The following is a 136,968-nucleotide window of genomic DNA, read 5'->3' as shown; positions in this document are numbered from 1 at the left end:
TGGCAAACGCCTTTGATCCTAGTGCTCTGGAGACAGAGGAAGGAGGATCTCTGGGTTCCAGGCCAGCCTGGTCCGGTGTCCATATCCAGTTCCAGGACCTGTCTCAAAATAGAAAGACCTGCCTCAAAAATAAATAAATAAATAAATAAATAAATAAAAATAAATAAATAAATAAATAAAACCAAGAGTCTGAGGAGCCTATGCTACATAAGGTCTTGTCTCGAAAACAAAAAATGAAGCAAAAAATAAAAACCAAAGGTGCTGGAAAGTTGGCTCAGCGGTAAAGAGTGCTTGCAGAGGACCCAAGTTTGGATCCTGGTACCCATGTCCAATCAGGTTGCTCATAACAGCCTGTAACTCCATTTCCGGGGAGATTTGATGCCTTCTCTGATTTCTACGAGCACCAGGCAAATGTGCATGTGGTGCATACAGGCACATGTATGCAAAGACGTGTACGTGTGAAATAAAATAAACCCCTAAAGATAAATACATACTAAAAACCACATAAAAATAAATCTTTAAAAACAGCTCAAGTCAGAGTCGCCACCACAGGGTGCCATCCATACTCCCAGACGTCCTTCTCATAAGTGCCCCCTGGGAGGTCTTCCTCACTGGGACCTCAGTCGCGGCTCTCCTGTTCTGGCCCTGCCCTGTGTATCAGATTACTGGGTCTGGACCCGGATGGGGAGCTGGCATCAGCCACCCTCTTTTGTACCTCTGAGAAGTCAGCAGGCCACCGTGCTAGAAGGATCAGAGCACGAGGCAAGGGCACAGGACAGAAGAAAGGCATTAGCCCTGGCCTTGTAGAAACTAGTATAATGTCACCTCCCATTGTCCCCTACAATTAGGACCTACTCAACAGCCAGAAGAATCCAGAGGAGATGTGAGTCAGCCCAGGCCGCCGTTCTGTTAGAATCCGCCCACGGCTCCATCTTGACGAAAGTAAAAGCCAGTGTTCTCTCTGTGGTTTGTGAGGTCCTAGATCTGACCTTTTCCCTTCCCTGACCCCATCTGCCATTCTCTCTCCCTCTCAAGCAGTATTTTGGTCACACTGATCTCTCTGCTGATGTGCAATCCCATCAACCCCAGGACCTTTGCACTTCCTGCCCCCCTCCCCGCCCAGGGCACCCTTTCACGGAGTGGCTTCCTCCTGGCTGGCTTCTAGTCTCTCGGGTGACTCGCCTCATTAGAGAGCTCCAGATACCAGTTACCAGCTGCCTCATGTTTCCCTTCCTATCACCTTAATCATGGTGGGGTAAATTCTGTTTGCCTTGCATTGTCTGGCACAGGAGCCATGCCCCAAGGGGACAGGAACTCACTGAATCTCTAGTGCCTAGGACAGGGGCCTGACTCGAGACAAGAAAGTGCCTGTGTGCAGAATGAAGTCATATTCCGACTCTGTCCTGTTGTCCCGTGTGTATAAATCGACAGTCACGTGTCACTTAACAATGGACATCCGTTCAGATAAAGGCGTTGCTAGGCAATTGTGCCCTCGTGTGAGCATCATGAAGTAGCTCGCTCCACCTCCACAAGTGAAGCCACATAGAGGACCTCATCGGGTTATAGAATCTTAGGGGCCACTGTGGCACAGGAGATCGCTCTATCTCACTGTCCCTTAAATAAAAAGCAGAGAAACTGCTAATTAGCTACGCCATCTCTCCACAGACGACTTTATAATGGTTATGAATTAATGTGCTTGTCTGTCTGCATATGCATGCAGCTGCCTGCAGAGGCCACAAGAGGGCGCTGGGGCTGAGACTACTGTGGGACACTCCATGCAGACGCTTGGAACTGAACTCTGGTCCTCTGGAAGAGCAACACATGTCTCTACCACTAAGCCATTGCTTTGTCACTGTTTCGCTGCTGTGAAGAGACACTGTGACCAAGGCGGCTCTTACAGACAGAAGCATCTACTCGGGGGCTGGCTTATAGTGTCTGAGGTTTAGTCCATGGTGGCTGCAATGGTGCTGGACAGTAGCCGAGAGCCACATCTGGAACCTCAGGCTGGGAGAAAAAGATACTGGACCTGTTGTGCAGCCCTTGACCCCTCAGAGCCCGCCTCCAGGGACACACCTCCTCCTCAAGGCCACGCCTCCTAACCCTTCTCAAACAGTTCTGTCCCCGGGTGACCACAGCCCTCTCTCCAGCCCCAAGCTTTATTTATGTCTCCTGAGAGCTGGATCACAGGTAGGCGCAAACACTGCTTACCAGAATGCATTTCTGTTTTGTTTGAGACATGGTCTTAGTCTTATGTAGCCAAGGCTGGGTTAGAACTTGCTGAGTAGCCAAGGACGACCATACAATTCTAATTTTCCCTCCATCTCTTCGCAAGTGAAGTGAAGGGTTACAGATCTGTATCACTGTGCCTAGGTCTGGCTGTATTTTAATTCTCTCTCTCTCTTTGAGACAAGGTTTCTCTATGTAACAGTCCTAGCTGTCCTGGAGCTCACTCTGTAGACCAGGATGGCCTCAAACTCACTGAGATCTGTCTGCCTCTGCCTCTGCTTGGATTAAAGGTGTTTGCTACCACCACCCAGTTTAAATAAACTTTTTTTTTTTTTTAAGATTTATTTACTATGCACACACTGCTCTGCCTGCATATCAGAAGAGGGCACCAGATCTCATTACAGATGGTTTGAGTCACCATGTGGTTGCTGGGAATTGAACTCAGAACCTCTGGAAGAGCAGTCAATGCTTTTAACCTCTGAGCCATTTCTCCAGCATCCTTAATTTACCTTTTAGTCATCATCACCATTATTTTGAGATGGTCTTACTGTGGAGCTTTGGCTGGCCAGGAACATACTCTGTAGATCAGGCTGGGTTGAAATCACAGAGATCTGTCTGCCTCTGAGTGCTGGGACTAAAAGTGTGGGCTACCGCATCTGGCTATTATTATTATTATTACTACTACTATTACTACTATTCTGTGTGTGTAGTGTGGTGTGCGTGTGTGTGCCTGTGTGTTCAATAACACCATACAGTGAAGGCAGAGGCTGGAGGAACACCAAACATTCAAAGCCAGCCTGATCTAAATAGTTCTGGACTGAGAAAGGGAACTACATGGTAAGACTGTCTCAAGCAACAACAGATAAAGCAATAAGAAACACGCAGGAGGCACTGGAGAGATGGCTCAGTGGTTAAAAGCATTGACTGCTCCTTCAAGGACCAGGGTTCAATGCCTAGCACCCATATGACAGCTGCCTGTAACTTCTGGTCCAGGGGATCTGATCCCCTCATGCAGACGTACTTACAGGCAAAGCACCAATATACATAAATAACAGATTAAATAAAAAAAAAAAAAAACCACTCGGGAGGCAGAGGCAGGTGGATCTCTGTGAGTTTGAGGCCAGCGTGGTCTAAAGAGAGTTCCAGGACAGGCTCCAAAGCTACACAGAGAAACCCTGTCTGAAAAAATAAATAAAATAAATAAAAATAAAACAAAAGCAAAACAAACAGGAAGGAGGCTCCGTTAGTAAATTGCTTGCTACGCAAGCGTAAGGACCTGACTTTGAATTCCCCGCATCCACTCATGTAAAAACCAGGGCTGGTAGTTTGCGTCTGTGATCCTAGCACTATAGGTCAGTGTTGCGTGACGCTATTTCTGGGGAAATATGTAAAAATGTCTAACCATCCCTGACAGAGAACCAATGACAGAAAAGTGAACAAATGAGTGTATCGGGATCACTTAACAGGAGCAGGGATGACTCAAAGACAGCCGTGTCTCCAAAAGCCCACCTTGGCATGGGTGCTGGCTTCGCAAAGCTGGGACCCTGGAGCGGGAGCCGGCAGGCAGCTCAGCGGGTCGGGAGTCCCCTCTGCCAGGCACTCCCTGCTGACTGGGTAACCTTGGGGACTGAGGGGGTCTTGTGTAGTCGGTCAGGTTCACGGACTTCCTTCCTGAGTCTTAACAAACCGGGAGCTTTAACTGCTGCACAACAGGCAGAGCCCAGGTGGATGGCTGGCGCTTGCTGGGCAGAGAGCCTGAAGTATGACTGTATTAGTTAGCGTTTCTGTTGCTGTGAAGAGACACCATGACCATGGCAACTCCTACACAGAAAACATGTAATTGAGGTGGCGGTTTATAGGCGCCAGTTACCTGCCATCTGCCCCATTCCTGCCGTCTCTGGAAGGTCCACACCCTCTGTGGAAACTGACAGAGACAGGTGTTGGCTCTACTGTCTCCAGGAGCCAAAGTGATCTCAGCTCGAAAAACCATGCCAGGCTTTTGAATTAGGAGTGAATGCTGCAGAGGAAGCCAGCTCTGGCGAGGGTTTCCAGCCATGGCAGCTGGAGGATATCCTATTTTCTAGCGACGGAGGAAACAATTTCTCATCCTACAAGACCATCATTATCATATCTTGACATTACCTGCATGAAGAAGTGGGTTCAGCAGTAGAGTGTTTCCCTAGAATCCCCCAGTGAGGGGCTGGGGGCGTGGCTCAGTGGTAGAGCCCCTGCCTAGAATCCCCCAGTGAGGGGCTGGGGGCGTGGCTCAGTGGTAGAGCCCCTGCCTAGAATCCCCCAGTGAGGGGCTGGGGTGTGGCTCAGTGGTAGAGCCCCTCTACCAGGCAGCTGGTGAAGGTAGCATGGCCCAGTCACTGGGGAACCTGAGGTGTCCTCATCAAACCGGTTCTGTGGAGAGGTTTCCATTGGTGACCGTTGTTGCTGGCTAGTGGCCACTAGTCTCACAGTTCTCCAGGCTGCTCCTGGGATTTCGCGACTGACCCAAAAAAAAAAAAAAAAAAAAAAAAAAAACAAAAAAAAAAAAAAAAAAAAAACCTCCTCTCAATAAATCCCCTTGTCTTCCCGTGGTGGCTTTTGTTATTCAATATTATTAGTTACTTATCTGTGAGTCAAGCTTTCTGGCACCTGTCCCCTGGGACACTGATTCTCTACAATCTCAATTTCGACATCCCTCTTCCTGGAAGCCTCCCCTGATTACCTTGGTCAGGCAAGTCTGCTCCCTCTGGTTTAAGTGTTCTGGTAACCCCTTTGCCCACCTTAGGCCAGCCGGGGTCTGCCTCCCCTAGTGGGCTGTGTGCGCACAGTGCGCGTGGCCCAGTGGAGAATGGGTTAGAGAGGGGCTGTGGAATGATGGACACACGGCAGGGGCTCAGCCTTGGCTGCTTGAACCTAAGGCCAGTGGGCGGAGTCCCTCCACAGTCGGTGACAGTGCTGGTTGACACCAGTGGGCACATTAGTTTGGGAGAAGGGGCGAGAGGGAAGGAGGGGAGGGGGGCAGCTGGCTGTGGCGCTGCTCATCTGTGATCCCCGAACCGGGGAGGGAGAGGCAGGGGGATTACTGCATGGTCGAGTCCAGTTTGGGCTATATAGGGATGCAACAGGCTGTGGCAGCCCAGGTCCCAAACAAACATGGGATTCTTGGATTTGGGTATCTGGTCCCATGAGGTGGTCACAGGATGGGGGACAGGGCTGGATATGCGATTAGCTTGGGACTCGATGCAGAACCACATTCTGACAGGGGAGCCTGGGACTCCTCTGGGTGGGATGATCTGAGAGTAGAAGGGCCCAGGTTCCTGAGTTAATGGGGGAAGGCGGTGGTCAGGACTGGAGATTACCCTACCCCAGGGACAAAGCTCTCCTACTCAGCCCATGGCATTGCTGGCTTCCGTCACACACAGGAGGATTAAAGGGCCAGGATTCAGTTTATTTCCGCTCGTCACCCCTCCCAGCCCCAGGGCTCTCTTCCTCCAGTCCAGGTGCCCTGTCAAGCAGAAGAAAACGGTGTTAGAGTTTTTATTTATTATTTGTTTTTGATACTCGGTCAGTTCCCTTGCTCTCCTGGAACTCTCTCTGTAGATCAGACCGGCCTCAAACTCACAGACATCTGCCTGTTTCTGCCTCCCAAGCGCTGAGATTAAAGACCACCTCTGCCTGGCTTACTTGTTTTTTAAAAGTAGTTTATTAGCCAGGTGGTGGTGGAGGAACATTCGATCCCAGCTCTCAGGAGGCAGAGGCAAGCATTTCTCTGACTTTGAGGCCAGCCTGGTCTACAGAGTGAGTTCTAGGACAGCTAAGGGTACATAGAGAAACCCTGTCTGGAAAGGGGGAAGAAAAAGTAGTTTATTTTAAATTAATTTGTGTATATGTGCATGTGCTCCTGAGTGCAATGCCGGAGGAGGCCAGAGGGAGGCGATGGATTCCCCTGCAGCTGGAGTTATAAGAGATTGTGAGCACGCTACATAGGAGCTGGCAACTGGGGCAGGCAGGTCTTCTGTGAGAGCAGTACCCGCCCTGAACTGCTGAACTATCTCTCCCAGACCATGTTTGCTGCTGTCGTTGTTTTTAAAGGGGAGGATGCACTTCCACGGCCTACATGTGCTGTGGCACGTGCCATACCCCCCACCACAAGGTAAACACACGCATGTAATGTGAAAAGAGTAAGAATTAGGGGGCTGGAGAGATGGCTCAGCAGTGTAGAGCACTGACTGTTCTTCCAGGGGACCTGGGTTCAATTCCCAGCACCCACACGGCAGCTCACACCTGTCTGACTCCAGTTCTAGGGGACCTGGCGTCCTCAAACAGACATACATGCAGGCAAAACACAAAGTATAATAAATTATTTAAAAAAAAAAGACTAAGAATTAGAAGAAGACTAATAGCAATAATAATAATAATAATAATAATAATAATAATAATAATAAATACTATCCCAGCACTCGGGAGGCAGAAGCAGGTGGATCTCTGTGAGTTCAAGGCCAGCCTGGTTTGCAGAGCTAGTTCCAGGACAATCTCCAAAGCTACACAGAGAAACCCTGTCTCAATAATAATAATAATAATAATAATAATAATAATAATAATGCCAAGTCTTGTACAGCCCAGGCTGACCTGGAACTCATTATATAGCTGAAGATGACCTTGAACTCCTGACCCTCCAGCTTCCACACCTCTGAGTGCTGTGATTACAGAAATTTATCACCATTCATTTCACAAAGTGCTGAGGATTTGAACCCAGGACTTCAGCCAAGAACCACATTGCTGAACACCCCTGACCCCTGCTCCTTTATTTTGAGGCTGTGCTGATAGTGGCATCAGATCCAGTCACATCTGGGACAGAGCAGAGCTGGGGGAGGGAAGCGGGGCTCACCTGGCCTCTGGATCTTGGACACAACTAGGGGCGGCGAGGGCCAGCTGGAGGGAGGGGTGCGTTCCCACTCAGGAGCTTCTGTCACGGAGAGACGTTAGTCCGCTTGGTTTTGTGAGAGTCAATCGGTTTCCTCGGCTCACCCCTCCAAGACCCTGAGGTCTCACAGCAACATGAAGGGTCCCTCTACTTACTCTGTGTCCCCCTGCCTGGCCTGGGGCCTGTCGGTGACTTCCCACAGGACAGAGGCTATTTTCGGTAAAGGGAGTGGAGCTCGGAGTCTGGGCAGGGTGATGGGCGCCTGGAAAGAAAGAATTAGGAAATGTTTCATTGGGCCAGTGAGATGGCTCGGTGCCTAAAGGGGCTTGCTGTCAAATCTCAAGACCTGAGATCCATCCCTGGGACCCACATGGTAGAAGGAGAGAACTAGTCATGTAAGCTGTTTCCTGACCTCTATAAGTACGCTGAGGCGCACACACACACACACACATACACACACACACACACACACACACATACACACACACACATACACACACACACACACTCTCACACACACACACATACACACATACACACACACACACATACACACACACATACACACATACACACACACACACACATACACACACACACATACACACACACATACACACACACACACATACACACACACACATACACACACACACTCACACACACACATACACACACACATACACACACACACACATACACACACACACACCTCTGTCTCTCTGTCTCTCACACACACACCTCACACACATCTCTCTCTGTCTCTCTGTCTCTCTGTCTGTCTCTCACACACACATACACAGAGTAATAGTACATTTTAAAAGAAAACAGAAATTCCCTAAGTGAGGCTGGGCACGGTAAGGGAGGCTGAGGCAGGAGGAGCTTGGTTTCAGGAAAGCCAGGGCCAGAGAAAAACTGTCTCAAAAACCAAAGCCAGCTGGGTGAGGGCAGTAACAACTTTAAGCCCAGCCCTCAGGAGGCAGAGGCAGGCAGATCTCTGTGAGTTCGAGTCCAGCCAGGTGTATAAAAGGAGTTCCAGGACAGTTAGTGCTACCTTGAGAAACTCTGTTTTTGAAAAACAAATGATCAAAACAAAAACAATAAACAAACCACCACCACCACCACCAAAACCCCCAAAACCAAAAAGAGGAAGTGGAAAGCTATCCTTGGCTACATAGCCAGTTTGAAGCAAGCCTGAACTACATGAGGCCCTGTCTCAAAATACTTATACACTCATGCCGCAAACATTTCTGGAGCAGTGTTCTGGGCTTTGGGGACACAGCCACGGATGAGAAAAACATCTCTGTTCTTGCAGAGCTGACATCCGTGGCTCTGGCAGTGGGGTGGGGGTGAGGTGGAGGAGAGACCGACTGCCTGGTGGCTTCCAAGCGAGGAAACAGATCAGATGTTCTGAGTCCTTTCAAGTAGAGCAGAGTGATGTTGGCCAGAGAGAGGATGGCAGCTGCAAAGGCCCCTGGGAGACCGGAATGACAGGCCAGAAGCCAAGCGGAAAGGTTCCAAGGTAGGAGGTGCTGCGGTGGGCGGGGCCTGCTGGCCTATTGGAAGGACAAGACTTGGGGGCTTAGACCCACAATAACAGGGTCCGGAAAGCCAAGGCAAGAGGATCTCGGGTCAGACACAGCCCTGGCTTTACGTAGCAAGACCCTGCCTGGGAAGGACACATGCAAAAGGACTGTATACTAATCTCCACTAAAATAACTACAGCCACGAATCCAGCATCCAGCGCCTGCAGTGGCCCTCCGTGGCAAGGACAGGTGCTTCTTACACTGTACAGACCAAGGAACATTGGTTCATAGGCTTTGTATACTGCAGCCAGGGATCTGGGTCCCAGTTCTAAATCCGTCCCCTGTGACCTGAGTCTCCGTGTCTCCTCTGGATACGTGGCTGTCACCCTAATGGAGTATGTGAAGAAACCAGGAGCGCCCCCTTTAAAAGAGAGGGAGGGAGGGGCTGTGGGTGTGGTTCAGTGCCTGCCCAGAGTGCATCAGTGAGGGCGGGGCTCAGTGGAGTACTTGCCCGAAATATATAAGACTCTGGGTTCAATTCTTAGAACCTCAAAATAAAGATGGGAGCGGTGCTGGAGAGATGGTCCAGGGATTTAGAGCCAGATTCGGTTCTCAGAACCCACAAGGTGGCTCACAACCATTGTAACTACAATTCCAGGGGCTCTGACGGCCTCCTCTGGCTTTTGCAGACCCTGTACACACCTATACGTACATACTACACAATATACATTCAGGTAGATGAGAGATACCAGTACTCAGGAGACAGAGGCAGGTGGATCTCTCTGAGTTCTAGACCAACCTGGTCTACAGTGTGAGACCCTGTCTCAAAAGAAAGTAACCGGGCTGCAAAGATGGCTGGGTGGCTGAGCAGCCAGTTCCCAGCACCCACAGGGTGGCCTGAGGACTGTCTGCAACTTCAGTTCTGAGGCTTCCAACACCCTCTTCTGGGTACCAGGCATGCACACATACATACATCTAGGCAAAAAATCATACACTAAAATAATTTTTTTTTTTTTTAAACAGGATCTCTCTATGTAGCCCTGGCTGTCCTGGAACTTGCTATGTAGATCAGGCTGGCCTGAAACTCGCAAGAGATCTGACTGCCTCTGCCTTCCAAGTGCTGGAATTAAAGACCCGGTACCACCCTGTCTGGCCTAAAAATAAATAAATCTTAAAAAAAAAAAAAGATAATAATAAGAGGGGGGTGAAGAGCATAACAAAGCCACACACATTTGAACTTCTCTCAGAAGTACAGTCACATTTCCTGTACCAGGCAAGCTCAGGGCTTTCCCTTCCCCGGTGTATGGGGAGGAGTAGGAGGAGGCAGGAATGTTAACAGGAGCCGGGGAGATTCATGCCAGGCAGAGGGCGTGGCCCCGGCCAAGGTGCACCCATCTGGCTGGAGGTGACCGGCAAGCTGCCGGTCCTGGCTGTGGCCCCTCCTCATCCCCAGGGAGCCCGCTGAGTGCCTCCTAATGTTTCCATTTATCTTTGGCCATGGGTTCAGATCTGTTTTTAGCTTCCCTGCCCGGGCTCTCCGGCCCCCCTTCCTGCTGGCTCTCGCTTGCTGTGGTAGAATAACGTTCCCGGATTTCCTGAGCTATTTGTTTGAAGGAGCCACTGTGCGCTCAGCTAGGCTGCTGGGGCAGCTGCCCTCCCCTTTGGGGAGGGTCTCAGAAGGTCCAGGGGAGTGGAGTGGGAGGAGAAGAGAGCAAAATAGTCCTCCCTAAGGAATGAGCCTATGGGAGGTGGGCCGAGGGAATCTGGCATCCACGCCAGCACTCCGGAGGCTGAGGCAGGAAGATAAGATGGAGAGTTTAAGGCAGCATGCATGGGTGTCATACTAAGAGGGAGGAGGAGGGTGAGGAGGATGTAGAGGTGGAAGAGGCGAGGAACAGAAAACAGAGGTGGGCTGGAGAGATGGCTCAGTGGTTAAGAGCACTGGCTGCTCTTCCAGAGGAAGACCCCGGTTCAATTCCCAGCTCCCACATGGCAGCTCACTACCATCTGTGATGAGATCTGATGCCTCCCTCTGGAGTAGAGGCAGACAGAGTACTCATACATAAAATAAACAAATCTTAAAGAAATAGAGGAAGTGGGGAGGGGTGGTGAGGATCAGCCCATCCCTGCGGCTCCAGACTGTGGCCACACTCACTTCAGATCTCACTCACCACTGCCAGCCAGCCTTTGTCTTGGGGTCTCCTAGGGGACCGATCTTCAGGGGGCAGTGGAGGCTCAGAGGGAGTCACCTGGAGGAGACAGAAATAAACTGGAAGTTATTTTCCTTACACCTACATGTGATTTTTACCAGTGGCCAGCAGGAGGTGCTGTGCAAGACTGTACAAGCATCAGGTACAGGCTTTCACCCGGAGGCTACACTGTGCTGGGGAAAGTCAGGTCAGCTGTAGGGGAGCAGACACTCCCAACTTCAGCATCTAAGAATCCTGTTCTAGACCCTCCTCTCTCACACCCAGAGTCCAGGTCCCAGCCCCCGACCTTAGACCAAGATTTCAGGCTTTAGTCCCTCCATCAGACCCAGGGATCCAGACCCAAGCCTTCCTCCATAAGCCCCTGGCAACAGTGATTTCCTGGTCTTGCCTGGCCCTGCTCACCGGCTCCAGCTCCCAGTGTGCAGTCCCCTGGGGATAGTTGTCTCTTGAGTCCTCTGCAGTCTTCCTGACCTCCACTGACCTCTCTTGTGCCTGACAGATACTCACAGCCTCAAAGCCTTTGATCTGCCGACGGCAGAAGGGACAGGTCTGGCTGTCCGACTGCTGGGGACAAAGAAGGAAGATGTCAATTACCCTGTTGTCCCTTCTGACTTCAAACGACCTCTAACAAAGTGATGTGGGGAGGGAAGGCTGGAGAGAGCCGAGCTCTGGAATGTGTAGCGGGCAGAGGGTTGGGATGGGGTTGGGCTGCTCTGAATCCAGGAGGGACCTCAGCATCTGAGGTCTTCGAAGGAGCCCTCATTGCACCGCTGGTGATGGAATGTTTAGTTCTAGCCTTTAGAGGCTGAGGTCATGATCCAATAAGGGAAAGCTATTGACTCCACAGAGCCTGCTGCGAGGGAGAAAGGAGCCCTTTCTAAAACCCATTATGTAGCTGCTCGGGGAGAAACAGAGGCTGGGACTCAGGGTGAGACGGGTCCAGAGGCGTCAAAGGCCCAGAGCTGGGGCCCTGAGTGCCTGCCCAGACCTCTCTTCTCGCTCGAACTTTGTTTCCTCATATGCTCAATGAGGCCCCAGGGAGGTCCAGATGGGGCTTTTAAGGGAGGGATGGGGCGGATGGGGGCGGAAAGAGAGCCGCCGGCAGCCCCACCTGCCAGGCAGCCAGGCAGTGGCTGCAGAGAAGATGTCCACAAGGCTGGATCTTCACGTCTTTGTCCCTCTCAGCGCAGATCTTGCACAGCTCGAATGTGGAGTTCATGGCTTCGTAGAGCTGCAGTTGCTCCTGGGGGTGGGGGTGGGTACGGTAAATGGATGGGGGAGAGAGGCACGGGAGGAAAGCCCCCAGTATCTGTGCCGGCCTGAACACTGTCCCAAGTCCAAGGCCGAGCTGGGGATGGAGACTGTTGGTCGTGTTTGCCTGATGAACAGGGAGCCCTGTGTTCCATCCCCAGCTCCAGCATTGGGGGTGGGGTACAGACAGGAGGGTCAGAAGTTCAAGGTCACCTTAGATTTCATGAGAACTCTGAGCCCAGCCTGTGCTTCATGAAACTTTGTCTCCGAACAAAATCAACAAAATGAAATCCTCACAAGACCACCAACCAGTTTGAAGGCCAGTGCACCTCAGGCCCTCCCAGGTGACATCACCTTCTCTGGCCACAACATCTCACTAAGTAGCCCAGAGGCAGGCCCGAGCCTACCAGGCAGTGGAATTACAGCCACATGTCACCATCAGGCCAAGCGTGTCTTCAAACCCAAGCAAGACACTCATTTTCTGGACTTGTCTTCACTTGGGAATGCTAGCTTTTTAGCTATTTACTTTTAAAGATTCTTTTATTTAGTCGGGCGAGGCGGTGGTGGTACATGCCTTTAATGCCAGCATTCAGGAAGCAAAGGCAGGTGGATCTCTGTGAGTTTGAGGCCAGCCTGGTCTACAGAGTGGGTTCCAGGACAGTCAGGGCTACATATAAAAAACAAAACAAACAAAAAAATCCTATCTCAAACAAACAAGTAGGGGGTGTGGCTCAGTGGTAGAGCCCCTGCCTAGAATTCCCCAGTGAGGGGTTGGGGGTGTGGCTCAGTGGTAGAGCCCCTGCCTAGAATCCCCCAGTGAGGGGCTGGGGGTGTGGCTCAGTGGTAGAGCCCTTGCCTAGAATCCCCCAGTGAGGGGCTAGGGTTTGGCTCAGTGGTAGAGCCCCTGCCTAGAACCCCCTAGTGAGGGGCTGGGGCGTGGCTCACTGGTGGAGCCCCTGCCTAATATGCACAAGTTCCTGGGTTCTATCCTAAACACTAAGAGAAAAACATCTTGGCTCTTCTCCTGCTGCTGCTGGGTATCTGTTCAGACTCAGAGCTGATAAACACTCAACTGCATCAGCTATTTTGATGATCTCAGAAGCTCTTCTCTTTATTTCATATCCAAGAAACACCCCTGGGAAGGAGGCTGCAGAGGCTATGGCTCCCAGCGGAAGAACTCAGCCTGAGAGAGGCCAGGATTGGCTCAAGGTCACAGAGCCCCAAGCAGGCTCTACCTTTCTGTGAGCTGAGGCAAGTCGGGGCTAGGAGAGGGAGTGGGCAGTAGGTGTAGCTATGAGCCTCACCTCCGACACTTCAATGCGCTGGTAGGGTTCTGCCTGGCACAGCTCAGTCAGGTCTGGGTTGTGGTTCTTTCCATCAGGGTAGAGGTAGCTGAGAGAGAGAAGAGTTGGGCTATGAGCGGCAGGACTCCCAAGGACCTGGCTACCTCACCTATCTGGTGCATGCGTGCGTACATGTGTGCCTGTGTGCTGGGACTTGCCACCTACCACAAGCCCACACTGGGACTCCCCAGAGCAAGTATACTCTTCTAACCCCTGGAGCAGAACTGTCTACTTGATCATCGCATGGAAACCTTGGCCTCTGGCCTGGGAACCAAGAAAGGAATCCAAATCTCAGCCCATGCAGGATCCCATGGCTCCTCAGACACAGTCCTGGAAGGTTGTTATTGTGATGATTAATACTGCTATTTTGCAGAGTTGAACCTAGCCTGAAGGATGCTCTTCCACCAAGCCACACCCCCAGCCCCTCATTGGGGGATTCTAGGCAGGAACCATACCCACAGAATGATCTATATATCCAGGTAGCGAGATGCCTCTGTCATTTCTAGAGTTTATATACTATCCTTCTGTGGTCTTTGATGGAGTTGAAGACAGAGAATTATGGTTATAGTTTTCCTTAGTTAGGATTAAAGATAAGTTAATGTAAGACTGTAGACTCACAAAGATAGGATAGATGATAGAATATTTTCTTTAAATCTTACTAAATGTTGATGGACTAAATATTGTTAACTGTAGTTCTTATTTGATAACTGTTTTGTTATATATTTTACTATGTCAAAGTTAAAAACTCTTCTTTTTATTTTAGACATAAGAGAGATGATGGTAGATGTCATTCTGTAAATATGTTTCTCTTATTGGTTAATGAATAAAGCACTGTTGGCCAATAGGAAAGCAAAATAGGCAGGACTAGGAAACAAGGAGGATTCTGGAAGATGTAGTAGAGAGAAGTCAAGATGTAGGACGTGAGTGAAGAGGTCCAGACCCTGTCCCTGGTAAGATAAGACCACAAGGAAACACTTAGATGGATAGAAATGAGTTAATATTTAAGACAGAGGTAGCCAGTAAGAAGCTCTAGTCATTGGCCAACAGCCTTATAACTAATAGAGTCTCTGTGTGTTAAATCGGCGTCACTCTGGGACCAGGCTGGTGGGAAACTGCTCGGAACATATATACACGTTTTTTCTTTTTCTTGCTGAAACTAGATCTCACCATGTTGCTTAGAATGCAGTTCTCAAGATGTAACAAAAGCAATGTGACCACTCATGAGGGTGACACGAGCCTGCCTCTTCCCCAAGTAACAAACAGCTCTGTGTGTGGTGATTAAGCCTTTGCCATTTTATAGAACAATCCCAGTGCATAATGAGAAGCAGCATGTCTCTTGTCTGTCTGTCCATCTGTTTCTCGTCTTATCTCACATTAGCCAGCCCTTCAGCTCTTTGGTAGCACCTTGCCTAGCTGGGTCACGTTCCCAGCAGCGCAAACCACAGAAGATCTGAGAGAGAGAGAGCACAGGAGAGCAGCCGGCCCCTCCCTTCCCCACCCCACTGCGGGCAACTTCCTGCAGGAAACCAGATGCAGCTGAGGTTACAGGTGGAAAACCACTAGACTGGCTGTTTCTCCGCCCTGCCCCGCCAATCTAGATCCTAGAGCAGGATACGGCCTCCGTAAGCACAGGGTCTGGCGCCCTACCCGTTGGGGAAAAAAAAATCCTGCGCTCTGCAACCCCACCCGCTGCGTGGAAGCAGACATTCCCGGCTTCGAGATCGCGGCCGCCCCCTGCTGGGTTCCTGTGGCGTTGCAGCTTGGTGTCTGAGCATCCTGCACCCTCCAGCCATGACTTGTGCATAATCTGGATTTTGCTGATACCCTTTCCCTTTCGTGTTGAGGACTCACATGCCATCCCTTTGTCCTTTCAGGAGCACCTGGGACAGGGGCTTGTTGAGAGGAATGGTCTGGAGGATGCTTCCATCGGGACTCACGTACCCGATAGCCCACTGCCCTAGGCGAGTACAGCTGGGTCTAAAGATGTAGCTGTGGGAAGACAGATGGAGTGAGAGAGTGGTCCCTGCTGGGAACACCCAGCTGCCTGCCCCCCCGGGGTCCAAGTGTCTCAGTCCTCATCCTCACGTCTTCACTCTTCGTGGCTAGGGGGCTTTGCTCTCCATCCACAACTGTACACTGGAAGGCTGCGTGGCTATTGCTTTAGCTGTAGCTCACCATAGGGACTGGTCGCGTCTGAGAATGAGCCTAATGCACAGGAAAACAGGGCAACCTACAGCCAGACACTGACCCAGATGATGGGCTTGAACGTTTGTATCCCTCCATTCCGGAAGCCCATATTCTGGTTCTTTCTTTCAGTTTTATAATTTTCCCATCCCTCCCTGCCTTGGACAGCAGCTTCAAGGCTAGCCTGGGCTACCAGAGACCTTGTCTAGGGACCCATCTAGTCAAAGATGTTACCACTGAGAAGCATGTCCGGTATGAGATAGAGACAGACAGACCCTCCCCTTTCCCTTCCTTCCTCTCCCCCCAGCTCACGGTGGACGTAGAGCTGCTATATACTACCCTCAGCTCATCCTTAGCCCATCAAGGAGCTCCAATGACTCCAAGCTCCTGCCTTGAAAGAATGTAAATCTCCGATGTCAAGCTTCACAGTCTCCTCCTCTAACCTACAAGGGCTCACATTCAAAATACTTAAGAGGTGGCAAGCGGAACCCACCTGTAATCCCGGCATTCAGAAAGCCAAGGCAAGAGGCTCCCAGCCAGGGGGACCCTGTCCCCAAAGTAAACAAGGCCCAGCAAAATGCTGAGTGTAGAGGTGACATCTGTAACCCCAGCATTTGGGAGGTAAAGGAAGGATGATCAGAATTTCAAGGGTCATCCTTAGCTACATGGCAGGTTTGAGGCCAGCCTGAGCTATATATGAAGTAAGCCCTGTCTCAAAACAAAACCGTTTAATGGGTTTACAGTATAGCCTCTGACTTATCAGAAACAGACCGAATCTCGGGTAGAGCCTTCAGGATGCCTTGGTGAACCAGGCATTGTTGCTTTAGTTGTTGCGCAGTGGCATGACCCAGGAGGCCCCAGGAAAAGACGATGGGCATCAAAACTCAGCATTGTTTGTTATGTTTTGTTTTGAGATAGTTTCTCCGTGTGCACCTGGCTGTCCTAGAGCTCGATCTGTAGACCAGGCTGGCCTCTGACCTCATAGAGATCCTCCTGCCTCTGCCTCCCGAGTGCTTACAGGAGCACACCACAGGCCTCTGGGTTCCCAGGAACCTCAGTTCCTGGTCTCTCACAACCTCAGGGATTTTTCCCACACACTAGCCAGAGCTACCCAGTCCCGTCCCGCGGCACCCAGCTTTGCTCACCTGCCTGGTTTGTCCCTGAAGGCCTGCAGGCGTGTTTGGACCTCGTTGTAGGTCAAGAAGGCCATGTAGCCAGGATGGTTGACAGCCAGGAGTTGCCAGTTCCTGAGCAGGGTGGGCCACGGCTAGCAGGGACAGAGACGTCACTAAGGGGTTAAGGAAGTAGCCTATGGGCTAGGATCTGCTAGAATCCACCACCTTGCTCACACCCAAGGTGGCCCTGAACACTTCACATAGGAAAGCACACTACACCCTTTCTTCCTGGGGACTCAGTGGTCCAAATCCAGCCCTCCTCCTTCAGACCCAGCGTACCACAGGGTACTAGGTCCAGCCTTGACGTTTTCTGACCTGGAAGAGCCTTGTGAAGATGTCAAACTCAAAGACAGACACGTGGCCGTTACAGGTGAGGTCCATGGTGGAACGCAAGGCCTGCACGGTGGGGCCAGGTTCCACAGGGTGGCAGGCACATAGAAGGGACTGGAACTCTGCCCAGGGAAGCACGCACCTGGATGGGAAAGGGCGAGGTTGCAGCTGCGGATGGCAGGAGTGTCTGTAACAGGAGGCTCCCCGGACCACACACACTTCGGGGGCCTTGGGTAGGGCGGTTGACTGACTTGCAACCCATCTTTCCCTGGCGAAGGCCACTCACTCACCGGGCTCCACAGTGCTCCCTCCAGAAGGTGTGGGCAGAGCCCGTAGTGACCTGGTATAGGTGTCCACAGTATTTCCCTCCAGGGAAGAGTGTGTTCAGTTCCGTGTGCATGTGACTGAAGATGAGGGCCAGCTTGGCCAGCTGTCTCCTGCAGGAAAAAAAAAAAAAAAATCTGTGAGCATCACGCTGGATGCAGGGAGAGTCGCTACAGGCACAGGGCCCCGGGATTCCCTGTAATGAGTCAGTGCGCCAAAGGCGCCCCGCTCCGTCCCAAGGCCGTTCTTTCTGAGCCTCAGTTTCTATGAAAGAAGTGTGGAAGCTAATATCCAACCCAGGCCCAAAGACTGTTGTGGCTGGAGAAGCCTTTCCTACTGAGACGGTGGGGACAAAGTATTAGCAGTCTGTGTTCAGCGCATGCCCAGTACTGCCTTCCACACCAGTGGGTGCATTGGCTGCCTTGGGTTTTAGATCAGGACACAGAACGCAGTAATGCATTTTCTGACACTTAACAGCTATGAAAGTATTGAAAAGTCATTAAACAATATTTTTCCAAGTCTCCTCAGTTTCTCACCTGTGAAGTGAAAATAAATGGGTGAGTATAGCTTCTGAATCACTGGGGAGCAGTGAGGAACTTGGTCATGCTTTATGACTAGAGAGGGCAAAGCTTTGGGCATGGTTCAGCAGTAGAGCCCCTGCCTAGAATCCCCCAGTGAGGGCTGGGGTGTGGCTCAGTGGTGGAGCCCCTGCCTAGAATCCCCCAGTGAGGGGCTGGGGGCGTGGCTCAGTGGTGGAGCCCCTGCCTAGAATCCCCCAGTGAGGGGCTGGGGTGTGGCTCAGTGGTAGAACCCCTGCCTAGAATCCCCCAGTGAGGGGCTGGGGTGTGGCTCAGTGGTACAGCCTCTGGTTATCATGCTCCATTCCCAGCATCTCAAAATCAAACAAAACCTGCATACCATAGTGCATACAGATTTTATTATATTTCTCATTTATATTAATAGCTTCCTTGGCCAGATCTGCAGGACTCCTGGCAGTTTCTTCTCAACTTTGCTTCCCAAAATGTAGAGCTGTGTAGCCTGGTGAGTCACCTGCAACTCTAGCTGGTTTAGACAGGAAGGTACAGTTTTCTTTTCTTGAGACAGGGTCCCATTATGTAGTCACAGCTGGCCTAGAACTCACTTTATAGACCAGGCTGGCCTGGAACTCACAGAGCTCCACCTGTCTCTGCCTTCTGAGTACTGGGTTCAAAGGTCTTTGCTACTACAATCAGCCCAGCCTCCCTCCCTCCCTCCCTCTCTCCCTCCCTCCCTTCCTTTCTTTCCTTACTTCTATTTTTAATTGTGTGTGTGTAGGTATGTGTACATGAAGTGGATTTCTGAGGAGGCCCCCGGGTCCCTTGGAACTAGAGTTACAGTGATTGTGAGCCATCCATCCCAAGTTCTGCAAACCTAAGTCTTCTGAGAGAGGACCCTCTTAACCTCTAAGCCAGTGGTTCTCACCCTTCCTAATACTGTGACCCTTAAATACAGTTCCCCATGTTGTGGTGACCCCCAACCATAAAATTATTTTTATTGCTACTTCAAAACTGTAATTTTGCTACTGTTATGGATCGAAATGCAAATATCTGTGTTTTCCATATTCTTAAGCAACCCCTGTAAAAGGGCCAGTCAATCCCAGAGTGTGGACATGGCGGGTTGAGAACAGCTGTTCTAAGCTCCCGCCCCACTCCATCCCGCCCTTGCCCCCAGCAAGTGCTTGTAGTTTTTAACAGATTGCAACAAGGTAGACCAAAGCAAAGCAACAATTGTAACAATTTTGTTAAGCACCCTGGCCCTGCAGTCTTCTGAAGTAAATTAAATTGATGTCCTAAAAATTAAATTTGCATATTGCATGCAGTATATATAAATACATTTTGAGTAGTATTTCTTTCATCGGTTATAATTGGGGGGTAATGGGAATTTAAACATTAATGGACAGGCAGGTGACTTATTTCATGTCCTCATGAATCGAGGCAATACTGTAAGCCAGGGTGTGAGCAAGGGCTAGCGAGGCAGGCCCAAACACCGGTTTAGACCTGGAGTCCGGGCTCCCAGCCTCCCGTGCACCTGGTGCTTAGGAGAGAGAGCAGGCAGGCAAGTCCAAGGTCCTTAGCCTTGGCTTCAGGTACGGAAGTCCACGATGTCTCCCACACAGGTACACTCACCCCCTCAACAACAAGTCTCTGGGATCCCTACGTTCGCAAGGCGGTTATGTATCTGAGGTCCCCAGGAGAGAGGCACGCCTGGACCCCGGGTGCAAGGTGACTCCCAAAAGGAAGAAAGGAAGACTGGCGGTATGGGTGCTTAAAGGAAGAGCATGGGGTCACTCACCTTTCCTGGGTCTGAGGGAGGGGGGGCTGGACCCCTGGGTCTGAGGGAAGAGGTGGCTGGGAACCAGAAGACTTGCCTGCGCGGCAGGTAGTGCTCACCTGAATCTGGAGCTCTCCCGGAAAACCTCCTCGTCCGCACCCTTTCTGCCTCGGGGCGGCAGCAGCTCTGCTACCTTCCTGCCTTTGGCCTCCAGGTTGGCCAGGTAGATGACCAGAAAATCCCCAGCGCCACCGGGACCCTCGGGGTCTCCCGGGGTCTCGCGCCGGGCTTTTGCCACATCTCGAAGTAGCTGAGCGGTGCGGGGCAGCAGGTGCCGCAGCGACGGGGGCCCCATGTCCAGCCTGGGGTCCCTGCATTGCTCTTCCAGGCGCTGGAGCAACTTCACCGCCCGGCCGAGCGCGCGGGGTTCTCCCCACTGCTTCCCTCGCGGGGATGCCGCCGCAGCCATGGCTCTCTCGGGTGGCCTGGGGTGGAGGGGTGAGGCGGGGTGAGGTTCCAGGCTGGGGCGGAACCAGGAGGGAGCCGTGTGTCCCGGAAAAAGGGAGGGGACTGCAGGTAACTGCTTCCCTAAAGGGGCCGGATTGCAGAGTCTGAGGGAGGAGGCTGGGGCTGGACCCTGGGTCTGAGGGAGGAGGCTGGGCCTGGACCCTGGGTCCGAGGGAGGAGGCTGGGCCTGGACCCTGGGTCTGAGGGAGGAGGCTGGGCCTGGACTCTGGGTCTGAGGGAGGAGGCTGGGCCTGGGCTCCTTAGCGTGTGTAAAGGTGGCAAGCAGAGGGGGAGGGGTGTTGGAAGTTGGGTCCTTCACACCCCGCAGGGACACAGCGCCCCTTCCTGAAGGTTTCAGTCTTCTAAGAACAGAAAGTGAGCTCTGGGTCCCATGGCGGGTAAGGGGAAGTGGGTTGCAGTTTAAGTACCCAGATTTTCAAAAGAGCTGAAAGGGGCGTGGCAGAAAGTGAGGTTCAGGAATGCACTGGGCTGTAGGGAGAGGTTGCAGGACAGGTTTGCACCCCAACCTGCCAGACCTGTAGGGTCCGCTCCGACTGTGCTCTGAGCAACCGCTAGGGGGCGCAGCGAACATGGTTCTCTCCACCCCAGGGCATCTACAAGGCAGGCTTGGGGTGCTGACTTCTCTCCACCCTGCATTTTCTTCTTCTTCTTCTCCTCCTCTCCCTCCTCCTCCTGCTCCCCCTCCTCCCTCTTCTTCCTTCCTCCTCCTCTTTTCCCCCTCTTCTTTTGAACTTGGGTCTCTTCCTAAATGGCTCAAGCTGGCCTTAAACTCACTGAGTAGCCCCGGCTGGCCCCAAAGTTGCCCTGATTCTGCTGGGATTGGATACTAAGGCCCTATCTCAACAAAAGACCTGGGCTGGAGAGATGCTTCAATGGTTAAGGGGACCTGCTGTGTGTTCAGGGGACCAGGGTTCAGTTCCCAGCATGTTCACCAACATTGGACAATAACTCCAGACCCAGGGACACACACACACACACACACACACACAGCTACACATTTTGTTGTTCTTTGTTGTTGTTGTTTGTTTTTTGAGACAGGGTGTCTCTGTGCAGTCCTGGTTGTCCTGGAACTCACTGTGTAGACCAAGCTGGCCTCAAACTCATGGAGTTCTGCCTGCCTCTGCCTCTGCCTCCTGAATGCTGGAATTAAAGGCATGCACCACCACTGCCCGGCCTTTTGTTTTGTTTTTTTAGACAGGGTCTCATCACGTAACCCTGGCTGTCCTGGGAACTCCCCATGTAGACTACATGGTTTCAATCTCACAGAGATCTGCCTGCCCATGCCTCCTGAGAACTGGGACTAAAGGCGTTCATCACTATGTCTGGCATAATTTAAAAATAATAAAATAAACTTAAGAACTGGGTTGATGAGATAACTCATCAGCTTGCCACCAAGAGTGACTGAATTTGATCTCCAGGTCCTACATGATAGATGGAGAGAACAGACTTTTGAAAGTTGTCTCTGGTGTATACATTGGTACACACACACACACACACACACACACACACACACACACACACACAAATAAATGTATTTCTACAAAATCTCACAGCACAGTCCTCACCTCAACTCTGCATCCATGCCTTACTTTCTATTTAATTACATTTCATTAATGGAAAAATCATGTTTTCAATCCACCAAATTGATTTCACAAGTGGTTAATGAATCCTGTTAGGCAATAGGGAAAATTCCAAGAGATGTTCAGAGAAGGAAATAGAAAGTAATGGAAAGAAAGGAAAGACCTGCAGGAGGAGAGGGGACAGGGGACCTGTGGTTCTCTTACCGTGAATATCTGAGAGACAGTGAAGATGATGGACCCCCACAAATGCCAAGGCAGGCATAAAAGTGAAGCCTGAGGCCAGCCTGGGCTACAGAATGAGTTCAAGAGCAGCCTGGACAACTTGGCAAGACCTTGTCTCAAAAGAAAAAGCAAAAATTTGCCTGGGGGCTGTAGAAATGACAGTGTGTAAGGGCGCTGGCTGCTCTTCCAAAGGACCATGGTTCGATTCCCAGCACCCACATGGCAGCCCACAACTGTCTGTAACTCCAGCTCCAGGGGACCCAGTGCCCTCCTCTGGTTGCTTTAGACAGTGCACACATATCTCATGGCACAGACACATACACTACTACACTTTTAAAAATAAAAAATAATCCCACGCTGGGTCCATTGTTCAGTGGTAGAGTGTGCCTGGCTTGCCTGAAGCCCTGATCTCTGCCCTAGAGCTGCCTCTAGGTGTATACGAATGCACTGGAGGCAGAGTTTGCTCACCTCCAAACCTACCCATTGGAATATGTGGAGACAGGATGTGTAATTAGAGGCTCTGAGAAGTGTTCAGGCGAAGACAGATTAGGGTGGTCTTAGAATCTACTGTGATGATGTCCTTAGAATGAAGTGTGTGTGTGTGTGTGTGTGTGTGTGTGTGTGTGTGTGTGTGCACTGAACAGACAAGCCAGCAGTTAAGCACTTCCTACTGAGAACTGGAGAGATGGCTCAGCAGTTAAGAGCATTGTCTGGCCTTGCAGATTCAGTTCTCAATACCCACAGGGTGGCTCACACCATCTGACTCCAGTTCCAGGGAATCCAGTTCCAGTTCCCTCTTCTGGCCTCCTTGGGCACTGCACACACACAGTACACAGCCACGCCTGCAGACAAAAACTCCATACACATAGAATAAAAATAAATAAATCTTAGGAGAGAGAGAGAGAATGCACACTGCTCTCCCATAGGACTTGAGTTTGATTCCAGCTCCCACACCTGGCATCAGGTGGCTTGCAATGCCTGCAACTTCAGCTCCAGGAGGGTCTGAAGTCCATGGCCTCTGCACGTTAGCGCGCGCGCGCAAACACACACACACACAGAGCAGCACATGACCAAGAGAAGTCTTACAAAAGAAAGCATTTAATTGGGGCGTACAGTTTCAGAGGCTTGGTCCATTCTCATCACGCTGGCAGAAAGCAGATGGGCACGATGCTGGAGCAGTAGCTGAGAGCTTTACATCCTGATCCACGGGCAGCAAGTAGAGAGAGACACGGCCTGGGCTGGGCTTTTGAATCCTCAAAGCCCACTCCCGTGAGACACCTCCTCCAACAAGGACACGCCTCCTTTAACAAATCCCCAATCTTTCCAAACAGTTCGCCATCCGGGGACCAAACACTCAAATATATCCGTCTATGGAAGCCATTCTCATCCAACCCTCCACAATAATAGCAATAATCAACAAAGGGAAAGAAAAAAGTTGGGGTCTCGAGATAGCTCAGTGGGTGAAGGCACTTGGGAAGTGGAGGCAGGAGGATTACCAGTTCAAAGTCGACTTCATCTATATATCAAGTGGGTTTGGCCTATGTGAGAATCTGCCTCACCCTCTTCCCTGATAAAATGAATAAAATAAAAATGCTATGTATAGTATGATTCTATTAATACGAGACATGCAGAATAGGTGGCTTTAAAAACGAAAGACTCCTAGCAATAGCAGACACACAGTCTGAACCGCCCATCTCCTGTGACCAGGCAAGACTTCTAGTATAGGGCGTGGAGCACCAACCCAGCCACATAACCTTCTACCCTACAGTCTGTCCCGACTATGGCACGGGCTGGGGTAGGGGTGGTACAGAGATCGTGGGGGTGGCCAGCCAATGACTGGTCCAGCCTAAACCCATGCCAGGATAGTAAGCCCATCCTTGATTCTGCCTGGAGCACCAGGACCCAGGGGTGGGATGAGCCAGTGACCTAGAATAGAACCAGGCATGACTAGAGGAAAAGTCCACGTACTGGTGCCTAACGATATTCTGCCACACACGGAAATAGGCGCCTGGTCCAATCATCTCAGAGGCTTCATCCAGAACTGATCGAAACAGGTGTGGACCCACAGCCCAACGTTAGGTGGAGCTCGGGGATTCCTGCTGGAGGGGCGAGGGGAAGACTATAGGAGCCAGAGGGATCAAAGAAACCACAAGAAAACCCACAGAATCAACTAGAATCAACTAACCTGGGCTCCTAGGGGCTCACAGGGACTGAACCGACGACCAGGGAGCCTGTGTGGGACTCATCTAGGTACTCTGCACATCTTATGCTCGTGTAGCCTGGTCTCCTTGTATGACTCCTAATGGTGGGGAGAGGGGCTGTCTCTGACCCTTTTGCTGGCTTTTGGGACCCCATTCCTCACTCTGTGCCGCCTTGCCCAGTCTTAATGCATGATATTCACATGAGACCTGCCCTTTCCTAAACAGAAATGGAGGAGTGGATTGGGGGATATGGGAAGAGGAGGGATGGGAAGGAGGGCCTGGGAGGAGAGGAGGTAGGGGAAATTGTGGCTGGGTTGCATAATTAATTAATTAAATGATTAAAAATAATGCTGGGTGTGGTGATACACTCCTTCGGTTCCAGCACTTGGGAGGCAGAGGCAGAAGCAGGTGGATCTCTGTGAGTTTGAGGCCAGCCTTGTCTACAGAGGGAGTTCCAGGACTGCTAGAGCTACACAGAGAAACCCTGTCTAACCAAAACAAAAACAACCAAAAAAAAAAAAAAATCCCCTGAACATTAGTGGGACATCCACAAGAAAGTGTCCTGCAAGGGTTAAATCAATCTATCCTCTTCTGGTCTTTCAGTTAAGATTTTATTTTTACTTTAAATGATTTGTGTGTCTGTCTGGGATTATGTACACCTATGTACACTGGTGTCCAAGGGAGCCAGAAAAAGAGTCACAGCCCCCAGAGCTGCAGTTCCATATAGTTTGAGCTGCCTGAATAGGGAGCTGGCAGCTGAGCAAGGGAACACCATCTCTCCATCTCCCTCCTTAATTTTTTATGCATGTGTATGCATGTTTTGCCTGCACGTATGTCTGTGAAGCGCCTGGAGATCTCCTGGAACTGGAGACAGTTGTGAGCCACAGTGTGGCTGCTTGGAATTGAACCAGGTTCAAGAGTGGCCAATGCTCAATACCACTGAGCCATTTCTCTAGCTCTTCATAAAAGGTTTCACTGTAGCCCAGGCTGACCTCACATTTGCTGTGATGCCTTTTGGTCTTAGGAGTGCTGAGGGGCAGGTGTGTACCTCCACTGTGCTGAGGTGACTGACAGGCATGTGTGAGGTGACTGACAGGTGTGTGTGAGGTGACTGACAGGTGTGTGTGAGGTGACTGACAGGTGTGTGAGGTGACTGACAGGTGTGTGTGAGATGACTGACAGGTGTGTGTGAGGTGACTGACAGGTGTGTGTGAGATGACTGACAGGTGTGTGAGGTGACTGGCAGGTGTGTGTGAGGTGACTGGCAGGTGTGTGTGAGGTGACTGACAGGTGTGTGTGAGGTGACTGACAGGTGTGTGTGAGGTGACTGACAGGTGTGTGAGGTGACTGGCAGGTGTGTGTGAGGTGACTGGCAGGTGTGTGTGAGGTGACTGGCAGGTGTGTGTGAGGTGACTGGCAGGTGTGTGTGAGGTGACTGACAGGTGTGTGTGAGGTGACTGACAGGTGTGTGTGAGGTGACTGACAGGTGTGTGAGGTGACTGACAGGTGTGTGAGGTGACTGACAGGTGTGTGAGGTGACTGACAGGTGTGTGTGAGGTGACTGACAGGTGTGTGTGAGGTGACTGACAGGTGTGTGAGGTGACTGACAGGTGTGTGTGAGGTGACTGACAGGTGTGTGAGGTGACTGACAGGTGTGTGTGAGGTGACTGACAGGTGTGTGTGAGGTGACTGACAGGTGTGTGTGAGGTGACTGACAGGTGTGTGAGGTGACTGACAGGTGTGTGAGGTGACTGACAGGTGTGTGAGGTGACTGACAGGTATGCCTCCCAGTACTGAGATGACTGACAGGTGTATGTCCCCCTCCACAGAGCTGAGAAAGCCTGACAGTATAGTGAAACAGCTCACTTTGGGTGCTCTGTGGCTTTAGACCTCCATTAGAGGTTAAATGTGGGTCAATATTGGTCCTATCCACTAGAGGGCACACCGAGAACAGCCTTCCTGTCTCCCTCGTTGAGATATGAGGCCGCACTCCAAGACTTTGGCCTTGCTCACACTCCCAATTCAGTTTTTCTTTCCTGTGTGTCCCCTTCTCCTCCCACCCCTTTGGTTTTTCACGACAGGGTTTCTCTGTGTATCCTGGCTGTCCTGGAACTCGCTCTGTAGACCAGGTTGGCCTCGAACTCAGGAGATCCACCTGCCTCTGCTCCAGAGTGCTGGGATTAAAGGCATGCACCACTACCACCTAGCTCCCCCGTTTTCTTTTATGTAGCTCAGGCTACCCTCATACTCTCTACATCAAGGATAGCCTTGATCTCTTGATGCACCTGCTCCCGTCTTCAAAGTGTTGGCGTGCTGGGTGTAGGCGCCACCGTGCCTTGCCTGGTACCCTCTCCCACTCTCTTTCTGAAGCACAAAGTCACACACACACCCTAACTCTCCAGACTAGCCGCAGATGGGTGCCATGAGAACTTTGATTTTATTTTTATTGCTTCTGACCAGGGAAGAAATTTTTTTTTTTTATCCTTGTAAAAAATACCAAGCTATATATGTCTTGTTGATGACATAATGACAGAATGCTATCACAGCTGGCTTTTTAATGGGTTCTGTGGATCTGGACTCAGCCTTCATGACTAGCCCCACCCCCACCCCCGCCTCTGACACTGAGCCACTTTGGCATGTGGTTCTCTGGGTTTGAGGCCAGCCTGGTCTACAGACCGAGTTCCAGGACAGAGAGAAACCCTGTCTCAAACAAACAAGCAGGCAAACAAACGCAAGGCAAAACAAACAAACAAACAAACAAGAACAGGAAAACCCCTGGGCTTTTGCTCAGCCCCACATTAAAACACACACACACACACACACACACACACACACACACACACACACACACAATGATGACTCGTCAAGCCGGTATCTGTTCATTCTGTGTCCCACTTTCCTCTGTACGTTTTCCATCCCTTTCCCTCCTTATTTACTCTTTTGTTATGTGTGCGTGTGAGTGCGTGAGTGTGAGTGTGGGCACACCCCAGCCACAATGAGTGTGGAAGTCAGGTTGAAGCTGGCTGTCTCCAATTTCCATGCTGTGCTGTGTACTGCCACAAGGTGGAGCGCCCGAGCTTCAGGGAGATTCTGTCTCTGCCTCACACCTTGTATTCACAATGCTGGGATTACAGATAGGCACCGGCATCCACTTTGCTTTCTGTCTGTCTAGGTAAGTATCTATGTATTTATGTATCATGTATGTATGTATGTAGGTATCTATTTACCCACCTGTTTATGTATCTATGTATCCATCTATCATGTATCCACCCATCCGCCTATCTGTCTGTGTATGTATCCATCCTTCTATCTATCCATCCACCATCTGTGTGTGTGTGTATGTATGTATGTATGTATGTATTTATCTTTCTATCCACCTAGCTGTCTGTGTGTACATCTCACTGTGCATGAATGGAGATCAGAGGATAACTTGCAAGAGTTGGTTTTCTCTACCACATGGGTCCAGGGAATTGAACTCAGGCTCTGGTAATGAGCCATTCCACTGGCCCTGTATTTGGCTTTTTTATGTGGCTCCTAGGATTGGAGTTTAGCTATCAAGCTTGCACAGGAAGTACGTTAACCTACGAAGCCATCCTGACCATGTCTCTGTTCTCTGCCTTTCTTCATGGTCTCACTCTGCAGCCCGGGTTAACCTTGAGCTCCAAATCCTCGTGCCTCAGCCTCCTGAGTGCTGGGGTTAGAGGTGTGTACCACTACATCTGGCTCAGCCTGTGGAATGCAGGCTGTGTTTATGAGATTGTGTGCAAATACACATAAAGCTCGTGGCTCCTTGGGCATCTATCTGCATGGATGTGGCACATGCTCAGATACTCACACACACACACATGTAAATAAATAATCTTTAAAATCCCATCAGATAATAGGACTTGGAGGTGTTGTGCACTCGTGTCTAGGTGTGCACAGGCTAGTGAGAACAAGTAACATTTCCTAACAATGCCCGGTGGCCCGAGAAATGTACTGCGGCCCTGCCTCTGGATGTGACCACCGCCTGCTGAGACCACCAGTACTTGCTGACTGCCATGCTTTGGCTTGCCATGCTTTGGAGACTACCACATGGGGCTCTGTACCCTCTGGCTTTGCCTATCTCCAGGGGATGTGGAAACACACACACACGCACACACACACACACACACACACACACACACACACACACACACGCACACAGAGTCCCAAGGTCAGCGAGGCCAGAGAGGGGATTTCCATGTACAGAGAAGCCAGATCCTTTGTTTTAGGGAACTAGCTTGCCAAGGTCGGTCATTGAACCCCAGTTTCTCATGCACAAAGAGGCACATCACCCACAGACTGTAGAAGCTTTCGGTATGCACAGGCCAGGGCTGAGCAGTGCTCTGACGGCAGCCGCGAGAGGGGGATGCTACTCGAATGGCAGAGACAAGCAAGGAAAATCTTGGGGTACTGAAGTCACCTTGGCCGCGGTGGAGGACGCTTGTGGGGCCCTGGTGGTGTGGCACGTTGGCGACTTTGTTCTTTTGAGATGGGGTCTCCTGTAGCCCAGTCTGGTCTCCTGCTCAAAGTGTTGTGGACAATCACTGATCCTGGCTCCGCCTCCGGAGTGCTGGGGTTAAAGTTGTATGACACCCTGATGGTCATTTGTAGCACTGAGGACCAGGTTCAGGCCACCAGCCTTGAACTTCCTGGGCCATCTCCCCAGTTCATGTTCCTTTCCTGCAGAAGCAGAACACTTGTGAACTTTACCTAGGTGTGTGCTCCCAAGATGAAACTAAGTTTCCCTTGTAAAGGAAAGACACTTGCCCCTAGTCTGATCACTGGAACCCCCATAGTGGGTGGAGAACGCCATCTCCTGTGTTTTATCCTCTGTGGCCTTCACATATGAATTTGGCGAGCCTGTGACGCATCCCCATAAATAAAGAAGTGCGAACATTTATTTTTTAAAATTTATATTTCCCTGAATGCTTAAGGGTTAGGTATGACTATGTGACTAAACTGAGTCCAAGATGTGAGGTAAGTGATGTGTGAGCTGTAGCTTCAAAGAACAAAGAACAAGGGCATACTTTTTTTGGGGGGGGGTCTTAGTTCTGTTTTGTTTTTTGTTTTTTTCTGACAGCCCTGGCTGTCCTGGAACTCGCTCTGTAGACCAGGCTGGCCTCAAACTCACAGAGATCCTCCTGCCTCTGCCTCCCGAGTGCTGGGGTTAAAGGTGTGCACCACCACTGCCTGGCTTGTTTTGTTATTTATTTACATTTATTTATTTTTCATTTTTCAGCATTTATTTGTTCATTTTGTGTGCACACAGGTGTGTGTGTGTGCGTGTGTGTGTGTGTGTGTGTGTGTGTGTGTGTGTGCACTGGGTAGAGGGCTGAGGACAACTTATGGGAGTCTGTTCTTTTCCTCCTACTGTCTGAGACCTAAGGATTGCATACCCAGCTTCAGGCTTGGAGGTGAGTGCCTTAACACGCTGAGCCTTCTGGTCAGCGCTGTGCTTCATTTCTGATTTCTAGCCTGTGAGCTGGCATCCATTCTCCTGCGTCTGCCTCCTGGGTAGGTATAGGGATACGTTACTGCAGTTGGTTCATCAGGCTTCCTTCCCTTTCTCTTCCATACTCTGTCTTTTCCCTTTTTCTTTTGTTTTTCCACAGAGGGTTTCTCCGTGTAGCCCTGGCTGTCCTGGAACTTTCTCTGTAGACCATGCTGGCCTTGAACTCATGGACATTCACCTGCCTCTGCCTCCAGAGTGCTGGGATTAAAGGCGTGAGGCAACATCCTGAGGCTTCTGTCTATCTTTTTAAAATTTACTTTTAGTTTACGGGAGTTTGCTTGAATTCGCCACATGAAGTGCTCAGAGGCCAGAAGAGGGCGCCAGATCCCCAGGACCTGGAGCCACAGACAGTTGTGCACCACTATGTGGGTGCTGGGAATTGAGCCTGGGTCCTCTGGAAGAGCAACCAATTACTGGGATTACAGGCCTGAGCCACGAAGCCCCGACAGACAAACTGTTTTCTACCACAACCCTGGAACTGAAGCTAAGTGGGTGTGGCTTGCCCAGGGGCGGGAGAATCAATCATGAGCTACAGAGACCCCGTCTCAACTCCCTGCCACCAGCCCCACAAACTCAGCTGTTTTCCTCATCTCAGATCTCATCTTCTCACTACCCCTCAGCTCGAAGACACCCCTCAAAACCAGTTCTCCACCTGGCACAGTATGGTGGCCCAGCCTGTAATCCCAGAACTCAGGAGGGGAGGCAGGATTGTGGGGTTCAAGGCCACTCTGGGATGCAGCGTGAGGGTCTCAAGGAAGGAGAGAGGGCTGCGGGGTGGCGGGGGTGGGGGGGACACAGTGGCATGCAGCCTCCCAAAGGAAGAGGTTGGAGGGATGTGCCCACAAGCCAAGGACTGCCTGGGGCCGCCCAACGCTGGAAATGTACAGGAGAGAGCTCTCACGGATCCCCAGCTCAGCCACACACCCCTCTTTCCAGGACAAATCCCCTCTGGAGACTTGGTGGGGAGTATCACCCTGGACATCTGCTCTCCATGGCCGAGGATGCATTTCTTCTGTTTCTTTTCATTTCTTTGTCTCTCTTCCTCTTCTTCTTCTTTTGACAAGGTGTTATGCAGCCCAGGATGGTCTGGGATTCCCCATGTAGCTCAGGTTGGCCTTGAACTTCTCATCCTCCTGCTTTGGTATTGGGGGGAGGTGCAGGGATGTCAGGCTAACCTTTTTCTTATTTTAAGGCACCTGGGTTATGTATTATTTGTTATAATAACTGCAGAGAGCAATCTACCCTCTAAGTCAGACGGCTACCGAGACATTGCAGGGCCAGAAACGCTGGCATAGGGGCCTAAGTATATGCAAAGACACCTGTCATCTGGCTAGGGTGCATACCATCACCTAGAGTCATCCGTAAGCTCATGTGTCTCTTTGATTATGGCAGGCTGAATGGTGACCCCTCAAATATCCAAGTCTCTGGTCAGGTGCGGAGGCTCGTGTCTGTACTATTAGCACTCAGGGGGCAGAGGCAAGAGGATGGGGATTTCACACCAGCCTGGGCTGTGTCGTGAGACCCTTGCATCCCGAACAAAGAACTGGGGGTATGGTGGCTCACGCCTTTAATCCCAGCACTTGTGAGGCAGAGGCAGGAGGATCTGTGTGAGTTCAAGGCCAGCCTGATCTACTTGTGAGTTCTACCCAGGACTACACAGTGAGACCTTGTCTCAGCATTCCCCCCAAGCACCAGTGAAGGAGCTGGAGAGACCGGAGTGGTGGAGAGCACTCTGCTCTTGTGCAGGATCCAGGTTTGGTACCCAGCACCCACACTACCTACTTCACAGTTACCTGTAACGCCAGTGTTAGGGGATACGACACCGCCGCCCTCCCATGGTTTGCATAAACTCATTTGGCACACATGGACACATACGTAAAGATGAATGTGAAAACAAAGCCAGGTGTGTGGCCTATGTCTGCAAGTCTGTAATCCCATGACTTGGAGGTTGGAGGATCAAGGGTTCATGCTCATCTTTGGTCATATGGAGAGTTTGAAGCTATCCTGTGCTACAAGAGGCTCTGTCTCAAAAAGAAAAAATTAGCAAAAATCTAAACAAAAAGCTGGGCAGTGGTGGCACTCACCTTTAATCCCAGTACAGGAGAGACAGAGACAAGCAGATCTCAGAGTTTGAGGCCAGAGTTCCAGGACAGTCAGGGTTACACAGAGAAACCCTGTTTCAAGAAACAAAAACAAAACAAAACAAAGCTGGTGTTTATTTCAGATGGTGAGGTGGTTCAGTGGGCAAAGATGTTTGCTGCCAAGACTGAAACTCTGAGTTCTAACCTTAGAATCCGCATGACAGAAGGAACTGACATCCATGTTTATATATATACACCCACACCCACACTGGACATATTAATATATCTATTATTATATACATCTTATTATATGCATCATACATACTATGTAATATATAATTACATAATTATGCTATACAACCATGCAATATATTCACCTATAATTATATAATTATATTCACATATAATTATAAGTATATATTACTCATATATTATTGTGTGGGAAGCTGGGCGTTGGTGGCGCACGCCTTTAATCCCAGCACTCTGGGGGCAGAGGCAGAGGGATCTCTGTGAATTCAAAGGCCAGCCTGGTCTATATAGTGAGTTCTGGGCCAGCTAGAGTAGTTGCACAGAGAAATCATATCTCAAAACAAAACAAAACAAAACAAAACAGCAACAACAACAAAAAACTCCAAATAGTGTTGTGGGCTATTTTACACGGTGTGAATATGTATTGCTGTGCTTGGTGTAACAGCGGGCAGGAGTAGGTGGGCAGGTGGGATTTCTGGGGAAAGAAAGGAAGAGGAGGAGGAGACGGAGGAGGAATCTAGGCTTGCTGGAGATGACAGAAGACACAGTGGAAATAGGAGGTAATGGCATGTGATAGAACACAGATTAATATAAATGGGCTAATTTAAGTTATAAAAGCTAGTTAGGAGCAAGCCTTGGCTATAGGCCAAACTTTCATTACTAGTAAGAAGTCTCCATGTCATTCATTATTTGAGGCTGGCTGGAGGAACAGAAAAAGATTTACTACATGTGGTGCCCCATGTGGGGCATGTAAATCTGCATAGGACCTGAGAAAGCTAAAAAATAAAGTTCTTAGTAGGCTTGGTTCTTGCAGTGTATAGCGGTATGGCTCTTGTGCGTGTGTGTGTGTGTGTGTGTGTGTGTGTGTGTGATTTTATGTACATTGGTATTTCTCCTGCATGTGTGTCTGTGTGAGAGTGACAGATCCCCCTGGAACTGGAGTTACAGACAGTTGTGAGCTGCCACGTGGGTACTGGAAATTGAACCTGGCTCATTTGAAAGAGCAGTCAGTGCTCTTAACCACTGAGCTATCTCTCCAGCCCTGGCGTAGCTCCTTTAAGAGGCCCTGCTACCAAGCACTTGAACGGGGGTTTATGGGTGGCAGGTGGTGGGAAACTAAGTAGAACTGGGGCAGATAGACCCGCTCCAGGCCAGTCCATAGGCATGGGCTCTGCTCTCACCGACCTGAAGGGAGCTGAGCTGGCTGCCTGGCAGTGTGCTAAGCAGAACCGCATGGTGGAGGGACTAGCTGGTAGTTAGCTGCTTAAGGTTTGGCTTATACAGTCAGAGAACGCTACAAGTGTTCATCTGCAGGTGCTTAAAAGGTTAGATCCAGACAGAGAAAAAAACTTCTAAACAGGTATAGTATGCTTCAAAATTTGTTTAGATGTTAAAGAAAAGAAAATGGGTATAGACAGTCATAAAAGTAAGTAGTTTAAAAATAGTAAACTCTTTAAAGAGAGACAAAGTAATATAAAAGGAAAAGGCCATGTAAGAAAGGGAATTACACAGGATGTCTGCACCCTGCATGGTGTTTTGTTGACTTTGAATTTTTTGAATGCTCGTGAGTGAACGGTGGCTGCTGAGCCACTGGATTATGGAAGGAACTGCTGAATTAAACCAGCCTGTACACTTTAGACATATCTTAGCTTCAGAATGGAAGTTGAGAAATATGTTGCATTGGGGGAGAGGTTATGCCTTTGTTTATACTAAAAAAAAAAAGCTATGGATTTTAGCATGGTGTTGGTGGCGCACGCCTTTAGTCCCAGCACTCAGGAGGCAGAGGCAGGAGGATCTCTGTGAGTTCTAGGCCAGCCTGGTCTACAGAGTGAGTTCCAGGACAGGCTCCAAAGCTATGCAGCTCTTTTTAAAGTGTAATGTATAGTTCTAGTCCTTAAAGGTTATTATTACAATTAAGATAATTAAGAAATGTAGGATAGTAGTTAGTCATCTATAACAGTCAAACTTGCAGTCATATTAGGTAAGTTTTTAAGGTCAAACAGGGATATATTTTAGATAGATGGTCTTCAAACACTTCAGAGACCTACAGAATATGACATTTAAGATGTTTTAATAAGCTGGGTGGGGGTGGTGCACGCTTTTAATCCCAGCACTAGGGAGGCAGAGGCAGGTGGATCTCAGTGAGTTTGAGTCCAGCCTGGTGTACAAAGTGAGCCAGTATTGTTACACAGAGAAACCATGTCTTGAAAAACCATAAAAAATGTTTTAATAAAAAGGCTTTTCATGACTGTGAGGCGTGTCTGTTCCTGGCAGCACCAGTTTATTTCAAACGAAGATGACAGGCATGGAAAAACCTCCATATGTAGCTTGCTTTCATTTGTGGTAAAGTTAGCCGCTGGGCAAAGAAACTGTCCTTCCCTTGACTGTGACAGTATACGGTACAAACTGGACACAAAAGAAGGCAACTTCTGAACTTTGCCAAGACCAGGTAGGATGGTCCTTCAAAATTCCTGCTATGGAAAAGCTAGGCCCATAGGCCGAAGATGGAGGTGCCAGAGTTGTAGAGGAACCTTAGGTGGCTGTCCAGGCGGTCAGCTGTCTGTCATTTCTTTAGTCTTGGAAGTTGCGTGCTCAGCACTTCCTGTTTGCTCAGGGTAATATTTTATCCTTCTTGAGCCTTTGATGTGGATTGAATTCTAGATAGTTTCCTTGTCACCCAATTCATGAGATACTTACATGAGATACAAAGTTTATAAGTTTTATGAGAAACAAAAGCTTAGTTGTCTATCTAAAAAGATATTTTTAGGATGATAATACAAGTTATGATAGAAAACTATTTAGGTATAAAATGTTGGACTCACTAAGATAGGATAGAAATGCAGTACTTTCTCTGAATTTGCCAAATACATATGGACTAAACATTGTGAATGTGATTCTTACTTGGAAACTGTTCTTAATGCATATAGTTTTACAATGTTAGACTTAAAACTTTTCCTTTTTATTTAGATAAAAGGAGGACTATTGTGGGATTTTTGTGCACTGTGTGAAGGGGTATTGCTGTGATTGGTGTAGAAAGAAGCTAAATGACCAGTAGCTGGGAAGGTGGTACAGGCAGAATTTCTGGGGAGAAAAAAGGAAGGGGATGAGGAATCTAGAGATTCCAGAGAGGAAACAGGAGGTGTAAGAAGGAAGAGAAGTAATGTCACATGATAGAATATAGATTAATACAAATGCGTTAATTTAAGTTATAGAAACTAGTTAGGAACAAGCCTAAGCTATAGGTTGAGTGTTCATAATTAATAAGAAGCTTGCATGTAATTATTTGGGTGCTGGCTGGTGAAACAGAAGAAGACTTACTACATATCATATACATTATATATTATAATATATTTTAAATGTATCATATATTATAATATATAAGCATTACATTACACACATAACATGTAAATATATTATAAATATAGTATAATCATACAACATAATTATATACCATATACATTAATTACATACACAAATATTTACATACACATAAATGTTTCTTTAAAGCCCAAACACCAGGACTGGAGAGATGGCTCAGCCATTAAAGGCTAGGCTCACAACCAAAAAGAAAAAAAAGCCCAAACACCAGTCAGCTGAGGTTCCCACAGTGACTCACAAATTTCAGAGTCCCTCAGAAACCCCCACAGCCAGAACACTCTGGAACCCTACAGCATCCCCCAGGGAAGATGTCACAATGTTTCAGTAACTCATTTTACCGCCAAAGCCCAAACCAGTCCCAGCCCTCTCCCCCAACAGTGTTCCGACATAGTCACTGAGTGCCCGGGTGAGAACTCACAGGCACACTTCCGCCACACCTGGTTAGGACAGATCCAAAGCAAGGGGTATGGTACAAAAATAGTTTATTACAAAAGAAATCTGACCCAAACCTAATAATTTACATCGTGATCAGTGCTGCCAGACCCCTCTGCTCCTCCTGGTTCCTCGGGGTGGAGGATGGCAGGGGAGGGGTTGTCTTTCAGTTCCTCCACTTCTGGGATGGAACAAAGAATCAATCAGCTAGTGGATTCCAGACAGGGTACTTGGTGCCTGAGAATTGAATGGGGAGCTACTAGTCCTGGGCAAGGGGTGAGATCAGGGCCATCTGTGCTCAGTAGTAGGTGCGTGTGCCTGGTGCAAAACCTGGTTCTGGAGATTGGGGGGAAGCAGAACAAGTCCTCACAGGTTCCAGAAGAGAGGCCCCCACAGGGCAGGGACGCCCCTCCTCACGAGTCCGGGTCTGCCCCCCCATCCGTCTCAGCTGCCTCCTGGAGCTGGGGAAGGGGGTACCGGCTGGCCAGGGCTCCGGAGGACCCCTGGAAAGGGCAGGAAGGCAGGTGGAGATGCAGTCGGGAGGAAGAAGTTTTGGGGGGTCACTGGGAAGCCAGGAGGATCCTTCGGGGGAGACACTGAGGGTGAGGAGCTTGGTGAGGACTGCAAACCTGTGGAGGGAAGAGGGACCAGGGTTAGCGCAGGGAGAAGCCCGCTGAGCTGGCCCCAGGGTCCTGAAGGTCCCCGTGCAGACTCTCACCATTGGAGCTCACACGGCTGCTGCTCTCAGGAGAAGTGGTGGCACTTTGGTCTGGGGATGGGTCGGGCTGTGACCCTGAAGAGGTCCGAGAGGCCTTTCCCCTTAGGATATCAATGACCTGTGGGAAAACGACGGTCACCCAAGGCTATTCCAACCTTTATCCATTCTGTCTTTCCCCTCTCCCCACCTTCCTCCCTGCTGGCTTCCTTCCTTCCTTTCTTCTTCCTTCCTTCCTCCCTTCCTTCCTTTCTTCTTCCTTCCTTCCCTCTCTCCCTTCCTCAACACCCACTCGCAAACGTGTCCAGGTGAGGATATGCAGGCGCTTCCTTTGCTTTGTGACTCAGTTTCCCCTCACCGCCTCCCTTCCAAGCACCTAAGCTCACGATCCCCAACCCCAGGCCCGTGCACTCACCCTGCGGCTGCGCGCCACCATGAGGGGCGTGTCATTGTGACAGTTCTTGAGGCCGCTGTCAGCCCCGCTGCGCACCAGCGTGCGCACCAGAGGCAAGAGCCCGCGGCCAGAGGCCGAATGCAGAGCGGAGCTGCCCGAGTACATCTGAGCGTTCACGTTGGCGCCACGCTGTGGGATAGGACATTCCGGTCAGGGGCCACGAGGGCTAGTGGCCTCACCCGGCCTGGGTCAGCTGGGGAAGGGACAGGTGGTCACCACTGGAGCCCACATGGGTGATCAGAGTCTTGGCAGGGGGCTGGGGTCAAAGATGATGTAGGCCCAGCACTTGGAGAGTGAATGCGGGAAGATCAAGAGCTCGAGGTTAACCTGAGCTACAAAGTGAGTTCAAGTCCAGCCTCAGCTACGTGGGATTGTGGTCCAGTCATTCCGGGGCACAATCAGGAAGGAAAGGTTGCGGATAGTAGATGGGATGTGGACAGAAGGACAGAAGGACAAGGTGAAAGCTAGAAGCAGGATGGCAAGGTCATCCCAGGGAAAAGCCTAGGCCGGTAGGGGCGACAGTCGCTGTCTTTTGCCCTCCACAATATGGCCAACCAAATCTAATTTTAAAAAGGGGCTGGGCATGATGGCACACCCCTTTAATCCCAGAAGCAGAGGCAGGCAGAGCTCTATGAGTTCAAGTCCAGCTTGGTCCACAAACTGTGTTCCCAGGCAGCCATGTGGTGAGACCGTATTCAGAAACAAAACAAAATGAAACAAAAATTAAAAAATAAACTTGAGGGATGAAGAAATGCCTCATTGGTTAAGAGCATTGACGGCTCTTCCAGAGGACAGGGTTAGATTCCCAGCACCCACATGGCAGCTCACAGCCATCCATGTAACTACAGTTCTAGGGTATCTGATGCCCTCTCCTGGCCTCAGAGGGCACTGCACACACCTGGCACACAGACCTGTATGCAGGCAAACCAGCCATGAACAAAGAAAACAAAAACAAAAAAACCTAACTCAGTATGCCTTTAATCCCACTACTCTGGAGGAGGCAGAAGCAAGCAGATATCCGAGTTTGAGGCCAGCCTGGTCTTCATAATAAGTTGTAGGCTAGCCGACTCTACGTAGTGAGACCCTTTCTCAAAAAGAAAAGAAGAGAAGAGAAAGAAAGAAAAAGAAAGAACCTTGAATTTGCAAGTGAGATTTTGAAGGGAAGCATCAGAGCCAGAGACAGAGCAGAAACCAGAGTATGAACTGGAAAATGGGATCTTCGCCAGGAGCGGAGGTGACAGCTGGAGGCAGGGGGCGGGGTGGAGATGGGGGAGAAGCCAAAGATGGGTACGAACCAACAGCAACAGCTGCACCATGCTCAGACTGTTGTTCTCTACCGCGTGGATGAGTGGGGAGCGGCCGCTCTTGATGTCCTGCGGGAGGGCGGGTCTCTCAGTCACGCCCCTCTGCAGGCTCTGAGCATCCCTCCCTCTGGTCCAGCCTGTAGAGCTTTAGAGCCTTGAACCCTCAGCCAATACCCCCGCCCTTCGCCAGCTCCGCCTCCTAGGCCACACCTCCTCGGGCCAGGCCACGCCCCACCGCCCGTCCCCCCTGGCTCACCACTGCATCGATGTCAGCGCCTCGCTCCAGGAGCAGCAGAACGGCCTCCTGGCACCCGGTGTTCACGGCCACGTGCAGGGCCGTGAGCCCTGAGAGAAGGGAAACCGCAGTCAGGCCCCGGCCTGAGTTTGGACGGTGTCAATCTCGCCGTGTCCCCTCTGGGGACTCACCTTCGTAATTGCGAGCCTCCAGGTCCACGGAGCCCGGGGCTGCATTGTCCAGCAGGGCCTGCAGGCAGCTAGGGCTGCGGTGCTCACACGCCAGGTGGGCTGCGGTCTGGCCATGGCGGTCCAGGGCCATGGGGCTGGCACCAGCGGTCACCAGGAGCCGGACCATATCCGGTAATGCGGTGATCACAGCCAGGTGGAGTGGAGTCTGGGGAACAGTGACCGTGAGGGACCAGTCTTCCTGCGCATGCACCTAGGGTTTTCTGAGTCTACTAATGGGAGCCTCTGCCCTGGCTTCCAATTTAAGAGTCGGAGACCGCTGCGTCTACCTCGATGGAGCGAGATAGGGTGTCAAGGTGCCCATGCTGACCCCAAGACTGGCTCTACAGATGAGGATGACCTCGATTCCTGCTGTCCCTGCCTCCCGACTGCTGAGACCAAAGGACTCAGCCCTGGTGCTGGTTTGCTTTGTGTGCATGTGTGAGTGTGTGCGCCACGGTGCGGGGGTGGAGGACAATGGACAACGCTTGGCAGCAAGCTCCATTACCTGCAGAGCCATCTTACAGCCCGAACATTCATTCATTCTTCATTCATTCAGTGCCTTGCTGTACAGACCAGGCTAGCCTCAAGCTTTCCATTGTTTGTGTTCAGTTTAACACTGGGTGACAGATAATATGCTACCATGTCCAGGTTCACTGCCCAGTCTCTCTTCCCAGGACCCCTCCTCCCCAGGAACAAGAACCCGGAAGCCCCAATGCCAGGTTCCCAGCCCACCTCACCTGCCGCAGGTTGTTGTGGACATCTAATTCCCGGCCTCCCTGCTGGAAGAGGATGATTAACCGGAGGGCAACTGCCTTGTTGTTCTGGACCACAGCAATGTGGAGAGGCCTGAGGGAACACAGGAGCAATCCCTGGATTAGGGGCTGCTCACTGGACTCTTGACAGTGCTGGGCTGTGGGCAGCGCTTTGGAAGGATTTTCAGAGTACAGGCTTTTTGTTTTGTTTTCCGGGACAGGGTTTCTCGCTCTGAAGACCAGGCTGACCTCGAACTCAGAGATCTGCCTGCCTCTGCCTCCCGAGTGCTGGGTTTAAAGGTTTGCACCACCACCACCTGGATGAGCACAGCCATTTATAACCATCCCGGGACAGCCTGGATTGGTTTCCTCTGGCATCGTTATAGCTCCCATCCCCACCCCAGCTTCCACCTGCCCCGTTAGTCACTCACATCACAGGCAGAGGAACAGTTTCAGATATATCTTCCCTCTAAAACCCTCAGTTGATCACAGGCCCCATGTGAGTTATTAAGAAACTGGATAGTTTTTGGTTTTAGTGGAGCTAGGAACAAAACACTTCTTCCACTAGCTAAGCAAGGGCTACCACTGAGCCCCACCCCAGCCCCTCACTGGGGGATTCTAGGCAGGGGCTCTACCACTGAGCCACACCCCAGCCCCTCACTGGGGGATTCTAGGCAGGGGCTCTACCAGCGAACCACACCCCCAGCCTTCACATGATTTTTTTTTTTCTGACAGGGTTTTACTATATAACTCAGGTTGTCTCTGATCTCACTAACTGGCTGAAGCTATCTTCAACTTCATGGTTGTTAGTATTCAGACATCTGTACTGGCCTGTCCTTGGGGTTCTGACAGGATACACCCTCAGCTGCAGCCACCAAGCGCACCACCTGTGCACATTCACTATGTTCCCCTTTTAAAAGGGCCCCACCCACCGTCCAGTCTTCTCTTTATTTCTCTCCCTCTCCCCCCCCTGCTGCCCCTGTCTCCGGAGGCCAGATTCCACCTCCCTTCCCCCTTTCTATGATCCCTTTCCCTAATAAAAATCTCCTCTGCTTGACCCTGTCCCGTGGCGTCTGTCTCTCGCCCACGACAATTTTCTTAAGTTACAGCGGTAGTAATCGAATCCTCTCTCCTGAATGCTAGGATCACAGGTTTGAAACATCACAAACTGAGTGAGTGAGCTTCAGTTTAGCTACTTAGCTCAGGGTGGCTTCAAATGCAGCTGTCCTGCCTCAGGCCTCCAAGGCTAAGTTATTTTGTCATCTTCTACCATTTCCTTTGACAGCGACTCCACGCTCTCTGTGCCTGAGTCACACAGCCTTGTCAGGGTACTTGCCTAGGTTCTCCAGTGTGCCTGGAACGGTTTCCCTGGGTATGTGCCCCTGCTGGCAGACCCCTGCCCTCTCTCCTAACCCCTGCCACATCGGCCTCCACGTGGCTCTGTGGCTCATTGTGCACTAGTTTGCAAGCATGTGCTGTCTGAGTCCATCAGAATGTCTGTTTGGGGACAGCTTTCCCTGCCCGGAGCCCAGGGTGTACCTGACGGCAGGTGCGCAGTGACTCAGTACATCCTAATGGTCACCCCGGACGGACGGACGCTGCGTGACCCTTCCCCAGCCTTCATCTGTGAAATGGGCAGTGAACTCTGTCAGGTCTCTGCCATAGATCGGGTTCAGCATCCAGCTGAGGATGCCAGAGTTTCCCGTGCAGCACAGGCTTTGACCAAAAGGGAAAGGCTGGGCCCACATTTAATCCCAGCTCTTGGGGGGCAGAGGTGGGGGAATCTCTGAGTTCAAGGTCAGTCTGCTCTACAAGAGTGAGTTCCAGGACAGCTGCAGTCACATGGTAAAACCCTGTCTCAAAAAAACCAAACAGAATAAAACATGGTGGAAGGACCCACGTGGGACGTGGGTCCTGCCTGGCTCTGTGGTTGGATTTGGCAGCATAGATTGAACTCAGAGTGAAGGATCCATTCCCAGGCTCATAAAGCCTTCCGTTTCCCACAACCTGACAATTATCTCTGCTGGAGAGAGCTGCTCACTCAACGCTGTGCCCTCTGGTGATGGGAGCCAATGCCACGCAATGGGTGGGCAGAGACTGCTCATTGCCCTGCTTCCCCACTCCCCCCATCTAGGGAGCACACATCAACATCACCATTTCCTCCGGGATCCCCGAAGCCCTCTAGCACCCTCAGCATGCTCCCTTGCCCTCCTCCCGGGATCTGCCATTCAGAGCTGAGGGCAAACAGGAGCCTTGCATGGCTCGGTGCTTGAAGGCAGGGAGAGCAGCAAGCAGGCTGCACGCCCTAGTGCCAGAAGGCCTTTATCCCTGTGAGTGTGGTGTATGCATATGTATGTGTTCCTGCGTGTGCAGGGGCAGTGCACACATCAGGCGTCTCCCGCCTCTGTGCTCTCCACCGCACTGCAAGCTTTTAATTAACGTCTTTCTGCTATCAGACCTCAGCATGTCAGTCCCTGACTGAAGTGGAACTCACTACGGGAACCAGGCTGATCTCAAACTCAGAGATCCCCCTGTCCCTGTCTCCCGAGTGCTGGGATTAAAGGTGTGTACACGTATACCTGGCTTTTATTTGTTTATTATTCATGCATGAATGCATTTACTGTGTATGCATGTGTGTGCATGTAAGTGCCACAGCACGTGTGAGGAGGTCAGAGGCCTGCAGAGGTCATTTGTCTTCCTCCATCATGTGGGTTTCGGGATCAATCTCAGGTAACGCTTGCTTACAGCCCCCGAGCCATCTCACCAATCCCCCTCCCCAACTGCATTGATTTTATTATTTTCTTCTTTTCTGCTTTTCCTGTGAGTGTTAGTATTCAGGCATCTCTACAGGCCTGTCCTTGGGGTTCTGACAGGATACACCGTCAGCTGCAGCCACTAAGAGCACCACCTGTTTACATTCACTATGTTCCCTTTTAAAAGGGTCCTGCCTACCTCCCATCTTCTGTTTCTCTCTCTCTCTCTCTCTCTCTCTCTCTCTCTCTCTCTCTCTCTCTCGATGCTCCTGTCCCTAGAGGTCGGCCCCTAGAGCCCTTTCCCTACTAAAAAGCCCTCTGTCTCATGGCATCTTTCTCTCGAGCATCACTTTTTAAAATTACAGCAGTTAGTGTGGTGTGCATACGTGTGCGTGGAAGTTCTTGCACTTGTGTGGGCACACATTTGTGCACAGATATGCGTGTTGTCAGAAACTTCCTCCATCATCATGCTTCCCCCTTACATGCTTCCCTCCTTGAACTTGGAGCTCATTGGTGGCTAATGAGCCTCCAGGATCTTCCCACCTTTGCTTCCCAGCTGAGATTGTTGGCCTGAACTTTTCAGGGCTGGAGTCCCAAGCTCAGGTCCTCTAGGCTTGAGCCTTACCCACGAGCCATCGCTCCATCCCTGGTTGACTCATTTAAAGTATTGACTAGCCAGTCCCAGTGGCTGCACATCTGAAAGGAAGATGGGGAGGTTGGGGCTATCTTGGGCTACGCAGTAAGCTTCCCTCATCAAAACAATGCTTTTGAAGACTGTGGTGCTGGCACATCCCTTTAATCCTGGCACTTGGGAGGCAGAAGCAGATGGATCTCTGAGATTGAGGCCAGCCTGATCTACAGAGCAAGTTCCAAGATAGCCAGGTTACATAGGGAAACTCTGTCTCAAAAAACAAAACAAAGTAAAAAATGTTTTTGGTGTGCATTACAACAGAGCACCTGTCTAAAATGCCCCAGTGAGGGGTCTGGGGCTGTGGTTCTCTGGTAGAGCCCTTGAATAAAATCCCCCAGTGAGGGGCTGGGAGTGTGGCTTAGTGGTAGAGCATCTGCCTAGAATCTATGTTAGGAGAGGCAAGACTCTGGGTTCCATTCTCACAACTCAAAAAAAAAAAAAAAAAGTTTCATTAATGAAGATCTTTCTCACGCGCCAACTGCCTCTTATTAACCTTTTATTAGCCAAGGCAGAAAGGTACAGTGATCACCTCGCCACATTATTCCCAGGGAGCGCTGAAATCTCGGGGTCTGAGGGGCTCGGATGAGGGGGGCTCATCCCACCAGGAATGCGCCCTAGACAGCAGTGCTCCCTCGCGAAGGCCTGGGGCAAAGTACCTCCTGCGTGAGCCTGGCTTTTTCCTTTTCGAAACAGCGCGACAGGCCAGGGCAGACTACAGTGGGCGAATCCCTGAATCTGGATCCAGATATTGTGAAGCCGATTGGAATCGAAAACAGTGGGTGAGGGGCGAACCCTGAGCCCCGTCACAGTTTGGTTTCCGCTGAATCCCTCTGCAGCATCTCCGAGATGCTCAGCCTGCCAGGGTCCCTCCTGGCGCAGGCGGGGTTAAGCGAGGGCAGAAGGGAGCGAATGATTTCAGAGAAACCGTCCAGGCTTCAGTTCCCATAAATGCGCGGGCCGCAGGGGGTGGGGCGGGGCTGGAGGAAGTGGGGACGGGAGGGGCGGCCCAGCCCTCGGACTTCCAGTAACAGGTCTGCGGGGCGGGGCTGGGCTTCCTGCTCCCGGGGGAGGGAAGCCTGGCCAGCTGGGGATGTACCCCGCCAGGCCCTGGCAACCCAACTTCCACTCTCCCAATGGGGGAGGAGAGAGACAGAGCCCTGAGTCCTCCAGGCTTGGGGTCCCTCTTGCATCTCACTGGGCTCAGCCTCAGCTGGCTACTGGTTTCCCTATCCTCGCTTCCACACCAGGGTCTTTTTTGGGCCTCAGAAATACACTGCCACAAATACACCCCCACCCCCAAATGGCCCACCTCTCTTCCCTGTTCCTTGAAGGACACAGGAAGATAATACTCCACTCTTTACCTCTTTCCAGGCCCTTAGGCAGGAAGCTTCACTAGCATAGGGGACCGCATTATTATAGCAGGGGACTAACCGAGGGCCATGACCCCTGAGCCCCTCCGCCAGCATGGCCTGCTATTCCGTTTTGAAATTCTTTTATTTTTTTTAAATGCATAGAACCACTATGGTTTTGTTTTGAGACAAGGTCTTGCCACCCTCCATGCGGCTGCGATTACAGGTATGCACACCACCGGCTGGAAAAAAAATTTTTTTTTTTTTTTTTCGAGACAGGATTTCTCTGTATTGCTTTGGAGCCTGTCCTGGAACTCGCTCTGTAGACCAGGCTGGCCTCGAACTCACAGATCCACCTGGCTCTGTCTCCCGAGTGCTGGGATTAAAGGCATGCGCCACCAACGCCAGGGACAGGCTGAAATCTTAATCTTCTAGAACAAACGACTGAAAACCCGTGTAGTTGGTCCTGTGTATGAGACCTGTGTAAGTGCCAGGTCCCCAAACAACGTCCCCCATCCTTATTCCCCTTGAAGATGGAGGAGTTCCCTTACCCCAGTTCCTGCCCTGAGACCTAAGGCAAGTCTCTTGCAGAGAGATTTGCAGTTCCTGACTTCTTTGGACCCCTGGTGGCCTTACTCTGTAGCCCAGGCTAACCTCAAGCTGGAGATGACCCTCCCTGAACTTGCTGGGGATATTAGGAATTTGAGCCACCATGCCGGCTTTTCCCCACGAGATTCTTGTTTCCTGAAAGGAGCCAAACCCAGCAGACGACAGGCCTTTGGTCCTCTAGGATTCAATCTTCGGGTCCCCAGGCCAGGCCTCCCTGTCCTGCCCTCCCCCAGCCTGTGTGAAGTGTGGCTGGTGGCGCAGGCAAGCTGGGGTTTGGCCTGCTGCCCATTCCGGTAAGTCTCGGCCCCAGCGGAAGGGGTTAAGGTTGGAGGGAGCGCCGGAGGGAGTGCAGGGTGCTGACGTGGGGGAGGCAGAGCAGCTGGGCTGCGGTCAAGTTCTGCGGGAAGGGATTTCCCCAGCCAGCAGCTGAGGCAGAAGTGTTTGCGTTGGGCCAGCGGGGGGGGGGGGGGGGGGGGGGGGGGGGGGCCTGGGAGAGGGGGAGGGGCTGTGACTGCAGACTGCGCCCTGCTACCAGACCACAGACAGCTAGCTCACCCCTGGGGACAGTTACAAATTAAACCTCTCTCCGCATTTGGCCCCCGGGCTGGGAAACAGCTCGAGTTTATTCTTTTATGGACCTCTGACACTTTCTCCTGCCTGAACTCACGTGGTAGCCTACGGCCTCCCCAGAACCGCTCTGTTCAAACATTACCTACTCAAGTACGGAGCGCTTACTGTTTGCCCAGCCCGGTTCTGTGTGTCCTTGTGTATACATCGTTGTGAAAGGCCTGGTTTCCAAACAAAGACCGAGGCTCCGGAACATCCAGCCAGCTATCGAGCCCTTCTCTGTACAAACAAGCCTATTGATCCCTTGCTGGGGATTCCAGACCCCAAATCAATTCCCACACGTGGGTTCCTTAGAAAAACCATTTCAGCCGAAGGATAATCCCACTATGTGGAAGGCTAAGGCAGGAGGATTACTGTGAGTTATAAGCTGGCCTCCATAGTGAATTCCAGGCCACCCACTTCCAGAGTGAGACCCTGTCTCAATTTAAACGAGAAATCTGGACATGGTGGTGCAGGTCTGGATCCCAGCACTGGGAGATGGGAGAAAGATCCATCTAGGCTAGGCGATGAGTTCCAGGCAAGCCTGGACTCCTTGCGACCTTGAGTTTATCTTTTCCAAAGGGGTGCATACTTGCAATTCCTGTTTTTACCGAGAGGGAGACTGAGGTGCAGAGGAGGGAGCAAGCCCACAGCTGAGAAGGAGGCCCAGCTTCATTGAACAACAGGAATCAATTGCAGGGGGCGGGGCGTTCATTACATGCTCCGCCCAGGTCTAAACCCTCCTGTGACCTAGCAGATACCCGAGAGATAAGTCAGAGGGTTGGGAAATCAGCTCAGTGGGCTATGGCTGTGAACCAATGATGTGGACTAGAATAGAAATGATCCAGGACTGGGAGGAGGCCAGGCTGCCGCCTCAAGTTCACGAACGTAAGAGTACACACACCCTGAAAGCTTGCTTGCACGATGGGCTCATCACACAGTAGCAGCAATGCTAAACAACATTCAATGGCTTCCGTGGTGTTGGGGGACAGAACCTGGGCCTCCTCTGTGGTAGACAAACAAGCACTCTCTTCCTACTGAGCTACATCCCCAAGCTTTCGGTTTGTTTTCTGTAGTCCAGGCTGGCTTTGAATTCGTGAATTCTCCAGAATTCTCTACCCTCAGCCTCCCCAGAACAAGATTTACAAAGTGTACATCACCACCCCCGAAGCTCCAGCCAAAGTTTACTGAGCACATGACATATAACACGCCAGACTCGAACCTCTCATGTGTGTGTAATACCTTCAGAAACTCAGCAGATAAAATACAGTTCCCAGAGCTGGGTGTGGTGGTGCACACCTTTGATCCCAGCGCTCAGGAGGTGGACGAAGGTCTGTCTATGTAAGTTTGAGGTGAGCCTGGGCTACAGAGCCAATTCCAGACCAGCTAGGTCTACACAGTGAAACCTAGATTAAAAAATGGTGTGGGGTCTGGAGAGATGGCTCAGTGGTTAAAAGCAATGGCTGCCTATAGATGTTCACAACTATCTGTAACTCCATTTCCAGGGTATCTGGGTCTTCTTCTTGCCTCCTCAGGCACCGGGCATGCACAGACATTCACACAGACAAAATACCTATGTATGTAAATAAAACTTAAAAAAAATGAAAACAAAGAAAGATGCATAGTTTCTCGTTTTTAGATTATGATAAAATTGAGAGGTTGGGGTTGTGGCTTCCTGTTAGAGCAAGAAAGGAACGTGCACGGGTTCAGTCTCCCACTCCCACAACAGCCCTACCTAGCCAATGAGTGCTCTTAAGTGACCATTTTCCATGGGAGGAAACCGAGGCTCAGACTCAGCGAGCCACAGAGGCAGATCCTGACCCCATGTTGTGGAGGGCTGGACTCCATGCTGTCACTTACGTGTCTCCATCCTCATCTGCGTGGGTGGCCAGGGCAATGTCAGCTGAAAGGGGGTGTTCCATGGGGTACATCCTGGAGTAGAGGTGTGTAGGCAGGTTCAGCAGCGGAAAGGGGGGTCCCACCGTCGGGGTAGGGTAAATGGGCATCAAAGGTCCTAGGCACAGCAGAAAGAACAGGATGACTCGGGTGAAGCCAAACCCACAGGCCGATGGCCAGGCTTTTTAATGTGTATAAAGATTTGTTCATTTTTAATCTTTCTGTGTGTGTGTGTGTGTGTGCACCCAAGTGTATTTATGTGCACCACATTTGGGCATGTGCCCATGGAAGCCAGTAGAGGGCGCCAGATCCCTTGAAACGAGAGGCCTTAAGTCCCCCCACAATGTGGGTGCCGAGATCTGAAGACAAGTCTACTCCAAGAACACTAAGTGCTCTCAACTGCCTAGCCATCTCTCCTGCCCCAAAGTCCCTTTTCTTTTAAAGATCTATCTCTAGTTATTACTTTCAAAAGTTGTATTATTTTTTAAAAATGTGTATGAATGTATTATGTATATTATGCACCTTTCAGGTTCTGGGCAAGAGCAGCAAGCGCTCCTAACCACTGAGCCATCTCTTTAGCCCCCACCCCTCTCTTGAAGCACTGTGTCACTGTGTTTTAGCCCAGACTGGCCTCAAACTCATGGAGATCCTCCTGCCTCAGCTTCCCAAGTGCTGGGATTACAGGTGCTCATCACCACGTTTAGCTATGCCAGGTTCAGTTAGTTCCTCAAACTCGGTCCTCCAGGCCCATGACAACGTTGTTGTTCCTGCCTTCCCCTCTTCCCCGAACTCCTGCAGCCTTTATTCCTCACCCCTAACCCCTATCCCTCATCCCCATTCCCTCCTATGATACTGTTTCCTCTCTCACAAATGTCTGGCCTCCATCCATCCACAGAAGCAGCCCTTAAGGGCAGAGAGAGAGAGCCTGTCACCACCCAGCAGGGGTACTCCAGTTACAAAGTTACACTGTAAGTTCACAGCTGAAGGGAGCAGCTGATAACTGGGTATGCATAAGCACACAGGGGGTCTGGGGAACCAGGACAGTCAGAAAACTTGGTCCCAGATCACTTTTAGATGGAACTGTTGGGAAGGACAATTGCAAAGCTGGGAAAACAGAAGCCAGGGATCTCATCAGGCCCAGGAGGGCCTCCTGTTAACGCAGCTTGATGCTGATGCCCTCCTGATGAAGCATGGTTGAGAGGCTAGAAGCTGAAGAAACTGAAGGCCCACAGAAACAGTTGTCAGCGGCTCTGGGGTATCTAGCAGAGAGTACGGTGGTTATTGCGGGGATGCCCCTTCCTTGATATAAAGATTGGGGAGAAGGGTACCTGGCTTCCTGCCATCTGAGCAGTTTTGGGGTTCCCTTTCTGCAATCCCTTTCCTTGGACCTAAGTCTTTCCGTTTCCAAATTCCTTAGCTGTGTTTCCCTTCTTAGAACCTTCTGTCCCCAAGCCTGCCCCAAGGGCCACCTGTCCTAAGACACTTGTGAGCACACACAACTGGCCGTGCAGAATGCTGGCTGTTTGCTGATTCCTCCAAACTTGCAATATCGGGGTGTTCGAGGCTCTACGAGTCATCATCGCTTAGACCCATGCTCCAAACACGGGGCTGGTCAGGACGCTAATGCCTTTCTCTCAACCTCTATGCCCCCTGAAATCTTGGTTCTCAAGACCCCTGATCTGTTTCTATGCCCCTCCATATCTGCATACCAGAACCCCAGGTTCCAAGGCCCCGGTGACAATTCTTCATAGTTCTTAACATCTGAAATTCTGCATCTCTGAAATGCCATGGGTCCCCATATCTGCGCCACCGGACACTTCCACCCAGGCCATTTGACCCTTGGGCACCCCTCTGACCTCCAGCTCTTGGTACCCTCATGGCTGAGCCCCAGGGCTTTGCAACCTGTTTCCTAACTATTTCGGGGACGCTAGCTTCCATCCCAGAGTCCCAGCTACCAGGAACCCCATCTATTTGTGTCTTATGCTCTGCTGACCTCAGGTGGCCCCCACCCGGCCCTGGCCCTCGCGGGGGAGGCTACTCACCCTGGTAGTAAATCGCCTCCGGCCTGGCCACGCCGTGGGGGGGCCCAGGGACAGCTGGGACGTCGCAGCTGCTGCGCAGGGGGTCCAGGGGTCCTGCGGGGGCGCGCGGGGCTGCAGGCTCCGGGGACGCTGGGCGCAGCGGGCGTTTGCGGAGTGGCAGCGCGGCGCCCAGGGCGCCCTTGGGCCGGGTGCGCAGGTCCACGGGCCCCTCGTCCATGGCCCCCGCGGGGCATCGGGGCATCGGGCCGCCCGGAGACGCCGGGGCGAGCGGCAAGCTCGGCAGGCACGGGAAGGCGGTCTCGCCAGGCTGCGGGACTTCCCCTGCTGCTGACTGAACTGAAGGGACTTTTGTCAGCCGGGGCGGCGCCCGCCTCCCGCCTCCCCGCCCCCGGGCCCCCAGGGCCACCCGTCCGCCCCAGGGGTTTCCTGGACCCGCGTCTCGGAGGCGGAGCCGGCGCTCCTGGTCCCCACCCGCCGCTCTGCTCAGCGTGCCTCTCTGGCCCGGAGCTTTGGTCCCAGAGACACTCTCTCTTTCTCTCTGTCTCTCTCTGTCTCTCTCTCTCTCTCTCTGTCTCTCTCTCTCTCTGTCTCTCTCTGTCCCTCTCTCTCTCTCTGTGTGTGTGTGTGTGTGTCCTCCCTGTCACTGTCTCTCTCCCTCCTCGCTTTTCTTAGACTGAAGCTCATGTAGCCCAGGCTAGCCTCGGCCTGGCTATGTAACAGAGCAGAGGGTTCTCTTGACCTTCTGATTCCACCGCGAGTGCTGGGAAGACACCTGTTCCGCTGGGCCGTGGGTTTTCTCTCTCTCTTTTTTTTGGATCAGGATCAGGGATCAGGTAGCCCAGGCTAGCCTTGAATTTACTATGGAGCAGAGGATGACCTTGAACTCCCATTCCTCCTGTCTTCCCTCCCCAAACCTGAGGCTGTGGACCATCATTATCAGGCGCGTTTTTCTGTTGTTTGAGCAGGGGCCTCTTACATGCCAGCGATCCAAGCGTCTCAGCCGGCTCTGTGGTCCCTGTCTCTGAATCTCATGGCTGTGTCTGGCTATCAGAGTCTACATTTGTGAGCAGCCTCCCCTCTTTGACCCTAGTACCACAGCACCATCTTTCCTTTAGTGTTTCTGAGTTTGTTTTAGCCACCTCCCCCTGTCCCAACCCTGCAATTCTTGGAGGCCACAGGGATCCTAGGACACAGGTTCGAATCCTGATTCCTATTTCTTCTTGGGTGACCTTGGCCATGCACCCCCCCCAGTTGTTTCCCTTCTTCTTCTTCTTCTTCTTCTTCTTCTTCTTCTTCTTCTTCTTCTTCTTCTTCTTCTTCTCCCCCACCCCCCTTTCTGCAATACAGGCACTTGTGCATAGCAAGCAATTGTCCCGGCACAGAGCTATTATGGGCCCAACCTTCTCTTTGCTTTCCAAGCTTTCTTTCTAAGCTGCCTAAGCTGACCTTGAGTTTGCTCAGTAGCCCAGGACGCCTTTAAACTTGGAATCTTCCTGCCTGCTTCTTGAGGAGGTGGGGATGGCAGGGTGAGAATGAAAGCCCAGCCCAGGGTAGGGACTGGCTTTGGGCTGGTGCCCAGGAACTAGCCGCTCTCTGCCTTCCTTGTGCCTCCTGGCTTGCAGGGCACGAGGGTGGACGGGTGTGTGTGCAGGAGAGCTTCAAATGTGTCTCCTGCTGGGTCCCTGCACCCAGCCAGAGGCCTCAGAGGAGAAGTTAGCGCGATGAGTCCAGATACAGAGGCAAGAGACCTGCAGACAGGATGGCCACAGTTAAAGAGGTTGGGCCAGCAGGAGGCAGTTAGGGCTCAAGGCCCAGCACTGTGGGGCTTGGGGGTGCAGGCTGACTTCCTCAGCTGCCCCCACTTCCCTTCCCACCCCGAGGAGGGGCTGACGGCTGGGGAACAGGCCGGGCTGGTTGGGGCCCTGACTCAAAGGCGCAGGAGCCGGGGAGGCGGGGCAGAGGCTCAGCCTCCTCGGGGTCCGCCCCGGGGCGGGGCCGCAGCTCGGGGCTTTCCCGGACATCCCTGGAGGTGGAGCGGCCGCTGGGGTTGAGTCCAGGTCACTGAGTCACAGGGAGGCGGATGGGGGAAGGCTGTTGGAGACTTAGGGAGGCAGGGGACTGGGCCCTGCGTTGCAAACCCGCCCAGAGGACTCTCGGGGTCCCCTGGTTCTCTCTCCGGATGTCCCCTGTCCTGTTCCCGGACTCCGTTTTTCCAGACTGGGTCTCTGTAGCCCAGGCTGGCCGCGGACTGGGGCATTCCTCGGGCCTGGGCCTCCAGAGTGCTGAGATTCCAGGTGTGCGCCACCATCTCCATTTTTTCTGTCCTTTTTTGTCTCTGCCCTCCGTGGTCCTGGGACCATGAACGTGGGTGTGGAGCCTGTGAAGGGACTTTGGCCGGCTGGGGCCCCACCCGAGTGGATGGTTAACCTGGTCTGTGGGATTCGAGGTGGCAGGGGACCTGCCTCTTCCTACTGCTTTTGTCTCTCTCTGCCTGCCCCTCCCCGCCCACCCCACAATGTGCCCGTAAGGTGAGTCGGGAGAGAAGACCAGACCTGAATTCAAAGGTCACTTCCAAACCACCAGGGGAATTGCGTTTGCCCATAATTCGAGGTATTCAGGAGCTGAGGCAAAAGGATAGAAGGGTTTGGGTTAGCCTGGGCTACAGAGTGAGTTGAAGGCCAGCCTGGGCAACCAACGAAATGACCCAATAAATCAAAAACAAAAGTGCAAGCTGGGTGTGCTGCGGAGGGGTCAAAGGCCAGCCTTAGCTACCTACAGAGAAGGTGTGAGGCTAGCCTGGGCTACATGATCCCCAAAATGAACCAATGGCCAGTGAGATGCCTTATCAGATAACGGTGCTAGCCACCAAGCCGAACGATTTGAGTTCAGTGTTCAGAACCCCCGTGGTTGAAGGAGACAGCTGATCCTACAGGTTCCCCTTCAACCTCCACACACGCCCTGCCTTGTGTGCACACACAATACAGGTGAATTAAGTAAACGTGGCATATGTGATAGCAACAGTGCGGGTTAGAGCTCTTTCCTGGCTCCGCCCAGGCCCCTGGGCTCCTGTCCCCAACGACCTCCCAGTGTTCTCTGGACAGCGAGGCAATGCCACCTCTGCCTGCCAGCAAGGGGGTGAGGGCGGGGTGGGGTGGGGACGAGGCTGTAAGGAATCACCTTGGGCAGGCTGGGGGCTGATCTAGCCCATTCCTCTGGGTCTCCAAAACCCAAGAGAAAGCAAGGGAGCTCTGGCCACTATTTGGAAGCCCGTGGCAGGGCTGGGGGGGGGTGGCGGCGGCTTGGGACAGGAAGGTGGCTTGTCCATCACAGGACTGGAGCAGGTGGCACAAACCCTGTGTGCCAGGCTCAGGGGTGCCACAGGGTGCTGGGAGAGGCCGTGTTTGTGAAGACGGGGGAAGGGCAACAGGGTCTGGGGAGAAGGATCTGAGGGGGGAGGGGAGGGTCTGAGGGGGGAGGGGAGGGTCTGAGGGGGGGAGGTGAGGGTCTGAGGGGGGAGGGGAGGGTCTGAGGGGGCAGGGGAGGGTCTGAGGGGGCAGGGGAGGGTCTGAGGGGGGAGGGGAGGGTCTGAGGGGGCAGGGGAGGGTCTGAGGGGGAAGGTGAGGGTCTGAGGGAGGAGGTGAGAATGTGTTTGGAAGGTTTCCACAGTGGAGGTCAGTTCTGAGGGAGATCAGAGGGTCTAAAGGTTGAAGCATGTTGTAAGGAAGAAGGCCTTTGTGTGTTTACAAATCTCGTGTTCACGCTTACTAAGTTACCGTGTGTGCCCACAGGGCACAGGTACAGAGCGAGGGATGACCTGCAGAAGTCTCTTCTCTCCTCCCACCGTTGGGTCCTCAGACTTGGCAGCAAGCCCCTTTACACACTGAGCCCTCTTACTGGCTCAAAGGAGCAGTTTTTGGGGCCCACCATTGGGGGAAGGGGGAGGTACTGTGCCTGGGGACCCGGTGGGGACAGACGGGAGGGGAAGGGAGGGCAGCCTGGAATGAGCCCCACCCTGAAGTTGTCTCTGATTTCCCAGAATGTTCAGCTGCTTAGGAAAGTCCCAGCTCCCACAGCAGCCTCCCCTTCAGTGTCGGGAATGGAGGATGTGGAACCAGGATGGCCACCCCCTGTTTCCCCCCTGGCTTTTCGAACCCCAGGCGGGGAGGACTAGGGTCTCTCCTCTAAGACTACAGCTTTGGAGGGCCCCACCCACGGGCAGGGGCGGCCCCTGGATGAGTCCCAAAAACTTCCCAGAGAAGACTGGGAAGTCCTGCTCACTGTCTAACCACTTTCCCTCATACCAACAGCTTTTTGTCTGTTTGAATCTTTCTTCCTCTCTCCTGCTTCATCCCTAATTTCTCCTGGGGAAGAGGGACCCCCTCCCCCAGGGAGAATTAAAGGGGACCTGGGCCTTGATCTCCTCCCGGAGGGGGAGGCAGAGTGGGTTACACCCTGGCTCTCTCTCATCCACCTCAGTTTCTCAGCTTTGTCCTGCTTTGTCTCTGAGGTCTGAGTGCGAATCCTCCCAACTGCACTTTAGTCTGTGACTCCCAGAGCTGACCTGACTCAGCCTTGGCCCTCCCATTTGCTGAGTGGACCAGTTCAAGAAACCCCCCACACACACAGCTTAAAAAATGTGTGCACATTCGGTGTTTATGAGCGTGTGCGGAGGCCACCCCAGCTGCTGCTCCTCAGGGTTGGTGTCATCCACCTTTTTTCTTTTTCTTTTGACAGTCTCTCGCTGGCCTGTGACCCTCTGATTGGGCTGGATTAGCAGAGCAGAGGCCACTGAGCATCAGGGATGTGCTTGTCCGTGCTTCCAATTGTGGGAATTACAGGAGGTGCCACACCACCCCGAGTGTTCTTAATGTGGTTTGGTTTTGTTTTGTTTTGAAATTGAATTCGGGTCCTGTGCTTGGCAGAGCAAACACTTTACTCTGTGTAGCCCTGGCAGCCCTACAGAACTCTCTCTGTAGACCAAGCTGGCCTCAAACTCACAGAGATCCACCTGCCTCTGCCTCCTGAGTGCTGGGATTACAGGCCTGTGCCACCACCGCCCGGCTACTTTCCTTTTAAATCTTAGTTTATAGATGTATTTGTTTTGTGTTTATGTGTATGAATGCTTTGCCTACGTGTGTGTCTGTGCACCACGTACACATCTGGTGCCTGTGGAGGTCAGAAGAGGACATCAGATCCTCTGGAGCTGGAGTGACGGATGGTTGTGATCTGCCATGTGGGTGCTGGGAACTGAACCCAGATTCTTCGCAAGAGCAGTCTGAGCTCTTAACTGCTAGCCATCCCTCCTGCCCCTGTGCTGTTTTTCTGACGTAAGTTGTCATGCAGTTGCAGCTGGGACTCACCATGTAGTCCAGGATGGACCCAAACTGTGCCTCAGTTTTCTAAGTGTGTGTTGTCCTGCCTGGCCACACGGCTTGCCTTGACTCTGACCCAGACTGCCACCTTGTACGCACACGAACGAGACAGAAAGGGCTTGTTCATTCTGGTCAAGTTCCCACTGGGGTCAGGCCACCTAATTTCTGGCACTCCTGGTGAGGAAATTCAGCAGCTATGTCTGCCTGACCTGGGGCTGTAGCTGTGTAGGCAAAGTGCTTCCCCAGGGCCATATATACCTGCCAGGGTGACATAGGCCTGTAATCCCAACATTTCCGAGGTGGAGGCAGCGGGGGGGGGGGGGGGTCAGAGATTCAAGGTCATCCTCAGATACATTGTGGAGTTCCAGGCCAGCCTGGGCTACATGAGACCCTGTCTCAAGCTGAATGAAAAAGACAGTAGATTCCCAGGCGAACTTGCTTCCCCAGCTCACACCACAAGGGACTGAAAGGGGCCGGGCTTCGAGCATCGGTTCCCCAGGCCCTGGTACCATCTCCAACCTGCTGAGCTGATGGGGGCAGCCCTCAGCCCCAGAGGGTGCAAACTTTTGGGAAAGAATGGTTTGGATGGAGAAACTGAGGCATGGACGGGAGAAGTTGTGGGTTTGAAGGATCTGACAGCACAGCCCACACCTTGCAGCTTGGAACAAGGAAGGGCACAAGTAGGTGGACAGGGACTGTCCATAGCAACAAGAAGGAATGCAGTTAGACTTCAAGCACATGACAAGCAAGAGCCTGGATAGAGAGATCCCTAGCAGCCTTCTCTCTGGGCTCCTGGCTAGACATCTGCCCTGGGTCCACGAGGATGCCCTGCCCCCAGGAGTGAATGCAGGCCAACTTCCTGGAGCAAGGTCTGGACCTCCAGGCTCCTCCCCTGGGGCTTTGGCAGCTGCCTGAGTCCCTCTGCACTGGGCAGAATCAGCCTGTCTGGGGTTTGGCCAAGGCTTTATCTTCCTTCTCTTTCTCTCCTGGGTCTGTACGAAGGAGCTGAGTCAAGGCATTGCGACATCTGGTTTGTTCTCTCTGCATCCTGGGAGAGTGACACCCCGTGCACCCCTCCCCCAACCACTTTGATCAGCCTGCAAGAACGGGAGTAGGGTGTGGGGAGGTAGGCGCTTGCTCCTTGGAGGCTGGCTGGGTGTCTCAGAAGGTTGGGAATAGATTAGATGATACAAGGAGTGAGCAGGCAGGCCATATACTGAAAGTGGGCCGTCAGATCCTCATCTCGAAATGAAACATTGTACCTATCAGGTTGAGCCAGGCATGGCAGTGCACAACTGTTATTCCAGCTCTCTGAAGCTGAGGCAGAAGGATCATGAGTTTGAGGTTGGTTGGGGGGCAAAACAAAACAAAACAAAACAGTACTTGCTTCACATCTGGGTAATGACTTGCCCTCTCTGAACCTCAGCTTCCTCCTTTACACAGCGGGGTGATACGCACGCCTTATCAGATGGTTAAGAGGGTCAAAAGAGTTCAGCCCCTCTCAGAACAGGCCTGGTGCAGTGTAAGTTCTAATCAAAGGCGCCAGATTGTGGTGGGAAACTCCCATTATCCTAGCGCTATGGAAGGCAGAAGCAGGAGCTACAACAGAGAGACCCATCTCAAAAAGGGAAAACCAACAAACCAACAAAACCCAGAAGCCCAAAAAGGCAGTTGGGGTGTGACTAAGATGGATAGCACCTGCCTAGAATCCCCCAGTGAGGGGCTGGGGGCGTGGCTCAGTGGTAGAGCCCTGCCTAGAATCCCCCAGTGAGGGGCTGGGGCGTGGCTCAGTGGTAAACTGATCACCTAGCATATGGATTGTTTTCAAAAGCTTTGAGACATCATCTGGCTACATAGACAAGGCTGGCCTAGAACTCACTGAGACCCACCTGCATTGGCTTCCTGAGTGCTGGGATTAAAGGGGTGGGCCATCATGCTCAGTAAGACCCTGGTTTTTATTCTTAGCACCATAAACAAACAAACAAACGAGAGCTGGGTGTAGTGGCGTACACCTTTATTCCCAGCACTTGGGAGGCAGAGGCAGGAGGATCTCTGTGAGTTCAAGGCCAGCCTGGCCTACAAAGTGAGTTCCAGGACAGCCTCCAACCAGACACACACACAAACATGAACCTGTGGTCTTTCTTGGCACACATGTCCATGAGAACCTATAGTGATGGCACCTTCAAGGTTCACCTAGGCTAGTGGTCTTCACAGCCTGTAGTTTGTGCAGGTGGAGAGAGGTGTTGTCTCTTCCCACTCCTAGGGTTTTTTTGTTTGTTTGTTTGTTTTGTTTTTTTGAGACAGGGTTTCTCCGTGTAGCTTTGGAGACTCTCCTGGAACTCACTCTGTAGACCAGGTTGGTCTCGAACTCACAGAGACCCTCCTACCTCTGCCTCACAAGTGCTGGGGTGAAAGGCGTGTGCCACCACTGCCCATTAATTACATTTGTTAATTTGCATGGGTGAATGGGTGTGCACATTGTCACAGTGCACGTGTCAAGTGAGTAGATGGCTCCGGCAGTCAGTTCTTCCTACCATATGGGTCCTGGGGATCGAACTCGGGTCTTCAGTCTTGACAGCAACGCTTTTACCTGCTGAACCCGCCCACTGGTGCTGTACCTCATCAGTGTTTTGTCTGTCCAGCTCCATAAGAGCACCGGACTCCGGGGGGATACAAGCTGCCCTGCCGTGTGGCCTTTGGAAACAGGGCTCTGCCTTCTGAGTGTCTGCTCATTCTGGGCCTCAGTTTCCCCCTGAGTCATTGCATACTAGCATGAGAATTCCGTGTGACATCTGGGAGATTTTAATGACTCAGCAGTTACGCCTCTGGCTCAGCTGTCTGGCGGAAAGGCGCCGCCAGAGAGCATCTTCATCCTTCTGTGGGACTATCCATGGCTCTGCCCTCGCTCTGCGGCTGTCTAGCAGCATGGCCTCCGCAGAACCCTGCCCTGCCCCTCCCAGTTTGTCTGGACTCTGGGCTGACTCCGCCTTTCTGGGTAAGGCATGACACTGGCAATGGAAAGCCCCCGGGGGCCTGGCACGCTCTGTTTTCAGGGTCAGTAGCCAGCTGGTGCCACGGCACCTGTGGGCCATAGGTAATCAGGGCTGTGCCCCCAGGGAGACTGGGGTGGGGCTGAACGAGGGAAGTCCCAGTCTGGGAATCAAGGGAGGGATGCTCACACAGAAGGTCTGTGCTTCTAGGATTCACCACAAAGGAGGGAGGGGAAGGCCCCACTCTGGTTCGCTCTGTCCGAGAGGGCAAGGAAGGAGGTTCTGGGACCAGGGCTGAGGCTCGGTTGGTGGAGAGCTGGCCTAGTGTGTAAGAATCCCTGAGTTCCGTCCTGGGAACAACACAAACCAGGCATGGTGGTGCATGCCTTAATCCCAGCACTTAGTGTCATGGAGGCCGCAGGATTGAGGTCATCCTTGGCCACAGAGCCAGCTCAGGGCCAGCAAGATGGCTTGGTGGATAAAGGTGCCTGCTACAAAGCCTAAGACCTGAGTTGGTTTGATCTCGAAAAAACACATGGTGTCGAGAAGAGTCTCCCAGATTGTCCACTGCCTTCCACACACACAGGCAGGAATCTCTCTCTCTCTCTCTCTCTCTCTCTCTCTCTCTCTCACACACACACACACACACACAATTAAAAAGTAAGAAAGAGGAGCTAGAGAGGTTACTCAGTGGTTAGAACACTACTCTTCCAGGTGACATATGAGCTGGCACCTGTAACCCCAGCTCCAGGGGATCTGATGCCCTCTTCTGGTCCTTAAAGGAACTTGCACACACACACACACACACACACACACACACACACACACACAGAGAGAGAGACAGAGAGAGACAGAGAGGTAAATAAAAACACGTCTTTATGGGGAAGGAAAGCTGGCTGTGACCTTCTTGCGGCACATGCCACTCAGGCGCTCTGGAGACTGAGGAGAATCTCTAGCAAGTTTGTGTCTCAGATCCCCATACTAACCCCGCCCTCCCCCAAGGGACTACAGCCAGGCATGGTGATAGCCATCTGTGATCCCAGTACTTGGGACTTGAGGTAGGAATAGACATGGGGAGTCTGAGGCTAGCCTGGGCTACAGGGAGAGCCTATGGAAAGGAAGAAAGGAATGGAGGGAGGGAGGAAGAGGGGGGGAGAGAGAGAAAGAATTGGGAGCTAGGTCTGTGGGGCTTCACACCAGTAAACCCAGCACATGAGAGACTGAGGTAGGATGACCATACTTTAGGGCCAGCCTGGGCTACAAACAGAGTGATGGGATAGCTTAAGCTACAAAGAAAAAAAAAAAAGAGGGAAGGGAGAAGGAGAGAGAGCGAGTGAGCAGGCGAGCTCTCCACGCTTGCCGAGGAAGCAAGCGGGAAGTGGGTGAGCTAAGGTCGGATGTGGAAGAGAGAGAGGACCTCCCTGGAGGTCAGTCTGGTCGTGCCTCTGACTGGAGCTCTCTGGGTTGTACAGCCTCGCTCCTCCATTAGAGCCTGTGGGAATATGACAAAGTTTTATCCCCAGAATTGGGCAAGGATCTGAGCACACCCTTGAACTTCTGATTCTCCTGTGGCCGTCGTATCCTAGTGCCGGGATAACAGGTGTGGGCGACCACAGCCAGTTTATGCGGGTGCGGGGGGAGGGAACCCTTGGCTCAGCCGTATAGATTAACCTCTACCGACTGCCGTCCAGCGGCTACTTCTTAAGCCTGGACTTGTGGAAATGTGTCTGCCATTAGTCTAGCCATTTTTGGAGTTGGGCAAGCCTCCATCATTAGACTAGGAGACCCCTTTCCTTCCTTCTAGATTTATTTTCATTTTGTGCATGTGTGTGTGTGTTGCCCGCATGTCTGACGTGCGCTACATGTGTATAGAACCCTTGGAGGTCAGAAGAAGGTACCAGATCCCCTGGAACAGGAGTTGTGTGTGTTTGTGAGATGCCGTGTGGATGCTGGGACTTGAACCGGGGTCCTCTTCAAGAGCTACGAGTTATCTCCACTGCAGAGCCAACCCTTCAGTCCCAAGGAGCCCCCCCCCTTAAATTTGTGTCTTAAATAACATTTATTATTTATTTAGGGTCTGTTTGCGTCTACGTGTGCCTTGGAGCAAATGTGGAGGTCAGAGGACAACCTGTGTGGGTCAGTTTTCCCCTTCCGCTGTGTGGGACCCAAGGTTGGAATTTTGATTCTTTGGCTCCAAGGCAAGCACCTTCATCTGTTGAGCCATCGAACTGATCCCTCAGAGCCCCCTTGGGAGACTTGACCAGAGGAAGCGACAGCTATTATTTCCCTAGAAGTCCTATGCCACTGTCTCTGCCTTCCCCACAGGGTCCCAAAGTACAGAAGCCAAAGTTCCCCAGGCTTCTGGGAAACCCAAGGTCATAGGGAACTCTTCCTCACTGGCACCTGGGGGCGGGAAAAGCGTGCTCACTGTCTCCTCTCTCTGATGCGGGGCTGTGGGGTCTGTCCTGCCCCCGTAGTCCCGTGGTCTTGTGACCCAGCTGGTGTGGCTGAATTACCTCCTTTCTGTGGAGTCAGGTCTCCAGTGGGCATCAGCTGTTTGTTCAGGGGCCTCTCAGCCGAGCCACCACAGGCCGACTCATCACAGGCAACACCAGACAGGGCATGGTGGACGATGCACGCACTGCCTGGGCGTCCTGGGCTTTAAGCTGACTGAGGAGGAAAGGAGAAGGTGGGGCCTCGTAAGCTTGGTTAATTGTCCCACCTTGCAGGACGTGGCAACCGATGGCTGGGGGCCCCTGCTTTTGCACATCACTCAGTCTTGATCTTATCACTTCCTCCCCTGTGTTCACATGGGTCACTTCTGGGAAAAACCAAAGCTTTTTATGTGTCTCTGATCCCAAGTTATCATTTTTGTGGGTTCCAGATGCCCATGTGTTCTCAAAGACCTTGTCTCCTGAATATTTCAGAAGGCTGAGAATGGAGATTCAGAATACTAGAAGATTCAAAGAAAAAATCCTGTCCAGAGACGTAGTTTAGGAATAGAGCCCCTGTCCAGAACCCCCCCCCCCCACTGAGGGGCTAGGGTGTGGCTCAGTGGTAGAGCCCCTGCCTAGAATCCCCCAATGAGGGGCTGGGGGTGTGGCTCAGTGGTAGAGCCCCTGCCTAGAATCCCCCAGTAAGGGGCTGGGGGTGTGGCTCGGTGGTAGAGTGCTTGCTTGCTTGCTTAGAATCTACCAGTTAGGCACTTGCAGACAGCCCTGTGTAATAACCTAAGTACTGAAAGAAAAAGGGTGAAATACAACTCAGATATTGCATCTGATTAAAATGAGGTATCACAACACATATTTACTACGCTTGGCTGGGATCAGAGCTTCACTCAGTCCTCACCGAGGAAGCTTCTGCTTGCGTTAGATGTGAATACACAGAGAGCCACAACTGGTCAATATTCGAAGAGTGAGATACTTTAGAGACCTAATGGGACGTCTTCATCGGCCCCTCCCCTCTGCTCAGGATCTGTGCGGAAGGAGAGACAGATTTTAAGAGCCAGAGGTCTTGGATGACTCCAAGGATGTAGCTCTTCCATACACCACAGGGCTGTGAGAGCTCACACCTGCTCAGACCTGCACCCGTTTAAACCAGACAAAATCCCGGCACTGAGAAGGCAAAGTGTATATAAAATTCCGCCCTTAACTAATGGGTATCTGCTGAGAGAGGAGTATCAGTTTTCTTCAATGTGTGTCAACCATACTCCAGGTGCAGTTGGTCAACACAAATGGACTCCAAGCCGGACATTGGCGCAAGCACTCAGGAGGCAGAGGCAGGTGGATCTCTGTGAGTTTGAGGCCAGCCTGGTCTACAGAGTGAGTTCCAGGACAGCCAGGGCTACAGGGAAAAACTCTGTCTCAAAAAACAAAATAAAAAACAAAAACAAACAACAAAACCCCTGAATTATGAAATAGAAAAACATTTTTTAATATAACCGAACCATTTCATAAAATGTGATGAGATCAGCTTATCGGGTTTGCCCACTATGATGAGGCCCCTCAGTCCCTGTTCAAGCTCCAAGCTCCTCCCCACCAGGCAATCTGCTTTTTGCTCCTAACCAGTGAACCATCTCTCCAGCCCCCAGATTCCTCGTCTTCTATCATCAGAATATAATCAATCCCTATTCACTGCAGTGTAGAAGCCCTTTACACGGACATGTTAATATTCATTAGTCTTTTTGTTTGTTTGTTTGGTTTGGTTTTTGAGACAGGGTCTCTCTGTGTAGCCCTGGCTGTCATGGAACTAGCTTTGTAGACCAGGCTGGCCTTGATCTCACAGAAATCTGCCTGCCTCTGCCTCCTGAGTGCTGGGACTAAAGGCGTTTGCCACCACTGCCTGGTCTAGCTCTTGGCTTTTGACCAGGAGGGCTGCGTTTTTTTTTTTTTTTCCTGGAGTCCACACAGGTTTTTGGGTTTTGTTTTGTTTTCATTTTTAACTATTTATTTAATTTTTAAATTTCATTTTTCATTCCAACCAAAGTTCTCCCTCCCACCCCCACAGGTTTTAAAGGATATTTTTTATCTGAGCATATGTATGTCCGTGGAGCGTGTGCACTTTGTCAGAAGACAGTGTGCAGGAGCTGGTTTCCTCCTCACCACGTGGGTCTTGGAGACTGCACTCAGGTCATGGCTGCCACTGGTGAAGTTGCTTTCTACTATCTGCCAGTGTCCTCATGGGCGGAGTCATTCTCTGCTTTGATCTCCAGTGTCGTCTGGGACTTCTAATTGCTTCACATTCTCGCTAGCTCTGGACCCTTCAGATCTGTGAGTCATCTTAATATTCGTGTATGAGTATGTGTGTCAGAATTTTCCCACAGGTATAAGGAGCATTTCCTAGATCACCGAGGACACTGAACATCTTTTCCAGTATGTCCAGTTAAACCAAAGCCAACAGGAAGCTAGGCAATAGGTAGTGAATTTAAAGCCTTGGGCATAATAGGCAGGTGCCCTAACACTAAGCCACACCCCAGCCCCTCACTGGGGGATTCTAGGCAGGAGCTCTATCACTGAGCCTCAGGTACTTAGAGAGGAACTCAGAGGAGTACTGAGGTGGAGGACCCTCTACAACCATACAACCAGGGTTTTGCTTTCCAGCACATTTATAATTTAGAACAAAATAGGATGAAGAGAAATGAATGAATTCCAGAATGCAGGGTTCATAGAAAGCAGGGAAGCATAGTGCAGATGGGAAGCATGGCTCAGTGGTAGATCCCCTGCCTAGAATCCCCCAGTGAGGGGCTGGGGACGTGGCTCAGTGGTGGAGCCCCTGCCTAGAATCCCCCAGTGAGGGGCTGGGGTCGTGGCTCAGTGGTAGAGCCCCTGCCTAGAATCCCCCAGTGAGCGGCTGGGGTGTGGCTCAGTGATAGAGCCCCTGCCTAGAATCCCCCAGTGAGGGGCTGGGGCGTGGCTTCATGCTTAGAGTAATGGAGGCCCTGGGTTTCTTCTTTAGTCTTGAAAAATCAGAAAGAAAATCTCAAAAAGGAAGGGAAGCTCCTGGTTTCTTGTGTGTGAGCATCAGACTCATCATGATCTTGAACTGGAGAAACAAAGAAACTGCGTAGGCCCGGCCTCCTCAGTGGGCATGGGGACTGAGAAGTGAGGGGACAGGGGACTTCCGGTCCATGTCCCTCTCGCGCCTGCCATAGCCACTGGGTTCCCCTCTCCTCCCGGTTCCTCCCCATTCCTGGCCTCACCCTCCTGGCCCTGCCTGCTCTCTTAGCTGAGGTCTCTCCTCATTGCCTACCCATTCACCTCAGCTTCAAAACCACGGCCATGGGGCTCTGTCCGTAGACTGCCTAGCATGCACAAAGCCTTGGATCCCATCGCTAGCACCCGTGAACTGAGTTGGCAGAGCCAGTTTGTAATCCCAACTCTTGAGGTAGCTGACCTTGAACCCACGTGTCTCCTGACAGGTGCGAGGGTTAAAGGCGTGCACCACCATGCTTGGTTTACAGACTTATACTCTTAAGTGTGGCTCGATGACACACACACACCCCATGCATGACCCAGGGATGGTTCTACTCGCTTTCCCAGGTCACCAAAGGAGTATCAGGTTGGAAGGAAGCAGTCGGGGCCTGGTAGCACCGGACACCATTGGCAGCTGCCCTGGTCTTATGGCCTTTCCACACTAAGGCCCCTCTGTTTGGTTTGGACGTATGTCCTGGGCAGGGTTGCAGGGACACTTGAGGTGGCAGCACCATCACCTTGGCCGAGGCTCAGAAAGGCTAAAGACGCACGGAAGGGTCACACAGTCCTGTCAGGGGAGGGCTCAGTGTAGCGTGTTCATGTGATGCTCCAGACTCCAGACCCTGCGAATGAGAAATTAATACGAACTGACAAGTAAAAAAATAAAGAAAGTAAACGCCAGCTGGACAGAGTAAGGCAATGCACGGACCCCAGAAGTTGAGAGGCTGGCGCAATCGGATTAGGAATCCAAGGCTTAGCCTTGGCTATGTAGTGAGTTTGAGTGCAGAAAGCCCAGACCAGGCTGGCACGTAGTTTACATACAAATCTAACACGTGGAGTTCAGTCCCCAGCAAACCCCAAGAAGCAGTGTGGTGGTGCACATTTCCAGTGCCAACACTGGAAAGGCGGTACCGTCATAGGTTCAAGGTTATACTTGACGATGAAGGAAGTCTGAGGCCATGAGGCCAGCGTGGACTACAGGAGACTGTCTCTAAAAATAATAATGATAATAAAATAAAACCAAACAAACTAAAACAACAATGAACTGAAATGCAGTGGCACTCTCCTTTAATCCCAGCACTGAGGAGGCAGAGGCAGGTGGATCTCCGTGAGTTCGAGGCCAGCCTGGTCTACAGAGCGAGTTCTAGAACACCCAGGTGTCAGTATTCAGGCATCTGTACTGGCCTGCCCTTGGGTTTCTGACAGGGTATGTCCTCAGCTGCAGCCACTAAGAGCAGCACCTGGGCACATTCACTGTGTTCCCTTTCAGAAGGGCCCTGCCCACCTCCCATCTCTCCCCCACCCCCTCCAAAAAAGGGGGGAGGCTAAAGGACAATGGGAAGAGAAATAAAGAAGCCCCCGATGTCCCTCATGCCCCCGTATGTCTTTGAACTTTGGTTCATATATCTTCCTCACTTTGGCTGTCCTGGAACTGGCTATGTAGACCAGGCTGGCCTTGAAGTCACAGCATTCATTAGCCTGCTGTTCTTGAGCACAGGGATCAAAGGCTTCTGCCAACACTCCCAGCTTCTGCCTTATAGAGAAACTCTTGGGAACCCACTCCCTACTAGAGTGTCAGGCTGGAACCCTGCCCTGCCCTGCCCTGCCTTTCTGTAGGGGCTGGGGACCTGATCTCAGGCCTGAATGTTTGCACAGAGTGCCCTTTACCCACTGAGTCATGCCCACAGTGTCCACTGTTTATTTTGTGACAGGCTCCCCAGCTTACCCTGGCTGGTCTTGATTTTGCTCTTCCTGCCTCAGTCTCCTAAATGCCTTGGATATTGGGAGTGTGGTTTGGGGGGTATGGGGCTTTTCTAGAATCCATCAATGAGGGGCTGGATACTTGTGGAGTCCCAGTACTGCAAGAGAAACAAATTAAGCAGCAGAGGCAAGGGTATCTCTGTGAGTTCCAGGCCAGCCGGGGCTGAGAGACTTTCACAGGAGGAGGAAATGCAAACACACACCACCGCAAACACACACCACCGCAAACACACACACACCACCGCCATCACCACCACCACCACCACCACCGCCATCACCAACGCCGCAAACACACACCATCGCAAACACACACACACCACCGCCATCACCACCACCACCACCACCATCACCACCACCAAAACAAACAAAACAAAGGGGTGATGAGTGGCTGGTTCTGGATCTCACACAGCGGTTCTCAGGACCACACAGCCACACTGAAGTCTCACCCTCCTGCACCCTGGAGCTCACTGAGGGAGGGACCTGAGGTTGGAGTGGGGGGGGGGGAGGGATGGAGCTCCAGGTTTAGGCCTCAGAACCAGTAACGGGAAAAGCATTCTCTAGAGGGGCCGGTGCTGCCTCCAAGGATGGGTGTGAGCCCTCTGGTAGCAGGGGAGTCCCCACAGGAAGTGGGGGCTCGGCTCCCTTCCTATCCGGTGGGAGGCCCGGGCTGGGCTCTGGACTTTGACCCCGGGTTGGGGCTGGCGCCGGGAAGGGCAGACAAGTGGCCCAGAGGCCGGCCGAGCAGAAATTCCCCTGGTCCTCGTGCCAGGGGAGTTACCCAGGGCGTGGAGTTGGGGGGCAGGTGCAGACAGGGGGGCAAGTGGGCACAGAGGCGCCTGCGGCTTCATCTGCAGCTCCGCGGAGTGGCAGGGTCTCGCTGTCCTGTGCCTCAGTTTCCCTGTCTTTAATAAAACAGGCGTGCTTCCTACTCTGGATGTGAGAAGAGTAAGCCCGTTCCCGCAGTGACCCTCACCCTACCCCACACCGACAACCCAACCTCAGCCCTGGGCAGTCTCACAGGAGTGTGGGGAGGTCTTTGGTGGTGACACCCACCGTGGACTTCCTGCACTCTGATCCGGGAGAAAGAAAGGTTCCCCAGGCAGAAGGGAGCCATCAGGAACCTACTCCGGGGTCCTCTATCAGGGGCCAGACAGGGGGTCCTCAGTGTCCTGCCCAGGCCCCACCCACCATTGCTGCTGGAGATGCTCGGTGGGCGGCTCACTGGCGCCACCTGGAGGTTGCTGGGAGCCAACCTGCCACCCACAGCCAGGGAAGCGGGAAAGGCTCAGAGAGAGCTCTGCAGCAGAGAAAGGTCCCTGGGACCCGGGTACCAATTCTAACCACCCCTGCTGCTGCGGTTCTGTGGCTTCGCTGTGTTCGTTCCCCGGGGACATCGAGAAGGCATACTTCCGAAGCACAAGGCCACTCTTCTCTCCTGTGTTCGCTATTCTGTGGCTCCCAGTGTCTTAAGAAGCTTAAGAAGGAGTTCCCAATGGGCCTCCAGGACGGACTCTCTGAGCATCCCGGAGCCTCAGAGGAACCACGAGTCACTGAGAAACGACCGCCTTTGCACAGGCTGCTCCCTCTGCCTCGCGCATCCTCCCTGCTTTCCACGCTCTCATTCCTTCTGCTTCTCCTTGACTCCTAAGTCAAGGTCACGATCCATGGGGGCCATGGTAGACTCCTCATATGCCCACACTCCGCCGAATGTTATAGAATGAGTGAGTGGGTACATTTGTGCAGAACTGATTACTGAGGCATACTGTTTAACCCAGAGAGACCAATGGACATACTCAAAGGGCCTCAGGCTTCCCCTTAACTCTGTGCTATCTCTTAACACTGTTCTATCTCTAGGGTTTATTTGGGCTGATCCACTCCATGCATTCTCTAGTCCGCAGGGGGCTGCTCCCCTCCTCCAGAAGCTCCCCTTGGCTCTTCTGGGCTCCTAGAGTCTCCTGGACTCTCCCATCCCTTGGACCATGATTGTCTGGGGGACATGTCTGTCTCCCAAACAGAAGTGGGAGAAAGCCAGGTCTGCCTATCTGTCTCCTTCGCCTCTAAGCCTGTTAAGTCTCCTTTGGAGACTTCGGTTTGAATCCAGACCCCCCCCCCCCGTGCTTGGAGAACCTCCTCTATAGACCTGTTCCTCACATGAAATATAGCCTCTTGGGGTGTTGAGGGGCAGTAGGGAGATGAGGTGCCAATGTCCCAAGCTGACCACATGCGGGGTGACCGCGGGTGACCTCCTTCCTCTTTTGGAGACTCATCTGGCTGGATGAATGGGTGACAGAAGGTACCAGCAGTTTCATCCTTCTGGGACATTCTAGGAGGCCACACGGGGCTTCCCGAGGTGGGAGGGTCGGGCTAGGCAAAGGGAAGAGGTGTCTGCTGGGTTAGGGGAAGTCCAGCCTTTCCCATCATAAATGTATGATGGGGGAACAAACAAGACAGTGCTGTGGGGCAGGAGGGGAAGTCGGGGAGAGGCCGAGGCTTCTTCGCAGATGGGTGAAAAACCACAGCCCGCACTTGTCACCCACTTCCCTCTGGAGCTGCTGTGTCTCAGGGTCCCGGCAGGGCTGGCCCAAAGATGTATTCTCTCTCTGTGGTCTCCGCACCCTCCCTTACCTGTCTGTCTTCCTGCTTTGTCTGGAGCTGCTGGGCGCCAAAGCTTGGCATGTCCCTGCGTCTTTTCTGGCCTTACAGTGAGGCCTGCTTTCATAGGGGGCTGGAGAGCCGCTGGTGGCATCCAATTCAGGGCTCTGCCCTGAGCTCTCCACGGTTCCCACCGTCGGTTCCCACCTTCGTCAGGTGATTGGCCCTTGCCCTGACCCTCACGTCTATTTCTCCCGGTGTATGCCTCTGGCTTCCCACATGCAGTGCCCTATGCCCAGAATGCACTTCCTTGCTGTCTAACCTCTGATCTTAGAGGCCCCAGGTCTGAGGACCACTGGCACCTCCCTGAGTGGGGTGAGAGCAGGAATCGGTCCTTTTCTGGAGCCCCCAGAGGGCAGCTGTGGGAACACCTTCCTTTTAGCTTTAGGAGACTTATAAGACACCAAGTCTGTGGTTATATGTTACAGCAGGAACCCATACGCACTTCATTTTATTCACGTGTTATTAGTGTGTGTGTGTGTGTGTGTGTGTGTGTGTGTTGCTTTGCATGCCAAAAGACCCATGTGGAGGTCAGAGGAAATCTTTCAGTTCTCTCCTTCTACCATGTAGGTTCCAGGGATTGAACTCAAGTCCTTTGGCTTTTGCTGCAAGTAACTTTACCAGCTGAGCCATCTTGCCATCCCTATTTTTAATTTATTCATTGTATTGCAGTGCTGGACATTGAACCCAGGGCCTCATGAATACTAGGCAGGGGCTCTACCACTGAGCCACACCCCAGCCCCTCACTGGGGGATTCTAGGCAGGGGCTCTACCACTGAGCCACGCCCCCAGACCCTCACTGGGGGATTCTAGGCAGGGGCTCTACCACTGAGCCACGCCCCCAGACCCTCACTGGGGGATTCTAGGCAGGGGCTCTCTACCTAGCCATGTTCCCACCCTATAATGCACTTTTTGAATGTCCCTCTCTGGGAATCTGCTTCTCATCTTCTATTTAAATTCTATACCCTTGTGTTTCTTTGTTTCCGGCTTCCAGGACATATCTACAGACTTTCCTATTCTCTGCTTCCTGCTTGGGCTGCTGAGGCTGGAGACCTTGCTGCCCTCTTCAATACACACCCCTGAACTTTACCTGGCCTCTATGCAGACAGCATGGCCGACAGATCGGGGTCCAAGGTGCTCAGTCACTCACCTCCTGGCCCATTTATCAAGTGTCTGGTGAGGACCGTTTGCTTGCCTGGCGCTGTCCTTGAAACTGGGAGATATGGGTGGGGACAACTTGCACTTCTCACTGGCATGTGCCAACGTCCTTAAAGTCACTGTACTGGAGACAGGGCCTGAAAGGGCCTGCACGGCGGCGCACACCTTTAACGTCAGCACTTGGGAGGCAGAGGCAGGTGCATCTCAGAGTTTGGGGCCAGCCTGGTCTACAGAGTGAGTCCCAGGATGGCCAGGGCTACACATTAATAAACAAATAATAATAAAAGTGGGGCCCTGACTTGATGGGATTAGGACATTCGTCAGAGAGCTTGGGCGGTTGTCTCCCATCTTCCTTAGCCCCTCAGAAAAGAGACCCCCGTAAGGCCAAAGCAAGATGGCTACCTACAAGCCCAGATAGGAGGGTTCACAGTGGGACCTCCCTCACCTGCGCCTTAGACCTGGACTTCTGGCTTCCTGGACCCAGTCATGCAGTCCAGTGCGTCCCATCGCTCCAAGTCAGCCCTCTTTGGCTGCGGACATTGGAGTGGACAAAGACCGACCTCCAGCCCTCCTGGCCACTCTGTTGACTCTTGCTCTTCGGAGGCTCAGGCTGCCCTCAGACTTACTTCGTAGCTGAGGATGGGCTCTGTATTTACCGGTGTCCCTGCTTCTTCCCTGTGGTTCTGGGATTACAGGAGTGTACCCTGGCGCTGAGCCAGAGAGACAGCTTTTGTTTGTGTCTTGCTTCAGGGAGCCACTTTATAGCCCAGGCTGGCCTGGAACCTGGGCTCCTGCCTCTGCCTCCCTTGGGAAGACAGCTGGCCTCTACCCTGCCTGGCTCTTTGTGGTGCTAGCTTTGGGTAAACGTTCAGCTGCATCCCCAGCTCGGTTCTTGGATTTTATTTGTGTGTGTGTGCGTGCATGTGTGTGTGTATGTGTATGTGCACGTATGTGTGCATATGTATGTGTGCGCGTGCATGTGTATGTATGTGTGCGCGCGTGTGTATGTGTGTATGTGTGTGTGCACGGGTATGTATGTGTATGCATATGTGTATGTATGCATGTGTGTGTGCACGTGTATATGTGTGTGTGCATGCGTGCATGTATGTATGTGCATGTGCGCATGTGTTTGTGTGTGCGCACACGCGTGCGCCCATGCACACGCTATGTCACAGCAGGTATGCAGATGTCACAGGACAACTTTGTGAGTCATTTCTCTCCTTCCATCATGTGGACCCCACGGATGGAAGTCAGGACATTAGGCTTGACAGCAAGTGATGTCTGGCCACTCACTCCACCCATACCAGTCCAAATCTCGTATGTATGTATGCATGTGTGTGTTTATTTGTACTCCTCTGGGTTTCTGGAACATAGAGGAGAGTGTGGGACAAGAGGAAATGGAGTATGAAAAGAGGGGAGGGATTTATGCCTTGGGAAGAATTCTGCAGTTGGGTGTGGCTGGGTGGGGTTGGGTGTGGCTGGGTGCGGTTGGGTGCTCCTGTTCTGCCCGCATTCAGGAGACTGAGGAAGGAGGCCCTTGGCTTCCAGGTCAGCCTGGGCTATGTATAGCAAAACCCTGCCTCCCAAGCACAAACCAAACCAACTGAAACCCCAAGAAAGCCTCGGGCTGTCAATGGATGAGAGAAGGAACCATACCTCTAGGGGCTTTGATCTCCTGTAAAGAAACAGCAGGACTCCTTACCTCCTGTCTCTGCTGTGGAGGCGGCACCAAGAGCTCCCAGCACTGATTGACAGCTGCTGCTGTGCAGCCCTACTGAGGCCAGGACTCCCTCTCTGGGCACTGTGTGTCAGAATGGGATGCATGGACCAGATGCTTTGGTTCTGAAAGGTGGACACTAGCAGCTTCCTACCCCAGGCCTCTTCTTCCTCATCCCTCTCCCCATTGGCATAGAGTCCATAGAGAAAAAAAAAATGGGGTCAGGCTTCCTTCCTTTTCTTGGCCAGGCTCCACAGGCATCTGGGCCATTGTGTGAGTGGCCTGGAGGTCATTCATTCCCTGTCTGGCCCATCTATGGCAGCTACTTCAGAAAAGGCATCTGGGGATGGGGCTGAAGGAGGTAGAGGTGTCTTGGAGGCTATTTCTATCTCTCCTCCTGGCCTGGTGGAATCTGAGGGCTCCAAGGGCCACCCAGGCCTGGCGGTTTTGGTGGTGGTGGGGAACCAGTGATCTTTCTGGGCAGAGGTCTCAGCCTGAGTCTGCTGTGTGACCCTATTCCCCTCTGGGCTGAAATGGGGACAATTGCCCCCCCACCTTGCTATAGACAGACCTCACGGTATAGCCCTGGCTTTCCTGGAACTCACTCCGTAGACCAGGCTGGCCTTGAACTCCCAGAGATCCACCTGCCTCTGCCTCCCAGGTTCTTGGATTAAAGGTGTGTGCCACTGTGCCTGGCCAATACAGGGTCTTCTGTCCCCCAGGCTGGCTTGGATCTTGTACATAGCTGAGGATGACCTTGGACTTCTGACCCTCCTGCCTCCACCCCCAGAGTGAGTATGCAGTTCTGGGGATTGAACCTGGGTCCTCTGGATGAGCAGCCAATGCGCTTAACCACTGAGCCACGTCTCCAGCCCTTATGTATGTATTTTTGAGCATTTAGGAACTTTGGGAAGTGGAGCCCCTTTCAAAGTGAAGCTTGGAGGGTGGAGTCAGAATCTACATCAAGATCCCAGTCCCAGAAGCTGCTGGGGCCATTACTGTGGTTCTAAGAGCTTTCACTGGGTTAGCTTGTCATATTGTCTTGGAAGGCAGAATGAGTGATTTTCATGACAATTCTATCAAGTATTACACGAAATGAGGCAGACCCATGTATGTGGGAAGATGCATGGAAGAAACACATTTTTGTTGTTGTTTTTCCCCTCCTCTACTGGGGATGGAACCCCAGGACTCATCCTGGGCAATAGCCATACCCCCATCCCCTCACTGGGGGATTCTAGGCAGGGGCTCTACTGCTGAGCCACACCCCAGCCCCTCACTGGGGGATTCTAGGCAGGGGCTCTACTGCTGAGCCACACCCCAGCCCCTCACTGGGGGATTCTAGGCAGGAGCTCTAACACTGAGCCACGCCCCCAGCCCCTCACTGGGGGATTCTAGGCAGGGGCTCTACCGCTGAGCTATATTCCTTGCCCTTCACTGGGGGACTGTAAATAGGGACTCTAACACTGGGAGCTATACCCTCAGCCTTAGACAAATATGTTTGATTTCCATCTGCCTGTAGCTAAAGGCAAACATCTTATTCTGGGTCATGAACATTATTGGCAACAGTTGGGGAGGGTTTCTTTTTGTACATTTGTAGCTTCTTCAGTCTTAGGAGGTAAGTACCATGGTACCTATTTTATGGATGAAGAGATGCAAAGAGCCGATTTCCCCAGCAGCGCTGAGTTTCAACGTTTGTTTTCTATTCTTTTGCCCTGTACCGCCTCAGGAGGTCCTGGAAACCCTGACCTGGGCCCCCTCCTGGCAGCTGTGGGAATTACAACAGCTGGTGCAAAGTTTACAGTACTTCCAACCCTCACTTATGACAGACAGAATTGACGGCAGCTAGGCATAAGAGATGTCATAGGAATTAGTGGTGTAAAAGGACAAAAATAGCTTGGCCAGGTGTCATAAAAGACCCCAAACACTAGAACTTGGGAGATTAAGGGGGTAGGGCCAAAAGTTCTGTGCCATCTTGGTCTATATGGTAAGAACCTGCTTCAAGGAAAACAAATGAAATAGTGGGCTATGTTGGGGGTGTGGCTCCATGATAGAGCCCCTGCCTAGAATCCCCCAGTGAGGGGCTAGGGGTGTAGCTCAGGGGTAGAGAGCTTGTCTAGTCTTCACAAGGTGTTAGGTTCATTCCTCAGCAATGAAAAATAAAGCTAACCACATTATTCTCATTATTATTCTTTTGCAGGTTTGGAACCCAGAGCTAAGTTCCCCTCACCACAAAATCTGTCTCGTGGTGTTTGTTGTTTCTTTCATGGACTGCAAATGAAGGACTCTGTGCTGGCTTGAGATGGCACCTGGAGATGTCCAAAGGGATGTGTGGCTTGGTCATTGGGACACCTGAGCCTCCCTGTACCAAGGATACAGAATCTAGCTTGACCTAGAAACTTTAGAGGCCTCCCTCTCCCTCTACCCCTCCTGCTGGCCTAATTAAGCATCCACCCCTCACCCAATGCCCAGTCCACACAGACTCGGCTGGCATCCCTGGTTCCACAGGCTTTCTGGATCCCGGTGATTGGCCATGCCTGCCTCTTTCCCTCTTGGCTGCAGGTGAGAGGTCATTTTGTGAGGCTGGGGAGGAATTTTTCAACCCGGCGCAGCAGACGCTGCCTGCTTCCCTCTTGGGAACCATTGTTTCTGACCGGTGATGACATCATTTGAAGACATCAAGGCACCCAAGGGAAAGACTACGTTTCCCAGAGTCCCTTGCAACCAGGAAGCCTACAGCTGTTTGGGCCCTTGAAGTGACTGAGAAACTGGAAGCCCTAAGGAAGATGAAGTAGGAAGACGGAAATTTTAAAAATGTGTGAGACAAGTAATTCTATATCCATATAATCTACTCCTAAAATATCAACCCTCTTTGTCTCTCTAGCCCTTTTTTAAATGTTTTGAGATAGGGTCTCTTGTAAGCTAGGCTTGTCTGGAACCTCATTGTGTAGGCTGGCCTGTTCCTTGAACTCCTGATCCTCCCGCCTCCAGCTCTGCTGGCATTATGAGCAAGTGCTTCATGAGATCGTTGCATTCTTGATATAATGGCTGAGGTCTAGAAGGTGCTAGACAGCTCCTTGAGAAATACTGTCCTCTGAGGGGAAGTAGCCTTGCCGTAGGGCAAAGGTGAGGACAGGAGGTTACCCAGGGGAGAGGGTCTTCCCCTACTCCACACTTCCTGACTCTTTGTACCCCAGAGAGGTCCGGTCCCTAGCCCCCTGGGGAGCAGGACACCCCTCCATGTGAACTGCAGACCTGTGCAAAAGCGTCAGGCCCTGCATTGGAGCAGAGGAGGCATGGGTCAAGCACTCCTAAGTGCACATGCACTCATCCTGAGCATGCTCTGGTGTGGGAATCAAAGCAAGGGGCGCTAGATGCATTTGACCCAGCTGGCGGCGGTGGAAGGAGAGGCCGACAACCACATGCATTCATCCGGACGTTTATGGACTGGGCAGCTCTCCCACAGCTCGGCACTAAGTCTACATGGAGACAGGGTGGAGGGACCGCAGCCTTCATCCATGCTGAAGGTGAGCGGCCCTGGGCTTGGGGGTGGATGCGGGGAGATGCTGCGTGAGCGAGTGCGTTCCTCTCCAGGTCTCAGAGGCCTGCGCTGCTGCTGCTGCGGTGGCGGTGGCGGCAGAGACTACTCCAGGGCTGTGAAGGAGGACCAGGGCGGGGACAAGGAGGTTGCCAGTCAGCAGGAGGACCTTCCCGCGGCCCCGCCCACCGCGCCTCCCGCGGACCCCACCCTCCGCGCTCAGCCTGTGCCATGGTCTGGGGTCTGGTGGTGCAGGAAGGTAGACGGGTCCTCCAGCTGGATTGTGACAAAGGAAGCTGCAAAGAATTCCCGGGGGCTCGGGAGTGCGCCTGCGCGAACCCAGACAGCCAGTGGCAGGGTCCCGCCAGACTGGTCCTGGCTCAGGAACTTGACGTCTGAGTGCCTAGTCTGATGCAATAGGCAAGACCTCAGACTGTTATTCTCCATGTGGGAGCATTTGTTCAGGGCACCTGCCCTAGTAATATGGCTTTGAAGATCTGTGGGAATTCCTAGTCTGATGGAGGAGACATGGTCTTTGTTTGCGAGAGCATGGTTCCTAACTGACAGCCCCTCCGATAGAGGAGACATGACCCTGACCCTGGGAGCTCCCAGTCTGATGGAGGAGACACTATTCCTGACTCTGGGAGCTCCCAGTCTGATGGAGGAGACATGACCCTGACCCTGGGAGCTCCCAGTCTGATGGAGGAGACAGCTCTGAATCTGATGAAAGAGACATGTTTCTCTACTGTGAGAGCCCTCAGCTTGATGCGGGAGGGGTCTTTCCCAACCGAGAAACCTGTCTGATGGAGGAGACACACCTAGCAGGCTGCAACCCAGTGCAAGTCATGCATTTCAGGTTGGGGGAATCTCTCCTGTCAGAAGGTGGAGATTTCTTGCCTTCATGCTTTGTCTCATGGGGGAGACAATACCTGTATTCACCCCAACTCCCCAGTGTGGTGGAAGAGGCTGGATCCCCGAGGTTTAGCTTCCACTCCCCTGAGGAGATAAGATGCCCACCCTCACATGATACCTCTGCTTATAGCCTTCCATCTGGCTGTAAGAGGCCTCTGTCTGATGGAGGCCTCCTACCCTTGGTGGATGTCACCGTTAGGGAGGCAAGACAAGTGATTCATGGGGACACTCAGGTCAGATGGGAGATGCACATGCCTGTGTCCCTCAGGCTTGTGGGGGAGGAGAAGGCCACCTTTGGGACCGTGTCTCCCCCAAGCTGCTCACTCACGGGCCACCTGAAGCTCCACCTCCAATGTGTCGGTCTTGCCCTGTAGTGTGACGGTCTTGAGTGTGTAGCGCCCGGCGTCTGTGAGGTTCAGCTTTTGCACCAGCAGCGAGCAATTGGCGAAGCCCACCTCCCGGCCCGTGTGTGCCGGCCCGGCGATCCAGTTCCCCGACGGCAGCTGGCTGAGCAGTCGGTTGGGCTCTGAGGCGGGTCCCCGGTACCAGGCATAGACTAGCAGGTCCTTGGGGTAGCCCTGGACGGTCAGGGTCACATCCTGGCCCTCCATCGGTTTAGTCGGCACAGGCACAATCATCATGGCCACAGCTGCGGCTGGAGAGAGAGGGCCACCACTACTGTGAGCCAGGGCCGCCCTGGGGATGGAGTGGAGTCCTCCCCTCCCTTGGCCAGCTTCTTCAGGGACAATGCCAATGCTCCTCCTGAGGTGCCGGGGAGACCAAGGATGGAGGTGACTCCTTGGATAACCACATACACTTTCTGTCTCAGTGATCTGCCAGGGGCACCTCTCCCCTCTCTAGATTTCAGCCTTGAACAATGGTGCATGTTGTCTCTCCTATGAAACTGGGAGACCCCTAGAGAGTCTAGCCATGTCTCCTCCATTGGGGTACAGGCTTCCAAACTCCAGGGGCCTTGCCTCCCCTATCAGGTGGGAAATCCCAGAAAATGTGGCTGTGTCTTGTCCATTGGATTTCTGTTCCCACAGAACGTCTTTTCTGTGACAGCAGCAGACCCAAGAACATGGGGTGACAACTCCTCCATCAGATCGGAAGGCCCTAGAAGGGAGGAGCTGTGCATACCCTGTGCTGCATTTAAAAATTCCCACAAGGTGTGGATTGTGTCTCCTCCATCAGATTAGGAAATTCTAGATTTTTATTTTCAATCAAGTTCTAGAAGCTGGGAAGCCTATTCTATTGGTTTGAAATTCCCTACAAGGTGGGGGCCTCCGCCTCCTCCATCAGACCAAGAAATTGTGGATTGTCAGAGTGGACCATCTAATCAAGTTAGAGACCCCTAGAGTTGGGAATGATCATCTTAATTGTGTCCATAGGAAGTGGGGGGGCCCATACTCCCCCATCAGATTTGGATTGTTTCCAAAGTGGGACCTATGTCTCCCCCATCAGACTAGGAATTTTAAAGTAGTGTCACGTCTCCTAATGACCTGGAAAATTTTCCAGGCTATGCCTCCTCCCTCCGACTAAAGGCCCCTCATGTCTCCTCCACCAGTGCCTGGGAGCCCAGAGAAGGTGAGGCATCGCTTCCCTGATCCCTCTGAGATCAGAGAAAGACTGTGCCTCCTCCATCAGATCGGCTTGCTTCCCAGGGGCAGGGGGACAGTGTTGTCTATCCTCGATCCCTCTCCCAGCACCTGTCACAGGATCCCTGGCAGCTTGGAAGCAAGCAGTCTTGGGGGTGTTGCATTAGGTACACCCGGAACATACCTGCAGACCTTGGACACCCCCCATGTTGTCCCCGAGGTCATCTGGTCCACCCTGTCTCCAGACAAGGACTCTCCCGGGTAAAGCAGGAGGCACACTTACCTTTGGGGCCGCCATCTTTGCTCTGCATGAAAGAGGGGTCCATCCCCACCCTTTGCAAGAGACCCAGCCTGTTAGTGGAGGAAGAAGGGAGGGGGAGGGGCGGACGAGTTCCACTGTCCCTAAGGGACAGCAGCCACTTGAGAAGGAACCCAGGTAGAATTATTATTATTATCATCATCATCATCATCATTTTGAGGCAATGTCTGACTTCGAACTCTCTGTGTAGCCAATAATTTTTAAACTCCTGATCCTCCTGCCATTACCTCGCACACACCGTGATTATACACGAGGCCTTGATGTTCAAAGCCAGCATCCTTGGGGCATGACAGTACCCTGGCTGGATTTCAGGCTAACAACTGCCTGTGTTTTCCAGCTATGGTGTGTGGGAGGGCTGTGTACCAACTGGGGTATTACATGGAAGGACATGGACCCTGGCGTCCCACTCTGCCACCCCACAAGAAGGGGACTCAGTCTAACCTCAAGGCAGAGGATGTGAGCCATCACTTATTTCCTATGTGACAGGCGCTGCCTGCCTCTTTTTGCACCTAGACAAGACGGGGACAAGCCCATATGCCTGCCAGCTTGTCACAACTGGCCAATGAATGTGCTGGGAATCCAATTATCTCCTGGGAAAACGGTGGCCCTGTCAGCAAAGGCCTGCTGCGACTCTGTAGAGAGCAGGTGGTCCTCCAGGCTGGGGCCGACTCACCGGACAGCTTGACCACCACGGAGGCAGAGCCGGACAGCAGAGTCTTGGAGTTCTTAGCAATACACGTGTAGGTGCCCTCATGGGCCGCGGTCATGCTGGTGATGTTCAGGCGGTCCTGGCCATTCTTCAAGGCCTTCCCGTTGAATGCCCACACATACTCTGGCTCAGGGCAGGATCGGGACACACACCACAGGGTGAGGGATGTGTTGAAGTCCATTTTAATGGTGCAGCCCGTACGGGTGGTGGAATCTTGGAGGATAGCCACGCGTTCAGGGCCGTCTGTAGGACAGGAGGGAGAGACACCGGAGGGACAGGGTGCTGGGCTGGGAGGGGGCAGAGGCACACATCCCAAGTCTTGTCTACCAGATTGGGTCCCCGGGGCTGGTGGGGCTGAATACAGGGAAGAAAGAACCCGAGCTTTTCTTGATCAGGTCTGCATCACTAACTTTGGAATCTTGAAACTCACTTCCCCTCCCTTAAGCTCTCAGAACTCCGTGGGTTTTTGTTTTTGTTTGTTTTTTTGTTCTTTTATCATCTGTAAAAAAGAATGTGTGGAATTGGGTGGTGGTGGCGCATGCCTTTATTTCCAGGAAGGGAGGCAGAGGCAGGTGGGTCTCTGTGAGTTCGAGGCCAGCCTGGTCTCCAGAGTGAGCTCCAGGGCAGCCAAGGTTACACAGAGAAACCCCGTCTGGAAAAACAAAACAAAACAATCTATGCTCTATGTCTTAGTATTCTCAGACCCTAGAAATCCGTGTGTCTAAGATTTTAGAGCAATTGTTCTTAACCTTCCTAATGCTGAGACGCTTTCATAGTTCCCATGTTGTGGTGACCCCCAACCCTAAAATTATTCCCATTGCTCCTTTGTGACTGTGATTTTGCCAATGTTATGAATCATAATGTAAATAACTGAGTTTTCCGGTCTTCGGCGGCCCCTGTAAAAGGGTCATTTGACGCACGTGTTGAAAATCACTGGTCTAGATTATCTAGTGTTATAACTTGGTTCTAGGAGCCTCGCCTCTGCTTCTAGAGTTTCCAGCATCTAGATTCCTCTGGCTGTAGCCTGTTTTGCCTTTTAATTGAAAATTTATTTATTTATTTTTAAAGCGAGAGCCTCATCATGTAGTCCTGGCTGGTCTTGAACTCACAGCAATCTCTTCCCTCTGCCTCCTGGATTAAATCGATGCCAGGCACCTCAGTGATTAGTTTTCCCAGGATTCCACACTCCTGCTGCCCCAGGGACTATGATGAAGCTTTTGTGAGTCCCCTCCAAGCCCAGAGCCCTGGAGATGTTAGCCCTTACCCTTTCGAACCCAAACATTCCTTGGGCCATGTTATCATTTTATTTAGGGGTCTTTTTTTCCCCTTTTTGCCCAGGCTAGCCTCACACTCCATATGCAGCAGATAAGGACAGGAGCTCAGGACCCTGCCTCCACTTCCCTAAGTGCTAGAATCGTAGATCTACACTAATGTGAGTAGTTTGTAGTTCTTCAGGTGGAACCCGGGGCGTGGCGCATGACAGACAAGCATCCTACCAGCTCAGCTATACCCCACCTCCCCGACACGCTTTTATTTGTTTATTTATTTATTTGACAAATCTTGTTACCTCACGGAGAAGGCAGCTTTCCCTCGCCTTCCGGATGCCTCGATGTGGCAGGTGTGTATTCCCTCGCTTATCTACGTCATCAGCCACAATCGGTACTTATGAGGGACCCTTGCCCCTCCCCCAGCCTGCTTGCTGTGGTGACTGTGGACTCCTTCTCTGTGGGATGTGGATGCCGGTTGCCTCCCCCGGAAGACTCACAGTATACGGTCAAGTTCAGGGGTTCACTGCGGCTGACGCTGACCGGGTTCCGCACCTCGCACTGGTAGGCGCCCGCCTCCTCCCTGCGGATGCCATGCCGGGTCAGCACCCTGCCATCCGGGGACAGGCCCAAGCGGACGGGGACAGGCAGGGCGTCTCCATTGAAGAACCAGCGGACCTCAGCGGGGCTGGGGCTGCTGCACACGAGACGAAGGGTGTCCCTACGCTCCACCAGCGCCGTGTCGTTGGCCACGACCGTAGGAGGGGTCAGGATCTCTATGGGGGGGGCGAGCAAGAGACAGAGGGGGAGGGGAGGGGCACCTCCTGTCCCCGGGGCAAGAAGCACCACCAAGCTGTGCTTCTGTACCCCCCCCCCCACGACAAAAAAGACAGATATCATTCTGGATGATGGAGGTGGTGAGCATTTTAGTGCTATTGTAGGCATTCTCCTCACACTGTTTTAAGGGCCTGGCAAGATGGCTCGGTGGGTAAAAGTGCTCGCCACCAAACCTGGCCACCTGGGTTCGATCCCTGGGTTCCTCATGGTGGAAGGAAAGAATCCTCTGACCTCCACATGTCTGTTTGTGACACGCGAAACCTCACTCACACACATAATGCAATTTTAAAGAATAATTTTGTTTTGCTTCTGTCTTCAAAGGATGGGTGAGGAAGAGGGCGCTAAGTCCTGGATGTGTTGCAAGGGGTGGCTCACCATAGACCTGCATGTGTCCGTAGCCCACCTCCGTCTGGAACTGCCTGTTAAGGGTCTGCAGAATATAGGTGCCTGTGTGCCCCGGCAGGGCACCATGGATAGCAAGGCTGCCGTCGGGGCGCACAGCTTCCCGTCCTGTGTGGGCCGGTCCCGGGGTCTCATCGCCAGTGCTGACAATGTAGCTGGCCACCAGGAAGGTCAGGCTGAGTGTAGGCCCTGCATACCAATTGTAGGCCAGCAGCTCCCCGGACAGCCCACGGGCCACCAGTGTGATGTTGTCTCCCTCTGCCGGTTGGGCAGGCTCAGGGGTGATGGAGATCTCAGCCCCGGCGTTCAGCATCCAGGCTGAGAAAGACGAGAAGGGGCAGGCAGGTTGGATGGGGTAGGAGTGACTTGTCACCTCATTTGACTGGAGTTGACAGGCTCAGAGGTGATATCCCCAGTGTCTACAAGATCAGACCCAAGCAAGATTCGTGCCTCTCATAGCCACTTCCCTCTGGGTTAAAACCCAGGGCCTCATCCATCTCCTCACTGGGGGATTCTAGGCAGGGACTCCACCACTGAGCCACACCCCAGCCCCTCACTGGGGGATTCTAGGCAGGGGCTCTACCACTGAGCCACACCCCAGCCCCTCACTGGGGGATTCTAGGCAGGGGCTCTACCACTGAGCCACACCCCAGCCCCTCACTGGGGGATTCTAGGCAGGGGCTCTGCCACTGAGCCACACCCCAGCCCCTCACTGGGGGATTCTAGGCAGGGGCTCTACCACTGAGCCACACCCCAGCCCCTCACTGGGGGATTCTAGGCAGGGGCTCTGCCACTGAGCCACACCCCAGCCCCTCACTGGGGGATTCTAGGCAGGGGCTCTACCACTGAGCCACACCCCAGCCCCTCACTGGGGGATTCTAGGCAGGGGCTCTGCCACTGAGCCACACCCCCAGCCCCTCACTGGGGGATTCTAGGCAGGGGCTCTACCACTGAGCCACACCCCAGCCCCTCACTGGGGGATTCTAGGCAGGGGCTCTACCACTGAGCCACACCCCAGCCCCTCACTGGGGGATTCTAGGCAGGGGCTCTGCCACTGAGCCACACCCCAGCCCCTCACTGGGGGATTCTAGGCAGGGGCTCTACCACTGAGCCACACCCCAGCCCCTCACTGGGGGATTCTAGGCAGGGGCTCTACCACTGAGCCATACCCTCAACCTCTCACTGGGGGATTCCAGGCAAATAGTCTGCTACTGACTCCCAGCTCCAACTCGTAGTTCTCTGGCCCTTAATCACCTACTTTAGAGCAGGGAGTGGAGTCTGAACTTCCCATGTGATGGAGAAGGCTCTTCTGGAAGTCCTGCCTCTGTCCCCTCAGTGCTGGGATTTGCAAGCATGTGCCGGCAAGCCGGGCTCTAACACCTGAGCATCCATGGAGTCTGTCTGCAGGGATGGCTCTGCAGAGTTCAATGGGATGCAGGAGGCTTCCCAGGCTGAGACTCAAGCAGGCCCCTCGGCTCATGTAGCCAACTGAATCTGTCCCCTCAGGCTAACACCAGGACTCGCCCAAGCTGAGGGCGCTCCCTCTGTGTGTACCAGGGCCGCCACACAGGGAGCAGAGATGTGTGAAATCCCTCCATCCCTTTCTCCTTCCTTTCTGTCCTTTAGTCTCTCCTCCGTCCAGATGCTGGTATCCCATGCCGGCCTCACCTTGACAGACAGCAGAGGATGACCTTGAACTTCTAATCTCCCCGCCTTCACCTCCTGAGAGCTGAGACTCTGGGCAGGTATCACCACACCCAGTTTATGCTCTGCTGGGGATCAAACCCAGCACCTGGCCAGTGTTAGGCAAGCCCTCTACCCCCTGAACCACACCCCCAGCCTCCGCCACCCCTTCTCCACAAACGGACAAGTCCCAACCAGTAGGGCTGGTCCTTACTGCTTCCTTCTCATCTGTGCTTGGCTCACAAGGTGGCTCTGGCGTTTAGCACTTGACACACACTTGCAGGCCTGGCCTGACTTGGTTTCCAGTCCCTTCCTAGTTGGAAGAAAGTGGGTGGTAGTGACAGGTTCTGGGCTTAGGGCAAAGCTCTGCCATTTTGTGTTGTGAGACCCTGGCCAGCAAGTAACCTTTTCAAGGCCTGCTTTTCCTGTCCAGGAAGTCAGGCCACAAGGGAGCATCCCCTCCCAGGGATGCTAGCAAGGGAGAAAGATTAGAAGTAGGTAAACAGTAGATGCCAATAAACCCTGCTGCTAAGGGACCTTAGAGTGACCCTGTGAGCTAGGCCTAGTCACAGCTAAGTCAACTGAGGCTGACAGGAGAGCAGGAAGGCCCAGGCATGGCGGCCACACTCCGGGAGCTGAGGCAGGAGGATTGTCTCAAGCTTGAGGCTAGCCTGGACTGAATAGTCAGACCCTGTCTCAACAAGCAACAACAGAAACCTCACTAGTGTGGGGCTTGGTGGAGCACACACCTTTAATCTCAGCACTCAGGAGGCAGAGGCAGGTGGATCTGTGAGTTCAAGGCCAGCCTGGTCTACAGAGTGAGCTCCAGGTTAGCCAGGGCAACAGTGAGACCTTGTCTCAAGAACAAAAGACAGGGTAAGGTTGCTGGGGCTGTAGCTCAGTTTGTAGATGGTTTGTTTAGCAAGCATGAGGTCCTGGGTTCAATCCCCAACACAGAAACTTGGCCTGATAATACATACCTGTAATCCCAACACTAGGGAGCTGGAGGCAGGAAGATCAGAAGTTAGCTTGAGGCCAACCTGGGCTATAGGAGACCTTACCTCAAAAACACCTAAACCAAGCCCAAACAGTGAGAGTCTGGAAACCCTGCCATTGGTCGGCTTGCTTTGCTCGGGCTTCGGGACCCTCTGAAACCCCACTGCCAACACCTCTCAGTGGCAGTCACCAGCCTGCCCTACAGGCCTCTTGAGAGAGAGAGAGCAAACTGCCCGAGTGGAGCAAAGTTGCTCTGCCCACAGTGTGCTGGCCTTCTGGTTCACACCTACCCTCCCCGGGCAGGAATCCCTCTCCCTGCCTTCAGGCTCCTGGGGGTGCAGGGAGTAGGCTGAGGGTCTGGGGAAGGGGGGTCCCTTCTCGCTCACCACTGAGGAGGAGCCAGCTGCACCAGGCCAATGGCATCTTTCACCCCAGGTTGGTGTCGGCGATGGTTGGTGGCGATGGCGTTCCAGTCTCACAGACCCTCCTTGGTTGAGGCTTGGCTCGGTCTGCCACAGGACCTGGGATCGTTCGGCAATTTGGAAGCAGGGTGGGTGGATCACCGGAATTTGGAGGGATCGAGTCACAGAAGATCTGGGGCCCTGTTTGGGCACGGGAGATGGGCGTGGCAAGCACCGGCCAGAGGCCATGACCTGGCCAGGCCTCTTGGGGCAGCTGCCTAATCCACTTTGTGCCAAAGGCCCAGATTTGGTACCGAAGAGGAGAAGCAGGTCACCGGGGAGGAGGGAAGGGACACAAGAAGATTCTGGGGCAGCTCTTGACCATCATCCCTATGGCCTTACCATTGCACAATCAGGGGCCATGCAGGGGCCCGGGACAGAGCCTTCGGCTCCTCCAGCCTCAGTGCTACAGGAAGTGACCATTGTCACCACAGTGGATGGCACAACTCTGTGGGGTGGGCGTCCTTAAGACTCATTTGCTTGGGAGGTAGTGGCAGGAGAAAATCCCGAGTTCAAAGCCATTCTCAACCATGTAGTGTGTGGAACGCTGTCTTTGCAGGGGTGCAGTCGGAGCCAGCCGAGCAGCCTGGGCTACAACGAGACCCTGTCTCAAAAAAAAAAAAAAAAAAAAAAAAAAATCAAGATTCCATGTAGCCCAGGCTAGATTTGAATTTATTACATAGGCAGGGATGGCCTTGAACCCCTGATCTTCCCCCTTCCCACAGCTACCTGTTGAGTGTTGGCATGATAGGTGTTCAATACCACACCTGATTTCTGGAACCCAGGGTCATGCCCTCTCCCTTCCCCTCTTTGTTTTTACTGCTATTATGTGAGGCAGGTGGCTTCTGCCATCATGTTCATGTGGGGAAACTTTGTGAAATCTTCCCTGTTTCTTTCATGTGTCTTCCGGGGATCACACTCAGGCCGTCAGACTTGGCAACAAGTGGGTTTTATCCACTGAGCCACCTTGCTGGTATCCTCGCCTCTTTGTTCTTTCTCGACAGGGTTCTCCGTGTGGCCCTGGCTGTCCTAGAACTCTCTCTGTAGACCCGGCTGGTCTAGAACTCACAGAGATCCGCCTGCCTCTGCCTCTTGCGTGCTGGGATGAAAGGCCTGCGCCACCACTGCCCAGCAAAACTGCAGAATCACCAGTGTTCTGGCTGCATGTCTGCCTTCAGGCCAGCAGAGGGCACCAGATCTCATTTTGGATGGTTGTGAGCCACCATGTGATTGTTGAGAATTGAACTCAGGACTCTTAACCTCTGAGCCTCCTCTCCAGCCCCCCAGGAACGCATGTCTTAGGGGGCATTTACTGTAGGTCAGGCATGATTATAGGCACCGTACATGCATGCTTCTGTTACGACCCCCACACGGCTAACCCTCATTATTTGGAGGGGACTCTGGCTCCAAGAGCTTCTAGAAATACTAACATTCACAGCTGCTGGAGAATTTCCTCTAAAAGGCAGAGGGATTAAACCATCCTCAGCCCACATGTGCCTCTAGTCACTTCTAGATTGTAGTTACGCAAATGCATGCAAATGAACGGGCAGCATCGATGGGTCCCTGGTTAGGAGCACAGGCTGCTTTTCCAAAGGACCCAGGTTCCATTCCCAGCACCCACATGGCAACTGACATGTCTGTAACTCCTGTCCCAGGGAAGCTGCTGCCCCTTCTGGTCTCCATTGACATTGCACAGACATACATACAGACAAAAGAGCTATCTATGCACACATAGCATTTTTTTTACACACAGTAAAATTTTAATTTTTTTTTAAAAAAGGAGAGGGGCTGGAGAGATGGCTCAGCGGTTAAGAGCACTGGCTGCTCTTCCAGAGGACCTGGGTTCAGTTCCCAGCACCCACATGGCAGCTCAAAACTGTCTGTAACTCCAGCTCCAGAGAATCTTGATACCTTCACACCAATGCACATAACATAAAGTTAAATAAATTATTTAAGAGAGAGAGGAGAGTGATCCAGGACAGCCTAAGGTACATAGTGAGACCCTAGCTAGAAAAACAAAGACTCCTCATATCCCGGAGAAAGCAAATCCAGAAAGATGGACTTCCCCTTGCAAGGAGGTGGAGGCATGATGTCCAGGCGAGACCATGGAGGTTTGGGCAGCATGTTACAAACATGTTACAGCATGTCACCTTGCTGGCTGTGGGTGCTGGCTCCTCTGGGGCCCTGCAGCCTGCTCCTGGTTCTCTCCTGAGTACCGTGCACTGCCCTGGGTTGCCCTCAGCAAGGTGGGGCTGTATGGGGGGGGAGGGCTGGGGCTGGTGGGGGCTGGGCTGCTGCTCTCTGTCTGACCCTGCTTCTACCCTGTCGCCTGAGCACCGGGGTTGAACCCCAATTGTTATTCAGAATGTTTCCCCAATCTCCAGGGCGCCTGCCACCCTCCTTGTCCTAAACTGACCTTAGTTTCTTCCCAGACCAGCCCCTGCCCCTGCCCTTGTCCGGGAAGATGCCACTGCCCCCGCCGAGACGGGAAGAAGGACTTGGGTCTTTGTTTCTTGCCTCCCCTGTCCCAGCAGCACAGGGGCTGCCGTGGCTCCCCAGTGTCCTCTGCAGAATACAGGGTCCTCACGTGGTGGCCCGTGAGACACTGTGTACCCACTGAGCCAGCCCCAAGGAATACTCTCCTAGCCCTGGCTGCCATCGCTCTGCCCGCCCCCTCCCCGCGCGCTTTCACCCACTCCTGTCTGTCATCGTTCTGCCCCGCCCCTTTCCTTTCTTGAACTCTCTGCCCCTGTTTTTCTCTCTTCTTTGCATTCTACAGATGGCATCCGAGCTCCCCAGTGATCCCCGCTTGCCCTCCTCTCTCTGTTCAGAGCTGTGTCTCCCTCCCTCCCCGCACTGTGTCCCGAGTGTCCCCGGTGCTGTGTAGGGGTTCAGAATGCTTCTGGAAGTTGATACCAGGTGTGGATGACAGGGAGCTGCGAGTCTCCAGGGAGGCCCAGGACCTTTTGTCCCTAACCCTTGCTGTGGCTTCTAGTCCCCAAGGCATCACATGATCCCCTCTCTGTCTGCTGTCTTCCTCCTCCCTCCCCCCACCTGCCATTCCTCTTATATGAACCCCTTTTTGTTTGATTTTTTGAGATTGTCTAAGTAGCCCAGGGTGGCCTCAAACTCACTATGCAGCTGAGGCATGACCTTGAATTTTTCTTCCTGCAGTCATCTCCTGAGTGCTGGAATTATAGGTGCTTTTATGCTTGCCAAGCGCTCTACCAGAGCAGTGACCCAAGCCCCTGTGGGAGCCCTTTGAGTCTAAACAGAAGCTGCTTTTGCTTGTTTGCTTGCTGTGCACTTAGCCTAAGGCTATGCCCACTCCTGAGGCCGCTCTGTGACTGGAACTGTGGACGGCCATGACCTGAACTCTCCCTGACTCTTCTGAGGTTAGAGCTGGTGCACCCAGGCCGCTTCAGGCTGAGCAGTGAGGTGCAGGGAATAAAGGGTCACAGTGATCATTCTCCACATGACACATTGGAGAATCTACTGTATGTGAGCATTGCCCAGGACACTGGGGTCTCAGGCTCAAACAGAACAGATTCGAGGTTCAACTTCTGGCTGAGGAGTCTACACAAATACATGGGCTAGAATGTTACATTAGAAAGAGATCTTTTTTTTTTTTTTTTAATTTTGTTTTTGTTTTTGAAACAAAGCCTCCTGGAACGCACACACGGTAGGGAGATTGACCTGCCTCTGCCCTCCACCTCTCAAATGCCGGGAAGACAGGCACACACCACCCTGCACTTGGTTTCCCTGGCGCTGAGGTTCAAACACGGCTTTGTGCTAGGCAGCCAGGGTATCAGGTGATCGAACTCCTTGGCTCGTACTCTTCAGCTTCAATTTCCTCTTCTTTAGATGGGGTCTCCGTATGTGGCCAGGCTGTGTAGCCCAGGCAAGCCCGAAGCTCACAGAAACCCACCTGCCTCTGCCTCTGGGGGGCTGGGACTAAAGACAAAAGATTTGTGCCTCTACGCCTGGCCCGTTTTCTTTTTGAGACAGGAATTTGCTACATAGCCCAGGGTCGCCTTGACTATAAGGCAACCTTCCTGCCTCAGTATCCAAAGGGGCTGGAACTGCAGGTGCGGACCGGACAACTATGGTGATACTTTCCGTGTCCTCTTTAACCCAGCCCTCTGGCCCCCACCCCAAATCCCGTGAGATAAATGATGCACAGGACCAAAGCCATAGGGTGCTGGAGCAGCCTGAAGCAGAGGCACACACCCGTAATCTCAACACAAGGGGGGCTGAAGCAGGAGGATGGCTGCCAGTTCGAAGCCAGCATGAGCGACACCGAAAGTTTCTGTTTCAAAACAACAACAAAACTAAACAAAACAAATAAAAAAAAAAAAAAAACCCAATTCGAAACCAAAAACCCCAGAAACTGGGCCAGTGAGCTGGCTTCTGGGGTAAAGGCTCTGGCTGCCAACCCTGATGACCTCAGCTCTACCATTGGTCCCACACAGCGAAAGGAGAGAACTGGCTCCTACCAGCTGCCCTTTGACCTCCACACCCGTGCCAAGACAAACGGAGCGATTTTTTTTTTTTTTGCCTGTGGGGCCGTTTGAGGACAGAGTGCTGTGGCCTTGTTTTGTGCGGCTCCTCCTTCCCAGTGTTCTCTGCCATCTCACCAAGACCCGGGGGAGTTCAGGCTGCAAGTGGCCCAGCCTCCTCCTTCTTCCTCCCCAAGACTCCGCCCACTACTGACAGCGATCCTTCTGGAAACTTTCTGTGTTGGGAGGCTCTATCCCGGGACTCTTGTCCCTCTGAAGCAAGTGAAGAATCCCTTCCCCCCTTGCCTTGTCGTCTAGGGGAGCTGAGGACACAGGGTGGGGCAGAATTTGGTAAACCCGACCTGTGGGTGTGTCTCCCCAGAAGGTCTGGAAGGCAAGATCCCACAGGTCCCAGCTGGGCCAGGGAGGCTGTTAGGTTTCTCAAAAGACCCCAAGTTCCCGTCATTCCTCACCCTGCAGACAGCATCCAGCAGTCAGCCCTGGTGGCACAGGCCTGTCGGCCCTGTTATTTGGGAGACTGGGGCAGAAAGTTTGCATACTCCAGGCCAGCCTGGATAATTAACTGAAACCCTTTCCCAAAACAAAAAGTAAAAAGAGGCATGGGAAAATAACTCAGTGGTGGAGCCCCTGCCTAGAATCCCCCAGTGAGGGGCTGGGGTGTGGCTCAGTGGTGGAGCCCCTGCCTAGAATCCCCCAGTGAGGGGCTGGGGCGTGGCTCAGTGGTAGAGCCCCTGCCTAGAATCCCCCAGTGAGGGGCTGGGGTGTGGCTCAGGGGTAGAGCCCCTGCCTAGAATCCCCCAGTGAGGGTCTGGGGTGTGGCTCGGTGGTAGAGCCCCTGCCTAGAATCCCCCAGTGAGGGGCTGGGGGTGTGGCTCGGTGGTAGAGCCCCTGCCTAGAATCCCCCAGTGAGGGGCTGGGGGTGTGGCTCGGTGGTAGAGCCCCTGCCTAGAATCCCCCAGTGAATGGTTGGGGATGTGGCTCAGTGGCAGACCACTTGGTTAGCACATACTAATCTTAAATTTGATCCACACTGAAACACATGCACGCAGGCACACACAGGCACGCGCGCACACACGTGCACTCACCCCTGCTCTCATCTAGACAGGTGTTTGGAGAAGCGGGCCGCTCATCCCTACACCATTGGCACCCTTGCTCCTTGCTCGGGGGTTTCCAGGTCATTCAATCACCTAGCAAATATTGACTGAGCCCTGACTCGATGCCAAACTGTTGGGGACACGGCCGGCAGACAGAACTGTTCTCTCATGTGGCTAAATCTTATTGGAGGGACATGAGCAATAATTTCTTAAATCCCCTATATTATCAGAGAAAGATTAGAGTAATAGAACCATAAGATGGAAGATACAATGGGTCAGGAGGACAGGGAGAACACAGGTTATTCTTCTGGCTGGGGACGTCAGCAGGAGCCTGAGGAAGTAACCTGAGATCTGACTGAGGAGACAGACAGGAGGCCTGTGCATATAAAAGGGGAAGTGTGCTTTCCAATGCATGGCACGGTATATGCAAAGGTCCTGAGGCAGGCTAGTGTTTGTAGGGTTTTTTTTTTTTTTTTTTTTTTTTGTTTTGTTTTTGTTTTTGTTCTTAGAGTCTTGCTCTATAGCCCAAGTTAGTTTCTTCCTTTTTCTTTTTCCTTTTCTTTCTTTCTTTTTTCTTTTTTGGTTTTCTGAGACAGGATTTCTCTGCATAGCTTTGGAGCCTATCCTGGAGCTCACTCTGTAGATCAGGCTGGCCTCGAACTCACAGAGATCCACCTGCCTCTGCCTCCCGAATGCTGGGACTAAAGCTGTGCGCCACCAAAGCCCAGCTCCAAGTTAGTTTCAAATTCAAACTCCTTCCTCAGTGCCTCTTCCTCCATGGCTGGGTTTACAGCTGCATGCCAGCACCCAAGCTTAAAGACGTTATTAGGGACTGGAGAGAGACAGCTCAGCAGCCAAGAGTGCTTGCTGCTCTTCCAGAGGACCTGAGTTCAGTTCCCAGCACCCACATCAGGCAGCTCGCTCACAGCCATCTGTAACTCCAGCTCCAGGGGAATCTGATGGCTTCTTCTGGCCTCCAAGGGCATCCAAGCGCATGTGGCAGACACTCACATAAATAAAACAAACCCTAAGAGGTACTTTACTATGGAAATCGAACGCATTTATCCAGAATAGAAGGTGGCACCATAGTAGGAAGTACTATCCCTCCTACTTCTGTACCCATCGTAGCTCACAGCCAATCATATTTCCCGCCCCACCCACTACTGTGTCCTCTAGCTGAGGGTCCTGGCTATCCCTCTGGGATTGGATATGGAATCAGCTCCACGGTCACCCAACTCTGAGGCGATAATGATGTTATAAAAGGTAGTGTTGGCACAAGAGCCACTGCCACCTCCTGGGTGCTCTCGGTGTCTGCACAACTTGGCATACCAAAGGTTGTCATGTATGCGTGTGCACCTCACGAGTGTAGTGCTCCAAAGGGACAGTCGTCCCGGATCCCCTAGGACTGCAGTTACAGATGGGTGGGAGCCGCCGTGTGGGTGCTAGAAACAGAACCCCAGTCACCTTCCCAGCCCCACACTGTAGCGGAGGTCCACCACGTGTCTGTTGTTAAGTTGTGGTAGCAGGGCTGGAACCCAGGGACCCCTGTACACTAGGTAAAGCTCTCTGACATCCATCTCCATCTCCACATTTTCCTTCTCTCTTCTTTTTTGACACAGGTCTCACTATGCAGTCCTGGCTGTCCTGTGCGTAGATCAGGCTGGCCCAAAACTGGCAGGAATCACCCTGCCTCTGTTCCCACAGGGCTGGGGTTAAAGGTGTGTACCACTATGCCCAGCTCATTTTACCTCTTTTTCTTGAGACAGGATCCTTCACTGAACCTGGAAGCCACCATGAGGCTGGCCTGTGAGCTCCAGGGGTCGCCCGTCTCGTCTGTCTCGGAGCTGGGGTCACAGGCACATGCTGCCACACTTGCTTTTTGACCCTGATTCAGGCACCTGAACTCTGACCCTCATGCCTCGAAAAGCAAGCTCTTTCTCCACTGAGCTATTGCCTACAATTTTCTTCTCTTTTTATTCTGTGTGTTTTACAGGTGCACTTGTGCATTTCAACCCCTCCACCAGAGGGAGCCATAATAGCTTGTCACATCTCTACCAGGGTCTTTCGATTAATCTAGGCCAGGATAGCAGCCGCCAGTCTCAATAATCCTCCTGTCTCTGCTTCCCACTGCACTGGGGTTACAGGTGCAGAGGGCCAAGCCCAGATTTTAACTGGGTGTAGCGATTCGAACTCATCAACTGTCTCCCAGCCCCTCTTACATATTTTGGTGATAGTGGGTGGAACCCATGATTTGGGACTTGGGAACTGGGGAGGGAGGTGTTGAAGGCAAATCCCAGCCAAAGTAACATTTCCATGCCTCTACCTGTTAGAGACTCATTTCAAACAAGGAAGGCTGAAGTTGAGGGCTAGCCTCAGAGCAGCTTGATTGGGGGTGGGAGGTGGGGGATGCCAGGGAGTGTTGGGAAGAGCTGGCCTGAAAGTGAGGGAGGTGACATTGCCTGGTCTGGGGCTCTGGGTTGGATGAGAGTAAAGAAAGCAGACCATGGTCGTGCCCGCCTTTGAGGCAGAGGCAGGAGGATGGATCTCTGTGAGTTAGAGGCTAGCCTGGCCCAAGAAGAGTTCCAGGACGGCCAGGGTTGCAACAGTGAGATGCTGTGTGTGTGTGTGTGTGTGTGAGAGAGAGAGAGAGAGAGAGAGAGAGAGAGAGAGAGAGAGAGAGAGAGAGAGAGTCCCTGAGCATTAACCGTGCACTTATTTCTCTCTTCTGGCTGTGGTGTGAGGCGATCAGCTGTTTTCAGTTCCTGCCTTTACTTCCCTGCCTCGGCAGCCCGTACCCCGGACTTTCAAGCCGTGAGCCAATACGCACTTTCTCCCCAAACTTGCTTTTTCTCAAAGCAACCGGAAAGGAAACTAGAACATCCCAATAAAAGGGCTAGGGTGTCCCAGCCTTAGAGCCTGCAGGTGGCGTCTGTGCAGGCGCTCTGTGGTGGAGCCGCTCTCTCCATCCCAGCTCATCATTTCCCACGGGGGCGCGATGAGGTTCCCCCTGGGTCCCCCCTGAAGCCTGCACACACACCCTGGCGCCCTCGGGAGTTCATGGACGTTTACACTTGAGCTTACCAGTCTACACTGGGTGATGCCGTGACCCTGCCGAGCGGGCACTGGCCCTTTAACCCACAGGCGGCTTTGGAACAGGTTTTCCCCATGAATCACACACACTCTGGGACACAGCCCAGCCAACTTCCTTCCCCACGGCCACTTCCTCATGTGTCCAACAAGGAGCCACTATCTCTCAGAAACTGGGCAGTGTCCCGGGAGTGGCAAGGGGGGGGGCAGGGACCCCAGGTGGGAAGACCCTGATGATGACGATGGGACACTGCCCAGTTCCAGCCCAAGCCACCCAGCTAACTCGGATCTCATCGCCATTGACACTTGCTTGGGGCCAAGAACTGTTGCATTGTGCGTCCTTTTTCTTTTTATTCATTCTATGTTCTTCCAGGCAGAGAGAGAGAGAGAGAGAGAGAGAGAGAGAGAGAGAGAGAGAGAGAGAGAGAGAGAGCTAAAGTAAACTACTTTGGGGCGGGAGCAGGGAGAAGTTCAGTCCCGTGGATCACAGAGTGGGGGGAGGGGTAAAGAATACTAAGCGGGGAGACCAAAAGTCCCCCAGGATGCAAACTTGCAGGCCGTGGGAAGTTTATACTCATTTATTTTTATTTTGAATTTCCCTCCCCCCCCCCTTTTGTTCTTTGCTTGTTTGTTTCGAGACGGGGTCTGTCTACGTAGTCTTTGCTTGCCTGGAACTCGCTCTGTAGACCTGGCCTTGAATTTCTGCCTGCCCAGTGCTGGGATTAAAGGGATCCTCCCGGCCCCTTACATAGCCTGAGAAGTTTGTATTTAAAGGCACTGGGGGGCTATGGCTGGTCCGAGGCTGGGAGGGAAAGACAGACCACGGAGAGGCTGAGGTGGAGAGGAGGGGAGCTGCCTGGTCCAGGCTGGAGTGTAGGGACACGGGAGGCGAGGCTGGTGGAGGCCGCAGAACGGGCTGTGAAAGCCCAGAAGGGAGCAATAGCAGCGGTGGCGGCGGATGGGCTTACGCCAGGCAGCCTGTTTGTTGGCCTCTGCTGCCTCCTGCTGGTTCAGCGTGAAATTGTGTGGGCTCTGTGAGGATCCAAAAAAACAAACAAAAAAAAAAAAAAAAAAAAAAAAAAAAAAGGCTTTTGACGCATTTCCTCCCTTCCCTTCCCTTTCTTTGCAGTCTTTCTTTCTTTTCTTTTTAAAATTACACATATTTAATGTTGTGTGCATGTCGAAGCTCAGAGAGCGGCTTGTGGCAGCAAGCCCTCTCTTTACCCGCTGATGGCCTGTTTTTAGTTTATGGATATTTAAGCACAAAAGTTGTCCGAACATTTGTTCCATTGCTTCCGTTCCCAACATCGTCACCTCTGTGGTATTGACTCTCCAGCTCTTCGATTGCCCCGGAGTCTTGGGAGGTCAGCTCCTCAAGGGACAGGTCTCTGATTTGATTATAGATATCTCCTGGGACCTGAAACAGTGATGTATCCAGTAGGTGCTTAGTAAATACTTGTGGAATCCATGAAGGAATACTTCACCCCTCCTGCTCGCTAACCCTTCCTATTCAGTTCAATCTACCACCAGCCCCTGCATATCTATCGACTCTAGAGGCTCGCCCAGTGTCTGCTGAAGGAATGAAGTCTGTGAAAAATAGATGAAGCAGGGCAGGCCTGCTTAGACATTGCTGTCAGAAGACTGGGATCGGGGTTTGAGTCCCAAGATGTTGTCTTTGTACGCTGCTCCCGGGCTCCCTCTTCTGGCCAGAGTAGCCTTTGCAGGACCCTGTACCACGTGACCTGCTTCAGCCAATAAAACGCGGGTGGACTCTGTACTTCCAGCTCGGGGATTTAGAAATAAAATCAATGTGTGTACGTCCACTCTCCTTGCTTTTTCCTCCTACGAAGAGTAACTGAAGATGCCTACATGACGCCAAGTTGTCACATTTGGAATAAGAGTAGGGAGGGGGTCACCATTCTGTCAGGGCTGAGGCAGGGAGGTGTGGTGGTACAAGTCTGTTATGTTAGCATTGGGGAAGAGAAGGGTCCTGTGTTTAAGGTCGTTCTCAGGTATATTTGAGGCTAGCCTGGGCTACATAAAGCCCTGCCTTAGATCGGGGGAGGGGACTATGAGGTGACCGGGTGTAGTGCACATTGTATTGGTAAATCGCCATGTGCTGTTCGAGCTCTCTCGGGAGGCAGAACCGCCTGCCTCACATTTCAGACCCCAGCATGTTTGTCTCAAAATGTCCCCATGGCCTCCTGTCTATGGGAAGGTTCGCGCCTCCCAACTCTGTGATAGGGAGGAAAAAGGACAGCAAGAATAGCCTAAGAGAGTAAAAGCATCGTGTCCTTGAGGACAGCCAGAAGACAGAGCGTTTCCAAGGAACTAATATTCTTATTTGTTTTTTATTGTGTGAATGTGTCTGTGACTTCAAGAGTCACAGGCAGGTGTGAGTTGCCTGATGAAGATGCTGGGAACTGGACTCAGATCCTCTGGAAAAGAAGGATGGGCTCTCTAGTCCTGAGCCATCTCTCCAGCCCCAGGACACTATCCTTTATTTCCTGATATAAAAGTGTCTGCGGTGGGAAAAGCGAAAGCCAGGAGCTCAGTTGATACCTAATGTCACCGGTGGGATGTGTGAGCATCAGAGTAGATGATTTGACGATGTCCTACCACATACCTTTCCCTTGCTATTTATTCATTTACTTTGTCTTGCTGTATGCTTAACAAACTTACTCATCCCCAGACTGTCCCATGGACGAGGCATGATGGTCAGGCTCAGGGACCTTATCTGGAAAAATGCTGCTTGGAAAGAACTGGATGATGGGCCGCGGTGGCACACACCTTCAATCCCAGAAAACCCCAAAGAGGCAGAGGCAGGCGGATCTCTGTGAGTTCGAGGCCAGCCTGGTCTACAGAGTGAGTTCTAGGTCAGCCAGGGATACACGGAGAAGCCCTCTTAAAGAAGGAAGGAAGGAAGGAGAAAAGAAAGCAAGCTGGGAATACTAGATGCCTTAAAGAAATGGCTTACTCAAGGGAGTCTTTCTCGTTCAGATTACTATGAAACTGGCATAGGAACGCTGTCTACAGCACCCCAGAAACCCAACTCCTTCACTTACTCTGCTTCTTGTCAAGGAAGACGACCTCTCCGTGAATTGTTTATAAAACTTCTGTCCATATTTGGTTGTCCTTGATCTAAATCACACGATCGAGCTGCCAGGGCATCTGGGAAATGTAGTTTTTATGTCGAGGAGACCTCGTCTGAGGTCAGGGTGATCTGGGTTATGCTGCAGTAATAAGCAGCCCCGTTTGACCCACAGCATGGCTCAGGTAGGCAGATGTGACAAGGGTCAGGAGAATTATGTGGGCTCACTCAGGAACTACTGACAGGACCAGCCACTGACAGGAATAGGGAGGGAAAGTGATAACACATCTGAAAAGTACTGCTTCCGCCCACATCTCATCAATCAGGAAGTCACGTTTGTTGCACCCTAATTAAGGGTTGCTGATGTGCAGTTCTACATGTGGCCAGAAGAGGGAGCAAGAGCATGGTTTGAACATCATTTGGTGAAACTGGAAAACCACAATCCACCAATCTTTTGTTTGTTTGGTTGGTTGTTTCAATTACAAATTTGGCCAGATGCAGTGTGCATGCCTTTAGTCCAGCACTCAAGAGTCAAGAGGCAGAGACAGGTGGATGTCTGTGAGCTCTAGGCAAGCCAGGGCCTTAAAAAAAATAAGATAAAAAAAAAAAGGAATTAAGCCTCGTTTCATTTATTCATTCGTTCAGTCCTCTAGACTGAGGCCAGAAACCAGTTGTGTGAGATCTAGGCCGGGGAAGTCCCTGGAGGGGCTCATTTGCATACTGCCAATGACTGGGGCTGTGACTTCCCCACCCAGGGATCCTTCAGCATCCTCTTTTCCTGTTGGGCAGAACAAACTGCTACCAAATGAGAGGCTTAAAACAACACCAGTTTATTGTCTTAAAAAATCGTGGATATCGGGAGTCCAAAGTGGATGTCACTGCCCTGTGGTCCCAGAGGACTCAGGGCTGGGTGCTTCTGGGGGCTGGGGGCGAGGGGAATGCAGTTCCTTGAGCTTTCAGGCTTCCAGAGATTTCTCCCATTTCCAAGTGCAGGGCTTGTCGATTCTTCCCAGTGGCTGATGATTTCTTTTCTGACCCTTGCCCCCACCATGGTTTGGATGATTGAACAGGGCCTCTCATGCATGCTTGGCAAGCACAATACCACTGAGCCCCGCCCCCACCCCCTCACTGGGGGATTCTAGGCAGGGGCTCTACCACTGAGCCACGCCCCAGCCCCTCATGGTTGGGATCTAGGCAGGCACTGTGTGGTTCCGGTTCTCCCGGTGGCTGGAAGCCCACACCCACACTCACATACACTCCTCCCCCACTACGGGTTGCCACACATAGGTTGAGAACCACTCTTCCGGAATGTCCTGGCAGTGTTTTCTTCCCAAGGAAAGTGCTTCCGGGTAACTGGTTGAGCCATCATGGGATTTCAAGGTGGGATACCTTTGACATAGACCTAAGGCCTTCTCCCATGGATGGAGACCCCGGCCCCGGGGCAGCAAGCGCCTGCTTTCTTAGGCAGATGGCCCGCAGGGTGCTAAGGCACAGACTGACGATTATTGGGGTCAGTCCCCCGTGCCGCCGGGCACCTGCCCCATGAGATGCTGGGCCAGCACATCTTGCCAGGTCTCACAGCTTTGGCCTGGGGGTGTCACGTGTGTCTTTTCTGCAGGTGTGAGGCCCTGAGGGGTGGGGTCGGGGGGAGGCAGAGGTTCTGTCTTCTGGGCAGGCCTGGTCCCAAGCCTGTCAGGAAGTTGGCACCAGCTGGCAGTACGGGGCTGGGTCGGGGTTTAGTAGGTCCTAAGAGGAGGCGGGAGACAGACTGTGAGGGCTAGGAGGGGTGGAGGGGTGGGGTGCCAGTGGGGGGCAGACAGAATGGAACCGGGAGACTGAACGGGAGTAGGGTTTGGGGGGGTGCTAGGGGGCGCAGGAAAGATGGACAAAAAGTAACGGGCAGGGTCAAGGCCGGTCAGGAAAAGGGAGATGAGCCGTGAAGAAACCGAGATAGGGATTGAGAGCGAGAGACATGAGGAAATGGAGATATGGGGGGGGGCTGAAGAGATGGGAGACACAGAGGGGAGGGAGAGGGAGGGGGGAGAGGGAGGGGTGGAGGGAGAGGAGGCCCAGAAGAGCAGAGAAACACACCCATGGATGAGACAGACTCTGAGGAGACAGACGGAGCTCAGGGCCACCCAGCAGGGAACTGGAGAGACAGGAGAGCCAGTCCAGAAATGGGTCCCATCATGCAGTGGGGCTCCACTGAGGCCTGGCCTGATCTGCTGTGTGACCCCGGGCAATCTCCTTTCCCACTCTGGGCCTTGCTTACCCCCTCCAGGTTTGAAACATTGGGCCATTTTTACAGAGGAGGAGGTCCAGGCCCAGGAAGGTAAGGGGCTTGCTCAGGGGGGTCAGTCTCAAGGAAGCTGAAACAGATTTCACCGAGGCGCTTTCCTGGGGGGAGGGAGGAGCCCTACTCCTGGTCGTCTGACCCTCCCTGCCCCTGGTTGCTGCTCCCCAATTCCTACCTGGTAGTACTGGCTCTGGGGCTGTGGTTGCTGGGATGGGAATGGAGGCCGGCTCTGAAAGAGAGGGGTAAGGTGAGGGGTGCCCTGTGTCCCCCCAACCAAAGGCCCTGGTGGTATGACATGCATGCCTGGTCTCAGAGTCCCCACGGGCCCTTGGATTATGAGGGCCCTCAGGACAGGGGACTCACCCCTGCAGGTCAACGCACTTTAGGCAGTGGGGGCCTTACATGAGGGCTTTTGGGGTGCTCAGATGCTGACCAATCCCATCATTAATGCTTAGCTTCTCCCCCACACTGGGGCTTGAACAATTAGCCTTTGCTAGCTGGGCGGTGGTGGCTCACTCCTTTAGTCCCAGCACTTGGGAGGCAGAGGCAGGAGGATCTCTGTGAGTTCGAAGCCAGCCTGGTCTGCAGAGTGAATTCCAGGAAAGCTAGGGTTACAGAGAGAAACCCTATCTTGAAAAAAAAGGAAAAAAATATGTATTGTTGCATGTAGGGGTGTGTGTCACAGCATACACACAAAGGTCTGAAGATGAATTCGTGGAATCAGTTTCTCCGGCATTGATGTGGTTTCCAGGGGCAGAACTGAGGTTAGAGGGCAAGATCCTTTGCGTACAGTCATTTCCCTGGCTCATTGTTTTCCTGATTTGTTTTAAATTTTCATTTGTGTGTGTGTGTGTGTGTGTGTGTGTATGTGTCTGTGTCATGTGTCTGCCTGAGACTCTGTGTATGTGTCTATGTGCATATGCCTTTGTGTGTGCCTGTGTGTGTTTCTGTATGTGTGTGTGTTTGTGTGTATATGTGTTTATGTGTGTGTGTGGTATATGTATGTGTCTCTCTGTATGTGGTGTGTGTATGTGTCAGTGTCTGTGTGTGGGTGTGTATGTGTCTGAGAGTGTGTATGTGTGTGTATGTGTCTGTGTGTGTGGTATATGTATGTGTCTGTGTGTGGTGTGTATGTGTGTGTATGTGTGTCACTGTGTATGTCTGAGTGTGTGTGTGTGTGTCTGTCTGTGTGTGGGTGTGTATGTGTCTGAGAGTGTTGTGTGTGTGGTATATGTATGTGTCTGTGTGTGGTGTGTATGTGTGTCACTGTGTATGTGTGAGTGTGTGTGTGTGTGTCTGTCTGTGTGTGGGTGTGTATGTGTCTGAGAGTGTGTGTGTGTATGTGTGTCTGTGTGTGTGTGTGTGTGTGTGTGCCTGTGTGTGCCATGTGCATGTGTTTGTCCACTGAGGACTGGTACAGGGCTTCAGGTCTGCCACAGCTGCACTTACAGCTGGTTGTGAGCTGCCCAAAGTGGGGGCTGGGAACCTAACTTGGGTCCTCAGTAGCAAGCAAGTGCTGAGCCATCTCTCCGGCCCCACTTTTGATGTTTTTGAGACAGGGTCTCAGTGTAGCCCAGCCTCACCCCGAACTTGGGGGCTGACTTTAAAGCTTTGGCTGTCCTGCCTCAGTGCCCAAGTGCTGGGATGATGGCTGCTAGGCAACCATGGTTCTTTGTTGGCTCTGCCTGCAAACTGTGTGCTTTCTTGAGTTGTCACCTGTGCTAGGGTTTGGCTGCTAGAATTACCCCCACCCTGTATGTAACCCCGAAAGCTCACTGCTCCACCGGCTGGGCTTGGGTGGGACCCTGTGTTGGCTGTTGTTAGGCCCTTTCTGCATTGCAGAGACGCATAAGCATTGGAGAGAGGGGCTGGCAAGATGGCTCAGTCGGGAGAGGGGCTTGCCACTAATCCTGATAATCTGAGTTTGATTCCCAGCCTCCACATGATGGATGGAGATAACTGCCGCCCACAAGTTGTCCTCGGACCTCCACGCGTGTGTCCTGCCACGCCACATGTGCTCCCCAACACAAAGGGAGGAAAGAAAGAAAGACTGAGTGGACGGGAGAGAAAAAAGGAGAGTGTGGTCCCCAGCAGTCCAGGGGCCACGGCTAACTCAGGGACTTGTGAGGAGCAAGCTCTAAGCAGACAGGACTCACCATGGCTAGGTTCACTGGCTCTGTGTCACTGATGGGGGACACCAGGAAGACGGGAGATGGCATCACTTCATAGATGTTGCTGTCACCTGAAGAAGAGGAGGAAGGGGGTTGGGTCCCAATGACAGAGGGCTCCTGTAGGTCTGTCCATTTCATCCACTCAGTCACCCAACCAACATGCAATGCATACCCCTCCTCCAGCCAACCGTGAGCTGGACAGACAATCCGGGCAGTGCCCTCCTACTGTGTGAAGTCCCAAGACTGTGATGAGCCAGAGGGCTGGGAGCGGGGTGGGGGGTGGGGGCGCTGTGGGAACGCGGTAGCTGGTGCCTGACCAGGGAGGACTACCTGGAGGAGGGATCACCTGACACAGTGAGAAGGGAGAAGTGGGCAGAGGCAGTGTGCTTGCAGGAGAGCCCACAGTTTGCAGAGTGAGGGACCTGTGAGCCATGCTAGGGAGACAGAGGATTGTCCCGGGTACTGGGACGGAAGGCTTCTCAGCAGGGCACCTGTTAGAAGCAGGGACCCTGGAGGTTTAGGAAGGGGGCCCTTAACCCTCTACGTCCCCTCGGTGAGACCAAGGGTCCCAGTGGGTTCTGACTGTGTGTGGGGCTGGAGGCCTTCGAGAGGGTGGCACAGAAAGCCTGGGGGAGCAGACGCTTGCTCCGGCTTACCAGATTCAGGGCTAGTGTTCAGTTCTGGCTGCTCTGTAGCTGGAACCCTGGGGGTACATAGACGAACCCTGAGATGTTGGGGTGGGGGACCCCAAGAACCTGGAGCCTCTACCCCCCCCCCCGACTCCCACTTGATCTGACACTGACCCCGCCTGGGGAAGACAACCTAGAGGGGAAGGAGAGGGACATAGAGGGGGATCTGGAACCTGTACCTGGGGCTCCGGCCCTTCCACCTTCGCGTGACCAGGAGGTAAGCAATGCCACCTACAAACAGTGACCCCGCAGCAAGGCTCCCAATGATGGTAGCAGCCATGATCCCAGCATTAACAGGCAGGTGTGTGGTGACTGAGTATTCACGTGTATCTGGGAGAGAGGATTGTAGCAGTGATGGCCTTTGTCTGTCCTCTCCTAATAATTTACTTTACAATGCCGTGCTGTGCATGCTAGGCAACCCACTCTACCTCTGAGCCACACCCCCAGCCCCTCACTGGGGGATTCTAGGCAGGGGCTCTACCTCTGAGCCACGCCACCAGCCCCTCACTGGGGGATTCTAGGCAGGGGCTCTACCACTGAGCTAAATATTCTCAGCCCAGTTTTGTAAATTATCATTTTTTAAATGTAATTTTGAGATATGGTCTCATATAGCCAGGCTGGCCTCAACTCTACTATGTAGCTAAGGATAACCTTGACCTTTTTTGTATTTGTCCATACACACATGTGCATGCATGTGTGTGTGTGTGTGTTTACACGTGGATGCATGCAGTTGAAGACCAGAAGCTGATGTCAAGTGTCTTCCTCAATTTCTACCTTGTTTTTTGGGATGGTGTCTCTCATTCATCCTGGAGTCCACCCCCTGGCCAGGCTGGCTGGCCAGAAAATCCCAGGGATCTTCCCGCCTCTAAGACTTGCCCATTCCCAGGATTATAGATGTGCACTACCAAGTACAGTTTATCTGTTGCTGGGGATTTAACCCAGGCCTTCATGTGTATGCTAGAGGCATCCTGCCAACAGAGCCACATGTGCAGGCTATGTAAGTTGGTGTTTAAAATTCTTACTGTATGCAAAGCCAGGAGTTGGTGGCACACTCCTTTAATCCCAGCACTTGGGAGGCAGAGGCAGGGAGATCTCTGAGTTTGAGCCAGCCTAGTTCCAGCAGGCTCCAAAGCCACAGAGAAACCCTGACTTGAAAAACAAACAAAACAAAACAAATTTTCTTACTGTATGCATATGAGTGTTTTGCCTGTGTGTATGTTTGAGTACTATGTACATACTACATGCCTACAGAGACAAGAGGGGACATTGGACGCTCTGGAACTGGAGCTCCAGCTGATTGTGGTGCTGGGAACCAAACCCGGGTCCTCTGGAAGCCCAATCAGTGCTCTTGTCTGTGGGCCAGCTCTCTGACAGCTTTGTAAATAATTTTTTAAAAATCAATCATTTTTCTGGGTGGTGGTGGCGCATGACTTTAATCCCAGCACTTGGGAGGCAGAGGCAGGTGGATCTCTGTGAGTTCAAGCCTGGTCTACAGAGTGAGTTCCTCCCCCCGCCCCCTTTTCTGCACCTTTGAGGGAGGATTTCAATAAGTTGCTCAGACTGGCCTCACACTTTCTATCTTCCTGCCTCACATCAGGATAGCTTAACCCAGGCAGGGCTTAAGGCCCTGGGCTGATGTTTAAGGTGCTCCGAGTCCCCAGCTCTTCCTGTCAGCGATTGAACTGTTTCCCACTGGCAACCTGTTGCTTTCTTGAGCACAGTGAGTTTATCAACTGAGCCTGTGAAACATTTTAGTTTCCTAAGCAGAGGTGGAAACAATGTCTCCCACACTTGGCTTTTCTGTGCTATGGCTGACTAGTTATTCTGAGACGCAGGAGGGTCTAAGCCTTCTCTGTTTCCGAGACAGTTTCTCCGTGTGGCTGTCCTGGAACTGGCTCTGTAGACTAGGCTGGCCTTGAATTCACAGAGATCCACCTGCCTCTGCCTCCCAAGTGCTGGGATTAAAGGTGGTTGCCACCACTGTCTGGCTCATCGCTCTCATTTGAATGTGGAACACTGACTGGCTTGTGATCAAAAGAATACCACATCAGTGACACTGCATGTACACCAGGATAGAGTTAGCAGCATCTGAGGGATCTGGGGCATGGCTCAGTGGCAGAGCCCCTACCTAGAATCCCCCAGTGATGGGCTGGGATATGGCTCAGTGGTAGAGCCCCTGCCTAGAATCCCCCAGTGAGGGGCTGGGGCGTGGCTCAGGGGTAGAGCCCCTGTCTAGAATCCCCCAGTGAGGGGCTGGGGCATGGCTCAGTGGTACAGCCCCTGCCTAGAATCCCCCAGTGAGGGGCTGGGGCATGGCTCAGTGGCAGAGCCCCTACCTAGAATCCCTCAGTGAGGGAGGGGCTGGGGGCGTGGCTCAGTGGTAGAGCTCCTGCCTAGAATCCCCCAGTGAGGGGCTGGGGGTGTGGCTTGGTGGTAGAGCACCAAGACTACACTGTTCTTCTGTGAAACCATCAGACTGAATCATGCTTATCTTTCTTTTTTTGCATTAATTAATTAATTTATTCATATGCCCGCATTGCAATTGCAAGTGGATCTTAAAGGAGAACTCTCCTTTTACCATGGGATCCCAGGGATCTTAATTAGTCCATCTTACTGACCCCGTTGACATTTTTGAGACAAAGTCCTGCTAGGTTGCCCAGTCTGAATGGAACTCATTTTGCATCCCCCAGGCTGGCTCAGAATTCCCCATCTCCATGTCTCAGCCTCCCCAGTGCTGGGTGACACCTAACTGTTATCTTCTCCAGCAAGACCTCTCTAATGGCCTCCCTTTCTGTGCCATGTTAGTCTGTTTAATTTTTCAAGCCATTGTGCCTCAGATCCCCCATCTAAAATGGAGACAGCAGGATGACTGCACCAGGAAGCTTCTTTAAGTGACAAAGAGTTGCTGTATTGTAGTGGTCCTCCTGCAGAAGTGTGGCTGTGGTTCTGGTGGGGCATTTGGCAAAATCTGGTGCCATCTGTGGTCCTTGACAGTGTCAAGCACTAGTAATGTCTAGTGAGACCAGAGAGGCTTCTCTGAGATACACAGCCTCCAGTCCAAGCTATCAGCCAGTCCTGATGGTCAGCCTGATTTACAGAAAATATTTAGTATTGGCCAGGTGTTGGTGGCGCATGCCTTTAATCCCAGCACTCGGGAGGCAGAGGCGGGTGGATCTCTGTGAGTTTGAGGCCAGCCTGGTCTACAGAGCTAGTTCTAGGACAGGCTCCAAAACAATACAGAGAAACCCTGTCTCGAAAAACAAAAAAAACAAAAAAAAAAAAAAAAAAAAAAAAAAAAAAAAAAAGAAAAGAAAAGAAAAAAGAAAATATTTAGTATCATACTTGGGCCCGGTGGTGGTGCCTGTGTCTAATCCCAGCACTTGGGAGGCAGAGGCTAGCCTGGTCTACAGAGTTTCAAAGCAATACAGAGAAACCTTATCACAAACAAACAAACAAACAAACAAAAAGTATCATACTTGGTCCAGCAAGGTTCCCAAGAAGTGTTAGATGTCACTATTCCTCCCCCCACCCCGACCCTGACACCTAGCCCTTCACTTGGAGCAGCAACATCAATAAATATTTGTCTTGTTTTTTAAAATTAAGCAATTCATCAGGGTTAAAAAAAAAGAGTGCTCAGTAAATATGGGAATAATCAATATATGGGAAGAACTAAGGGAATGGGGTCTGGTATATAGTAGGTGCTCAATCGATGCACAATTTGCATATGAATGAGGGGGACAAACGAAAATGGCATTTGCACATGGCCTTCCTCCCACCACAGCCTTTCACTCACCAGCCACCCGGACTTCAGTCTTGGCCTTCATTGTCCAGGCAGGGTTGATGGTGACAGCCACTTGGTAGGTGCCGCTGTCTGAAGTTTGGGCATCTCGGAGCAGCAGGGAGCCATTGGGGAAGCCAAGGATATCTCGCTGTCCCATGGCGCTGCCATCCCTCTGGGGCCGCGGTAGCCCAGGGATGTAAGAGAATAGCCTTGTGCCCCCATTAGTCTCCTCTCCCAGGTACCAGATAAAGTCCTGGATGGTGCTGGGGACCCCATGAAGGGACAGGAGAAGGTCCTGGTTCTTTTGAGGCTGCTCTGGGATCTTCTGGATGTGGAGGGCTGCCTGGGAGCCTTGGGGCAGCCGGAGAGCCAGGATCAAGGCTGCGGGAAGGTATGGAGGAGGCCTGAGTTTGGGTGGAGAAAGCAAAACCCTCCTCTCTACAGACTCTCAACTGGAAGCAAGGACTCTGGGGGCTGCCCATTGGGATCAACGGTGAGATTGATTAGTGATGTCTGCCCTGGGTGCAGGAATGGGAATACAGGCACAGATGGCACAGATCTGCCACTCCACTGGCAGAAGGTTTTGTTTTGTCCTGAGATGCTATATGGTCTGTTCCTAAACACATGGACCTTCTGTATTCACTCATTCAACTAATATTTAAAAGCATATCTATTATGTGTTAGTTATCACACCAATTACATCATAGGCCTAAAATTTCCAAGGTTTGTTGTTGTTGTTTTCTTTCTTTCTTTTTGAGTCAAGGTTGTACTACATAGCCCAGGTTAGTCCAGAACTCACTATTAGTCCAGCTCCAACCTATGATCTTCCTGTCTCCTGTCTCAGCCTCCAAAGTACTGCCATTACAGACATGCACCATCATGCCTGGCTCTTCCCTAGACTTTTATTTGAGACAAGGTCTCAAGTAGACCAGGTTAGGCTTGGACTAGCTACGTAGTTCAGGATGTCCTTCTACCTAACAAATGCTGGGATTCTAGGTGTGACTGACTCAGCACCAGTCTGGGCTCTTGTCCCTAATCCCCACCCCCCTCCCCAGAGCACAGCAGGGAAGCAAACAAATTCCTCACCCTCTTAGTTCTGACATTCTAGAAAGTTTCATAGATGAAGCTCGGATGGAGATGTAATTCTACTATCCTGTCTCTTCTTGCCCCTCAGCCCTCGGAGGTTTTTTTTCCGCCTTACCTGAGAACAGGAGGCCCTTTGGGAAGCAGCCTGGGGTCTGGGTATGGATCTCCATCTTGCTTCCTGTACAGACGTCAAAGTCACTGAGAGCCACAGGGTTGGGTCTGGCTCTCTGGAGAGTGAAGTTCAGCAGGGCATCAGGGGCTGCCTCAAGGACACAGCCAGGCTGTTGTGAAGCCACTGAGCCCCAGCATTTCCTTCCAGTCTCCACCCATCCCTGAGATGAAACACTCCCACTGGTTGGACCAGTCTTCCAGGGTGACTTCCAGGCATCCTCCCTTGCCCCTTCATTCTCTTCCCACTCAGCCTGGCAGGCTACAGCAAGGTGGCCTCTGGTTGGGTAATGTCTCCTCCCCTCCGCCCCCCCCTACCTTTCCCAGAAGTCAGGATGGGGGAAGCTGAAGTTCCGGGGAACCTGGGGAGTCAGCGAGTAGCAGAGATGTTTTATTTATTTTATTCACTCATTTACTCCTCCCACCCTGTTTTTTGAGACAGGGTGTCTCTATGGAGGCTGTCCTGTGTAGACCAGGCTGGCTTTGAACTCACGCAGACCTGCCTGCCTCTGCCTCCTGAGTGCTGGGGTTAAAGCCATGCCCGTCTTAACTTTTTCTTTTAACACTTGTTTATTGTGCGTACGTGTGTGTGTGTGTGTGTGTGTGTGTGTGTGTGTGTGGTTCCTTGCTTCACCGTGTGGGTCCCAGGAATCAAACTCTGGTCATCAAGCAGGCGGCAAGCACCTTTACCCTCTGAGCCATCTTGTCAGCCCATGCTTAGTTTTGTTTGCTTTGTTTTTCTCAAAAGTATTCATCCACTCAATCCAGCGTCCAATCTCCGTGTTCAGCCTGTGACCTAACGTGGCCTAAGATGGGTCCTCCCTGCCTCCACCCCTCAGACCCATCCCCAGCCACGCTGCGATCAGAGGAGAGATGAAAACCGAGTGGGGAGCCCAGCGTAAGCAGAAGGGAGGGCTCCCTGACAGAGGCGACCTGGAGTCGGGAGAAATGGTGGGCGGGCGAGTTCCCCAGGCTGCCCAGCTCACACAAAGGGGCTGAGGCTGAGCTGGTCACCCAGGTGCATTGTGGGAACTGTGGAATCTGGGGAGGGCTGCATTAGGGAATGAGGAGAGTTCGTGAGGCCGGTTCTCCTCCAGTTCGGCCCGGGTTTGAGCTCTGCCTATACTGCGCTTGGGGTGGAACCTTCGGGGCTGCCTCCATACTGAAATAATAAGCTACACTGGCTGTTTATAGGCAGACGGAACATAAATAGAAATAACTAAAATTTTTAAATGGTGGGAGAAGGTTGGCGGGATGGTATGGAGGGTCGAAGCCATCAAAACGTATGCTGGGGGCAGTGAGCTAAAGGCACTTGCCACCATGCCTACGACCGGAAAGAAGGAAACCAAGTCACACGGGCTGTCCCCTGACCTTCATACACATGCTGAGGGCGGAGGCAGAGGCAGGTGGATCACTTGTAAGTTCCAGAACAGCGAGGACTATACATAGAGAGACTGTCACAAAAAAAAAAAAAAAAAAAAAAAAAAAAAAAAAAGAAAAGAAAAAAGAAAGACAAATTAGATTTAGTTCCTCAAGTCAGCCACTTTCAAGAATTCACTAGCCACATGCATTATGGAAACATAACATTTCCAGAAGGTTCTATTGAAAAGAGATGATCTAGAGACAGGAGGAAGGCAGCACTGGGTGTTTCTGCTCTAGAGACATTTCTGGCCCTGCAGAGCATTTCCACTGGGGGCAGTGTGCTTGGCTCCTGGGTGCCTGTCATGGGGTGGCAGGAGGTGATGGATGTCGTTTAGTCCCTCTACGTTGGGGCGATCAGGAATTGTGGCATTTTGTGCCGGGATTACAGGTGAGCCTCACCACAGCCTGCTAGACCACGTGGGCAACCCTGCCAGGAGCCCCCAGTATCCCTGCTAACCCACATGGCCGCTGGCACTTGGTGCAAGTGTCCCCCACTCTTCTGAGAAATGTGACTCCACATCGCCCCCTCCTGTTTCTGCCTGGAGTAGCAGCCAGAGCTGCCAGCATTCTGCAGCATGGATTTTAACTTTCCCTTTGGACCTGCCCGCCGCCCATGCCCTGCAGACCCTCCTCCCACACCTTCTCTATACCTGGAGGGCTTCTCGGTAGTGTCCACAGGATGGCGCCACCCCCCATCCGTCTTGGTGCAGTGCTGTCATGTTTCTGCCTGCCATGGAGTGGGTGTAGACAGTGCAGCAATTTTATTTTAACTCTAGAGCAGCGGCTCTCGACCCTCTTTAATACATTTCCTCAAGTGGTGGTGACCCCCAGACATAAAATTTCCCTTGCTACTTCATAACTGTAATTGTGCTACTGTTAGGAATCATAATGCCAATATCTGCCATGTAGGCTGACATGGAACCACTGTAGGGATGGTGGAGTGGGGGGTGGGGTGGGGTGGTAAAGTGCTTCTTTTGCAAGCTTCAGGATCTGAGTTTGAGTTCCAGTATCCACATTAAAAAAAAAAAAAAAGCCACGCGCTGTGATATGTGTTTGTAATCCCTACACCGGGGAGGTGGGGACAGGAGGGCCTGTAAAGCAATATAAATAATAAGGGCAGGTGGCCAAGCCTGGTGACGCACACCTTTAATCCCACGCTCTGGATGCAGAGGCAGCCTGATCTCTGAGTTACAGGACAGCCAGGGCTATGCAGGGAGACCCTGCCTCAGAAATAAAAGAAAGAGGAGGAGGAAGATGTCAACGTGTATTATAACATTTAGAGGATGAAAACAGAGCAAGAAGCAAACCAATGAGACCAGAGGGCGGATGCTGCCAGAGGCCGATGGAAGAAGAGGTTGGCTTCTTCGCCGGGAATCTTGAAACGATGGCTGGAATGCAGCAACCATCTTGGCACTAAGCCGAGGAGGTGGATACCAGTGCGTGGAGGGCGACGGGATGCAGAGCGGACTGGCTGAGCCACATATGGTGCCGAAGCTGAAGCAGACAGCGCAGATCGGGCAGCCCCAGTCTTCCATCGCCAGGCTTTCAGCTCTGGGTGGTTGAGGTACTAGAAAACCAGATTATTATTATTTAAAAAAAGAAAGAAAGAAAGAAAAAACATTTATTTTGTGTGTGCCCATACTTGCCATACCTCTCGTGTGGCGGTCAGAGAACAACTTATGGGACTCAGTTCTCTCAATATTTGGGTCCCAGGAATTGAACTCAGGTCTTCATGTTTGGTGGCTGAGCCATCTTGCTGGCCCCCAACATGTGGCATCTTATATAAAGTTGTTTTTCGAGGTGGGTGGTGGCGGCACATGCCTTTCTTTACTCTCAAAGGCAGGCAGATCTCGCCAGCCTGGTCTACAGCGCGAGTTCCGGGACAGCCAGGCTGTTACATGAACTCATGAGAGTCTGTTAAAGGGTCTCAAGAATTTATTTAGGTATAAGATAGGGATAAACACTCACTGATACAGAACAGAATAGACGCCACCAAGATCCAGCTGCTGTGTCCTGCTGTTCTGCCCAGGAAGCAACCACTCCTTACTCTGGCCCCAATATGAGAGAGAAAGAGAGAGAGAGAGAGGAGAGAGGTCTCTCTCCCTTAGCTCCTTTTTGAAAAGATTTATTATGAAGTGTTCTACCTGCCTGTTTGCCTGCAGGCCAGCAGAGGGCAGCAGATCTCATTACAGATGGTTGTGAGCCACCAAGCAGTTGCCGTGGGAAGAGAACTTCTGTAAGAGCAGCCAGCCAGGGCTCTTAAGGCCAGGGGTGAGCCATCTCTCCAGTTCCTCTCCCTTAGCTCTTAAGTGGCAGGAATGCAGACAAGACCAAGCCCCAGGGCTTGTTGACCCAAAAGTCATTGGCTAAATGGATCGAAATCCCGAAACACAGGACACAGAAAAAACCCTGTCTCAAAACACCAAAAACCCAAAACAAACAGAAGTCGTTCACTTTCCAATTTAACCACTTCCAGAATCTTGTGCCAGGAGCAGACAATCTGGAGGAGAATTTTTTTTTCCTCCCCCAACCGAGGCTTTTCTTGTTTAAAACCTCAATTCCTTTTTTTGAGACAGATGTAAAATATGGAATCCACCTCCAGGTGGAGATGTGGCCTGAACTCTGTCTGCCCATAAAGATTAATCCAGAGTGGCAGGTCCTCGACCTAGGGGGATTGCCCCTTTGACGGTGGCTTCTCTTTAAGATTTTTTTTCTTCCCAGAATTCCCCACTCCTGCCACTGCTGTGCAGTTTCTGTGAGGGACTTGAGGGGTTTGCGTGGTCTGCCCACCTTCCGGAGGCAGGGTTCTCAAGGCTGTAACTTTTCTCTGCTCCTGCTTTTATTTTTCGAGACAGGGTTTCTCTGTGTAGTCCTGGCTGTCCTGGAACTCACTCTGCAGACCAGAACTTACAGAGATCCGCCTGCCTCTGCCTCCCAAGACATGAGATTAGAAGCATGTGCGGCCACTGCCCAGCTTGCATGCAACTTTTTAAATTTCAGCATTTGATAAGTTGCTGGGAGCCTTCCACTCGCCAGAGCTACCAGGCCCCTTCTCCCGTACCGCGGCGTCCCTCTCCCGTACCGCGGCGTCCCTCTCCCGTACCGCGGTGTCCCTCTCCCGTACCGCGGTGTCCCTCTCCCGTACCGCGGTGTCCCTCTCCCGTACCGCGGTGTCCCTCTCCCGTACCGCGGTGTCCCTCTCCCGTACCGCGGTGTCCCTCTCCCGTACCGCGGCGTCCCTCTCCCGTACCGCGGCGTCCCTCTCCCGTACCGCGGTGTCCCTCTCCCGTACCGCGGTGTCCCTCTTCTTCTGCCCTCACAGCCTGGTAGTCTCCACTGCCTCTGGGAAACCAGAGCTTGCAGCATCTGAGTTCACAGGCCTTTTGCAAATGTTTCATGGAAGTCTGGAGAGATGATGGATCAGCTGCCCTTCCAGAGGAGTTTGGTTCCCACCATCCACAAGCGATGGGAGATGTCATTCTGTAAATATGTCTCTCCTATTGGTTAATGAATAAAGCATGGTTGGCCAATAGGAAAGCAAGATAGGTGGGGCAAGGAGACTAGGAGGATTCGGGGAGAGGTAGGGAGGAGATCCAACATGTAGGACCAACAGGGTAGAGCTCCGGATCCTCTCTCCGGTAAGATGAGACCACGTGGAAATACTTTGATAGAAATGGGTTAATATTTAAGACAGAGCTAGCCAATAAGAAATGCTAGTAACAGACCAACAGCTTTATATCTAACACAGCGTCTCCGTGTGTTATTTGGGTCTGGCGCAGCTGTGGGACCAGGCTGGCGGGAAAACTGGTCGTAATACACAGGGCAGTTCACAATCATATTTAATCCCAGTGTTAGTGGAGCTGATGCCCTCTTCTGACCATGTGGCACAAATATATTTAAACAGGCAAAACATATAAAATCAAATAACTCTAACACAAGGTTTTGTGGCGTTGGCAATGGAACCAGGTCCTTCACATAAGCCAAGCAAGTGTCTGCCGCTGAGCCACAGCCGCCTGTCTCCCAGAGGCCTTTTGTTTGTGTGAGTGTAGGAAGCACAAAGGCTCTTGAGCTCACAGATAAGCATTAGGGAAACCAGGAATGTTAAAGGTGCAGGGCTGTCTCTCCAACAACAGAGATGAATAGTCTGTTTTCTGCCCTTAAGGCCAGGAATGGAGATGGCTAATGTCTAGGTAAACTTTGCACTATCTATATGGCCAGGAGCTTCCCCAAGGCCATACAGAACTGGAGGTGGCTAATAGTCTAGATAACCTCTGCTTTGTTTGGCTGTTATCTCAGGTTGAGATAACAACCCTCCCCCAGGCCCTTAAGATAACACACTAAGTAACAGGCCCCCAGACCTTAGAGGTCAGTCAGCGGCTGGAGCTCCACAAGAGCTGACTGGAACTCAGAGCCGCCTGATTGACTGCCCTTCCTACCACCTGGGGTCGGCTGAATGCAGACAGTTGCATCTGATGCAACACTGGCGTTGCAAGGAGGGCGGGTTCCCGTCTGCCAGTGCGGCATGAGCTAGGGCTCCACTGCCCGAGGGCCTAGCTTTTTGCTTGCTTGATTTTCCTGAAAGACCCTCAGAGTGTGGACCCTCATGCTCCGACTCATGAGAAGCGGTCTTGATGCAAACTGCAAGAGGACTTTTTTATTCCAAGTGCACTGGGGTCCACAGTCATACGCCACACAGGGGTAGAGGACTGAGGACCCCGAGGGCAGAATTGAGACAGCTTTTATGCTCCAAAACAAACAAACAACCCCCCCCCCCACACACAAGCTTTGGCATAACAATCTCCAAACACGCCTTTGCACAGCTGTCAGAGGTCCAGTCTGCAGAAACTGCCCCTTCCTGCTGCTACAGAGCCTGAATGACTTCTTGGAGCAACCTGTTGTGTGATATTTTGTTTGTGTTCTGACGAATAAAGCTTGCCCGGAGATCAGAGGGTGGAGCTAACACTACTTAGCCATAGAAGCCAGGCAGTGGCGCTCAGGCTTTTAATCCCAGCGGTTGGGAGAGGCCCAGAGAAGAGTGATGATGTGGGGACAGAGACAGGATCTGAACTCTCCTCTGAACTCTCCGGACTAAGGAAGGAGAGAAGAAGGGAGGTACTGGCAGCTGCTCCTAGTTCTCTGATCTGCCTGCTTTTTACCCCGACATCTGACTCCTGGGGTTTTCCTTTTGTTTTGTTTTGACTTTTTGAGACAGGGTTTCGCTGCATAGCTCTGTAGACCAGGCTGGCCTCAAACTCACAGAGATCCGCCTGCCTCTGCCTCCCAAGTGCTGGCATTACAGGCGTGCGCCACCACCTCCCAGTGCCTCCTGGTTTTTATTGATTATTACTTAGACTAAAGCTTCAGTGACCCTTTCTTTGATCATCCGGAGTAAGACAGGACACCTTACACCTACACAGCAGAAACAACCCAATATAGATTGTGCAACAGTCCCTTCATGGGGGGAAATAAAAATAGGCCCAATTTCTAGTACAGGAACTGGGACATAAAGCACCCTTGAGGGTCCTGATTAGGTTTCCTGACGTACTGGCCGTTCATTTCATGGTTGACTTTATCTTCTTCTGCTCACCTAATTAATGCTTAAATGAATGCTTAACTTTCGTGAGAAATAAAAGAGCAGAATTTAAAATTTTGGGCCATGTCAATTGGGCCACACTCCTAGCTGCCTATCACTATCGAGGATTTGACTCTGCTCTCTCTAAGTTGCTTTGTAGATATTCTCAGTTAAATTCTATAAAGAATGAAATACATGAAGCCAAGCAGCCTATTAGCTTAGTAAATAATGCAGCTACTAAAACAGTAACTCATAGGATCCATCCCTTACTTCCTCATCAATTACTTACCCTTCCTTTCTGTATGGTCAGCGGCTCCCTCAAATAGAATCCGAGGTAGCTAATAAATAACCCAGATGGTCTGTACACTATCGGTATGAATGAGGCCACACCAGGCAGATTGTCCCCTCCGCCCTTAAGACAACACGTGTAGCCGATATTCATGGAAGACGTCTTGCTTTGTCAGTGAGCTTGAGGTGGTGGCCACACCCTATGGGCGTGGCTTCAGGTGTTCGTCTGTGATTCCTTATAAGGTAGAGGAGGGCTTGGGTCGCTCTCTTGGGTTGTGGTCAGAGCATGGGAAGGGCAGAGACTTCATCTTCTGGAGCGGGAAGGCTGTGGCGGTTATTGACTATTAATTGTGTAAGTGCTTCTCTAACAAAAACCTGTTAATCGTTTATCTTGTGTCTGGTGGACTCATTTCAACCACACCTTCAGATGTGACGTTCTTTGAGAAGAGTTCCAATGTAATTAAGCACACGGGATTGTTACACCCGCAAACTTGTTCCCAAATTGTCCTATATTAAATATGCTTAAAATAAGCTACCCAGTGTCAGACTCTAGAAGTTTGAACCAACACCAGCTACCAAGTCATGGTGAGCCGATTCGGTTCTGCCTCTCTGGACTGCCTACTCTGTGCACCCTGGTATTGGCAGAGACCCCCGTAAGAGAGTGTGGTGCATTCGTGTTTGTGTGTGTAGTGCAGACACACGTTATTTGTGAAAGTGTGCTTTTTACATGTGTGCTGGGACCTGAATCAGGTCATCATGCCCAGAGGTCTTATAACATGTCGCTTGCAGCCGAATTTGAGCTATTATCCTGCCTCCTGGTGCTGCGTGACCGCGGGACCCCAGCATCTTCCATAGGCGAGTTAGAAACTTGTCAGTCCTAGATAACCCGCAGCAGGACGGCTCTCGGGACACAGGTTTGGGGAAAAGGTTGCTGGAGCTGGCAGTCTGTGCACCTGTACATCTGGCACTTGGAAGGTGGAGGTAGGACTAGGAGTTCAAGGCTAGACTCAACTACACAGTGACTTCAAGGACAACCTGGGCTACAATTTATGCAGCCACAGCCAGCTGACCTCTTTTCTTTATTTACTTTATTTTTGTTTGTTTTGCTTTTTGGGGGACAGAGCTCTCTGTGTAGCTCTGGCTGTCCTGGAACTCACTCTGCAGACCAGGCTGGCCTCGAACTCTGCCTGTCTCTGCCTCCCAGGGCTGGGATTAAAGGTGTGCACCACCATGACGGGCTGATAATTTCTTGGTTTTTATAAAGATAAACACTGGAGAAAAGACAGCTCCTTCAACAAACGGTGCTGGGGAAACGGAGACAACCTCATGAGAAGGAAGAAACTCAACCCCTATGTCCCACCCCAAACAAAAGTCTAATATGCATTCGTTATAGAGGCTCATCTAAGTGCGGGCTCAGGAACTGTGGAGGAGACTGTAGGGGGCACACTGCAAGATCAGGCACAGAGGGTGGTGGCACACACTACCCGCTGGTCCCAGCACTCAGGAGGCAGAGGCAGGAGGAGCTCTGCGAGTTTGAGGACAGCCAGACCTTCACAGAGACCCCGTTTCAAAGAAAGGAAAACAAAAACAAAAGAACAAAACGAAACAACATCCCATCCAGTAAATGGGTTCACAAAATGAAGACGGTTCTCAAAAGACGGAGTACAAACAGCAATACAGATACGACTGTCTTAGGGTTTCTATTGCTGTGAAGAGACACCATGACCGTGACAGCTCTTATAAAGAAGCATTTCATTGGAGATGGCTTACAGTTTCAGAGCTGTGGTTCGTTATCACTATGGCAGGAAGCAGGCAGGCAGACCTGGTGCTGGAGAAGGAGCCCAGAGTTCTACATCTGGATCAGCAGACAACAGAGTGACATCGGATTTGAATTGGGCATTTGAAACCTCAAAGCCCGCCCCCAGTGACACACCTATTCCCGCTGTTATTGGTTGTTTTATTACCCTTTGGTCTTTTGGAGGCCTGCCACCCAGCTCCCAAATAAAAACACATGGAGACTTATTATTACTTATAAATGCCTGGCCTTAGCTTGGCTTGGCTCTAGCCAGCTTTGCTTAGCTTAAGTTAGCCTGTCTGCCTTTTACCTCGGGCCTTTCCCTTTCCTTCTATATACTTTTCTTTCACTCTTACTCCGTGGCTGGCTGGAGTGCTGGGCCCTCCCTCTTCCTCTGACTCCTCCATCCTCTCTCCCCAGATTTCTCCTATTTATTCTCTCTGCCTGCCGTCCCCTCCCATCCTTTCTCCTGCCCAGATGTTGGCAGTTCAGCTCTTTATTAAACCAATCAGGTGCTTTAGACAGGCACAGTAACACAGCTTCACACAGTTAAACAAATGCAACACATCCTTGCATTACTAAACAAATAGTCACAGCATAAACAAATGCAACACATCTTAAAATAATATTCCATAACACTAGCAAGCCCATATTTTCTAATGGCGCCACTCCCTAAGTCTGCAGGGGCCATTTTCATTGAAACCACCACAATGTCCGACCCCATTATCCATCAGACAAATATAGGTAAAAGGTATATTGAAGGGCCAGGTGGTTGGTGGAGGTACATGCCTTTAATACACACACACACACACACACACACACACACACACACTGGAGATTCTATCCCACCCCAGTCAGAACAGCAGTCAGTCATCAAGTAAATGATGACAAACACAGTCAAGGATGGAGGAGCTCAGTGCACAACTTCCTCCAAATCCAGAAGACACCGACCATATGACCTGGCTGCGCCATTCCTGGGGATTTATTTACCCTGAAAACTCCAGGTCAACACACCAGGACGCTTGCATGCTGGTGTTTGTTGTCCTTTTGCTGCAGCGGCGGGCAATGAAACATGAACACGAGACCCAGCGCGCCCACGTGGAGGAATTTATTGGTGGAGGGGAAAGAAAGGGGTAGCTGTTGGCCAACATGGAGCAGAAGAGAGAGGGGAAGCTCGCACATGCGTACTGAGTCCTTATGTCATGGTAACTCATGATGTAGCCGTGGGGGGCCACTCGGGGCCTGCGTGTCCCGTCCATGGTGAGGGGGCGGAGGCCAGCATAATACCGAGTTTCCTACTGTGTTTACCGAAGCATGCACACATAACTTCAGTGTGTGTCATGTCAACAGGGTAAAGGAAAGATGGTAAACACACAATGGGGATTTCTCAGTCACAAAGAACAGCAAAGTCACATCATTTGCAAGGAAATGAATACAAATGGAAAGAATCACATTAAACAGAGTCAGCCTCAGAGAGACAAAACACATTCTTTCATTTGTGGTTCACAGAGTTTTACACAGTTAAATAAAACAGTGTCTGTAGTCAAGGTGTAAAATCAGAACAGAGTGGGGGAGAAGTAAGGAGGCTGATGGATGGATTGAGCGTCGAGGGAAGGGAATGGGGGCAGGGTACGTTCAAGTTTGAAATCAAATAAGTTAAAATAAATTAGTAATCACTCTTAGTTACTTAATTAGTTTGAGGATAGCCTGGGCTATATGAAACTCTTAAGTTAAAATAAATTACTAAGATTATTCTTGGTTACATAGTAAATTTTAGGTTAGCCTGGGCTATATGAAACTCTTAAGTTAAAATAAATTACTAAGATTATTCTTGGTTACATAGTAAATTTTAGGTTAGCCTGGGCTATATGAAACTCTTAAGTTAAAATAAATTACTAAGATTATTCTTGATTACATAGTATGTTTGAGGCTAGCCTGGGCTGTACAAAACTGTGTCAAAAATATATACACAAAGCTATATAGCTTTTAATAAATATAAGTTTTTCATTATCAAAAAGGAGACTGAGGTGCCTATAAGTTTGAGGCTAGCCTGGGCTATATAAAACTCGGTCTCAAAAATACATATACAAAACTATATAACTTTTATAAATATATATATATTTTTTCTTCACTTCATCAGAAAGTAGATGGAGAAGGGTGTGGCGGCACACGCTTCTAATTGGAGCACTTGGGAGGTAGAGACGGATCTCTGAGTTTGAGCCCAGCCTTGGCTACACAGTGAGACCTTATCAAGCGAGGGAGCACCTTGAATGACCCAACTGACAAAGAGATTCTGAGGTTGAACCTCAGGGGCCAACCACTCAGCTCCTGGAACATTCTACGTGGTCCAACGTGAGGTAGGGGGTTTGTCGCCAGCGCGAACACTCACTGCAGCTACTGTCCCGGTTCCTGAACACCTCAAGCCTGCTGGTTTGCTCGGCTACGTACAGACTGGACTTCAGTCTGTAGCCCAGGCCCCTGCTTCAGTCCAGTCCTCCTGCTTGCTGGGATGGCAGCTGTGGGCCCCACACTGAGCTTCACACATACTTTCTGACAATGAGGAATTTATGAGGGTCCTGGGGCATCCCCGAACTTTCGGTGCTCACCACACGGGGTGGCCAGTCTCTCTGGAGGCTTCTTTATCTCTCCTCATGGGTCCCAGTTGTCCCCTGGTTTTGGCGCCTCGTGCCATTCATCTCTAAGTCGTTGCTGTTCACAACTGAATACTGGATGGGGGAAACATCAAACATTAGACTTCAGTCTGGGCCTTTCTCAGATAAGCGATCTTCCCAGTGAAGTGTTCAAAGAGCAGGCCCACATGGCCCCTGAGCAGGGGCCACAGACAGGGCTTAGGAGAGAGGCATGCCTCATAACCTCAGCACTCTGCAGTCTGAGGCAGGAGGATCGTGACTTAGAGGCTGGCCTAGGCTACACAGTCAGATGTTGTGTCAAAAAACAGAGAGCTGGATGCAATGGCACACAACTGTAATCCCATTATTGGGAAGATAGAGGTGGGTAGACCGAGAGTTCAAGGCCTGCCTTGGCCAAACAAGGAGTTAGATCTCAAAAAACTAAAAAGAACAGGGGATGGAGAGATGGGTTCAGGGGTTCAGAGCACTGGCTGCTCTTCTAGAGGTCCTGAGTTTAATTCCTAGCAACCACATGGTGGCTCACTACCATCTATAAAAGAGAGAGAGAGAGAGAGGGTGAGAGAGAGAGAGAGAGAGAGAGAGAGAGAGAGAGAGAAAACGCTCCATCATTCAGGAGGCAAAGGCAGGTAGATCTCTGTGAGTTTTGAGGTTAGCTTGGATTACAGAGGAAACTGTCTGGAAAAACAAACAAACAAACAAACAAACAAAAAACCCAAAAAACAACAATAAACACCAGAGTGGAGATGTGTGCCCATGGTCCCAATATTCCCTGCTAGAGACACACCCAGCATAACCCAGCCTCCTCCCACCAGATCCCATCCCTTCCCAGTGGTGCACAGGCTGGGGGGGCCTGGAAAGCCCCCGACTCCCGATACCATGTTGCAATTATAGGTCCCCCTCCTGGAGAAGGTCCCAGAAAACAGGTCTGTGGTCCACTCGGACCCCTCGTCTTCCTCCTTGAGTCTCTGTACTCACCTCAGTATTTGAGGGCCTTAAATTGGGCCTGGAACGCTGAGATCGACCTGGAGAAACAAGAGAATTTGTCAGGAAGGAAGAGACTCTGGGGATCGCGGGGAGGGGGTGTCTGAGACTCTGGGGATCGCGGGAAGGGGGTGTCTGAAAGGATCAGTTCTCTCTGGCCCCTGCTTTGATGTAGATCAGGGAAAAGCCAGGTGTGGTGACACACACTTTAGAGGTAGACTAGTAATCTGTGGTCATCTCAGGCTACATATAGAATAGAATTTGAGGCCAACCTAGATTTACATGAGACCAAGTCTCAAAAAAAAAAAAAAAAAAAAAAAAAAAAAAAAAAAAAGCCAGGAAAATGGCTCAGTGTTTAAGCACACTGGCTTCTCCTCAAGGGGACCTGGACTCGGTTCCCACTGCCCACACGGCAGCTCAGGGCCATCTGAAACTCCGGGTCCAGGGGATCTGATGCTGTCGTCTGGCTGTGGGAACTGCACGAATGTGGTGCGCAGACACACCCATGCATGCTAACAAAGCAAAACAGAAAGCCAGGTGTGGTGGTACACACCTTCCATCCCAGCACTCAGGAGGCAGAGGCAGGTGGACCTCTGTGAGTTTAGGGTACCCTGATCTATGTGCTGGATTCCTGGTTACCCTGGGCTACAGAGTGAGATTCTGTGCCTCAAAAACAAAATTATTTGCTCGGGGGCCCAAATCCCACCTCTGTCCTTTAGGGACAGTGTGACCTTGGGCTCAGTGAGTTAACCTCTTGGAGCCTCAGTTCTGTCCACTGTCTAGCAGGGGTTAAATGGAAAATACCTCCTTTGTGACAAGGGACTTGAAGACACTGGGGACAGACAGACAACCCCATCATTCCAGGGCATTAGGAACGGTGAGGTTGATGGTCACAGTGGCTAATGTATTTCCAGTGCGCAGCTCACATACAGTCAGGGCCGCGCTAACCATGCTACCTGCATGGACACTGTCACTTCACCAGTTTTACAGATGAGGAAACTGAGTCACAGAGAGGAAGTCACTCCCTGAACCCTCCCCCTCCACATAATCACTAAAACCAGGGCTATAGTGTAGGTCTATCTTGGAGGAGGAGAAGGCAATGCCATGTAGCCCAGGCTGGCCTCCAATTCACAATTTTCCTACCTCCACCTCCCAAGCACTGGGATGACACAGGACTGTGTCACCATACCCATCTTAGAGCATGGCTTTTGAATATCACCCAAAAAAGGCCCATGTGATAAAGGTTTAGATCCTGTGCAAGTCGTCAGGAAGTCACAGAACTGTAGGGGGCAGAGCCTAATGGGAGGAAGCTAGGCCACTGGAGTGTGACCTTAAAGGAATTATTGAGACCCTGATATATTCATTCTCTCCCTCTACCTCTCCTTGTTATTGCTTTGTTTTTATGGTTTTTGGTTTTTGTTTTGTTTTGTTTTTGAGGCAACTTCTCCTGTAGCATAGGCTGAACTATGCAGCTGAGGATATCCTTGACCCTGACAGTTCCTGCCAAGCCTTCTGTGCTGGGGTGTGGCTCAGTGGTAGAGCCCTGCCTAGAATCCCCCAGTGATGGGCTGGGGTGTGGCTCAGTGGAGAGCCCCTGCCTAGAATCCCCCAGTGATGGGCTGGGGTGTGGCTCAGTGGTAGAGCCCTTGTTTAACACACAAAGTCCTGGTAGTACTGTAGGGGAACTCCACAATATTAGGGACAGGTGCCTGTGGATGCTCAGGACCAAGGCAGCACATAGCAGGAACTCCTTTGCAGTGGTCCTGGCAAGAGGGTGGGGGAACATACAGAAGAAGAAGAGACTCACAACACCATAAGGATGCAATTATGCCACATTTCTTTAAGATGACCATGACAATCAAGATGCAGATGGGAATGCTGATGATGCCGAAGATGAGGCCGATGATGATGCCTGTGCTTGAGCCTTGCTTCTCAGTGGCTGGAAAAAAGACGAGCAGGTGAGGAAAGTTACCCAGCTTTCATGTTATCCCTGCGTCTTTGAAACAACACCCCATAGTTTCCTGTGGGGAACCCTATCTCTCAGTCTACAGTGTCCAGGTGTTGACCACATTTTATGATTCCTACGGTAGGATGCTTGTTTGTTTTGAGATGGGGATTCTTGTAGCTCAGGATGGCCTCAAATTTGCTCCATAGCCAGGGATGTCCATTTCTCCTCCCCCAAGTACTGTGATTATAGGTGCCACCACAACACCCGGGAGATGGGCTGCTGCAGTTCGAACCCAGGGCATCCGCTTCCTCCCTCCCTTCCCCCTCCTTCCTTCCTCCCTTCCTTCCTCCCTTCCTCCTCCCTCCCTCCTCCCTCCCTCCTCCCTCCCTCCTCCCTCCCTCCCTTCCCTTCCTCCTCCCTCCCTTCCCTTCCTCCTCCCTCCCTCCTTCCCTCCCCCCTCCCTCCCCCCCTTCTACTCTAGCCTGGTCGATCAATACAACCCATTCTCCCTGGCTGCTGTCACTGGTTCAGATGTCAGATGTGACTAACATGGGGCCACTGAGAGCCAGCCTGGGACTTGAGGTAAAGCTACTGAACGCAGTGTGCCTTCCCCGAGAGTCCTAAAATGCGGAGTGTGGTGTCTTAGAAAACCCACCCTGACTCCCCAGAGGAAGACCCTGCCTGATACTTAACTGAGCACAAGGAAGGCAAACCTAGGTAATGTGACCAACTTAAAAAAAAAAAAAAAATTCTCATTATCACGTGAGACAAGGTCTCACTGCACAGCTCGGGAGGGCCCGAACTGTCTATCAATGCTTCAGCCTTCCAGAGGTTACTGGTGTGCACCCCCCACTCCTGGCTTCAGAGATAGGAGAGGTAAAGAGAATTCCGGGGTTACGTGGGTCTAGCACCTGGATCTAACCGTAACTGAATCTGTGCTTTCAACAAATTATTTCTCCAATTAAAAATTACAATTGTCTATGCGTGTGCGCTTGCATACATACGCACGCGTGCCTGCCACGGTGGGTGTGAGTGGAGACTAGAAGACAGCTTGCGGAAGTCAGGTGTACAGGGGATCGGATTCGGGGCATCAGGTTTGGCAGCACCTTTGGCCTCTGAGTCGTCTCCATGTGGCCTGCCCACCTGCCCCTCTTACTTTGTTTACTTGTAGCTGGTAGAGTGATGTCCAATATGCTTGGAGAGGACTTTCTGAATCCTTAGACATATCCCACACCTGCCCCCGCCTGGGCTGATGCAATCTGTGACCACGTGACCGGCTATTATTTCAGCCACCACCCTGTTCCCACCCCTGGGGGCCACCCTGCTGTGCCCCCCCCCAGCCTGGGGACATCTCACCTTCAACATGGATGGTTATTTGGGCCTGCTGGGACCCTAAGGCATTGGTGACATTGCAGATGAAGGTCACATTGTTGAGAGTGGCCTTGTCCACAGTGTCGATTAGGAGCCGATTGTCCTGGACCTTGGTGGTGTTGGGCAGAGGACCTGTGGCCCTGGGGGAGAGACAAGATGGTGAGCAGGCGGCCTCCGCTGGGGCATCCACGCAGTGGCAGGGACACAGACCCTCTCTGGCCTCAAACAGGCTGGCAGACAACCAGCCTGTGTCTCCATTGCTTCCAGGCTCTGGCTTCGGATCCGCCTCTGGCTGTTCCCCATACGGCCACCAGAGTGCGCGCACGGACCCAATTCCACTTCAGGGCTCTCAGAGCCAGGCCTGAAGCAGAGCAAACGTCCTCCTCTCTACCCACAATGCCCTTCCTCCATGGCACAGAGCTCTGCCTGGCCTTCCTGTGGTCCCGCCCCACTGTTACTGCTGCAAAGCAACCCTTTTCCCTATTCCCCACCCTTGTTTTATCTATCCCAGACATTCTTTATGACTTTATCTTGCTTGGTGAGGCGGAGAAGGTTAGGACCACAGGGACTTGGGGCCACCCAGCGCTGGAGGATGGGCCCAAGGCCCCGAGCAGGGAGGTGGAGGGCGCGGAGCTGTGGAGGTGGCAGCACTCAGCACAGACATCCACAAAGCCGAGCCTGTGGCGCTTGCATAGGGATAGCTGGCACAGTCTAGGAGCCGGCTCTTTACGTTTGTCTAGGTTGCTTCTGATACAGGTTTTGCTGTGGGCCCAAGGGTGGCACGAACCAGAAATCCTCCTGCCTCAGCCACTCAAATACTGAGATTACAAACATGCACCACCATGCTGTGTGCCCCCTTTTTCTTTTGTGTTGAGGCTAGAACCCATACTAAATAATTATTAAGGAGTCAAACTCCCAGCCCCTCACTGGGGGATTCTAGGCAGGGGCTCTACCACTGAGCCACACCCCAGCCCCTCACTGGGGGATTCTAGGCAGGGGCTCTACCACTGAGCCACACCCCAGCCCCTCACTGGGGGATTCTAGGCAGGGGCTCCACCACTGAGCCACACCCCAGCCCCTCACTGGGGGATTCTAGGCAGGGGCTCTGCCACTGAGCCACACTCCCAGCCCCTCACTGGGGGATTCTAGGCAGGGGCTCTACCACTGAGCCACACTCCCAGCCCCTCACTGGGGGATTCTAGGCAGGGGTTCTACCACTGAGCCACGCCCCAGCCCCTCCCTCACTGGGGGAGTCTAGGCAGGGGCTCTACCACTGAGCCACAACCCAGCCCCTCCCTGGGGGATACCAGGAAGGTGCTCTATAAATAAAAATAGTCACCTTATCCCACAATTTGAGTTGGTTACTTTTATTTTTAGAAAAACTCTCACCATGTACTTCTGGTTGGCCTAGAATCTGCTTTGAAGACCAGGCTGGTCTTGAACTCATAGAGGCCCACTTGCCTTTGCCTGAGGACTGTTGTGATTAAAAGCATGCACCACTACACCTGACCCTAAGGACTGGTTAAATAATTGATGACATACACAGAATAGAATCTAATGACGTTAAAACATGGGCAGGGTCTGGTGGTGACCCCAGGAATCCTAGCAAGCAGGAGGCTGAGGCAAACGAATTGTCAATTCCTAGACCACACCCACAGTCCCAGACCATGGGAACATAAAGCAGGAGAGTTCCAGCAAGTTCTAGGCCAGTCATGTTGAGGTCTACATGAAGAGACTGTGTCAAAAAGCCAAAAATGGAGCCTGATGACCCACGTTCAACCCCCACAAAATAAACAAATAATGTTTCAAGACACCAAATTAGATGAAGTAAAATATTAGTGGAGGAATCCACAGAGTTGGATTTTGGGTTTTTTTTGGGGGAGCATTCACTTGGAAAATTCCTATGACTATCTATTTGAAATTTTCTCTTCCAAGATATTGGAGGAAATAGGGTTGTGAAACTATGTACTTTTAAAATATTTCTAAGGTGGAGCAAAAGGTTTGGAAACTGCCCCTGAGAAAAACATAGCTGTTGGGGACCAGAGAAAGGGACAGGCATGTGTGTGCATGACAGAGAGAGAGAGAGAGAGAGAGAGAGAGAGAGAGAGAGAGAGAGAAGAGGCTATGCTTTGGGAGGTGGGTGGCTATACCTGAGTACACACAGTTTTCGCTTCTAATGGAACTGTTTGAAAATTCTAGGATGGCTGAGCCAAATTATTACGCCCCCCAAAAGAAGCCTAATGAAAATCATGTTATTTATACATTTTGGCAAGTGGCAGAGAGCATGCCTAGAATCCCCCAGTGAGGGGCTGGGGGCGTGGCTCAGTGGTAGAGCCCCTGCCTAGAATCCCCCAGTGAGGGGCTGGGGTGTGGCTCAGTGGTAGAGCCCCTGCCTAGAATCCCCCAGTGAGGGGCTGGGGGCGTGGCTCAGTGGTAGAGCCCCTGCCTAGAATCCCCCAGTGAGGGGCTGGGGCGTGGCTCAGTGGTAGAGCCCCTGCCTAGAATCCCCCAGTGAGGGGCTGGGGTGTGGCTCAGTAGCAAAGTATTTTCCTAGTGTGTACAAAGCCCTGGATTGCAGCCTACACTGACAAACAAAATCACCCTTTCCTTTGTTGCACTGGTGTTTTGCCTGCGTGTATGTCCATGTGAGGGTGTCAGGGATAAAGGTCAGGTCTTTACTATGTGAGTGCTGGGGTCCAGCCCCAGGTCCTCATGTTCATACAGCAAGTACTTTCCCGACTGAGCCGTCTCTCGACACCCTTTCCCTTTCTTACACGCTCAGCCTCCGAATCAGTTAGTGTCGCAGCTCTGAGACTAACTTCCCCATCCGTGCCCTGGGAAGGCCGGTGGCCTCGGGGGCAGAGGGGGTGGGGTGCGGTAGCTGGGATGACTGGCAGGTTTCAGGGGCAAAAAGGAAGCAATATCTGGCTATGAGGGCAGACAGCTTTGATTTGCTCCTGTTCTGTGAGGACCCTCTCAGGGACTTGCCATTGTCCCAGCACTTTGTGACCTTTAACATGCACTGGGAAGGGGAATCCCGAAGGGTGTGGTGTTTAAAAAAAAATCCCAGGAGAGTTAGTGACCACGGCCTGGATCCTTTCACCTCAGAAAATCCCCAGTCACAAGATGGAAATTTTACTGGGAATATAAAATGATAGAAAATGATTCTACCTGTTTTGATTCTATTTTTTTTTTAACTTATTTACATTTTACATTCAATGGTGTTTTGCCTGTATGTGTGCTTGTGTGAGGGTGTGGAGTTACAGATGGTTGTGATCCACCATGTGGGTGATGGGAATTGAACCCAGAGCCACTGGAAGGTCAGCCAGTGCTCTTAACCACTAAGCCATCTCTCCAGCCTGTTTATTTATTTTTGAGGCAGGGTTTCTGTTGTTGTTTACCAGATACCGCCTTGGTCTGCGCTGCCATGTCCAAGCAGGTTTCACTATGTAGCCCTAGCTGCCCTGGAACTCGCTCCTCCTGCCTCTGCCTTCAGAGTGCTGGGATTAAAGGTCTGCGCCACCAATGCTCCCCAACTCTATTTTTACTGCTCCTATATTCTCCTCGCTCTCAGGCCTGAGGGTTCTGACCCCTGCCCTCTCCCACACAGCCAATTCCAGGTCCCTGTGACTTACATGCTCCATTTATAGCCGGAGGGCTCTGGTTTGCTTCGAGCGTCACAGGTGAGGGCCACTCCAGTGCGACCCACACACCAATTGTTGTCATAGCCAGAGATGGTCACTTCAGGAGGATCTGGAGAGAATGGACACCGAGGCTGAGGTCTGGACAGTGTCTGAAGGGCCCTCTCTTGAGCAGGAGGCAGCTTGGCCCATGATGGATAGGTCTGGGTACCCTCAGTCAGGGGGCACAAAAGGGACTTCCCACCTAGATCCTTCCTTTAAGAGGGTTTTCCTGGAACAACCCCTGGCTCGTCTTGGGTGTCATGTGAGTATAGACATTTTTGGATACTCCAAACACCCAGGACTACATTCATGGCTCAGAGAAGTCCTCAGGAGAGAGCCCAGGGTGGGCAATGATGGGAAGGAAAGAAACCTGTATAGGAGCCAGCACTTGGGAGGAGGCTGAGGCAGGAGGATCATGAGTTTGAGGGCAGCCGGGGCTACATTTTTGAGACCCCAGCTCACTTCGTTCCCTGAAAAGCAATTTTGCATTGATACTGTTGATGGGATTGGTAGAGACAGGGTACGGGACAGTAACGTAGATGCTATTGGGTAGGAGCACAACTCATTCCTAGAGGAGTCAGGGCCAAAGATAATTAGGGTAAGGTAATGCTAGTAAGAGAGATGATAGTCTCTCTCTCTCTCTCTCTCTCTCTCTCTCTGTGTGTGTGTGTGTGTGTGTGTGTGTGTGTGTGTGTGTGTGTGTGTGTAGACCACACAGGAGCTTAAATCCCTGCAGATCAATATGGTAACCAAAGCTACACAGATTCTCAGGACTTCATGGCTGGTCTAAGACACAATTCTGAAGCTTTAGTCTGGCAAGATGAATGTAAAAAGTCTCACCAAGACTGTCTGAGAAATCATTCACGTGCCAACTCGATGCTCTTGGGCCAGTGAGATGACTCTGAGTGCCTGCCACCAGGCCCAATGACCTGAGGTCAAACTCCAATTCTTACACAGGGAAGGTGGGAATTGAGGGTCTGATCTCCACATGCACAGCATGTCTCCCCTAGACACACACACACACACACACACACACACACACACACAAATGTAATAATTTTTTTCTTTTTTGGTTTTTCAAGACAGGGTTTCTCTATGTAGCCTTGGCTGTCCTAGAACTCACTCTGCAGACCAGGCTGGACTCACATGTCTTCTTCTGCCTCCTGAGTGCTGGGATTAAAGGCAACTGACACCACCACCAGTGAACCCCCAAAAAAAATCTTTAAAAAATTTATCTTTTGGATATTTTGGGAGGGTAAAAATCTATTATGCACATTAAATGGGTTTGGGTTTGTTTCTGAGTGTGTCGTAGCCCAGCCTGGCCTCGGATTTGGATCCTCTGACCTTAGCCTTCGAATGTTGGGGTACCACCACACCAGACTTACAGGGTCTCATGTAGCTCCCAGGCTGGACTTGAACATGCTCCCATCAAGCTCTAGGCTGACGCGAAACTCTGATCTCCACTTCCTGAGTGCTGGGATTATAGGTGTGTGCTACCACGCCAGGCTTGGGAAGTGCTGGGGTTCAAACCCACGGCTTTTGTGCACACAAGGAGAGCAGTTTACCAACTGAGCTGGAGCCCCCACCCAAACTTGGACAAGGCTAGGCAGCTAAGGGAGGTGACTCTAGGCCCACAGAGTGTGAGGCTCCACCCACAAAATACAGCTAATTACATGTGGAGGGAATGTAGACAGCCCAGAGATGCGCCAGCGTGTGGACAATGCCAGGCGGTATAGACCACCCTGGAGGATCGTGTGAACCCTGACCGGGGATTCAGTGTCGTCAACACAGCCTTCCCATGGCTGCACAGCGAAATGTGAATGGGCAGATCGGCAGACAGTATGGGGGGAGGGGACCATGATGGGCCAACAGTGGGTGTCCTAGAAAAGGTAAGGGGTCCAAGCCGGTGGCCTAAGGCCTGGGTGAGATGGTGGATGAACTAGTATAGACAGCAGGGGACAGAAGCCGGGCCCACACATATGCGTAGATACACTCACAGGGCGAAGAGAGGGTCAAAGACCTCAGTTCCGGCTCCTGGAGGCTTTCATGTTTCACCCTGCAGGTGATGTTCTTGCCGTCGGCCTGGATCGAGGGCGTCAAGTAGTAAGTGCTGATAACTATGAAGGTGCCCTGCCGTGACTCGTGAGTTTCATTGAAGGTTCCGTTTAGGTCTGAGAGCCAGTCGATTTCCGGCAGAGGACGACCGCCAATGGAGATACATTTAGCCACGGGCTGCTCCATCAAGACGGGAGACGGCTTCAGGGGCTCTGCCGTATTGTTAGGCTTGGCTGCAAGAACCATTGAAGACACAGCATTTCACAGGCTGCTCAGCGGCTGGAGGAGAACCCTTTACCTTTGTTTTACCCTTGTTTTGTTTTTGAGACAAGCTCTCACTATGTAGCCCAGGTTGGCCTTGAGCTCTTGAGCCTCTAGCTTCGGGCTCCTTGGCAGCAGGAAGACGGGTATGTGCCGCTATGCTTGGTGTTGAAGGGGCAATTAAAGGGTATGGGATGGCCAATTTGAAATCCTAGCTCAGGGCTGGCAAGATGGCTCAGTGGATAAGGGTGCTTGCTGTGAAACATGATAGCCTGAGTTCAATCCCCAGAACTCACATGGTAGGACAACGCCCATACCTCATATACGTCATGACACACGTGCACAGGCAGACAAATAAATAAAATATAATGAAAGCAAGCAAACAAACAAACACCTCAACCCTGTTTCTGAAGAGCCAGATAGGTGTAGATACATCTGTATGTCAAAGGGAGGTACTAAGAATACACAGTTTGTCGGGCAGTGGTGCTGCACGCCTTTAATCCCAGCACTAGGGAGGCAGAGGCAGGAGGATCTCTGCGAGTTCGAGGCCAGCCTGGTCTACAGAGTGAGTTACAGGATGACCAGGGCTGTTGTGGGGGTTTGAAAGAAAATGGTTCCTCAAGGGAGTGGCCTTGTTGAAGGAAGTGTCATTGCGGGGGCGGGCTTTGAGGTCTCTTCTGCTCAAGCTTCCCTCAGTGTGACAGTCAGTTGACTTCCTGCTGCCTACAGGATGTAGCGCTCTCAACACCAGCCCCACGTCTGCCTGCACGCCAGCATGCTCCCTGTCATGATGATAATGGGCTGAGCCTCTGAACCTGTGCGTGAGTCTCCCTAATTAAATGTTTTCCTTATAAGAGTTGCCGTGGTCATGGTGTCTCTTCACAGCAATAGAAACCCCAACTAAGACAGCTGTTACACAGAGAAATCCTGTCTCGAAAAGCCAACCAAACAAGCAACAACAACAACAACAAAGAATACAAGGTCAAGCTGTCAGAATGGTCCCTGGGAGGGAGCTATGGACAGGAGGCACAACAGTTAAAAACACTGGCTGCTCTTCCAGAGGACCCAGGTTCAGTTCCCCAAACCAGCATGATACTCACAACTAACACTATGGGATCCAGCACCCTCTTCTGGCCTCCTCTGGATCAGACACACCAGTGGTACACAGATATATATGCAGGAAAACACTCAGTCATGTACGTAATATAGATAATCTATGCTGATCTATATTACATATGTGTGGGTACACATATATGTTGCAGAATATTTAACTATGTAAAGGTGCTTTACATTTGCTTATGTTGCATTTGTTTAACAATGTAAGGATCTGTGTTTATTTATATAAAGATGTGCTGCTGTTTCACCTTGCCTGCCTAAGGCACCTGATTGGTCTAATAAAAAGCTGAATGGCCAATAGCTAGGCAGGAGAAAGGATGGGTGGTGCTTGGCGGGCGGAGAGAATAAACAGAAGGAGAAATCTAGGCTTGAGAAGAGAGAGAGAGAGACAGAGAGAGAGAGAGAGAGAGAGAGAGAGAGAGAGAGAGAGCAAGGAGCCAGAAACCAGGCATCCACCAGCCAGGCAGACCCCAGAAGCAGTGAAAGATACACAAAAACAGAAAGTAAAAAGCCCCGAGGCAAAAGGTAGATAAAGAGAAACAAAGAGCTGGTCAGAATCAAGCTCAAGATAGTAATAACATGTCTCTGTGCCATGGTTTGGGAGCTGGCTGGTGGACCAAATAGAAAAAGCCTGGTACATTCCTATATATTAAAAAGGATGCTCTTTAGTACCTAGCTCCATAAATACTATTTGATTGAAAAAGGAAGGATTGTCAGGCAGTGGTGGTACCTGTCTTTAATCTCATCACTCAGGAGGCAGAGACAGGAGAAGCTTTGTGAGTTTGGGGCCAGCCTGGTCTATAAGACAGGTTTCAGGTTGGCCAGGGCTACACATCGTGACCACATATCAACAAGGGTTTGGGTGACCATGGTGTAATCCCAGCACTCGGGAGCAGACACTGAAGGTCAGGAGCTCAAGGTCACCCTCAGCTACATAGCAGCTTGGTGGCTAGCCTGGGCTACATGGATCCCGCCTGGATCTTTTGACTTTGGAAGACAGGTCATGTCCCAAGGGTGTCATCACCCAAGCCTTCTGCTTTTGGCTAGATCCTTGCTCCTCCGGCCCCGGGATTCCCTGTCCTCACTCCGACACTTACCAAGCACCCACAGCAAGACAGTGGCACTCCTGCTGCCTACAGGGAAAGTGGCAAACTGACATTCATAGATGCCTTCATCTTCAAGACGCAGGTGGGACAGGGACAGAGATGCGTTCCACGGATCCCTGTCCAGCCTGGAGGCCAAGAACTTCACCCTTTCTGAGTCTGCAATGCTGGGTCCCTTCATGGGGTGGAACACAGCCAAAGTACGATGAGAACCATATGGCTGCTCTCTCTTCATCCACGTAACCTGTGTGACCGTCACATTCTCTGAAGACGTTAGGCTACAGAGCAAGTAGGCAGACTCGTTCAAGAGGCCAGTCACGTTGGGGAGCACCTGCACGGATACGCCAGACGCTGCAAAACCAGAGGTGTTACCAGTTAAATTCATTCAAAGATTCATTTGCGTGTGAATTTGCTAGCATGTAAGGATGTGAACTACACATGTGCAGGGCCCATGGAGGCCAGAAAGGGGAATCAGATTCCCCCTCAACTTGAGTTATAGAGGGTTGTGTATCTCCACTCACATGGGAGATGAGAACTGAACCCAGGTCCTCTGCAAGAGCAGCCAGTGCTCTTAACCGCAGAGCCATCTCTCCAGCCTATTATTATTATAGTATATTTATTATTATTATTATTAATTATTATTACAGAATGGGTCTCAGTGTATAGACCAGGTTGGCCTGGAACTCACAGAGGTCTGCCTGAATGCTGGGATTAAAGGTGTGCACCACCACCTTATACTTATAAACGGGAGTGGGGGTGGGTGGAGGGGAGGGAACGGAGGCCCAGAAGGTTTTGCTGGGAGATCACACAGGCATAAGATGACAAAGTGGATTTGAATCCAGGCCATTCGTAGTCACTCCACTAGGCTCTCTGTGAGACTCTGTCTTTACCTCAATAACACACAGTAGGCCTCCGACATTAGCTGAATATAGTGTTGGGCATTCTGGATGACTTCAGAGCTAAATTCTGGGAAATACTGCCATGATAAGCCTCGAGCCACTCAGCACAGGGTTGAACTTGGGACTCTCAGTATCTGCATCTGGAAAATGGGCTCTGTAATTTAGATGTTAACGTCTGGCAATGGCTTTTTTCCGGTAAAGATTTAATCCCCTTGGGGTGGGGGTGGGGGGAACACACCCGAACACGGGCCTGGCACGGACCTTGCCAGGCGGTGGTGGCGCTTGCCTTTGATTCCAGTGCTTAGGAGGCAGAGGCAGGCAGATCTCTGTCAATTCGTGGACAGCCTGGTCTACAGAGTTCCTGGACAAGTCAAGGCTACACAGGAAAACCCTGTCTCGAAAAAAATAAAATAAAACAGAGGTGGACCTATAGAAAAGTCTTTTTGTTTTTTTCTTTCTTTTTTTAAAATTTATTTTATTTTTCTCCACCCCCCCTTTCCTCCTCCCCTCCCCCCCCTTTTCACCCTCCGCCCTGCCCCGCAGGCTCCCATCTTATTTAGGAGATCTTGTCTTTTTCCCTTTCCCAGTCGGATCCATGTATAATCTGTCACAGGTTTGTTACCTAGATTCTCTGTCTTTCTGTCTCTGTCTCTTCTGGTTTTTCGAGACAGTGTGTAGCCCTGGCTGTGCTGGGATTAAAGCCACCACCCTGCTGGTTGAATTGCAGCCTTGAGGTCAGCGATTCCCACGCCTGCGCTCCCGTCAGTGACTGGAGCATCGCGTAGCCCAGAGCTCCCGCTTGCAGGGTGGGGTGGGGGGGGGTGAGGAAGGCGATTCTAGCCGCGGCACCGGGACGTGCTCAGTGACTGCGCCCTTCACCAAGAGAGGGGGCGGGGGCGGGAACGGGGGGGGGGGAATGACTTCAGTCTCGGATACAGCAAAAGCAAGAAACGAAGGCCACGGGGTGGGAGCCGCGGCGGGACTACTACAGTCCAGAGGAACATTCCTTCGGAGGCTGCACACACAGGGTGTGACGCGAGAAAAGTTTCCCCGCATGAGTCATCACTGCCTGGCTTTCTTTCTTTTCTTTTCTTTCTTTCTTTTTTTTTTTTTTTTTTTGCCTTTCTTCCTTCCTTCCTTTCTTTTTCTTTTTTTCTTCTTCTTTTTCTTTTTCTTTTTCCTTTTTCTTTTTTTTTTTTTTTTTTGAGACAGGGTTTCCAGGTGTAGCCCTGAAAACTTATGTTGGGGGTGGGAAGGGAGATCAGGGTCTTATTCTGAAGCCTAGGTTCTCCGGAACTCTCGTAATCCTCCCGTCTCGCTCCCGGGCACTAGAATGACCGGCGTGTGTCATCAGACCCGATCTTCCTGAAATCTGTGTCCCCGGAATCCAGACCTAGGACTTTGGGCCGGGAAGAAGGGATCAGATGGCCCGGGGTGAGGTTCGGCTCCTCCCCCGCAGGTGCGCAAGGAGCAAGGGCGCAGCTCCTTACCGGCTCTTTGGGGCTCGCGGAGGAGCAGCAACAGGAACAAGGCTAGAAGGGTGCGGCGACCCATGCGGTTCGGGAGATGACCCAGCTCCTCCTGCGACCTCGAGTGTGCAGACCCCGGGATCCCACCTAGCAGCGCCGAAGCAGTCCGCATCCTCCGAGCCGCCCCTGGCCTGCAATACTGCTGGGCACACGATGCTGGCTGGTACAGTCCAGTTAGAGCCCTCCTCTGGACCGGCGCAGCCAATCCGGGGATGGGGGGGGGGACGGGGGCGGGGACGGGGGAGAGAGGCTGGGCAGGTCTGAAATGCCAGCACTCACGAAGCTGCAGCCGGAGGATCGCAGAGAGTCTGAGGCCCAGCCTGGGGTGTATCAGGTGGGTCTGGGCTAAAGTGAGACCTTGTCTCAACCAACAATAATAATAATTAAAAAAGAAGAAGACGACGAAGACGAAAGACAGGAGGTGGGGGAGCAAAACAAAAGGAAACCAGGGCTGGGGACGAGTTCTGGTAGCTCCCGGTTGGAGAGGGTCTGTGGAAGGTGCCCGAGGGCCAGATTCAGACACCGCCGGAGGAGCTGAAGTTCAAAGTCATTTTGGACTACGCATAGCGGCTTTGAGGTCAGCCTGGGCCATATGAGATCATTCAGAATTTGTTTTTAAAAATTAAATAGGATAAATTAATATCGTTTTAAAAATAAAAATTAACAAAATAAATGTAAATAAAAATAAGTTAAATTTAAAAGGAAAAAAAAAAAGCCTCTAATCCCAGAGCTCTGGAGACAGAGGCAGGTAGATCTGCCAGCCTGGTTCACCTGTGTCAGGAGGAAATAGAGTCATGTTGCTCATGCCGGTATCAAACTGAATTCTAGGCCAGTGGTTCTCAACCTTCCTAATGCTGCGACTCATTTAATCCAATTCCTCATGGTGTGGTGAGCCCCCTCCCCCTGCAAAATTATTTTTGTCGCTACTTCATAACTGTGATTTTGCCGCTGTTATGAATTGTAATGTAAGTATCTGATATACGACTCCCAAAATGGTCGCCCCCCTGAGGTTGAGAACAGCTGCTCTAGGCTAACCTTGAACACAGGATCTCCCTGCCCTCGATCACCCCCGAGTGCCCGATGGATGATAGGTGTGTGCTCACAAGGTTCGCTCTGGGTTAACTTCTGAATGGGATCTGAGGGGCAGGTCTCCGGGAAATGTGGATTTTCTGTGTAGCCACTCACCGTGTTGTTCCTCTGACTTTATGCAGTAACCCCACCGTGGGATCACCCCCACCCACCCCACCCCCGCCCCACTATGGGACCCCCACCCCACCCCCCCACTCCCCCGGCCCTGCCCTGCCCTGCTGCGCGGTGTTCCCATTGCTGTGGCGAGTAAGGAAGATCTCAGTGAGTCTGAGGCCAGCCCGTCTGCCTAGCTAGTTCCAGGACAGCCAGGCAAGGCTACACAGAGAAGCCCTGCCTAGGAAACCCTCCCTCCCCACTACCCCATTCTGTAAGCAGACATCAGCATCCCACTCCCACGCAAAACGTCTTTCTTCCTGGCCAACCTCCGGCACAGCTTACTGAAGTGAAAGAAAAGATAGAAAAGTCAGATTCCTGGTTCCTGGGGAAGCTGACAACAACCTTTACATTTTTGTTATTACTTTTTTTTTTTTTTTTTTTTTTTTTTGCTGTTCTTTAGCATCTGTTTTGAGTTTGATAGATTCTAAAACTGCTGTTCCTTTTTGTAAAAAATAATTTATCTTTATTTTATGTGTCTTGGTGTTTTTTCCTGCATGTATGTCTGTATGAGGGCGTCAGGTCCCCTGGAACTGGAGTTACAGACAGTTGTGAGCTGCCATCTGGGTGCATACCCGTTAGCTAGCACACAAATGAGTAAATAAAACCAACTTGCAAGCTAACACAAAGCCAGGGGACTTTTGATTTCTCCATTTCCCTCAAAAACTTCTAAATCAAATTAACGTCACATCGTGTCACTAGACGTAAAACCGCCTGAGGTAGCAAACGCTTGTTGGTTTTTTTTTCCTTTCCCCTCCCATTTCCTCTTGTGAATCTCTGTTCCCGTCTCCTGAGTCATGCCAGGCCTTCTCTCTAAGCTAGCAGGAGAGTCTGGGCTTTGGTTAGGTGTCTGCCACCAACGGCAGCCTTGGAGCCACTCCAGGCTTGGTCTGGAGAGTGAGGGATCAATACCTCCCTGTGCTTTTCTGGCTGAGCTAGTCAGGTCCATGCAACCCAAGGCTTCTTTCTGGAACTTTCTTAAAAGCCTATTGCCAGCCCATAGTTCCCCCCGCCCCGAAGTGTCCCCAGCCTGCTGGGGAGAATGAAAGTGTTTCTTCAAAAATAAATGAATCAATTAGATATACATTGCATTTTGTCTATTGTGTGCATGTTCGATTTGAGTTGGGCTATGGAGGTCAGAGGTTAATGAGTGTGAAGGGCGCAGTAAAGAAATCGAAATCGAACACACCAGCCTGCTCTACTGAGTGAGTTCCAAAACAGCCAGAGCTACACAGAGAAACCCTGTCTCTGGTAAACTGAAATACACCTTCCCTTCTCTAGCTGCTTTCGATCCCGGTGTTTGCAACAGGGTTAGGGCTAAGCAAACAAGAGAGAGCCGGGAGAAAAGATCTGCAATCCGGGAGAGTTCAGAGATAAGATCTCCAATGCTGTCTGATGGCATCTCTAGCTTTGGAGTTGGTTCGAATCGGTGATTTGTAAAGATGATATATTCCCAGAGGTTCCATGTGGTGGTAGAAAGGAAATTAGAATAGATACAGACTTGGGCAAGGAATGGCTGCCATCGGGGTAAAGGTAGCTGGTGGTGACTCCTGGTGATTTGGCACTGGGTTCTGCAACATTCTAACACTCCGTGATCAGACTGTAGAATCTTTACGTGGGGGTGGCTTTTGGGTGTTGGGGAACTTCAGTCCCCAGAGCAATTTCAGGAGGAACAGGTCTAGTTTGTGACTTTGATGTGGCCTTGTCAGTGGTGGAGCAGCAGAACACACAGCATTGGGACTGATGCCCCAGCTGGAGGAAGTCCCTGGTCTTGATTTTACTGTAGGAAACAGTCTCAGGACCAGCGAGCACAGAGTAGAGTCAGTGAGTTAGTGTTCATTAAGAATGATGGGAAGGGCTGGCCAGATGGCTCAGTGGGTAAAGGCACTTACAACCAAGCCTGAAGGCCTGAGTTTGATTCCCCAGGCCCCACGTGAGGAAAGGAGAGAGAGCCCTGACTCCAGCAAGCTGCCCTCTGACCTGCACATGCTATTGACTTTTTTTTACTGTCGATGAGGGTTTTGTAGGTGCCTTGTTAGTGCAGTGGGTAGCACGTCAGTCTTTGAGCCTTTCTGTCTGCATGTGTATCTGTGGCGCATGCCTGGTGCCCTGCCCGAGGAGGCAAAAAGAAGGCATGGGGTCCCGGGAACTGGAATTACAGATAGTTGGGAGCTGCCGTGTGGGAGCTGGGAATTGAACCTGGGTTCCCAGGAAGAGCAGCCTGAGCTCTTAGACTCTGAGCCGTCTCTCGTGCTCTTGAAATTGTTTTAAATGGAGGGGGGGGATGCTAGGGGTAGAATAAAGTATTCCTGGGATTTGGATATACCCAAGGAGAGGCGTGTTTGTGCACCTCCACAGTAGCCGTATGTACAATTTGGTGGCGGGGTTTCAGTGTCCAGTTTGGAAGACTGGTAAAAATGGTTTTAGTTTAATCTTTTATAGCCCAGGCTGGTCCCAGACTCCTTAAGTAATTGAGGATAACCTTGAACCTTTGATACCTCTTCCTTGGTGCTGAGGAAGCAGGCAGGCATCACTACGAGACTTGGTTTCTACTCTGCTGGGGGAATGCAACCCAGGACTTCCTGCTTGCTAGTTAAACTGCATTCCCAGCCCCTATGTTCTCATTTAAAAAAAAAAAAAAAAGTTGCCAGGCAGTGGTGTGGCCCACCCTTTGATCCCAGCACTCAGGAGCCAGAGGCAGGTGGATCTCTGTGAGTTCAAAGCCAGCCTGGGCTACAGAGCAAGTTCCAGGACAGCCAGGACAGAGAAACCCTGTCTCGGGGGGAAGAAGATGAGTTAACATTCGTTCGTGTGTGCTCTGTGGTGCGCACGCGAAGGCCAGAGGACAACCTGAGGGAGTCGGCTCTTGCCTTTAACTGTGCGGACTCTAGGAATCAGACCCAGGCCAACAGGTTCAGAGGCAAGCCCCGGGACCCACTCAGCCGTTCCCTGTGCAAGCGTTCCGTATTTCCCGGGGGACCGTGGCTGCCATACATTGAGAGGCTCAGTCACACCCCGACTACCACTCTCGCCACAGGCCCAACAAGGGGCGGGGTCCCCTATTTATTTATTTATTTATTTTGGTTTTTCAAGACAGGGTTTCTCTGTAGCTCTGGAGGCTGTCCTGGAACTCACTCTGTAGACCAGGCTGGCCTCCAACTCACAGAGATCCACCTGCCTCTGCCTCCCGGGTGCTGGGATGAAAGGCGTGCGCCGCCACTGCCAGGCCTAACCCCGGTGTGTTGTTATAGTCCTTGAACACTGACACATGCAGGTGTGTGTGTTTGCCTCCGTCACGACTCCGTGTTTGGGGCTGGAGATACGACTCAGGTGGTAGAGGGGTTGTGTCTGTGCAACCATGACGGTCTGGGT

At 51.8% G+C, this 136,968-nt stretch overlaps 5 protein-coding genes across 6 annotated transcripts; all 5 read right to left on the bottom strand.

Annotated features, from left to right (window-relative positions):
* Positions 1-5,661: 5,661 nt before the first annotated feature.
* On the bottom strand, positions 5,662-20,266 carry Cblc (Cbl proto-oncogene C). 2 transcript variants are annotated; one of them, XM_051207599.1, is made up of 12 exons: positions 19,917-20,266; positions 17,454-17,600; positions 17,149-17,305; positions 16,804-16,925; positions 15,326-15,463; positions 13,436-13,523; positions 11,992-12,123; positions 11,283-11,444; positions 10,842-10,919; positions 7,300-7,406; positions 7,109-7,186; positions 5,662-5,725 (listed from the first exon to the last, which is right to left on the bottom strand). In XM_051207599.1, the coding sequence occupies exons 1-11, from the start codon at positions 20,264-20,266 to the stop codon at positions 7,177-7,179; spliced, it is 1,491 nt and encodes a 496-aa protein (XP_051063556.1). In that variant the 3' UTR covers positions 5,662-5,725; positions 7,109-7,176. The 2 variants fall into 2 exon arrangements, with proteins under 2 accessions (XP_051063556.1, XP_051063557.1); XM_051207600.1 differs by having other exon boundaries at positions 11,283-11,441.
* Positions 20,267-36,037: 15,771 nt separating this feature from the next.
* On the bottom strand, positions 36,038-50,053 carry Bcl3 (BCL3 transcription coactivator). The gene is made up of 9 exons (XM_051207602.1): positions 49,641-50,053; positions 47,563-47,716; positions 39,680-39,788; positions 38,904-39,108; positions 38,734-38,822; positions 38,469-38,546; positions 37,135-37,302; positions 36,723-36,840; positions 36,038-36,633 (listed from the first exon to the last, which is right to left on the bottom strand). The coding sequence occupies exons 1-9, from the start codon at positions 49,879-49,881 to the stop codon at positions 36,449-36,451; spliced, it is 1,347 nt and encodes a 448-aa protein (XP_051063559.1). The 5' UTR covers positions 49,882-50,053; the 3' UTR covers positions 36,038-36,448.
* A 25,672-nt stretch (positions 50,054-75,725) lies between these two features.
* Positions 75,726-81,054, bottom strand: Ceacam16 (CEA cell adhesion molecule 16, tectorial membrane component). The gene is made up of 5 exons (XM_051207715.1): positions 80,991-81,054; positions 80,531-80,875; positions 79,819-80,094; positions 78,018-78,296; positions 75,726-76,082 (listed from the first exon to the last, which is right to left on the bottom strand). The coding sequence occupies exons 1-5, from the start codon at positions 81,052-81,054 to the stop codon at positions 75,748-75,750; spliced, it is 1,299 nt and encodes a 432-aa protein (XP_051063672.1). The 3' UTR covers positions 75,726-75,747.
* A 16,050-nt stretch (positions 81,055-97,104) lies between these two features.
* Positions 97,105-105,700, bottom strand: Ceacam19 (CEA cell adhesion molecule 19). The gene is made up of 7 exons (XM_051207612.1): positions 105,628-105,700; positions 104,439-104,807; positions 100,825-100,975; positions 100,613-100,659; positions 99,933-100,027; positions 97,961-98,014; positions 97,105-97,235 (listed from the first exon to the last, which is right to left on the bottom strand). The coding sequence occupies exons 1-7, from the start codon at positions 105,680-105,682 to the stop codon at positions 97,182-97,184; spliced, it is 825 nt and encodes a 274-aa protein (XP_051063569.1). The 5' UTR covers positions 105,683-105,700; the 3' UTR covers positions 97,105-97,181.
* Positions 105,701-116,785: 11,085 nt separating this feature from the next.
* Positions 116,786-132,455, bottom strand: LOC127238850 (poliovirus receptor-like). The gene is made up of 8 exons (XM_051207603.1): positions 132,316-132,455; positions 129,921-130,277; positions 127,389-127,679; positions 125,344-125,461; positions 121,694-121,848; positions 120,197-120,328; positions 118,384-118,430; positions 116,786-117,483 (listed from the first exon to the last, which is right to left on the bottom strand). The coding sequence occupies exons 1-8, from the start codon at positions 132,377-132,379 to the stop codon at positions 117,397-117,399; spliced, it is 1,251 nt and encodes a 416-aa protein (XP_051063560.1). The 5' UTR covers positions 132,380-132,455; the 3' UTR covers positions 116,786-117,396.
* Positions 132,456-136,968: the final 4,513 nt, after the last annotated feature.

Source organism: Phodopus roborovskii, unplaced genomic scaffold (genome assembly GCF_943737965.1).
Source record: "Phodopus roborovskii unplaced genomic scaffold, PHOROB, whole genome shotgun sequence".
In the NCBI taxonomy this organism is placed as follows: domain Eukaryota; kingdom Metazoa; phylum Chordata; class Mammalia; order Rodentia; family Cricetidae; genus Phodopus; species Phodopus roborovskii.
Note: the sequence above shows the minus strand (reverse complement) of the source record. Positions and strands in the feature narration are given on the sequence as shown.

Excerpts from the sequence above, each read along its gene's own strand:
- Cblc (XM_051207599.1), bottom strand. The coding sequence starts at position 20,266 with ATGGCTGCGGCGGCATCCCCGCGAGGGAAGCAGTGGGGAGAACCCCGC. Across the intron at positions 11,445-11,991 it reads ACTGCCTGGCTGCCTGGCAG|CAGTCGGACAGCCAGACCTG; the intron begins GTGGGGCTGCCG and ends CTTTGTCCCCAG. Across the intron at positions 10,920-11,282 it reads CACACTGGGAGCTGGAGCCG|GTGACTCCCTCTGAGCCTCC; the intron begins GTGAGCAGGGCC and ends TGTCTCCTCCAG.
- Bcl3 (XM_051207602.1), bottom strand. The coding sequence starts at position 49,881 with ATGCCCCGATGCCCCGCGGGGGCCATGGACGAGGGGCCCGTGGACCTG. Across the intron at positions 37,303-38,468 it reads TGGTGCAGCTGTTGCTGTTG|CGTGGCGCCAACGTGAACGC; the intron begins GTTCGTACCCAT and ends CCTATCCCACAG. Across the intron at positions 36,634-36,722 it reads CAGCCGTGTGAGCTCCAATG|GTTTGCAGTCCTCACCAAGC; the intron begins GTGAGAGTCTGC and ends TTCCCTCCACAG.
- Ceacam16 (XM_051207715.1), bottom strand. The coding sequence starts at position 81,054 with ATGGATGAGGCCCTGGGTTTTAACCCAGAGGGAAGTGGCTATGAGAGG. Across the intron at positions 80,876-80,990 it reads GAGGCACGAATCTTGCTTGG|CCTGGATGCTGAACGCCGGG; the intron begins GTCTGATCTTGT and ends CGTCTTTCTCAG. Across the intron at positions 80,095-80,530 it reads CGGACACATGCAGGTCTATG|AGATCCTGACCCCTCCTACG; the intron begins GTGAGCCACCCC and ends CCCCCCCCATAG.
- Ceacam19 (XM_051207612.1), bottom strand. The coding sequence starts at position 105,682 with ATGGAGATCCATACCCAGACCCCAGGCTGCTTCCCAAAGGGCCTCCTG. Across the intron at positions 100,028-100,612 it reads GAACACTAGCCCTGAATCTG|GTGACAGCAACATCTATGAA; the intron begins GTAAGCCGGAGC and ends CCTCTTCTTCAG. Across the intron at positions 98,015-99,932 it reads ACCTAGCCATGGTGAGTCCT|AGCCGGCCTCCATTCCCATC; the intron begins GTCTGCTTAGAG and ends CCTCTCTTTCAG.
- LOC127238850 (XM_051207603.1), bottom strand. The coding sequence starts at position 132,379 with ATGGGTCGCCGCACCCTTCTAGCCTTGTTCCTGTTGCTGCTCCTCCGC. Across the intron at positions 118,431-120,196 it reads AATTGCATCCTTATGGTGTT|GTCGATCTCAGCGTTCCAGG; the intron begins GTGAGTCTCTTC and ends TTGTTTCTCCAG. Across the intron at positions 117,484-118,383 it reads TAAGGCCCTCAAATACTGAG|TATTCAGTTGTGAACAGCAA; the intron begins GTGAGTACAGAG and ends TCCCCCATCCAG.